Genomic DNA, 144,179 nt, shown 5'->3' on the forward strand with positions numbered 1-144,179 from the left:
GTGTAACTATTTTGTCCCTGTGCGTTGTCATTTAAATCCATCACAGATTAAGAACAGTTAGAGCCTCTTTACTGTGTAGCATTGGTGATGGCAAGGTTAAAATGTCGCTTATGACTTCCTTTTCCACATGACGACTTCTCATAGGGTATACACTAAACTAAACAGCCTATTCAAATTTCATAGCCAAACAACCCAAACATTCTTTATTTTGACCTTTATTTAACTAGGCAAGTCAGTTAAGAACTAATTCTTATTTCCAATGACAGCCTAGGAACAGTGGGTTAAGTGCCTGTTCAGGGGCCGAAAGACAGATTTGTACCTTGTCAGCTCGGGGATTTGAACTTGCAACCTTTCAGGTTACTAGTCCAATAGTGTAACCACTAGGCTACCCTGCTGCCCCAACATGACAGCCAACATGACTAATAATACTGAATAACTAGGTGAGTTCAAAGGTCGAAATCAGAGTTTATTATACAACCTTTGATCTATTGTGTGTCAGGACAGGTGTGTGTGTATCACCCAGACTATTATATCAGCTGAGAAACACACGAAGAACACTTCACAGAGACATCATGTTCAGGTAAGAACCTCTTCCTGTACTTTGAGAGGAAAACCACTGCCATATAGTACAGAACACAGTGAATCAGTTGTCAGTTAATCAGGTTAATAATCATCATCAATAGTCAGTTGATCATCATGTCTCTCTTCCTCTCAGAATTTATGTGTTGATCTGCATCTCTCTACTGGTTTATGGCAACTCAGCCAAGCCATACAAGTCCTGGGTACGTACCGTAGACTGCATAAATATAACTTTACTTCAATTTATGTACTCGCCTCCCTTCAGTGTACTAGGTACATTTTTTCTCCTATGCACCAGTCTTCTGTTCTCTCTCTTGCAGGATAAAGTGGCTGAGTCTGCAGTCCAGGAGACTCTGATGTGAGTCCTCTCTGTTCTGTTATCGTTTGGTTCATATATAATAAAATATTCAGACCTGTGCAGAAAATGTGTATCGACCTAAAGCCGGGATGCAATCTAATCGCGCCGTTTACCTTGAATGTGATTTCCACAAACGCGGTAACATTGTCCACAGCATTATACAGATTGAATCCCGGCCTGCGTTTCCCTCCCTCCACCCAGTAATAATGCTTCACTGTTCACTCCCTCTTTAGGTCTGAAAAGGAGGTGATGTTTGATCTGGGACTGAAGCAGGTGGAGGCTCCCGAAGACATGGACATCACTAACAATGACATCCACCCTGTCATGCCCATCTGGAAGAACATGAGAGGGGGAGGTGGGAAGAGAAAGAAGGTAGAAAAAGAGGTAGTCCAAGGCAGATACTCCACAACCGAGGAGGACATGGATCATCTATACCACCCATCCATGGAGCAGACCCATGATGCTGACCTGGCCAGAGCCCGATCTCAGCCAGAGGACACCTTCGTTGGGATGGCCATCCAGACAGAGCCCCTAGAGGAGGATAACACCAAGTACTACCAGGAGGCTGGGATAGATCTAGATAACATCTCTCATCTCTTCTCAGGCCAGGTGGATCCACGGCACCCTGAACAGGACTGGGACGAACTCTACCATCCAGAGATGAAGAGGGGAGAAGGGCTGTACCAAGTGGACGTGCCTCACCAGGGGGAGCTCTCTGCTGTAGGGGCAGAGGTCAAGGGTCATAGTGAGCCAGAGGAAGACAGGGATGACCTCTACCATGGTGACCGGCCTGTACCTGTTCAGGTGAATGGGAGTGGCCAGGACAGGCAGCAGTCTGCCGATCGGCCCTCTCAGAGGATGTACAGAGAACCAGAGGAGGACCTGGATTACCTCCATCATCATTAATTAAACACCTAAGACCCATGATATCTGCCCCCTAACTGACTGTCAGCTCTACAGTCAGCTACAGCTCTACTGCATCCAATCAAATACTGGTTATGATGAGAAAAATAATTATGCTAATGATGAAATCATTTATTTCACTGATGGTAATATGGTTTTGAGAATTTTTGTTGAGAATTTCAAAATTAATTGTTTGGTTAAAAGCTGTACATACAGCAATGGGTTAAATGCACATCGGAGTGACTCTATAGAAGTCTATAAACTAACACTGTATGGATCTAACCGTTTATTATATGTTTAGTAACCAGTACTGTATAAGTCGATCTTCTAAGACATTAAAGACACTTGTAACCTCTACTGTAATGTCTGTCTTACATCTACATAACAAACATTCACATGGAATACGAATAGAAAAATCACTAAATTGTTTATTTACAATTGATACATTGCATTTTAGATTTCAGATGGATCTTGACATCAACATTAAAATAATATATTTTTTTAAACTAGATGTTTCTCAGAAACATGCAAACTCAAATTCTTAGGTAATTTGTTAGGTAATGCAAAATTTGGTTGTGCCCCGTCGATAACATTAATTGTTGTGTGTCAATCTAGTAGTTCACCCGGGATGACTCCCTTCTTCAGTATCAGGCACCCATAGAGAGCTGTCTCCCTGTTTATAGAGAGAGAGGGACACAGTAAACACACACACACAAAACTAGAGAGATACCTAGTCAGTTGCACATCTGAATGAATTCAACCGAAATGTGTCTTCCACCATTTAACCCAACCCCTCCGAATCAGACAGGTGCAGGGGGCTGGCTTAATTGTCGTCATCGGCGGCCTAGGAGCAGTTGTTGTTGGGTGTTAACTGCCTTGCTCAAGGGCAGAATGGCCGATTTCTCCACCTTGCCAGCTGGGGGAGACCTTTCGGTCACTGGCCCAACGCTGTTAACCGCAAGGTTACCTGTCACCCCATTTATCTACACTGATACACACACACACGGACACGCACACACAAAGACAGAAAAACCTGAATCTCACCCAGTTGCTACAACAGCAAAGGCTTTCTTGGCTCGTTCATAGAATGCAAATCTCTCCACCTTCTCTAGAGGAGCCTGGACACAGAACACACAATAACTTTCCTCGACATATAAGTATGTGTGTGTGCGCACGCGTTCACCCCTATCCACTCACCTGTACCCCAGCATGTGCCAGCTTCTGTCTGAAGATATCCCATACAGGAGTGGCTAGTCCCCTTTTTTTGTCACTGTCCACCAACTCCATCACGGCAGCCTACACACGCAGATGCACACAAAACAATTGGTCACTGTCCAGCTTGCTTTCCAGATGTGACATATTGACATTTCCAGTCGCTGGGGACCTACCGGGCTGGGAACGTAGGTATCCAGGGGCAATAGCTTCAAAATGGCCTCCAAAAGCTCAGCAGCCCCGAGACCTGCAGGAAAATCACAGAGACTGACCATATGATACAATACAACACACACTCGTTAGCATCGTGGCAACACTGGCAAGGAAACAAAACAAAAAGCAGATTTAACTTCTTTAGGAAAACAGCCCTAATGTTGGAAACAAACAATTATTTAGTTATTATTTTCCATGCTATAGCAAACAATATTTTACATACATCGTGTTTTCATTTTTGCCAGGGGAAAAAAATATAAGTATACTACATACCGGTACTACACAGCATAAGTATCCAGTGTTTTTTCTGTTCCCCTGGTTAAGTAAAGGTTAACTATACACCTACCATCAGCTCGGATCTCAATGGGACCGCAGGTGCAGGTGGAGGAGGTAGGGAAGTTTGTATCAGCCAGAACTGTAACGAGACAATGAATTCAAATATATCAATGTATCTCTTTATTGTCCTTGTTTGAGACTTCAATCTGTAACCAGGAGTTTGAGTTGAGAAATGAGTTGACACATTTTTTTTTTTAAACAGAAGTTGCCAGATTGATTGGATGGGAGATAATTGAAAACTGTAATGACTTCTATTTACTATTGCATACATGTATACACGATCCCAATTTTAGCTTCAAGACTCCGGCAACTTGAAAAAACAATATGCTGATTTATTGTTACATTGTATTGTTACATTAAACCATATCACGTGCTGTAGTTTAAAAACTCAGTGTGGATAGTGCTAAAACAATGATGTCATATTTGAATTCTGCCATCTTTATACACATTCAACATTACCATAGGTTACATGTGGTAAATGTGGATTCCTAGACCTGTACTGACACTAGGGATGGGGAAATGAAGCTTCCTGAAGCATTTAGGCATTATTGCCAATTGTGTCGAAAATAAGTTAATTAATGCTTTAATCAACACAGTGTTTAGTTTATGAAGATTCCCATGAGCTATTGCACATTCCTGGGGTCCACAAAAAAAACGTACACATATGACAAAGTATAGAACAGAAATAGACGAGATCGACATAAAATATTACATTAAAGTGGCACCTGCTGGTCAAAGGAATTAAGTGCAGCCAAATTATTATAGTTGCCTTCCCACACGCCGTCGTTAAGTGCGAAGCGTAGCCTTTTTGATTTCTACCGAAACCAGAGATATTAGAGAAATAAGAGATAGGAATCTATTGGAAAAATAGATGGAGGAACTTATAGCGCTGGACAACGAATGGAGAAATGTATAACGCCCCACCCTGCGCCCAATTGACTCCTACACAATCTTTGAAGGAGCGCACTCCTTGTCCCAAAGAACCCAGAATGCACCGCACGGCCCGACGCATGGGCAACATACACTATCAGCGATAGTACGAATCCAATGGAAATTCCCATCTCCTCAAAATTATCTTTGCCGAGAAACAAATACCAAAAGTTTGCTCGATTAAACCAACATTCGGACGTAACTGATCATGAGCCTCTGATAACGCGATTACATGCATCGGCACCAGGGTTGCCATGTCAGTGCTTTTACCTAATATTTGGCCTATATAAAATGATGTCGGGGAGAAAAATATATTGGTTGCGGTTTGCTGGTTTTTGGGATACTTCTAAATTGCACCAGCTGCCATGGAATCTCTTAAAAAATATATATAAATATATATATATATACAGTGCCTCCAGAAAGTATTCATACCACTTGACTTTTTTCCACATTGTTTGGTTACAGCCTTATTATAAAAGGGATTAAATGTATTTCCCCCCCCCCCCCCCCCTCATCAATCTACACACAATACCCCATATTGACAAAGCAAAAACAGGTTATAATTTTTTGCAAATTTATTTAAAAAAAAAAGTGAAATATCACATTTACACAAGTATTCAAACCCTTTACTCAGTGCTTAGTTGAAGCACCTTTGGCAGCAATTACAGCCTAGAGTCTTCTTGGGTATGACGTCACAAGCTTGGCACATCTGTATTTGGGGAGTTTCTCACATTATTCTCTGCAGATCCTCTCAAGCTATTTCAGGTTGGATGGGGAACGCTGCTGCACAGCTATTTTCAAGTATCTTCAGAGATGTTCGATCGGATTCAAGTCCGGCCTCTAGCTGGGCCACTCAAGGACATTCAGAGAGTTGTCACAAAACCACTCATGCGTTGTCTGGGCTGTGTGCTTGTGGTTGTTGTCCTGCTGGAAGGTGAACCTTCGCCCCAGTCTGAGTTCCTGAGCACTCTGGAGCAGGTTTTCATCAAGGATCTCTCTGTACTTTGCTCCATTCATCTTTGCCTTGATCCTGACAAATCTCCCAGTCCCTGCAGCTGAAAAACATCCCCACAGCATGATGCTGCCACCACCATGATTCACTGTAGGAATGGTGTTAAGTTTTCTCCAGAGGTGGCGCTTTGCATTAAGGCCACAGCGTTAAATCTTGGTTTCATCAGACCAGAGAATCTTGTTTCTCATGGTCTATGAGTCTTTAAGTGCCTTTTTGCAAACTCCAAGCAGGCTGTCATGTGCCTTTTACTGAGGAGTGGCTTCCGTCTAGCCACTCGACCATAAAGGCCTGATTGGTGGAGTGCTGCAGAGATGGTTGTCATTCTGGAAGGTTCTCCCATCTCCACAGAGGAACTCTGGAGCTCTGTCAGATTGACCATCGGGCTCTTGGTCACCTCCCTGACAAAGGCCCTTCTCCCCGATTGCTTAGTTTGGCCGGGCTCCCACCTCTTGGAAGAGTCTTGGTGGTTCCAAACTACTTCTATTTAAGAATGTGTGTTTTTGGGGACCTTCAATGCTGCAGACATTTTTTTGGTACCCTTCCCCAGATCTGTGCCTTGATACAATTCTGTCTCGGAGTTCTATGGACAATTCCGTCGACCCATGACTTGGTTTTTGCTAAACAGATAGGCTAATGTGGCTATAATATGCCACATAATCTTTCTGTTTATTATTTATAAATTAGCAAACATTTATAAAAAACTGTTTTTGCTTGGTCATTATGGGGTATTGTGTGTAGTTTGCTGAGGATTTTGATTAATCCATTTTAAAATAAGGCTGTAAGGTAACAAAATGGGGGAAAAGTCAAGGGGTCTGAACACTTTCCGAAGGCACTTTATATATATACAGATAGTATGCAATTGTTTTTCTTTATTTGTACTATTTTCTACATTGTAGAATAATAGTGAAGACATTACAATTATGAAATAACACATATGGAATCATGTAGTCACCCCCCCAAAAATGTTAACCAAATCTAAATATATTTTATATTTGAGATTCTTCAAAGTAGCCACCATTTGCCTTGATGACGGGGTAGCACACTTAACCTACCTGGAGCTGGCAAACAGATTCAATAAATAGCCTATAACTTTTGTGTATGGTTGTTGTAGCCTTGTGTTATATTATGCAACAATTAATGGCCATGTTCAGTTAATTAAATTGGAAGTTATCAAAGATCTATCGCAATTGCCGCCGATCAATTGTTAGAAGGCATTAGATTGAAGGTCAGTCAGATTAGGCTACAGGTAAAACATATATATAACTAACACTGGCAATTGGGAAACATAAGCACTTCTTACCTCTAAATCGCCAAGCTATTCATATTGAATAAATGTGTGTTATTTTGAACTACGCAAGCAGCTAAATCGTTCAGTTCACAGCTTGCCTACATTTTGCCTAGGCTACCGTAGACTATCCAAAATAAGATGTAGGCCTATTAGAGGCTAAAGGCTACCTGCATATATCTAAGCAAACCATGGCAAAGTTGAATTACAATCATAAACCTAGATTTTAGTCTGTAGCCTATGCCTATTGAAATGGCAGGTCAATCTCGCAAATGGGCCATTTATAAATGTTTTGCAGTCTTAACATCTGGCACATAATAATTGCAGAATTGCCAGAAAATAGCCCAACATTCGTTTTAAAAAAAAAAGTTCATCCAAGTGTTTCTTGCTCAGAGATTTGGAGATCCTCTGTCCAATTTTCATCACTCAAACTCCTGTCGGATTTATCTATATTGCGCAAAGGAGATGCATTTACAATTACAAAACCGGGGCCGAGCCCTGAATGCTGCTTGGATAAAAGCTGTGGTATATCAGACCGTATACAATGGGTGTAACAAAACAAAAGTTACTGTTCTAATTACGTTGGTAACCAGTTTAAGCAATAAGGCACCCTGAGGTTTGTGGTATCTGGCCATTACACCGGGGCTAACGGCTGTAGAGAGTCACCCTGCATTGCGTCCCGCTTAACAGCCCTTATGGATGTCGATTTAACTCGTTTGACTGCAATGATTAAGCAATAAGGCACAAGGGGTAAGGCATATGGCCAACGAGTTAAATCGACATCCATTGACGGAAAGTCATCGGGCGAGTTTAACAATGGCCAATTGTCCTCTTGCGACATATTCAAATGTCTTTATTACGACATGTCATAGTTCACAATAATTCATATTTTGATGAAAACATAATTTTGCTTCTAACGTCCTTACAAGTTACGTCGAGATTCCTTAATAATTGTCTCGATAACGTTATGGAAAAAGGGTTTATTGTATACATGTGTCCGTTTTCAGACCCTGTGCGCGGGTTTGTGTGGTCATTGTCTTAGAACTTGTGGCTGTACCTGGCAACGTTCACAGACCTTCACTGAACCAGCAAGTTCCATGTTCGCCCTTACGAGCGTAGCTAGCTGATTTATTTACCCAGTTCGTCTCCGTGGCCCATCTTGGCCAGGGCATACAGCAGCTCTGGCGACAGAATGGACGGTATTCCTTTTAGAATAACCATAGTAGCAGGTTCGATAACACAGGCACTTCACAGAAGGAAAAATACGACCAGGAAGTAAGTCATGAGATCAGAGTGCTTGTAGGCTATTTGATTAGTCTAACACAGGAAGCCGAACTACAGTCAGTGAGGGCACACCCCTCTTCAGGGGCGGACTGGGGCAAATATTCAGCCCTTGCATTTCAGCCACAACAACCCACATAACCGCGAGCGCGCACCCCCTACTACTTACACATACAGGCAGTAATGCTACTGAAACATAACCTAGGCAACCATAGGACAGCATGTCTATGTCCAAATATCAGAGACTGTTACCATGGTTATTCCACAGAAATCAGTCTGAAAGAAGTCACTGTAAAAAAGATGGAATTGTCTCTACAGGCCAGAATGTTGAATATAATGATATTTACCGGTTGTCTGTGCTGTTGATCCTTTTGGCTGTAGGAAGTTTGCCAGCTGATTGCATGGGACAACTTTGGTCTGTTCTTCGGTTAAACTCTGTCATTGTTGACATACTGTATTGTGCAAGTCCCGTGCGAATTGCATCAGCATTGAAAACACAAACTGACATACAGACCAGCATATTGAAAATCAGGTTAAAAAACACTACTCTGTGGCTATTTTGTGACAGATTACCTCCTGCATAAGGAAAAAAATCATTTTTTTTAGGCCAATTTTTTAAATCTGTAAAATGACTACATTACCCATACTGCTATTCGACTGGGCATTCCAAATTTCCATGGCAATTATGGATCACGATAGTAATATTAATTTATGCAACACTGTATCCAAGGTATCCTGTCAACTGCACTTATACCCGATGGGCCCTGCGTAAAATCTTAAACTGCATATCTCTTGAGTGATGCCTGATGCCCTGTTTTCCCCAACTCTTAAACTAACCATACATCCTTTCAAATAATGCGGTCAAACAAGGCCAGGTACATAATGAGTCAAATAAGCACTAGGTCTAAAACATATGCTTCCCTATTGTCTTTCACCTTGACCAATCAACTTACTGCGATGGGGTCAGAATACATGGTAGAATTCGTAGGCCCATCAAATCCTTTGTTTAAGACACAATGTTGTCGTATCCTTGGCTAGACAATGTTCTCTTAAAATGTCTTAGGGAGGGACATGTTACAGGGCCTACAAGCTATGCCAGTTCCACCTCAGACTTACTGTAGCTGTTTAAATTAGATGAGAACATGGGAGATTACCCCCCTTGTATTGCAATCAAAAGGAGCCAACATAAAACAATATGTGAAGCATCAATACTGCCCAGATGAATAGTGTAATAACACCATCTAGTGTTGAATTATTGTGTAAGAATCAATAGTACATGTTAATGATTTTATATGGGCATAGGCTGTGCTGCTCAGGTTACTGCACGAGAAAGAAACAGCTCAACGAAACGAAAACAGATCATATCATCGCGTCCATCTATTAACTTTATTCACTTCATTTCCCAATAGACATTTCATCAAACTAAACAGCTGTCTATCACCAAACACAGATTAAGGTATTGTTACATTAAACCTGATCATTGTGAGCTGGTTTCCTGGACCTAGATTAAACCTACCGCTGGACTAAAAAGCATGCTAAATGGATCTCCACTGAAAATGCATCTTATACAGGAATTTTTCGCTTTATTCTTCTTAATGCCTACAATGTGACCGATTGAATAACTCAAATAGACAGATACATACCTTGCTACGGCTTTATTTTGCACAATGTACACAGGACAAATTCCTTTTCTAGAAAATGTGAGATTCTGTTGGACAGTGAAAAGGCTGTGTTAAGTGTGTGTTAGCGGTTGTGACTGATATCGCTTGGCCTCTGCCATTTACACCCAACAAGATATTTGTTTTTCCATGATGGACGATGACCTAAAACATCTTTCATACAAACACACTATACTGTACTGCACACATACAGCATACAACACAGTTTGCATACAGGGTATAAAACTGTGATAAGGCAAGTAAATCGCTCTGGATAAGAGCATCTGTTAAATTGTCTGTCCGGGTGTCATTCAGGGCTAATTCCTAATTTAAGGTCTACATGTAAAAGTCTGATCTTCACAATAATCTCCAGTTTAGATTACTTAAATCTCATCTAAGCCAACATCAGAGTCAAGATATCAAGTCAGGACACAGCCTTCAGGAACCCTTGGATCGGAGATTCACATCCTGGTCAGTTGGGTTTTGTTTTTGCTCCTCTACTGGTCCTTGAAATTGGCCTTTCTCTTTTCCACAAACGCGGTCATGCCCTCCTTACGATCCTCCTGTTGTAGGAAACACAATGTCAGTGAGTACACACAGAACACACCTGAGAAATGGTTGATCTGAATAAGAGAACATCAGTAGATTGACTGACCGTGGCAAAGGTAGAGTGAAATAATCTCTTTTCCAGACGATTCCCTTCAGCCAGCGTCAGCTCGTAGGCTACACACCAACACACGTTAGATCTTGCATTAATCAATACAACTGAAGCAATAAAAGACTAGGGAATGAGATAGAAAAATAAATACAAAAGTGAATGTGTGAATTAAATCAAGTTCACAAAACATGAAATATCTAAACATCTCACATATCATTGTAGGGTCAGAGAAGGGTTTATTAAATATGTAAAAATCAGATCAGCTCTCTAACCTGCGTTGACGGCCTCTTTTGCCATGGCAGACACGATCTTGGAGTTGGCAGCGATCTTCTCCCCACACTTAATAGCTTCTGACACCAATTGGTCTACTGGACAGATCTTACTCACCAGACCTAAGAGAGCATGGTAATTGTGTGTATAATGTGAGGTTCAAATCAAATCAAATTTTATTTGTCACATACACATGGTTAGCAGATGTTAATGCGAGTGTAGCGAAATGCTTGTGCTTCTAGTTCCGACAATGCAGTAATAACCAACGAGTAATCTAGCTAACAATTCCAAAACTACTACCTTATACACACAAGTGTAAAGGGATAAAGAATATGTACATAAAGATATATGAATGAGTGATGGTACAGAGCGGCATAGGCAAGAAGCAGTAGATGGTATCGAGTACAGTATATACATATGAGATGAGTATGTAAACAAAGAGGCATAGTTTAAAGTGGCTAGTGATACATGTATCACATAAAGATGCAGTAGATGATATAGAGTACAGTATATACGTATACATATGAGATAAATAATGTAGGGTATGTAAACATTATATTAAGTAGCATTGTTTAAAGTGGCTAGTGATATATTTTACATCAATTCCCATTATTAAAGTGGCTGGAGTTGAGTTAGAAGCTGTTTTTCAGTCTCTCGGTCCCAGCTTTGATGCACCTGTACTGACCTCGCCTTCTGGATGATAGCGGGGTGAACAGGCAGTGGCTCGGGTGGTTGTTGTCCTTGATGATCTTTATGGCCTTCCTGTGACATCGGGTGGTGTAGGTGTCTTGGAGGGCAGGTAGTTTGCCCCCGGTGATGCGTTGTGCGGACCTCACTACCCTCTGGAGAGCCTTACGGTTGTGGGCGGAGCAGTTGCCGTACTAGGCGGTGATACAGCCCGACAGGATGCTCTCGATTGTGAGAGCATGAGGCGCTGCTGCTGCGCCTTCTTCACGATGCTGTCTGTGGGGGTGGACCAATTCAGTTTGTCTGTGATGTGTACGCAGAGGAACTTAAAACTTACTACCCTCTCCACTACTGTTCCATTGTTTCCTTAAGTCCACAATCATCTCCTTAGTTTTGTTGACGTTGAGTGTGAGGTTATTTTCCTGACACCACACTCCGAGGGCCCTCACCTCCTCCCTGTAGGCCGTCTTGTCGTTGTTGGTAATCAAGCCTACCACTGTTGTGTCGTCCGCAAACTTGCTGATTGAGTTGGAGCCGTGCGTGGCCATGCAGTCGTGGGTGAACAGGGAGTACAGGAGAGGGCTCAGAACGCACCCTTGTGGGGCCCCAGTGTTGAGGATCAGCGGGGTGGAGATGTTGTTACCTACCCTCACCACCTGGGGGCGGCCCGTCAGGAAGTCCAGTACCCAGTTGCACAGGGCGGGGTCGAGACCCAGGGTCTCGAGCTTGATGACGAGTTTGCAGGGTACTATGGTGTTAAATGCTGAGCTATAGTCGATGAACAGCATTCTCACATAGGTATTCCTCTTGTCCAGATGGGTTAGGTCAGTGTGCAGTGTGGTTGAGATTGCATCGTCTGTGGACCTATTTGGGCAGTAAGCAAATTGGAGTGGGTCTAGGGTGTCAGGTAGGGTGGAGGTGTGTGTGTTATCTGACTGTTTAGCCTCCTGTGTGTGTGTGTGTGTGTGTGTCTGCGAGTCACCTGACTGTTTACCCTCCTTTGCATGTATCATGTGAGGTTTGTGTGTGTGATACCTGACTGCTTAGCCTCCTGTGCTGTGATCCTGTCTCCAGTCAGTACCATCTCCATGGCGAGAGATTTCCCCACTGCCCTTGTCAGTCTCTGAGTACCACCAGCACCTACGCATAGAGTACAGTTAATCTACAGACCAACAGACAGACTGAACTATTTTCAATCCACATAGATCAGGGATTAGTGGTACCTGGGATTGTTCCCAAAAGGATCTCAGGCTGTCCAAACTGAGCCTTCTCTCCAGCAAAGATGATGTCACACATCATAGCAAGCTCACAGCCTCCCCCCAACTAGAGAAAAATACATAGAGCGAGAAAGAGGCACACAGAGAAATAATGTTAACCCACACACAAAACCAAGCTGTCCTTGAGGTCTCGCTATACAGACTACCGCCACAATGTGCCAATGTTTCAGTATACATGTCTGCCTGCATAAAGTAAGTTTGGCAAAGAGGAAAGGGCGGAGTTGGGACGTGCGCCGAAAACGCGCCCAGAACTCTATCCATTGACGTCCTGCCGTAAATATTTCCGGTTGCTACTGTAGCTAGATGGAGCTCGCAGGGGATATTTTCAATTAGTGTATTTCGCAAAGTAAGTAGTTTGTTTGCACCATTGACGTTTGCGTTTCAAGCTTACGCTTGTGTCTACCTCCGTCATGTTTCCGAGGGGATTATTTTTAACCCCCTACTACCCAAAATCGTGATTGTTTCAGAGTTCTCTGTCTGAAGAGCAACCATCCCCCCCATAAAATATCCCCATTAGAAGTGGCCAAGAAATTCCGACAGTGGTGTTGCCCTAGGTCTGAGACTATTGTGGTACTGACAGTAAAAGCAAGGACAGGGTAGCTGAAGGCTGGGACTAAAAACAAACAAAAGATAATTAAATGTAAAATATACTGTCCGTGAAATGTATGTAGTATGTGAAACCTGGAAATGGAAGTATTGTTTGTTGTCCATTAGTTTACTCCAATTAGGGGAGGGGTTAAATATGCCGTAGTGTTAAGATTTCCCTTCACTGGATCTAAGGGGCCTAGCTTGAACTATGAAAAACAGCCCCAGACCATTATTCCTCCTCCACCAAACTTTACAGTTGGCACTATGCATTGGGACAGGGAGCATTCTCCCGGCATCCGCCAAACCCAGCTTTGTCCGTCGGACTGCCAGTTGGAGAAACGTGATTCATCACTCCAGAGAACGTGTTTCCACAGCTCCAGTCCAATGGCGGCGAGCTTAACACCACTCCAGCCGATGCTTGGCATTGGGCTGGAATTTTTATTTATTTAATAATGAATCCACCAATAAGAACATTGCTGAAAGACGTCCAATGGCTCTATCAAACAAGGAGAACCATATCTACATGCACAAAAATGTATAGTGTGATCAGTATAACATAGAGCCTTTGGGAAATGCCACAAAGCAGGACTAAATGCATATTTAGATCTCACCCCCATCAATACACTGGAAGCAGTCATAGGGTGTATCATTCAGCACATGAAGCCCAGACCTGCCTTCCTCCTGGGCAATTATGTGCGCAACATCTCACAGTCTTAGAAATGCCTTGGACATGGTGAAAACAAGCCCAGATTCCCCCAGGGTGAAATTCCCCTTTAAGTTCCAACTGTAATGTGTTTGCCACAATATAATAAATGGGCATTCAATATTTCCTTAAACAATGGCTTTACTTACTTTTGATATTAGAAGAATATGTTTCATCACCAAATAGGTGCAGTGAAATGTCTAGTTTTACAGGGTCAGCCATAGCAGTAAGAGCACAGACAGATTTTTCACCTTGTGAACTCGGGCATTCGAATTAGTGACCATTCGGTTACTAGCCCAATGATCTAACCGCTAGGTTAGTTTAGCAACTTTTATGAAGGTTTGGTGTGGTGTGGAGAAGGCAGTCCGTCTCCCTCAGACCCCCGACAGTTGAACTTGAGGTGAGGAAGAATGTTTTAGGCCTACCAGTACTTCTATAATCTAACAATAATGTTTGTTTATCTTTCTAAAGACATTTTCTGATCGAAAATGTACGAATTAGCCTCCTGTAAGCCTACAGTATAGCAATACAGCAGTAGTAGCCTATCTGGCAAAGATAAAAAATTGCATGACAGTATTGGGGAACATGCAGCCGGAATCCCTCTCTCGCTTCTCTTCCTTTATATTCATTTTTTTAAATAGGCCAATTAATATCATACAGTGGACGCATGCAATGCCCTGATTCATTCTGCTCTCAAATCTCTGACAGCTGAACCTGGAAGTGGACAATCACTGTTTACGAATGTAAAAACCAATAAAACAATAGGCTATAATGTTTTGAATATGCAACACATCGAAACAAGGAATATATGTTTTTTTTTATAGGCTGTTTTTAAGGACACATAGGACTTACTGTGGCTAATTTAGTCAATATCGCTCGTTTATTGATGGTGCCAGGTCAGAGGTTTCTTTCTCACTTTCATCTCTCGGATCAGAACTTGTCTCTTGGATCCGAACGGCCACAGGCCTGTTTGGGTCTGTTTTTCCACTGGACTTTTTGAAATGGGTATGAATGCCCTCTAGTCCATTCTGAACGGGACTCCACTTCAAATGAATGTATTTATGCATATCGGGTCCAGGTGGCAAAGCCACCGGTCCATTCCAAATTTCTGGACCCGTGAAGACCTCTAGTGTATACTGTTATAACAGACTACCGGTGTGTGTACTCACAGCGAACCCGTTGACAGCAGCGATGACTGGTTTCCTAGTGGTAGAGACTCTGTTCCAGTGAGCTAGGAAGTTCCCGGCATAACACTCCTGGAAGGTACGATTCTGCATCTCCTTAATGTCAGCCCCAGCTGAGAGACACACAGTTTTCAGGTGTAAGACACAAGATGTGTGTGCACACACTTATCTTTCTCTCTCTCGTTCACACACACATCCCTCACCTGCGAAGGCCCTGTCGCTGCCAGTAAGGACGATGGCACCCACTGTTCCGTCGGCCTCAAATGCATCCAGCGCTTTTCCCAACTCCAGCATCAGCCCGTCACACAGAGCGTTCAGAGCCTTGGGGCGGTTCAACTGGATGTAGCCCACATCCTGATTCTCTCCACGCTTCTCCACCAGGATGTACTCATACTGACCACCTAAACACACACACACACACACACACACACACACACACACACACACACACAGAGTTGCACAATAAAATAAGAGGATTATTCATTCAACGTGACCAAGGTGGTGTTCCAGGCTGACTACATTGCAGCCTTGCTGTGTGCAGCAACAAGCAATTGTTGCATGGCATGTCATTGATGGTGCAGTCGGGCACCAGGTTGAATAGGTTATGATTCCTGTCATATGATGTGATAAGCTGATATGTTAAACAACTATGCAGCCATTGGCAGGACCGGCAGGCTACTGCAATGTAGTCGACCTGTCACGCAGCATAGGTTTTCGCTCCAACTAATGCAGGTGGGATGGCTCAGCAAGCCAGGTTAGAACAAACCTAATAACAAGGATGTGGACTGATATTCTTGAGAGTGCGTGGACTGACCAACACAGGCTGCTATTAATAGACATTTTGATAAATAGCCCAAATCAATAACCAATATGTAGAAACTATTGAAAATATATTGAAAACCTAAACTTGACATTTTCCATATACATGTGCAACAGTAGTAATCATATTACTTGTATTTTCTACAAAGAAAGGAGCGGGACCATGGCCAGCTCCAGAGGCTCCAAGGTGAGTCAGCACCAGGCACCAACTGGGGCTGGCGATCCAACACTAATACCACCCAGTCCAGGTGCTGCAACCAATTGGCACCTGGAATTGGTCCCACTTGTTCCTCGTTACTAGAGGTCGACCGATTATGATTTTTCAACGCCAATACTGAATATTGGATGACCAAAAAAGCCGATACCGATTAATCGGCCGATTAAAAAAAAATGTATTTGTAATAATGACAATTACAACAATACTGAATGAACACTTATTTTAACTTAATATAATACATCAATAAAATCAATTTAACCCCAAGTAAATAATGAAACATGATCAATTTGGTTTAAATAATGCAAAAAAAAAAAAGTGTTGGAGAAGAAAGTAAAAGTGCAATATGTGCTATGTAAGAAAGCTAACGTTTCAGTTCCTTGCTCAGAACATGAGAACATATGAAAGCTGGTGGTTCCTTTTAACACGAGTCTTCAATATTCCCAGGTAAGAAGTTTTAGGTTGTAGTTATTATAGGAATTATAAGACTATTTTTCCCTCTATACCATTTGTATTTCATTAACCTTTGACTATTGGATGTTCTTATAGGCACTTTAGTATTGCCAGTGAAACAGTATAGCTCCCGTCCCTCTCCTCGCTCCTCCCTGGGCTCGAACCAGCAACACAACGACAATTAGCGCGTGCTAACTAGCTAGCCATTTCACTTCGGTTACACAAGCCTCATCTCGGGAGTTGATAGGCTTGAAGTCATAAACAGCGCAATGCTTGATGCACAACTAAGAGCTGCTGGCAAAACGCCCGAAAGTGCTGTTTGTATGAATGTTTACGCACCTGCTTCTGCCTACCACCGCTCAATCAGATACTTAGATGCTTGTATGCTCAGTCAGATTATATGCAACGAAGGACACGCTAGATAATATCTAGTAATATCATCAAACATGTGTAGTTGGCTAGTGATTATGATTGATTGTTTTTTATAAAGATAAGTTTAATGCTAGCTAGCAACTTACCTTGGCTTACTGCATTCGCGTAACAGGCAGTCTCCTTGTGGAGTACAACGAGACAGAGGCAGGTCGTTATTGCGTTGGACTAGTTAACTGTAAGGTTGCAAGAGTGGATCCCCCAAGATGACAAGGTGAAAATCTGTCGTTCTGCCCCTGAACAAGGCAGTTAACCCACCGTTCCTAGGCCGTCATTTAAAATAAGAATGTGTTCTTACCTGACTTGCCTAATTAAATAAAGATTAAATAAAGATCAAAAAAATATATATAAAAAAATAAAAATAGACAAATCCGCACCCGAAAATAACGATTTCTGATTGTTATGAAAACTTGAAATCGGCCCTAATTAATCGGCCATTCAGATTAATCGGTCGATCTCTACTCGTTACCCCAAATTAGTATAAGTAGAGGTGCAGTCACTTATGCGCTTGAGCAGACAGGCCGAAGGTATGCCTCCAGTCTGCTCCCTCAGTTTGTATGATGGCAATTTGCATATACTCCAGAATGTTATGAAGAGTGATCAGATGAATTGCAAAGTCCCTCTTTGCAATGCAAATGAACTGAAACCCCCCAAAACATTTCCACTGAATTTCAGCCCTGCTACAAAAGGACCAGCTGACATGTCAGTGATTCTCTCGTTAACACAGGTGTGAGTGTTGACGATGACAAGGCTGGAGATCACTCTGTCATGCTGATTGAGTTCGAACAGACTGGAAGCTTCAAAAGGAGGGTGGTGCTTGGAATCATTGTTCTTCCTCTGTCAACCATGGTTACCTGCAAGGAAACATGTTCCGTCATCATTTCTTTGCACAAAAAGGGCTTCTCAGGCAAGGATATTGCTGCCAGTAAGATTGCACCTAAATCAACCATTTATCGGATCATCAAGAACTTCAAGGAGAGCGGTTCAATTTTTGTGAAGAAAGCTTCAAAGTGCCCAAGAAAGTCCAGCAAGTGCCAGGACTGTCTCCTAAAGTTGATTCAGCTGCGGGATCGGGGCACCATCAGTACAAAGCTTGCTCAGGAATGGCAGCAGGAAGGTGTGAGTGCATCTGCACACACAGTGAGGCGAAGACTTTGAGGATGGCCTGGTGTCAAGAAGGGCAGCAAAGAAGCCACTTCTCTACAGGAAAAACATCAGTGACAGACTGATATTCTGCAAATGGTACAGGGATTGGACTGATGAGGACTGGGGTAAAGTCATTTTCTCTGAATCCCTTTTCCGACTGTTTGGGGAATACGGAAAAAAGCTTGTCCGGAGAAGACAGTCCTGTGTCATGCCAACAGTAAAGCATCCTGAGACCATTCATGTGTTGGGTTGCTCTCAGTGGGCTCACTCACAATTTTGCCTAAGAACACATCCATGAATAATGAATGGTACCAACACATCCTCCGAGAGCAACTTCTCCCAACCATCCAGGAACAGTTTGGTGACAATCAATGCCTTTTCCAGCATGATGGAGCACCTTGCCATAAGGCAACAGTGATAACTAAGTGGCTCGGGGAACAAAACGTCGATATTTTGGGTCCATGGCCAGGAAACTCCCCAGATCTTAATCCCATTGAAAACTTGTGGTCAATCCTCAAAAGGCGGGTGGACAAACAAAACCCCACAAATTGACAAACTCCAAGCATTGATTATGCAAGAATTGGCTGCCATCAGTCGGGATGTGGCCCAGAAGTTAATTGTCAGCACGCCAGGGCGGATTGCAGAGGTCTTGAAAAAGAAGGGTCAACACTGCAAATATTGACTCTTTGCATCAACTTCATGTAATTGTCGATAAAAGCCTTAGACACTTATGGAATGCTTGTAATTATACTTTCGTATTCCATAGTAACATCTGACAAAAATATCTAAAGACACCGAAGCAGCAAACTTTGTGGGAATTAATATTTGTGTCATTCTCAAAACTTTTGGCCACGACTGTAGACCTTAGAAAAACTGGAGTGAGTATGATAAGCACTTTGATCAGAGGCCAAAAATGATACCAGGCAATGTTTGACTCACCTCTCTCTTTCTCTTCCCTTTCTTTTGCCCACAAAGGAAGAGGATCCATTCCCGGGTAAGCACACCACCCGGTGCAAGTTGAGAACAAGTATTGAAACTAGAGGTCGACCGATTAATCGGAATGGCCGATTAATTAGGGCCAATTTCAAGTTTTCATAACAATCGGAAATCGGTAATTTTGGGCGCCGATTTTAAATTTGTATACCTTTATTTAACTAGGCAAGTCAGGTAAGAACACATTCTTATTTTCAATGACGGCCTAGGAACAGTGGGTTAACTGCCTTGTTCAGGGACAGAACGACAGATTTTCACCTTGTCATCTTGGGGGATCCACTCTTGCAACCTTACAGTTAACTAGTCCAACGCTATAACCACCTGCCTCTCGTTGCACTCCACAAGGAGACTGCCTGTTACGCGAATGCAGTAGAAGCCAAGGTAAGTTGCTAGCTAGCATTAAACTTGTCTTATAAAAAACAATCAAACATAATCACTAGTTATAACTACACATGGTTGATGATATTACTAGTTTATCTAGTGTGTCCTGCATGGCATATAATCGATGCAACGCTGGGGGATGATTTAACAAAAGCACATTTGCGGAAAAAAGCACAATCGTTGGACGACTGTACCTAACCATAAACACCAATGCCTTTTTAAAATCAATACACAGAAGTATATATTTTTTAAACCTGCATATTTAGCTAAAATAAATCCAGGTTAGCAGGCAATATTAACCAGGTGAAACTGTGTCACTTCTCTTGCGTTCATTGCACACAGAGTCAGGGTATATGCAACAGTTTGGGCCGCCTGGCTCATTGCGAACTAATTTGCCAGGATTTTATGTAATTATGACATAACATTGAAGGTTGTGCAATGTAACGAATATTTAGACTTAGGTATTTTATCTAACGGGTGGCATCCCTAACGGTTCCGTATTTCACTGAAATAATAAACGTTTTGTATTCGAAATAATAGTTTCCAGATTCGACCATATTAATGACCAAAGGCTCGTATTTCTGTGTGTTATGTTATAATTAAGTCTATGATTTGATAGAGCAGTCTAACTTTTCCACTGTAGGATACACATGAGTATCCTCAATGAAAGGTGGCTTTCGAGGAGGGGAGGACACTTCCATTTGCCTACTATCGTTTTGGCACACTCCTCGACCGCGTATCGGTTTCCGGGTCACGAAGGAGAGAGTACTTGCCCAAATGAGAAAACTCCCTCTTCTGTCCAACCTTCTCGCATGCACAGATTCATTGTAGCAACATTAACTATGGGGCAGAGTTATGGGAGAGGACTAGGTTAGATGAACCTCATGGTTTCAGGCTATTACACCACGATGAAGATGGAAAGATGTGTGCTCCGGTTACTCGATACATTTGTGTCCCCAAAGCACTTCATCATCGGTAATGCCTGGTGTACACTACACAACTTTCAAAATCCTAACATCGCTGAGCCTCTCACATTAAACGACCATCTTTCCTGTAGTATTTTTGTCTTGCCAACTTAGTGTTGTGCACACTAACAGGCTGACTACACGACTCGCAAGAGTTGCAAAATAAATGTAAAATCTATATTATTCAATTATTGCACCCACGCCGCGGCAGCGTTGCCAAGGGCTAAAATAGAAGTTAGTTCTATTTATGACGCAGATCGCGCTGCAAGTCCTGCCTCTCCCATGCCCTCATTGGTTTATAGAAGCAGGTACCCACGTGCCATCTCCTCATTGGTCGGTGGCGGCAATGCACCTAATTTATGAAAGTTGCCAATCACAATATAAAGAAAAGAGAAGAAAAAGCCTAGGAGGAGGAGAGATGACTATAAACGATTCAGTTGACTGTTTTGTGTGTGGATTAATTGTCGGAGTAGAGGACCTTGTGCATTTCAGGTAAAATCACAACTCAATGTTTAACATAAACTCACGTAAACTTGTACATCGCCTTGGTCCGTACAATTGCCCTTATTTTAGCGCTCCAAAAACGTAATACTTCCAGATCAACTGTAATATCAATACCATTGTAAAGCACAATTTCTCCCCTTTCCAAAATAATCAATTACATGACCTAAACACTGCCTGTTTCTGCATAATTCAAGCAGGCAATGAGCCCCATCGGGTCTTTTAAAAAATGGCGGGTGGGGAAGCGAAACTAATGTGTGATAGTGAGAAGGAGAGATGTGTGGGAAAATTGCTTTTTTTCACTCGATCTGTCCAACTTATCACCTTGTCGCCTCTAAAATGTAAATAAAACACTATAAAGAGTTTATATAATGTGTCATTACATACCTTTGAAGGTTTGTGTACATTTTTTTGCAGGTTTTTAGGGCGGTGCTAAAGTGATCTTAGAAATAAACAGCAGCTTTGAGAATGATGATCGCATGCAACGATGACGCAAAAAATGACTAGGTATCCCCCCCTTACCCCCGTCACTGTCCATTTCTTGTTTTTAAAGGATGAGAGAAGTGCTACACCTGGTGGAGAGATATTGTAAGACATAAATAGTTGCTTTATGCGTGCTGTACGTTACGACATGACACGTCCCGATGTAACGGAGTTTCCTTTTTTCCAACTTTTCTCCAATACTATAGAGCCATTACCATGTCGATCAAATCAAATTTTATTTGTCACATACACATGGTTAGCAGATGTTAATGCGAGTGTAGCGAAATGCTCGTGCTTCTAGTTCCGACAATGCAGTAATAACAAGTAATCTAACTAACAATTCCAAAACTACTGTCTTGTACACAGTGTAAGGGGATAAAGAACATGTACATAAGGATATATGAATGAGTGATGGTACAGAGCAGCATAGGCAAGATACAGTAGATGGTATCGAGTACAGTATATACATATGAGATGAGTATGTAAACAAAGTGGCATAGTTAAAGTGGCTAGTGATACATGTATTACATAAGAATACAGTCGATGATATAGAGTACAGTATATACGTATGCATATGAGATGAATAATGTAGGGTAAGTAACATTATATAAGGTAGCATTGTTTAAAGTGGCTAGTGATATATTTAAATAATTTCCCATCAATTTCCATTATTAAAGTGGCTGGAGTTGAGTCAGTGTCAGTGTGTTGGCAGCAGCCACTCAATGTTAGTGGTGGCAGTTTAACAGTCTGATGGCCTTGAGATAGAAGCTGTTTTTCAGTCTCTCGGTCCCAGCTTTGATGCACCTGTACTGATCTCGCCTTCTGGATGATAGCAGGGTGAACAGGCAGTGGCTCGGGTGGTTGATGTCCTTGATGATCTTTTTGGCCTTCCTGTGACATCGGGTGGTGTAGGTGTCCTGGAGGGGAGGTAGTTTGCCCCCGGTGATGCGTTGTGCAGACCTCACTACCCTCTGGAGAGCCTTACGGTTGAGGGCGGAGCAGTTGCCGTACCAGGCAATACAGCCCGACAGGATGCTCTCGATTGTGCATCTGTAGAAGTTTGTGAGTGCTTTTGGTGACAAGCCGAATTTCTTCAGCCTCCTGAGGTTGAAGAGGCGCTGCTGCGCCTTCTTCACAATGCTGTCTGTGTGAGTGGACCAATTCAGTTTGTCTGTGATGTGTATGCCGAGGAACTTAAAACTTGCTACCCTCTCCACTACTGTTCCATCGATGTGGATAGGGGGGTGTTCCCTCTGCTGTTTCCTGAAGTCCACAATCATCTCCTTAGTTTTGTTGACGTTGAGTGTGAGGTTATTTTCCTGACACCACACTCCGAGGGCCCTCACCTCCTCCCTGTAGGCCGTCTCGTCGTTGTTGGTAATCAAGCCTACCACTGTTGTGTCGTCCGCAAACTTGATGATTGAGTTGGAGGCGTGCGTGGCCACGCAGTCGTGGGTGAACAGGGAGTACAGGAGAGGGCTCAGAACGCACCCTTGTGGGGCCCCAGTGTTGAGGATCAGCGGGGAGGAGATGTTGTTGCCTACCCTCACCACCTGGGGGCGGCCCGTCAGGAAGTCCAGTACCCAGTTGCACAGGGCGGGGTCGAGACCCAGGGTCTCGAGCTTGATGACGAGCTTGGAGGGTACTATGGTGTTGAATGCCGAGCTGTAGTCGATGAACAGCTTTCTCACATAGGTATTCCTCTTGTCCAGATGGGTTAGGGCAGTGTGCAGTGTGGTTGAGATTGCATCGTCTGTGGACCTATTTGGGCGGTAAGCAAATTGGAGTGGGTCTAGGGTGTCAGGTAGGGTGGAGGTGATATGGTCCTTGACTAGTCTCTCAAAGCACTTCATGATGATGGAAGTGAGTGCTACGGGGCGGTAGTCGTTTAGCTCAGTTACCTTAGCTTTCTTGGGAACAGGAACAATGGTGGCCCTCTTGAAGCATGTGGGAACAGCAGACTGGTATAGGGATTGATTGAATATGTCCGTAAACACACCAGCCAGCTGGTGCATGCTCTGAGGGCGCGGCTGGGGATGCCGTCTGGGCCTGCAGCCTTGCGAGGGTTAACACGTTTAAATGTCTTACACACCTCGGCTGCAGTGAAGGAGAGACCGCATGTTTTCGTTGCAGGCCGTGTCAGTGGCACTGTATTGTCCTCAAAGCGGGCAAAAAAGTTATTTAGTCTGCCTGGGAGCAGGACATCCTGGTCCGTGACTGGGCTGGATTTCTTCCTGTAGTCCGTGATTGACTGTAGACCCTGCCACATGCCTCTTGTGTCTGAGCCGTTGAATTGAGATTCTACTTTGTCTCTGTACTGACGCTTAGCTTGTTTGATAGCCTTGCGGAGGGAATAGCTGCACTGTTTGTATTCGGTCATGTTACCAGACACCTTGCCCTGATTAAAAGCAGTGGTTCGCGCTTTCAGTTTCACGCGAATGCTGCCATCAATCCACGGTTTCTGGTTAGGGAATGTTTTAATCGTTGCTATGGGAACGACATCTTCAACGCACGTTCTAATGAACTCGCACACCGAATCAGCGCATTCGTCAATGTTGTTGTCTGACGCAATACAAAACATGTCCCAGTCCACGTGATGGAAGCAGTCTTGGAGTGTGGAGTCAGCTTGGTCGGACCAGCGTTGGACAGACCTCAGCGTGGGAGCCTTTTGTTTTAGTTTCTGTCTGTAGGCAGGGATCAACAAAATGGAGTCGTGGTCAGCTTTTCCGAAAGGGGGGCGGGGCAGGGCCTTATATGCGTCGCGGAAGTTAGAGTAACAATGATCCAAGGTCTTTCCACCCCTGGTTGCGCAATCGATATGCTGATAAAATTTAGGGAGTCTTGTTTTCAGATTAGCTTTGTTAAAATCCCCAGCTACAATGAATGCAGCCTCCGGATAAATGGTTTCCAGTTTGCAAAGAGTCAAATAAAGTTCATTCAGAGCCATCGATGTGTCTGCTTGGGGGGGGCTATATACGGCTGTGATTATAATCGAAGAGAATTCTCTTGGTAGATAATGCGGTCTACATTTGATTGTGAGGAATTCTAAATCAGGTGAACAGAACGATTTGAGTTCCTGTATGTTTCTTTCATCACACCATGTCACGTTAGCCATAAGGCATACGCCCCCGCCCCTCTTCTTACCAGAAAGATGTTTGTTTCTGTCTGCGCGATGCGTGGAAAAACCCGTTGGCTGCACCGCCTCGGATAGCGTCTCTCCAGTGAGCCACGTTTCCGTGAAGCAAAGAACGTTACAGTCTCTGATGTCCCTCTGGAATGCTACCCTTGCTCGGATTTCATCAACCTTGTTGTCAAGAGACTGGACATTGGCAAGAAGAATGCTAGGGAGTGGTGCACGGTGTGCCCGTCTCCGGAGTCTGACCAGAAGACCGCCTCGTTTCCCTCTTTTTCGGAGTCGTTTTTTTGGGTCGCTGCATCCCCGCTCCGTTGTCCTGTTTGTAAGGCAGAACACAGGATCTGCGTCGCGAAAAACATATTCTTGGTCGTACTGATGGTGAGTTGACGCTGATCTTATATTCAGTAGTTCTTCTCGACTGTATGTAATGAAACCTAAGATGACCTGGGGTACTAATGTAAGAAATAACATGTAAAAAAACAAAAAAACTGCATAGTTTCCTAGGAACGCGAAGCGAGGCGGCCATCTCTGTCGGCGCTTGAATAGAAACCTAGTTCACACCCCCGATTTTGAAGTCAACACAGTCCCATTAGTTCTTTGTAGCCTCGTTTGAATGTCGCGGTTACGCACATTTGTATGGAATGGGGTGAGTTTACGTTATATCCCAGGACAAATTAGCTAGAAACAGCAAGCTAGCTAAAAAGGACAAATTAGCTAGCAAGTGCAAGCTAACTAGCTAAATTGCCATAAATGTTTAATGCTTTTTGACCTGTCCCCAAATTAATGTAATTGGTTCAGAGTTTGTTTTGATAGTGTAACGACCCTGGGTTTATAAGCGTGGAAATCGACTCTGCCGCACGAGCATGCTTTTGTGGCACAGTCAATAGCGCGCCGGACATCGGGCTCGAAGGTCAAGGGTTCGAGACCTGCTCCCTGCTGTTTCATTACAATATTTTAACCTGCGTGTCGTGATCGCGTTTGGTGTGGGGGGACAAAATTATCTGGCACAGACGGGGTGTCGCACTACAAGATTATTCACTTGGTCATGAGGATTCTCAATACCACCACGCTGTCTTGCGAAAACAATGATGTGATTAGGTTAATGTGGCTAGAACGAGCTGTGGCTCAAAGCAGCTTCAAAAGTTTTCAGTCGGACATTCACGCTTGCCATACAGAGTTGAAATATCTAGCCAACATTTTGAATTGAGTAACATTGCTTGTGAACTTCAGAGCTGTAACGATGACAATTTGGCTTTGGTTAAAGGCAAGTACAAACACGTACTACTAGTAGTCATCGCTCCTGCTCGAGAGTATAGATTCTGTGTGATGCGAAACAACCTCATCTCGCTGGCTTCTTTTCTGGCGAGCTCTCAATGTCTATTGAATATCACCGTTGCCCATCTCATACTACAAGAGTATTGCAGATTTTGCACCGATAAAATGTAAACCTGGAGATTCCACCAAGTAGGTGCATATATTGCCATAGGCAGCTTTGGGCCATTTGGTAGGGTAGTCTCCCCAGCTGGCATCTGGCAAATTGAAAGGACAAATAGGCAAGCTAACAAGAATCAACGTTTCTAAATACCTAGACAGTTCAAGGGCAGGCAAAGACTGGAAGTAGTTACGACATATCCATATCCAAGACTACCAAATATATCGAGATGAACTAAAACTGAGGGTAAACAAACAGTGACGGAAATATAATGCGGCAGCGTTACAGACAGTGTTAGCTGGTCGTGTAACAAATTAGTGGCAGAATTTTTAAATTTTTTATTTCACCTTTATTTAACCAGGTAGGCTAGTTGAGAACAAGTTCTCATTTGCAACTGCGACCTGGCCAAGATAAAGCATAGCAGTGTGAACAGACAACAGAGTTACACATGGAGTAAACAATTAACAAGTCAATAACACAGTAGAAAAAAAAGAGTCTATATAGATTGTGTGCAAAAGGCATGAGGTAGGCGAATAATTACAATTTTGCAGATTAACACTGGAGTGATACATTATCAGATGGTCATGTACAGGTAGAGATATTGGTGTGCAAAAAAGCAGAAAAGTTAATAAATATAAACAGTATGGGGATGAGGTAGGTAAAATTGGGTGGGCTATTTACCGATAGACTATGTACAGCTGCAGCGATCGGTTAGCTGCTCAGATAGCAGATGTATCAGAATAAGTATCATGCAAATAATTTGTTGTTGTGACAGCGAAGTATGCTTATAGCGACACGTGAGGCTGCCGAAAACGTTTAATGACACGACAAAATGTATCAGTAGTTTGTTTAGGACGACGCCACAATTAGGCTAATTACATGGGAATAACTGGAGTACCCTACTTGGGGGTGTGGTTACATTAAGCCACTCCTCGCCGTAGGCATCTATCGGCAAGACTGTCTGTCAGTCAGATTCGGTAGGCAGTCAGATCTGAGACAGGAAAGCCAAGTGCATCCACTTATATCAGTACATTACGACATTTCTATTCGATCAAATGAACATCACCTAATTCTACACTCTCTCGTAGACACCTATATATAAAAGAGGATTTCTCACGCTGACAGATTTTAGGGCGCCTCTTCCTCTGCCAATATGCAAAGGGATGTCCCTACCCTAAACCGTAAACTCAAAAAGGTATACATCGGGATTTTGGCAAGGATGCCCTTTATCTACTTCCCCGAAGGCAGAAGAACCCGTGGATGCCATTTGTATGTCTCTGTGTGCAGTATGAAGGAAGTTAGAGGTCGTTTTGCGAGACAATGCTAACTACCATTTGCGTAGTCATTGGGCTAACGCTATTTAGCAATAGTGCTTGCACTAAATAGTAACATCCTTCAAAATTGCACGCAGAGGCATAAACCAGGTATCCACGAGTTCATATGACTCGGGGAAGTATATCCTGAAATATCCCTTTAACCTCAACCAGGGACGTCTCTAGGATCCATCAGCAAAACATCAAGCGTCGCACATGTAATGACGTAACGTTAACTAGCTCCATGACATTGTCCATGACATCCATGACAAAAAAAGCACTCCTTTTCTAAAAATGAAATTAACAGTAACCTCTTACCCGCACTGTACTGACGAGCGATAGAGAGAGTGGAGGAGAGAGCTCCTGGCTTCAATAGCAGTGTTGCGGTTCTGCAGAACAGGGCCATTTCAAACACGAAGTTGCTGGCGCTGAAAGTCACAACACGAGCTCTCACTGCAATCAACCTCACTCGTGACCCGGAAACGGATAAGTGGCCGAGGATTGTCAACACAGATTAGCCATTAATAACGGCTCTAAAAATGAAAATAAATGTCTTAACAAATGTAAGGCGGTCTGGAGGAGGCATCATCAGACGGGACCATTTTAGCCAATGCGGGCAGATACGTGTGTAAACAGGCACAACAGTTTTCACTAGTTACCGCAGCCACAAATGCTGAATTGCCTATAAAAATGCATGAAAATTATAATGAGCGTTTTGGACTCAATTTAAGGTTAGGGGTAGGCATAAAGTTAGCAGTGTGGTTAAGGTTAGATTTAAAATAACATATTAAGAAAATACATTGTAGAAATGAGCGGGGTTTATAGCTTTGTGGCTGTGGTAACTATAGACGACCAGGCACAATTCCGCTATAGTGTTTTTAATAAAGGTTGCCGGCATGTCACGTGTCCTACTAATATCAGTACACATGTAACAGCCTAATCATTACAAAACGTATATTCGATCAAATAAGCTACACGTAGCAAATAAGCCATTATATGTTTTGTTAACCAAATTCGACACTCTCATTGACCTCCATACAAAAACTTTTCGCTTGGTGAGCAGAAAAAATGGCACCTGCTGGAGAATGTAATTTTCTTTTTTTCAGATTTATTTAACAAGGTAGGCCAGTTGAGAACAAGTTCTCATTTACAACTGCGACCTGGTCAAGATAAAGCAAAGTAGTGTGACAAAAACAACAACACAGAGTTACACATAAACAAACTTAGTCAGTAACACAATAGAATCATCTATGTACAGTTTGTGCAAATGTAGAAGAGTAGGGAGGTAAGGCAAAAAATAGGCCATAGAGGCGAAATAATTCCAATTTAGCATCAACACTGGAGTGATAGATGTGCAGATGAGGTTGTGCAAGTAGAGACACCGGGGTGCAAAAGAGCCAGAGGATACATAACAATATGGGGATGAGGTAGTAGGGTGCGATATTTACAGATTGGCTGTGTACAGGTACAGTGATCAGTAAGCTGCTCTGACAGCTGATGCTTAAAGTTAGAGAGGTAGATATAAGACTCCAGCTTCAGTGATTTTTGCAATTCGTTCCAGTCATTGGCAGCATAGAACTGGAAGGAAAGATGGCCAAATGAAGTGTTGGCTTTGGGGATGACCAGTAAAATATACCTGCTGGAGCGCATGCTACAGGTGGGTGCTGCTATGGTGACCAGTGAGCTGAGATAAGGGGCTTTACCTAGCAAAGACTTATAGATGACCTGGAGCCAGTGGGTTTGGCAACGAATATGTAGTGAGTGCCAGCCAACGAGAGCATACAGGTCGCAGTGGTGGGTAGTATATGGGGCTTTGGTGACAAAACAGATAGACTACATCCAGTTTTCTGAGTAGAGTGTTGGAGGCTATTTTGTAAATGACAGCGCCGAAGTCAAGGATCGGTAGGATAGTCAGTTTTACGAGGGTATGTTTGGCAGCATAAGTGAAGGAGGCTTTGTTGCAAAATAGGAAGCCGATTCTAGATTTCATTTTGGATTGGAGATGCTTAATGTGAGTCTGGAAGGAGAGTTTACAGTCTAACCAGACACCTAGGTATTTGTAGTTGTCCACATATTCTAAGTCATAACCGTTCAGAATAGTGATGCTAGTTTAGCGGGCGAAAATTAAACCCTGTGGCACCCCCATAGAGACTGCCAGAGGTCCGGATAACAGGCCCTCCGATTTGACACACTGAACTATCTGAGAAGTAGTTGGCTTCTCAAATGTCTGCTTCGCCTGGTTCACCAAGTCCATTGAGTCTGCCGATAAGAATGCGGTGATTGACAGAGTCGAAAGCCTTGGCCAGGTCGATGAAGACAGCTGCGCAGTAGGTGCACCCATGACCAGCTCAGAAACCAGATTGCATAGTGGAGAAGGTACGGTGGGATTCAAAAATGGTCGGTGATCTGTTTGTTAACTTGGCTTTCAAAGCTTTTAGAAAGGCAGGGCAGGATGGATATAGGTCAATAACAGTTTGGGTCTAGAGTGTCTCCCCCTTTGAAGACGGGGATGACTGCGGCAGATTTCCAATCTTTGGGGATCTCAGCTGATACGAAAGAGTTTGAACAGACTAGTAGTAGGGGTTGCAACAATTTCGGCAGATCATTTTAGAAAGAGAGTGTCCAGATTGTCTAGCCCAGCTGATTTGTAGGGATCCAGATTTTGCAGCTCTTTCAGAACATCAGCTGTCTGGATTTGGGTGAAGGAGAAGTGGGTGGGGGGGTTTGGGCAAATTGCTGCAGGGGGTGCTGAGCTGTTGACCGGGATAGGGGTAGCCAGGTGGAAAGCATGGCCAGCCGTAGAAAAATGCTTATTGAAATGATCAATTATAGTAGATTTATTGATGGTGACATTGTTACCTAGCCTCAGTGCAGTGGGCAGCTGGGACGAGGTGCTCTTATTCTCCATGGACTTTACAGTGTCCCAAAACTTTTTGGAATCTGTTTGAAAAAGATAGTCAGTTAGTGTAACAGTACAAATTTAGACCGTCCCCTCGCCCATACCCGGGCACGAACTAGGGACCTTCTGCACACATCAACAGTCACCCTCGAAGCATCGTTACCCATCGCTCCACAAAAGCCGCGGCCCTTGCAGAGCAAGGGGAACTACTACTTCAAGGTCTCAGAGCAAGTGACGTCACTGATTGAAACGCTATTTAGCGCCCACGCTAACTAAACTAGCCGTTTCACATCTGTTACACTCACCCCCCTTTTGACCTTCCTCCTTTTTCCGCAGCAACCAGTAATCCGGGTCAACAGCATCAATGTAACAGTATAATTTTTTTTTAAACTGTCCCCTCGCCCATACCCGGGCGCGAACCAGGGACCTTCTGCACACATCAACAGTCACCCTCGAAGCATCGTTACCCATCGCTCCACAAAAGCCGCGGCCCTTGCAGAGCAAGGGGAACTACTACTTCAAGGTCTCAGAGCAAGTGACGTCACTGATTGAAACGCTATTTAGCGCCCACGCTAACTAAACTAGCCGTTTCACATCTGTTACACTAGGAAAGCTAAGACTGTATATATATATATATGTATATTGGTTCCTGACTTCCCTGAAAAGTTGCATATCTCAGAGGCTATTCGATGCTAATGCTGAACGCCACTGGATGTTTTTATACTGGTTAAGGGCAGACCAAGGACTATATCTGTTCTTAGTTCTACATTTTTTGAATGGGGCGTGCTTGTTTACGATGGTGAGGAAGGCACATTTAAAGAGCAACCAGGTATTCTCTACTGACGGGATGAGGTCAATATCCTTTCAGGATACCCAGGCCAGGTCGATTAGAAAGTCCTGCTCGGCTGAAGTGTTTTAAGGAGCGTTTGCCAGTGATGAGGGGCGGTCGTTTTACCACGGACCCATTATGCACACAGGCAATGAAGCAGTGATCGCTGAGATCCTGGTTGAAGACAGCAGAGGTGTATTTAGAGGGCAAGTTGATCAGGATGAAATCTATGAGGGTGCCCATGGTTATGGATTTTGGGTTGTACCTGGTAGGTTCCTTGATCATTTGTGTGAGATTGAGGGCATCTAGCTTAGATTGTAGGACGTCAGGGGTGTTAAGCATGTCCCAGGTTAGGTCACCTAACAGTACGAACTCTGAAGATAGATGGGGGCAATCAATTCACATATGGTGTCCAGGGCACAGCTGGGGGCTGAAGGGTCTATAACAAGCGGCAACGGTGAGAGACTTGTTTCTGGAAAGGTGGATTTTGGGCCCAGTTATGCATATATTTTCTGTAGTTGGAGATATGGAGGTTCAGGACAACCATATGCTTTGAAGTGGTCCATGGGTGGTAGTCAAGGCTGACTAGAGGAAGAGAAGATTGAAAAGTCGAATGATCTCCATAGGGTCACAATAGTGTCTCATGCAATAACACTATACTCTGAGGACGCATATGGACACACATACAAATCAAATGTAATTGTATTTGTCACAGGCAGTGACGACCCTTCATTCATTTTTTGAGACCCACCTGTTTAGCTAAAAAAATAATACAAACCAAATGATATAATAATAATAAAATTGGCCTGTTTTGCATGTTATTTTGGCATTATTGTGTTACAAATCAGTTTATGTAAAAAAAAAAATTAACTCAAGGATTTTTTAAATAAAGCCTCATACAAACATGGTTTCTTTCTTGAGTAAGCCAGCTCCAAAATGCAGGTGTTTTAGCCTAGCTCAGTGCTTTCTGTGGTGGAGGGGCAGCCAGCGAAAACACGGAGTGTAGGCATTGGTAATCTTCTCTAGTTGTGCCGTGATTGGCTAAGTGTTCTGTCACTCATGAGGTCATGACGTCACCACAGAATCTACAGGGAGAGCTATGCAGTTAAAGCCCCCTTGGGTTCTGCCATAGATTAATATTAGAAGTGCCCATCCAAGTAGGCTCAAGGTCAGTGGCCACAGTTAAAGTTACGTCAAATCACGTTATATCTACCGTAGCTTTGATTGGAACTTTCTAAATCTTAGCAAGCAAGCTAGCTAGCTAGACAAGCAGTCATCATCATGAATCATGTCGACAATCAACTGGAAAATCTTTTTCAAGTCTTGTCATATGAAGAGAAATGATAGATAAAACGTATTGGAATGTAATACTAAGTCTATGTTGTGTAGTAAGCTGTTAGTAGCCCATGTGTCTCACCCTCAGAACTTGGCCTACTGTTCTGACTTGGTGGTGCACATGTAGCCTATAGCCTGTTTTTGAGAAATGTCATCATTGAATATTGTAAGAGCTTTCATTGTCTGCTATATGCCCCCATTATTTATCATATGGTTGACTTGGTATACAGGGAGAATACTGTAAGAATGGCTCATGTTGTGAATTCTGTCGCTGGCCATTTAAAAAGTCCTGAACAAATAGGCATATTGACTACGTCTGTTTTAGCTCGCTAATTAACGTCTTAATCGAAATTATGGCTTTCCTCTTATGCCATAGTGTGTAGACCTCAAATGTACATAGTGTGTACAACTCATAGTGTGTACAGCTTATTATTGAAGGAGAATGCAGTTCTTATCGAGTTCTTATCAGTAGAAACCATAATTATTTAAACAAGTCAGCCATACCAGCTATGGGTTTTTTAAAAGGCTGAATGGTTTTTAATGAGGCTGAATGAACTGTTTCACTGCCAGATGAGGCTCTGTTGATAGCCAGGTGTAGCGGTGGTAAGGATTCACTACATGGTGCTGAAAAGAAAGCTCCGATGTCTGGACATCTTTACAGTATGTAGGCCCTTACAGTTCAGCTCCGCTGTCAAGACAGCTTTATGTAGGCCCTAACAGCGTGTGGGCACTGTTTGTCGCCGTTATAGTGCAAATAATGTATGGTTTAGTGTTTTGTTGTGGCTTTTCTGCCATGCATCTAAAAAAAAAATGGTTGAGTTTGCCCAGACCCAGATTTCCATGCTAAAATCGCCACTGATCACAGCCATACAACATGTTTAGAAGTTACAGTGAAATGCTTACTTTACAAGCCCTTTGCCATGTTCTCAGAACATATTAATGTTCTAGACACGTTGTATGGGAACGTTGCAGGAACATCTGTGTATCAGTTGTCAGGAAGTCTCCTGAAAAGTTCTCCATAAAAAATTCATTACACATCATGCCTTCTAACCAAGACAGGGATGTAAACAAATTTGTGCACAACCTTTTAGAGAAATATGCTTTTTGTGCGTATGGAACATTTCTGGGATCTTTTATTTCAGCTCAAGAAAACAAAACGGCAAATGCATTCAACAAGCTTGATGTAATCATTGCGTGCTAGGAATATGGGACTACTTTAAGACAAGTGAATTTATTCCAATACTTTTGGACTATGTACAAAAAGTGCAGTAATGAAAATACCCTCAAATTAAAGCTGACAGTCTGCACTTTAACCTCATAGTCATTGTATCATTTCAAATCCAAAGTGCTGGAGTACAGAGCCAAAACAAAAAATGTAATTCCTACAACTGTTCTTCTGTAAAATAACAGGACAGGTGGAAGCAAAGGCCACCGTAAATTATTTAGAGGAAAGGAGGAGAGGAAGCCACTTTAGACTATTGAGATGGAGTGGAGGAAAGGAATTTATTGGAGACTGGAGATGTTGTCATTGTCGACTACTGAGATGGAGAGGAAGTCACAGTATTGTATTGAGATGGATGAATGGGGATGAAGTCTTTGTAGACTATTGAGATGGAGGAGTGGAGGGAAGGGTCTTATCTCGTAGCCGCAGCCGTTTCTGAACCAGGACCCATTCATCAAAAGTCTGGTTCAAGACCATGCCCGGGCGCTTGTCCTTGGTGTATGTGGGAGTGCGGCGGCAGCTGGTGCGGTGATTGCATTAACGGCTGATAGATAATTTCGCTCGGCCTACTGGTGCAGTCATGGCAACTCGGATTGCAATGGGGAGGATAACAAGAGGATTGCTACATGACCAGTGTCAGTAAAATGGCGCCGGAAGAAATGGCAGCAGTTTTACGGGCGTCCAACCAATTGTGCTATTATGTGGGTTTTTTTCGCGTTATTTGTAACTTGTTTTGTACATAATGTTTCTGCAACCGTATCTTACGGCAAAAAAGAGCTTCTGGATATCAGGACAGCGATCACTCACCTCGGATTAGACAAAGATTTTTTATTCATCAAGCAAGACGCACAAGACAATCTCCAAACACCCGACAAGGCCAACAACCCCATTATTTGCAAGAGGAAGTGACGCAGGTAGAGAGGACAAAGAGCCAGATGTCTGGTCAGGTCCCGGAAAAGGTGGGTGGGAAAGCTGACGTCTGTGCATATTTGTAAACAACAGCCGGTGCACGAAATTTAAGGAAATCTCTAGATTTTGCTCGCCTGAAGTAGAGTATATTGTGATAAATTGCAGGCCACACTACTTGCCTAGAGTTTTCAGCTATACTTTTCGTGGCTGTTTATTTACCACGACAGACTGCTGGCACTAAGACCGCACTCAGTCAGCTGTATAAGGAAATAAGCAAACAGGAAACCACTCACCCAAAGGCAGCGCTCCTAGTGGCCGGAGACTTTAATGCATGGAAACTTAAATCAGTTCTACCAAATTTCCATCAACATGTTAAATGTGCAACCAAAGGAAAAAATATTCTAGATATCACCTGTACTCCACACACCGAGATGCGCAATAAGCTCTCCCTCGCCCTCCATTTGGTAAATCTGAGCACAACTCTATCCTCCTGATTCGTGCTTACAAGCAAAAATTAAAGCAGGAAGCACCCGTGACTCGGTCTACAAAAAAGTGGTCAGATGAAGCAGATGCTAAACAACAGAACTGTTTTACTATCACAGACTGGAACATGTTCCGGGATTCTTCCGATGACATTGAGGAGTACACCACATCAGTCACTGGCTTTATCAATAAGTGCATCGAGGACGTCGTCCCCACAGTGACTGTACGTACATACCCCAACCAGAAGCCATGGATTACAGGCAACATTCGCACTGAGCTAAAGGATAGAGCTGCCGCTTTCAAGGTGCGGGACTCTAACCCGGAAGCTTACAAGAAATCCTGCTATGCCCTGCGACGAACCATCAAACAGGCAAAGCGTCAATACGGGGCTAAAATTTAATCATACTACACCGGCTCCGATGCTCGTCTTATGTGGCAGGGCTTACAAACTATTACAGACTACAAAGGGAAGCATAGCCACGAGCTGCCCAGTGATACGAGCCTACCAGACGAGCTAAATCACTTCTATGCTCGCTTCGAGGCAAGCAACAACACTGAGGCATGCATGAGACCATCAGCTGTTCTGGATGACTGTGTGATCTGTAGCCGACGTATGTAAGACCTTTAAACAGGTCAACATACACAAGGCTGCGGGGCCAGACGGATTACCAGGATGTGTGCTCCGGGCATGTGCTGACCAACTGGCAGGTGTCTTCACTGACATTTTCAACATGTCCCTGATTGAGTCTGTAATACCAACAGGTTTCAAGCAGACCACCATTGCCCCTGTGCCCAAGAACAAAGGTAACCTGCCAAAATGACTACAGACACATAGCACTCACATCCGTAGCCATGAAGTGCTTTGAAAGGCTGGTAATGGCTCACATTAACACCATTATCCCAGAAACCCTAGACCCACTCCAATTTGCATACCGCCTAAACAGATCCACAGATTATGCAATCTCTATTGCACTCCACACTGCCCTTTCCCACCTGGACAAAAGGAACACTAACAGTGGGGAGAACAAGTATTTGATACACTGCCGATTTTGCAGGTTTTCCTACTTGCAAAGCATGTAGAGGTCTGTCATTTTTATCATAGGTACACTTCAACTGTGAGAGACGGAATCTAAAACAATAATCCAGAAACACATTGTATGATTTTTAAGTAATTAATTTGCATTTTATTGCATGACATAATTATTTGATCACCTACCAACCATTAAGAATTCCAGCTCTCACAGACCTGTTAGTTTTTCTTTAAGAAGCCCTCCTGTTCTCCACTCATTACCTGTATTAACTGCACCTGTTTGAACTCGTTACCTGTATAATTCAGCCCCGAAACCTGAAGGATCTGGAGAAGGTCTGTATGGAGGAGTGGGCCAAAATCCCTGCTGCAGTGTGTACAAACCTGGTCAAGAACTACAGGAAACGTATGATCTCTGTAATTGAAAACAAAGGTTTCTGTACCAAATATTAAGTTCTGCTTTTCTAATGTATCAAATACTTATGTCATGCAATAAAATGCAAATTAATTACTTAATAAATCATACAATGTGATTTTCTGGATTTTTGTTTTAGATTCCGTCTCTCACAGTTGAAGTGTACCTATGATAAAAAATTACAGACCTCTACATGCTTTGTAAGTAGGAAAACCTGCAAAATCCGCAGTGAATCAAATACTTGTTCTCCCCACTGTATGTGAGAATGCTATTCATTGACTACAGCGCAGCGTTCAACATCATAGTACCCTCAAAGCTCATCACTAAGCTAAGGATCCTGGGACTAAACACCTCTCTCTGCAACTGGATCCTGGACTTCCTGACGGGTCACCCCCAGGTGGTGAGGGTAGGTAGCAACACATCTGCCACGCTGATCCTCAACACTGGAGCTCCCCAGAGGTGCATGCTCAGTCCCCTCCTGTACTCCCTGTTCACCCACGACTGCATGGCCAGGCACGACTCCAACACCATCATTCAGTTTGCAGACGACACAACAGTGGTAGGCCTGATCACGACAACAACGAGACAGCCAATAGGGAGGTCTGGCCGGGCGGTGCCAGAATAACAACATATCCCTCAACGTAACCAAGACTAAGGAGACGATTGTGGACTACAGGAAAAGGAGGACCGAGCACGCCCCCATTCTCATCGACGGGGCTGTCATGGAGCAGGTTGAGAGCTTCATGTTCTTTGGTGTCCACATCAACAACAAACTAGAATGGTCCAAACACACCAAGACAGTCGTGAAGAGGGCACGACAAAGCCTATTCCCCCTCAGGAAACTAAAAAGACTTGGCATGGATCCTGAGATCCTCAAAAGGTTCTACAGCTGCAACATCGAGAGCATGGTTGCAACACTGCCTGGTACGGTAATTGCTCAGCCTCTGATGTGAATTGGGGGCCACGGTCGGAGGATTACTCTGTCGTTGAGACAGAACTGCCCCCAGAATGCCCAACTCTGAAGCATCCACCTCCACCACAAAGGATATTGTGGGTTCTGGGTGTTTGAGCAATGGGGCGGAGATTAAAAGTCCCTTGAGTAGACAGAAGGCCTCGTCGGCTGTTGGGCTCCACACCAACCTACGGGGACCACCCTTAAGGAAAGAGATGAGAGTACCAACGCTCCTGAAGTAGATTATCCTGGCGGATGGCCATTGCAATGAGTGCGTGCAAGGAGAGGTTGTCGTCTCGACAGGCCAGTTCCATCTGGACCTCCTCGCACAGTCCTCTTCTGAATAGCGTACGAAGCGCCGGCTCGTTCCAGCCGCTGGATGCTGCTACTGTCTGGAAGGTGAGCGTGTACCCTGCAGCAGTCTGGACCCCCTGCCGTAATTGGAGTAAACGCTCACCCACCTCTCTGCCATCTGGTGGATGATCGAAGATACATTTAAACAGAGCCATGAACCCTTCATATGAATCTAGCTCCTCCTCCTCTCTCCCAGATGGCCGTGTCCCATTTCATCAGCCGCCCAGTCAGCAGAGAAATAACCGTGGCAACCTTGGACCTCTCGGTGGTGGGAGCTCCCCTCTAGTGCGTATACAGGGAGCACTGAAGTAGGAAGCCACGGCAATTAGATGAGGTGCCATCATATTTATCCAGGAGGGACAAACGGGCATCACTGACCTGAGCGGATTGCTGAATGGGCTCTTGTGCTGGCTCGGATGGTTGTAGAGTATCCTCCGCTAGTTGACGGCAACGCCACCCGGGTATGTTTGAAACGTTGCCCACTGCGAAGAACCTCTTCCATAGCCGTCCTTAGTTGTGCCAGCTGGTCCTGGTGTTGACGTAGAAGGTATCCCTGCTCGTCGACTGTCAGAGAGATATTTTGTTCTCCTGCTGCTTCCATTGTTTGAGTCAGTATTCTGTAACGAACACGCTGTGAGTCGAGAAGCAGATGTAGGTGAAACGTTTAATAAAACAACAAAACAACAGAACAGTAGCGTCTTAGCATAAACGCCGAAACAATACTGACTGGGGAACCTAAGGGAGTGCCAGATAAAGGGGAGGTAATAAGTGAGGTAATGGAGTCCAGGTGTGCCTCATGAGGACGTGCAGATGTGCGGAATGATTGATGCCAGGTGTGGTACTGATAGACCCCAGGACCGGTGGTTAGTATACCGGCAACGTGGAACGCCAGAGGGGAGGAGCTGGAGTAGATGTGACAAGAGGGGCCTTGTGGCTCGTTCTATAGGTCTGCTATCCTGCCCTGGGGAGGCAAAGCTATTTTAGAGTCGGGGACAGAAGTCAGGATGGCCAGACATCGGTGGGAACTAAAAGGTATTGTTAAAAAGGAGCATTGACAAGTCAGCATCACATGATTTGTGAGACAAATCTCTCCCTTAGTCTCAGTAGCTGTCCAGTGTTCCAGATTTGAATGAAATTTTACCTAATAATGAATTACAATACGAGTGAAAGAGGTATTAAAGTACGTTAAAAAGCAGCTTTTCTGTGTCCCCCTGCTTGTCCTGTTCACAAACAACAGAATGGTGCGGGCGTATACTGGTTATAATAAATATTAATTACAAGTAAACATCTGATTTTCCAGCTCAGCCAATGAGCCAACGTCTTGCCAAAGTATGTGAGGTCACGTAATATCAGGAAATAGCAAGCATTTTTGAAACTGTCTGTTTCAAATACAAGTTTGAAGTGGTGTTTTTGGTGAGTCAACATCATTATTTAGAGTGTACAGAATGAGCTGTTAAAAATGGGATCTTCATTGAACAGCTACTTTCACTAACAACGAATCTCTCTCACACACCTAAGAAGCTATATTTATATATCAAAGGGATCGCTAGCATACATTGTGTACTGTATACACTTAAATATGTGGTTTTTATAGGTAAACATTTATGACAATGCCCCTGCAGGCTAATTAACACGACTAAGTTCATGGACACTGACTTTCCATGACTGTGTCAGCAATAGTTGTACTGTTCCTATGAATGAGTGACGACTGCTAGATACATAATTATTTCTAAAACGTTCATGACAAAAGCAATGAGTCAACTGAATTGAAATGTAATCGACCCCATCCATGAATCGAATGCCACACCCAATCCCAAATCAACCACCTATCCCGCTACTCCCTTCCCAAAGCACTTACCCCTCGCCAGTTACTGTACAATCCCATTTAAGACTGTTGTGCAATCAAGATACTGTACATAAAATACATTTTATTATGATTGTGTGCATTTACACTAACAGGTACATTATGTACAAACAACAGTGTCGGCATTCTTACTGATCCGCTGGGTCTATGGTGAGACACCAGACTCCTGAGTCTGTGAGTACGGTGTGTGTCTGCCAGACCAATCATCTGTGTTGCGGTAGTGATCAGTATGTGTTGTAGTCAGTCTGTGGTGCGGTAGTGGTCAGTCCAGCATGACCCGTCCCAGCTCTCCCTTCCTGAACGCTCTGATGAAATCATAGGCTGCTGCTGTGTAGTTAGGCACTGTGAGGGTGATGTTACCTAGCGAACACAGAGATTAGGTACATACACCATTAGCTTACAAAAGTCTTTAATAAGGCAAGTATAAAGATTTGTCTCGATGCTAAAACTTGACCCTGTAATAGTTGTAAGAACTGTACTATTACTCTGCAATTACTATGTAAATTGTTATATGTAAATAATTTACTAATGTAAATACACAGTTTTACTATATACTTAGTACGATATGGTTTACTCTTACCCACTCCAGTGATGGCTTTAACCCGTTGAGTCTTTCCCAGTTTGACAGCGATACGTTTCAACACCTGCTGGATGTCATCACTAGGCTCACTGAGATCATACCTCTCCACGTAACTACACACACAGACACACACACACTTCATGTAACTAGACACAGAGAAACACTCAACTCCCAAGGTTACTAAACACAGCAACAGTCAAATAACTTTTGAGTATCTCAATGGATTCATTGTCGCTGCAATATACAATATTGGAATCAATGCTTTGCCTTTACCTGTACTTCTCCAGTCTATTGAGAGAGAACAGTAGGTAGTCTGCCATGATGTCTTCTCCTACTAGATGGTCCAGAATGGTTCCTGACAGTAACAGCAGAGGAGGGAGTCATCATTACAACGGCCATACTGCATGTCCTGCTGATAATCACATGGCTTGATGTGGAGTCACTTTATCAAAGGGCTGCCATATAATTCACACATGCTTCGATTGTTATATGATTGAGAGCATTGGAAAATTCATATTTATCCATACAGTGTGAGAGGCCCATCAGAGCTTGGCTGTTGTTATATTAGATTCCACTGGCGTCCCGAGTGGCGCAGTGGTCTAGGGCACTGCATCGCAGTGCTAGCTGTGCCAGCTAGAGATTCTGGGTTTGAGTCCAGGCTCTGTCGCAGCCGGCCGCGACCCGGAGACCCATGGGGCGGCGCACAATTGGCCCAGCATCGTCCGGGTTAGGGGAGGGTTTGGCCGGTAGGGATGTCCTTGTCCCATCGCGCACTAGCAACTCCTGTGGCGGGCCGGGCGCAGTGCACACTGAAACGATCGCCAGGTGTTTCCTCCAACACATTGGTGCGGCTGGCTTCCTGGTTAAGTGGGCATTGTGTCAAGAAGCAGTGCGGCTTGGTTGGGTTGTGTTTCGGAGGACGCATGGCTCTCAACCTTCGCCTCTCCTGAGTCCGTACGGGAGTTGCAGCGATGAGACAATTGGACACCACGAAATTGGGGAGAAAATAAATAAATAAACAATATATTAGCTTCCACTAGGTGGCACTGTAGCACTATGGAATACAGAGACCAGGTGGGTCCAGAACCATATATGTATATATATATATATATATATCAATTTGTCGGGACATGGAATCTACAAGGTGTCAAAAGTGTTCCACAGGGATGCTGGCCCAAGTTGACTCCATTGCCTCCCACAGTTGTGTCAAGTTGGCTAGATGTCCTTTGGGTGGTGGACCAGCAGCATTCTTGATACACACAGGAAAATGTTGGGCATAAAAACCCAGCAGCATTGCAGTTCTTGACACACTCAAATATTGGTGCGCCTGGCAACTACTACCATACTACGTTCAAAGGCACTTAAATATTTTGTCTTGCCCATTCACCTTCTGAATGTCACACATACACAATTCATGTCTCAAATATCTCAAGCATTAAAAGTCATTATTTTACCCGCCTCTTCCCTTTCATCTACACTGATTGAAGTGTATTTAACAACTGACCTCAATAAGGGATCATGCTTTCACCTGGATTCACCCGGTCAGTCTATGTCATGGAAAGAGGCTACACATAATTTGCCTGACCTAGTCTGTACTCACCACATAGGGCTAGCTTCATGCCTGTCTCCAGACTCTGTATCTTCGGAGGAAGGACACCAGGCGTATCTAGAAGATGGATGATGGGTCTCTCACACACCTCACAAGAGGAACACATTGCATTGCATTGCATTGAGTAAGTACTGAATATACACAAAAACAGACAAGTGACAGGAGCGCAGACAGGTGAAACCATCACTCACCTGTATTCTAGTCAACACTGCTTTGGTAATGCCTGGTTCCCCTCCTACTTTTGACCCCCGACCTAAAGGTAGAAAAAGATGGATCATCATTACTTCAACAAGGGTTCAATGAAATGCACATGACAAAACTATGCAAGGATTTATTCTAATCCCTATATCTCATTGTAACGTTAAGTTGTACCTTTCTTGAGGTTGGTTCTCCTCAGAGCATTGATGAGTGATGACTTTCCAACGTTGGGCACCCCAATCACCATCAGACAGAAGTTGGTGTTCTGAACATTGAATAAACACACGTCATAACATGACCACATAATATGACGTAACCACATTCAGACTAGAGGTCGACCAATTAATCGGAATGGCCGATTAATTAGGGCCTATTTCAAGTTTTCATAACAATCGGAAATCGGTATTTTTGGACACCGATTTTGCTTCTTTTTTTTTTGTACACCTTTATTTAATTTTTATTTAACTAGGCAAGTCAGTTAAGAACACATTCTTATTTTCAATGACGGCCTAGGAACGGTGGGTTAACTGCCTCGTCCAGGGGCAGAACGACAGATTTTCACCTTGTCAGCTCGGGGGATCCACTCTTGCAACCTTACAGTTAACTAGTCCAACGCAATAAACGACCTGCCTCTTGTTGCACTCCACAAGGAGACTGACTGCCTGTTACGCGAATGCAGTAAGCCAAGGTAAATTGCTAGCTAGCATTAAACTTATCTTTATAAAAAAGAATCAATCATTATCACTAGCCAACTACACATGGTTGATGATATTACTAGATATTATCTAGCGTGTCATGCGTTGTGTATAATCTGACTGAGCATACATATATCTAAGTATCTGACTGAGCAGTGGTAGGCAGAAGCCGGCGCGTAAACATTCATTCAAACAGCACATTTGTGCGTTTTGCCAGCAGCTCTTCGTTGTGTGTCACTCATTGCGATGTTTATGACTTCAAGCATATCAACTCCCGAGATGAGGCTGGTGTAACCGAGGTGAAATGGCTAGCTAGTTAGAGCGCGCTAATATATATATATATATATATATATATATATATATATATATATATATATATATATATATATATATATATATATATATATATATATATATATATATATATATATATATATATATATATATATATATATATATATATATATATATATATATATATATATATATATATAAATATATATATATATATATATAAATAAAAAGGCTGGTGTAACCGAAGTGAAAAAAAGAAAAAAAAAGAAATGGCTGGCTAGTTAGCGCGCGCTAATAGCGTTTCAAACGTCACTCGCTCGCTCTGAGTCTTCTAGTAGTTGTTCCCTTGCTCTGCGTGGGTAACGCTGTTTCGAGGGTGGCTGTTGTCGTTGTGTTCCTGGTTCGAGCCCAGGGAGGAGCGAGGAGAGGGACGGAAGCTATACTGTTACACTGGCAATACTAAAGTGCCTATAAGAACATAACAATAGTCAGAGGTTAATGAAATACAAATGGTATAGAGAGAAAAAGTCCTATAATTCCTATAATAACTACAACCTAAAATGTCTTACCTGGGAATATTGAAGACTCATGTTAAAAGGACCCACCAGCTTTCATATGTTCTCATGTTCTGAGCAAGGAACTTTAACGTTAGCTTTCTTACATGGCAAATATTGCACTTTTACTTTCTTCTCCAACACTTTGTTTTTGCATTATTTAAACAAAATTGAACGTTTCATTATTTATTTGAGGCTAAATTGATTTTATTGATGTATTATATTAAGTTAAAATAAGTGTTCATTCAGTATTGTTGTAATTGTCATTATTACAAATAAAATTAAAAATCGGCCGATTAATCGGTATCGGCTTTTTTGGTCCTCCAATCGGTATCGGTGTTGAAAAATCATAATCGGTCGACCTCTAATTCAGACCACACAAAATACCGTTGTTTACCCCCTCTATTCACCATTACAATCCTCATGACAGCAACTAAAACACCAAAATAAAATGAATCACAACCAGATCAAAAGGACAACTAAATGATGTGGAACACAACAAACTTCCTGGTCAGACGCAGGTCAGAACTGTAACATTATGATTACATCATCCTCAGCCATGACACACAGGGTGCTCTAACAGCCTAACCTCCAATTACTGATTGAAGTGAATTTGTAAATCATGGTAATAAATTGAATTGAATGCGCTTTTTCATTGAAAAACAATCTCAAAGTGCTACAGGGAAATGCAGAAAAAGATAGAAAAACAAGACAGACAAAATAAGGACACAATTAGACAGGGCAACTGACAAAGAACACAGCTGACGCTACAAGGACAAAGACACCAAGGAGCACAGCTATAACTAAGAGAAGGCTTTTCTAAAGAGGGTGGTTTTTAGGCCAGTTTTAAAGGAGCCCAGAGTCTGTAGTGCCGTGAGTGCATTCCAGAGGCGGGAGGGCGGTCGAGCCAGTGTTAATTTCGTCAAGAAACATGGGTGACAAAAATATTCGTCAAACACCTATTTTTCAGTGGCAAATTGACGAGACTATAACTGACTAAATAGACCCAGAGAAAACTAACACTAAACAAAAAATAGTTTTCCATTTCACTTCACTAAAACGAGACTGAAATATCTATGTGACGAAACTCTGACAACTAAGTGGACTGGACAAGAGTTGGAGAGATTGAAAGCTTTTCAGTTATGAGGACAAGTAAAATTACCAGCACAGATGCAAAGCATTTTCTTATGGCCTTATAGAGTTGGTTGAGAGCGGTCTTAGTGCCAGCTTCGTTTTGTGTTGGTAAATAGACGGCTACGAATAATACAGATGATAACTCTCTTGGTAGATAGTGTGGTCTGCAGCTTATCATAAGGTGCTCTACCTCAGGCGAGAAATACCTCGAGACTTCTTTAATATTAGACATCGAGCACCAGCTGTTATTGACAAAGACACACACCCCCCACCCATCATCTTACCAGAGGTAAGTGCATGGAAAATCCCGCTAGCTCTATATTGTCTGTATCTTCGTTCAGCCACGTCTCGGTGAAACACAAGATGTTACAGTTTTTAATGTCCCGTTGGTAGGATAATCTTAATAGTAGGTCATCAATTTTATTTTCCAATGATTGACGTTAGAGAGTAGAATGTAAGGCATTGGGAGTTTACTCGCTCGCTTCCGGATTCTCAGAAGGATCCCGATCTGCGTCCCCTTTTCCGGCATCTTTTCTTCACACAAAAGGTGTGGATCTGGGCCTGTCCAGTGAATGCAGGATATCCGACAAAATAATAAACATAAAAATGACAAAATAGCACAATTGGTTGGGAGAATGTAAAACGTCAGCCATGTTCTTCGGCGCCATCTTTACATGATTCCATGTGTTATTGCATCGTTTTGATGTCTTCGCTATTATTCTACATTGTAGAAAATAGTAAAAATAAAGAAAAAGCCTTGAATGAGTAGGTGGTCTAAAACTTTTGACCGGTAGTGTAGCTTAGCTATTCAGCAGCCTGATGGTCTAGAGGTAGAAGCTATTGGCCAGTCTTCGTTTTAGCCATAACGCTCCTGTACTGCCATGTCTGAGTGATGGAAGCTGGGAGAACAGGCCGTGGTATTGTAGGTGTCCTGGACGGCAGGCAGTGTGCACCCAATGGTGCGTTCAGCTGACCCTCTGTAGTGCCTTGCGGTCAGTGACAGTGGAGTTGCCGTACCAAGCTGTGATGCAGCCCAACCGTATGCTCTCTATGGTGCTCCTTTAGAACACTGAGGGCACTTTGGGATATGCCACACTTTTTCAACCTCCTGAGGTTAAAGAGTCCCTGTTGTGCCTTCTTCACCACAGTGTCTGTGAAGAGTGCAGAGTGCATTGCAGTTGTCCAGCCTTGAGGTGACAAAGGCATGGAAGAGCCTCTCTGCATCAGACTGAGTAAGGGTGGGACGGAGTTTGGCAATGTTCTTGGTGATAAGAGTGATGCTTGATGTGATTGTCGAAGGTTAGAGAGGAGTCAAGCTTAATGCCCAGATTGTAAACATTGGATGAGAGGGGGATGTTCTTGCCTGTGAGGTGGGTTATCGGTGAGTGATTTTGCTGCTGTTGAAGGAAGTTTTGCTTCATCCAAGCCCTTATCTCCTCAAGACAGGTGTTAATATGAACAGAGCGACTTGGTGAAGTTGTCAGATACAGCTGTGTCATCAGCTGTAATGAAATCTCATTCCACTGCTATGCTGATGACACAGCTGTAAACAGAATGTGTCCCAAGAACGGATCCTCGTGGGACAACACAACTGAAAAACGAGCTCAGGGCTGGTCCCGTAAGCATTCCAGGAGGATGGAAAGGAGACTGGACACACTAACATAGCTTCAAATTGACAACCAAATGAACTGGAATTTAGGGTAGTAAACCTCTCATTTGTTATCGTCTAGGACTGAACGTAGCCCTATACTACACATTTGTTTTTTTCTAAACAAACACAAAATCTAAGCCAATCAGCCAATCAATCATTCCTCAATTAGTTGTAGGCCGTGACCTCACCTCCTCTCGGTGGAAGCGTGGCTGGCTCTCGATTAATTCTGTGACCATGGGAACCAGCTGCAACAACAGAAAGGAAGATTAACAGAGTAGGAGAGAGCTGTCACAATGTTACTAACTCGGTCTTCTGTGGAACTGTTATAACCAAACTGCAGTCACCCTTTCTTAAAGGAAAGATTCACCCATTTTGAATCTTATATTGTTTTTGTGCATCTCTGAGTGATCTATCGATTCCCGGGGTCATTTCATGTGTATCTGAGTTACTGCCGTTAAAGCAGACAGAAACTCATTTGGTATGACGTAGCATTGCACCTCAGCCACGCTCAAGGTTCTAAACGACATCATAACCACCATCGATAAAAGACATTACTGTGCAGCCGTATTCATCGACGTGGCCAAGGCTTTCGACTCTGTCAATCACCACATTCTTATTGGCAGACTCGACAGCCTTGGTTTCTCAAATGATTGCCTCGCCTGGTTTACCAACTACTTCTCTGATAGAGTTCAGTGTGCCAAATCGGAGGGCCTGTTGTCCGGACCTCTGGCAGTCTCTATGTGGGTGCCACAGGGTTCAATTCTCGGGCCGACTCTCTTTTCTGTATACATCAATGATGTTGCTCTACCTGCTGGTGATTCTCTGATCCACCTCTACGCAGACGACACCATTCTGTATACTTCTGGCCCCTCCTTGGACACTGCGTTAACTAACCTCCAGATGAGCTTCAATGCCATACAAATCTCCTTCCGTGGCCTCCAACTGCTCTTAAACGCAAGTAAAACTAAATGCATGCTTTTCAATCGATCGCTGCCCGCACCTGCTCGCCCGTCCAGCATCACTACTCTGGACGGCTCTGACATAGAATACGTGGACAACTACAAATACCTGGGTGTCTGGTTAGACTGTAAACTCTTCTTCCAGACTCACATTAAGCATCTCCAATCCAAAATGAAATCTAGAATCGGCTTCCTATATCGCAACAAAGCATCCTTCACTCATGCTGCCAAACATACCCTCGTAAAACTGACCATCCTACCGATCCTCGACTTCGGTGATGTCATCTATAAAATAGCCTCCAACACTCTACTCACCAAACTGGATGCAGTCTATCACAGTGCCATCCGTTTTGTCACCAATGCCCCATACACTACCCAGCACTGCGACCTGTACGCTCTCATTGGTTGGCCCTCGCTTCATACTCTTCGCCAAACCCACTGGCTACAGGTTATCTACAAGTCTCTGCTAGGTAAAGCCACGCCTTATCTCAGCTCACTGGTCACCATAGCAGCACCCACTCGTAGCATGCGCTCCAGCAGGTATATCTCACTGGTCACCCCCAAAGCCAATTCCTATTTTGGTCGTCTTTCCTTCCAGTTCTCTGCTGCCCATGACTGGAACGAATTGCAAAAATCTCTGAAGCTGGAGACTCACATCTCCCTCACTAGCTTTAAGCACCAGCTGTCAGAGCAGTTTACAGATCACTGCACCTGTACTTAGCCTATCTGTAAACAGCCCATCTACCTACCTCATCCTCATACTGGTTTTTATTTATTTTGCTCCTTTGTACCCCAGTATCTCTACCTGCACATTCATCTTCTGCCGATCTATCATTCCAGTGTTTAATTGCTATATTGTAATTACTTCGCCACCATGGCCTATTTATTTTCTTAACTTCATTTGCACTCACTGTATATAGACTTTTTGTTTTCTTTTGTTCTACTGTATTATTGACTGTATGTTTTGTTTATTCCATGTGTAACTCTGTGTTGTATGTGTCGAATTGCTACGCTTTATCTTGGCCAGGTCGCAGTTGCAAATGAAAACTTGTTCCCAACTAGCCTACCTGGTTAAATAAAGGTGAAATAAATTGCGGTAAAACTGCTCTCACTACACTGGAAGTTAATAGGAATACAACTTTTAGATCGCAAAAATGTCTATTATACACATCAGATTTAAATTCTGGCCGATGTCATAACGCGAGAGTTTGACTTCTCTGCAATGAGCTATTTGATCATATTTTTGCGATATTCCTACCTAGAGAAATTTGTAATTTGATAGAGGGTCCACCACATTTCTTCTATTTGTCTGCCTCCGCAGTCCAGGGTGCATTGCATGGCAGTTGCGAATGTCGTACTCCACTCTGCGAGGCACATCAAACTGAAAATGACTCCTAAATTGATAGCTGTAAAATCGCCTAAACAAACTGCACTAAGTCACTGATATTCTTTGGTATTAAATGTGTGTAGTTAAATTAGCTAGCTAGCTGCCTTGCTAGCCAGCCAGCCCATAGAGAGCATTGTGAGTTTTGTAGTCGACTTGAGCTGCAAAAGATTTCTAGAATTTTCATGTTGCTACCAATCTTGTTATAACAAAATAAAACATTTGTTCACCAAAAAATATTGTTCTCGCAAATTAGTGTTATATTTAACACTAAGTTAAACATTTTTGGTTTTGGGTGGATATTTCCTTTAAGGATCTCACAGGCTCTCCCTCTCCTTTTTTGATGTTGTTCTCCATCTCTCTCGGACTCTCTTACCTTTTTGACGTTGTCATCTCTCTGTCTGAGGCAGTCTGTGAACAGGACCTTCTTCACTCCATGTCTTTCAAGCTGTTTCAAAATCATCTGGAGAGCAAAACATTCAGATCAGAACACACAAGTCTGCATCAGGACTGCATACAGCTCTGCACTGGACGCTCGGTCTCAATTCATTATACAGAGGGCATTCCAATTCATCTACTGCACGACTGGCCATATACAGTGGGGTAAAAAGTATTTAGTCAGCCACCAATTGTGAAAGTTCTCCCACTTTAAAAGATGAGAGAGGTCTGTGATTTTCATCATAGGTACACTTCAACTATGACAGACAAAATGAGAAAAGAAATTCCAGAAAATCACATTGTAGGATTTTTAATGAATTTATTTGCAAATTATGGTGGAAAATAAGTATTTGGTCAATAACAAAAGTTTCTCAATACTTTGTTATATACCCTTTTTTGGTAATGACAGAGGTCAAACGTTTTCTGTAAGTCTTCACAAGGTTTTCACACACTGTTGCTGGTATTTTGGCCCATTCCTCCATGCAGATCTCCTCTAGAGCAGTGATGTTTTGGGCATGTTGCTGGGCAAAACGGACTTTCAACTCCCTCCAAAGATTTTCTATGGGGTTTAGATCTGGAGACTGGCTAGGCCACTCCAGGACCTTGAAATGCTTCTTACGAAGCCACTCCTTCGTTGCCCGGGCGGTGTGTTTGGGATCATTATCATGCTGAATGACCCAGCCACGTTTCATCTTCAATGCCCTTGCTGATGGAAGGAGGTTTTCGCTCAAAATCTCACGATACATGGCCCCATTCATTCTTTCCTTTACACGGATCAGTCGTCCTGGTCCCTTTGCAGAAAAACAGCCCCAAAGCATGATGTTTCCACCCCCATGCTTCACAGTAGGTATGGTGTTCTTTGGATGCAACTCAGCATTCTTTGTCCTCCAAACACGACGAGTTGAGTTTTTACCAAAAAGTTACATTTTGGCTTCATCTGACCATATGACATTCGCCCAATCTTCTTCTGGATCATCCAAATGCTCTCTAGCAAACTTCAGATGGGCCTGGACATGTACCGGCTTAAGCAGGGGGACACGTCTGGCACTGCAGGATTTGAGTCCCTGGCGGCGTAGTGTGTTATTGATGGTAGGCTTTGTTACTTTGGTCCCAGCTCTCTACAGGTCATTCACTAGGTCCCCCCGTGTGGTTCTGGGATTTTTGCTCACCGTTCTTGTGATCATTTTGACCCCACGGGGTGAGATCTTGCGTGGAGCCCCAGATCGAGGGAGATTATCAGTGGTCCTGTATGTCTTCCATTTCCTAATAATTGCTCCCACAGTTGATTTCTTCAAACCAAGCTGCTTACCTATTGCAGATTCAGTCTTCCCAGCCTGGTGCAGGTCTACAATTTTGTTTCTGGTGTCCTTTGACAGCTCTTTGGTCTTGGCCATAGTGGAGTTTGGAGTGTGACTGTTTGAGGTTGTGGACAGGTGTCTTTTATACTGATAACAAGTTCAAACAGGTGCCATTAATACAGATAACGAGTGGAGGACAGAGGAGCCTCTTAAAGAAGAAGTTACAGGTCTGTGAGAGCCAAAAATCTTGCTTGTTTGTCGGTGACCAAATACTTACTTTCCACCATAATTTGCAAATCAATTCATTAAAAATCCTACAATGTGATTTTCTGGATTTTCTTTCCTTATTTTGTCTGTCATAGTTGAAGTGTACCTATGATGAAAATTACAGGCCTCTCTCATATTTTTAAGTGGGATAACTTGCACAAGTGGTGGCTGACTAAATACTTTTTTGCCCCACTGTACACTCACACAGGTTTGTCTGGATAAAAACACAAAACAATGTCAGACATTGTCATGCATCAACAGAAACAGACAAGCTTCCAGGTTACAGAAACAAAACAATGATCTGCTACAGTAGCCTACATGCTTGGCAGACAGGTCAGCCAGGTCCATCTTGTTCAGCACCAGGAGATGAGGTCTGACGTCCAGACTATCCTGGAAAAGAGGGTTTCTACCCGAGAACGGGATGTTCTACTGTTAAAGAAACTTGTTTGTCATTCGTTTGGGAGCTAATGCAATTCTTCAGGTCTCAAGATAAGGCGACTCATCCTGCAACCGTGGTTGGTGATGCGAGTCCATCAGAGGGTGATGGGGCAAGGTAGGGCAAGTGATGTATGCCACAACTGCCCCTTAGAACAAACTTCTCTGGTTTTAAACTGCTTATGTGGCATCAATACGAGCCATAAACATTTGTTATAGTGTCAAAATTGACTACAAAGTGTAAATAGCATAATTTGGTCATAAAGTCAGCCTTCGTTCTGTCATGTCTTACTGGGAGGATGGGTATGGATTACTTACATGGCCACTTTTGCCAATTGCCCAGAGACAACACGTTAAGGTCCGTCCCCAGCTGCCACATGGACATGTGTTGTCAAGTCTGCATATGGGTGGAAAGCACGAGCATTTAGCTCAGCAAATAGGAGTGAAAATGGGCTTACATAAATTTAGTTCAAACTTCCAATGCATTTCAACACTATTGCCAGATGGCCAGGAATGGATTACAACCGACATGGTCACTTCTGCTGCCTGTCAACCGTCAACTGTCAAAACCGTCAACCGTCATTAGCTAGTAGCTAATTTTGGTTATTCAACCTAATTTGATAATGCTAGCGAGCCAGGCTATCTATGATTCCACAGATGAAAGGGGAATGATTCTGTAGCTAGCTAAATACATCAAGCTAACGTGTTATGTGATGTAGCATTTCAGAGGAAGATGTGTGGAATGTTCACATTGAATACCCCACAAGCTGCTTTCAGCTTGGCTAAAGACCAGGTCAGCTCAGACTTTAGCCTACACGTTTCTGAATTTGCTGACCATTATGAGAAGGGAGAAGTCCTCTACTTCAAAACTTTGTTCTCTTCATAGCAAAGCTAGCTTAGCTTATCTCGCTGTACTCACTACTGGCCTTGTTTGTTGTGATTGAATGGCAAAGACACACCCACATCAAACCCCACCCTCAAGAAAACTCTCTTTTGCCTTCAGTCAAGGCCGCTAAGCATTTCTTAATGAGCATTGATGAAAAACACCAAATCAGGAAGAGCAATCGCCCTTTAAAGGATATTCTGGCATCGTGGATTTCTAGGATGCAGTCAACATTCTTCACACTGGCCTTCATCTGTTTCAGACCTGAAGAGAGACCAGAGGAGAGGAGGATGGGTTACTGTAACCTTCACTTACTATGAAAAGAGAGTTACACAGGTATCAAGGTTAACGAAGGTTATGTGAGCTATTGGAGCACTACAATATGGTATCCTTTCGCTCAGCAAGATACATTCCACCCCCCCCAACCCACGAGCGAGGCATCGATGCACACTAGCTCCCTGCTGTGGACTGTTCTGTATCACTCCAACAGGAAGGAGTGAGTGCCATTTCAACATATTCCACACACATGCATTTGTCACCAATAGCTGATGATGTCTGCGTCGTCTCTTGTGTAGATGGTAAGAGAAGCCGCCTGGAGTGGCCTGAGGTGAAGGCCCAGCGGAATCAGAGAAGCCGACGTGAGTAGGCTGAGTAACTTCCAGGCACTTTAATACGGACACGGCTCGTCTAAGCCAGAAACGGTCTAGGTAGGCCTGTATCTTCTCCAATCTCACCTGAGGGAGACGTGTTGTCATAAGAATTGAGTCTATCAACATCCCCAGGAAGACCACCGTCTGTGAGGGAGTCAGGTTTCTCTTCTCCCTGTTTATGTTGAGGTCCTGTTCTTGAATGTGCTTCAAGATTATCCTTGTCTGCTGTAGCTTGCTCTCTTGATTGAGCACACACCAGCCAGTCATCCAGGTAGTTCAGCACTAGAATGCCCTGGAACATGATAGGAACTAGGTCTGCGTCCATGCACTTTGTGAATGTACGCTGCACCAATGAGAGGCAGAACGGGAGTACTTTCGTAAGCCACTCCTTCGAAGGCAAACCGGAGGTACTTCTAGTGATCTCGATGAACAGGAACATGGAAGTATGCATTCGTCAGGTCGAGCGTGGTCAACCATTGGCCGCTCAAGATTGCCTGCAACACCCACGCTGGCGAGAGCATCTTGAACTTGAGCTCTTTTAAACATTTGTTGAGGCCTCGCAGGTCCAGAATCATCCGAAAGATGCCGTCCTTCTTCGGAACTATGAAATACGTGGAGTAGAACCCACTTAGCCGTTCTAGCGGCTCTACTTTTCTGATTGTGTCCTTGCTCAGGAGCAAGGCTATCTCCAACCGGAGCACTGAGGTGACCCAGATGTCTCTGTAGGACGGTGGTCGGCATCGGAACTGGAGTTTGTATCCCTCAGGACTAGGGACGGGTATCGTTAAGATTTTAACGGATTTACTACTCTTACCGATGCTGTTTATTGATCCGGTACTTTAACGGTATTCTTATCGGTTCTTTTTGTTATTCTTTTATGGAAAAATAAAATAAAATTAAGAACAGAATTAACATTGCTTTATTTTCTGAAATGTAAAATAAACAATTAATTACTTACAGCAAAAGAAACAGCAATGTTTTTAACGAATCACTATTATAGACTAATGTTGTGATGATGGAAATGTAAAACAAATTAAATAAACAATACTTTCTTGCAAAAGAAAATACAGTGGTATAGAGCAACACATGTGGGGGCATGCAGGTAGGCTGCAAAAGGACTAACAGTTCTTAGGAGTTATTCTGGAGAAAGATCAACATATTTGCCTTCTCTGGCAGAAGTGGGGACCTCTCCTGCAGTCGAAAATACCCTCTGGCTAGTGGTGAAGGAGGCTTGAGCACAGAGGTAGTTTGTTGCAATGTTTGTGAGGAGGGGCAGAGTATCTCTTCTCCCACCACCACATCACAGGATCTTCAGCCATGGGCCTTTGTAGAGCTCGACCTCTAGGTCAACACGCTCGCTGAGGGAGAGGGACGGGGTGTCCTGTTGGATTGTCAACCTCAACTCCCTGTCCTCCTCTGAGAACAGCTCCTCCAAGGCACTCCTTGTTTTGTAATTTTTTAAAATATTTTTTATTTAACCTCTATTTAACTAGGCAAGTCAGTTAAGAACAAATTCTTATTTACAATGACGGCCTACCCCGGCCAAACCCAGACGACGCTGGGCCAAATTGTGCGCCGCCCTTTGGGACTCCCAATCACGGCCGGATGTGATGCAGCCTAGATTCAAACCAGGTCCTGCAGTGTCTTAGACACTGCGCCACTCGGGAGCCCAATGTCTCTTCTATTTCCTCTCCTTCTCCTTCAGACTCCTCCTCCTGCTGGTGCTCTGTGTGTCTGCTCCGGCTCCTCTGACAGCCCTGGTGTTGCTCCTGTCACATTGGCCTCAACAGTTGCCTTCCTCAGCCTGTTCCAGGCGGCGTCACTCACCGGCCTCCCTTTAAATATGGGGTCCATTGCTGTGGCCTCACACAGGAAGACTTGAATGTCCTCATCCTAATAGTGCTTTGAGAGGTTCTCCCATACCTTCTCTTCATGCTTCCCAGTGCTCTTCCAGTTTTTGGAGGATGGGTATGATCTGTCCACAGGTGGCATTCTTTTCACATGACAGACAGTGTGGGTGTATGGAGGATTCCCATGAGCTGGACAAAGTCCTCGTCCTTCAGACGGTTCAGGCTGTCCTTGGTCATTGCTTTTCGCAGTCGTGGGTCCAAGGCTGCTGCTTGGATCGCTGGATACTGCTCCATGAATCTCTCTATCATTAGATAGAGCGAGTTCCGTCTGGTCTTGACATCAAGGATGAGTGAGTGTTGCGGAATGCCTGAAACAACAAAAAAACAACATACATTTAATTACCGCACACTTGAATATTCAATTAAATTGTTAAATGTGGGAATTTCAAAATAATACTTTAAAACTGTAATAGATTGAACAGGCATCTTACCAAGGAGCTGCTGCTTTTCCTTCAAGACTGTTTTGGACATCTTGAACCATACGACCACTGCTCTGATTCAGGCTGCCCATTTATTAATGATTTTCTGCACTGCCAGATTTAATGTGTCCTATTTTTAGGACGTGTAGCCTCTTGATGGCAACATCCATATTTTCAGCATTATCAACAGTCACAGCTACAATCTTGCTCGGCTCTATCTCAAACTCTTCCAGAATGTCTGAGATCTCCTCTGCCACTACTTGGCCAGTTTGCGATTTGTACACTGCCCTGGTGTGGAGGACCTTCTGTTCTACACTGCCCTGGCTTGTGTAGTGAACTGTAACTGTGAGATAGTGGTCCAGACAGAGTCTGGTCCACCCGTCTGATGTGATAGCCAGCATTGGAACATCCTTCAGCTCAGTGATCACATTGGCCTTTTCTACACCATACCAGGTAGGAATGAATGTGTCACTGAGGTAACTCCTGGAGGGAGGGGTATATTTGGGGTTGTGTTGTTGTGTATTGTGGAGTAATAGTAGTATAAAAGCGTTGTATGTTAGTCCTATATCCTAAAAATGTATACAACTCAATATTTACTGACAGACTGTTACCTAAAGCCCTTGGACTCCACTGTTGCAAAGGGGTGTAAGGCTTTTCACTATGAACTTGGTCACGGCTAGGTGGCACTCATTCACCCTCTCCTCAGTCATCCTCCCACTAACTGCCAGCGTGAAGGGGCTTTGGGCTGGTCTTTGGCTTGGACTAGCGGTATTAGAGGAAGGAGTGGGTTGGTTCATTGTAGCTGCAAGTTTAACAAAAAATTAGCAACATTTTTAAAATGGGTGATTGAATTTATGAATACACCCATAGCTAAACAATCAGCTTGCTAATGGTTGCTTTTGATCATGAACCCATGTTCGCATAATTGAGTTAACTCCAGTGTGTGGGCTCTAGACTGCTAGCATACATACCTAACGTAGACCGGGCAACGAGAGATGAACTACGAGCTAGGCAGTCAAAATGCATCTCTCTGCCTGTACATGATGCACTTTCCATAGATGTTTGGACAGATTGCTTGTAAGGGCGGAAACGAACGAGCAAAAGTGTTGTTGCACTAGTGGCAACGAGCAGTCAGCATCGACTCTGCTGAAGTGTAACCACACTTTTTAACGTTTAGCTCTCTCCGCCATGGTCACTAACTAAGAGCAGGGTGCTGTGTGTGCTGTAGCGTTTGGGAATAGCAAAAACCTATCATAGACGAATGTCTTAATCTTATTGCAAATTAGAAACTGTTGGTGAGATAAAATGTGCATGATAACGTTTATGTAGCAATAATAAATAGGAAATGTATTTTCTTAATTTCTCCAGTACCGAAAGCAGAACCGACAATGTCGGAGCTTATCAATACTACGGTATTTCATAATTTAGCCCCGGGGCCCATTTAATACCGGGTTTCGGTACACATCCCTACTCAGGACTGTGCCCAGTACAGTCCTGGAGTGATACCACCTGCCTCTCCCAGTTTGCCCTTTGGGCCTGGGAGAGACAGCCGACCGCCAGCACCTCAAAAGGACTGCCTGGGCCCGCCCACCTTTAGCTGCTTGTAAGGGTGGTCACGGCGCCTGTCCTGCTGTCGGGGTGTAAAACGCCGGTTCCCATTTCCCTGCAGTCTCGGCGGTGGAGGAGGGCCAAGACGTTGCTGTGCCACCCTCGACACACACTGCCCTGTCTTCCAGCTCCTCCGTGGGGGAGCGGTAGGGGCGCGCATTCGGCAAGAACTCCTGCAAAGTCTCATTGCCTTTGTGCAGTTTTGTAGTCTTCCTGTATTGTTGACTCCTGGCCCAAAGGTGGAACCTGGCGTGAAGGGGAGCTCCAAGAATGTTTTCTGAACTGTCGGTGGCAGTTTAGAATGTGCCAGCCAAAGATGGTGGCATGAAGTCACCATTCAAGGCCATCAGACTGTTAAACAGCCATCACTAACACCTACATACAGACTTGAAATCATTGGCTACTTTAATAAATGGATCACTAGTCACTTTAATTTTGCCACCAATGTTTACATATCTTGCATTACTCATCTTATAATTACATACAGTATTTTATAGGTAGGATTGCAGCATCATAACCACGTTTGAGGCACATCGTGATGGTGAGATTCCCGAAAGTGCTTTGCAGCTGTTCCTCGCTTACTTTTTCAGGTCCTGGTTTGAGGTGAGGCACCTTGCCAACGATCTCCTTGTCAAGGAGGATCATGGCAGCCACCATGTCATCCATCTCTGGATAGTGGTCTAGCCCCAAGGACTCTGCATCCATTAGAAGAGTCCACGGCCTGGTCTGGTTGTCGCAATGGAAGCGCCCTCCCATTAAGGAAATTAGAAGGGGGGGGTCGGCAAGGCCATTTTCTTGCCTGCCGAAATACTCCCCCCTTCTAATTTCCTTCATTTTGTGGCTAGAGTCAAATACTTTATGTGGCACACACTACTGGTCAACATGAGCTACCAAAATGATTCTGAAGTGTGCCAGGCCTTGCAGTCCCAAGATAGAAGGGCGGGGAGAATTTCGGCAGGCAAGAAAATGGCCTTGCTGACATCACCTCCCCTTCTAATTTCCTTAATTGTGGCACTAAAGTCAAATACTTTCTGTGGCAGCATCAGAGTCAAATACTTTCTATAGAACAAACTTCACGTTCAGGATAGGCAACCGAAATTAACAATTAATGTATGTGTTATATTAAACATAGAGGAGGGAGTAAAATGTAGGCAAGCGATAAGCATTTCAGAACAACTTCTAGTCGAATAAGAAATGGGAGAGATTACGAATTTTGGCAAAGGGACTTATTTAGACTAATACACTTGAAACAAATAGCCAAACCGAAAACTGCAGACATTACTGGTGCCTCCCCCGCGATCAAAGGACAAGTAAAAAAAAAAAAAAAAAAGCTTTCTGCTACTACGATCAGTGAAACGTAGGCTAAACTGTCAACGGAGTGAAGAGCAGAAATTTCAACTAGCAAGCAAGTTGCAGCATTGAAGAATCGAGTGCGTGCGCGTTCACGCGAAGGGGGGTGGGGGGGCTGCCCGGGTTTATGTTAGAAACCTGGGCTAGCTAACTATGTTAGTTCGTTTACTTTTTGCTTTCTTGGATTCTGTATTCATTTTGTGACCTCTAATAAGTCATGTCACATAGTAAGTTAATTACAAACGTTTAGCTAGATATAGCCAACAACTGACATAAATATGCCTCGCTAGCTAACACGTTGACCAGACCGCTCACGCGCGTAACGTTAGCTGAGAGTGCTCACCAACCTTTTGCCATATGTCTGGGGAACCAGTGGGCAACCTCTCTGTCGCCGAAGTCAAAGACCGTCCTGAAGTTTGCTGCATTGCGGAGTATCTGATGAAGCCTCATATTTGTTGTTTTAAACGTGTCTGAAGCAATCATGTGTATATGTAAATCGTTGGTCAGAAGTCCTCTGTCATTGACAGCATTTTACTGAAGCCATGTTCACATTGGTGTTACACTGTTTACATCCCGACTTTCCCTATTGTCACGGCGATTGAGTTCCGCTATTACAATTATTCTTTAGGCACTAAATGTCAGAATTATACTGTATAATAATCATCATAAAAATACCAATAATCATAAAAATAATACTCATAGCTAATAATACAACTTATATACAGTATATTAGGGTGTCCAATCAAAAACACATATTTTGACCAATGGGTAAACACATATCTTAATTGTGTAGAATATATACTCCTCTAAGAAAACAAATGGTCCAAACCTCATGTCTCTATCATAATCCATTCAAAAGGGATTGGAGTTCCCCATAGGGATAGAGAACAGGTGGAGGTGGGGGGAATCTGAAATAATTGTTAGCAGGTAGCCTAGAATCCAAAAGGCGAACAAAATATTGTCCATGTCTTAACCCTAACTGCAAATGTAAGTTGCTCTGGATAAGAGTATTTACTAAAATGTATCCTTGTAGGATGGCCAAAATTAGCATGACTAAAGCAACAGAGGCCAGATAATTGTTTTTGTCAAAAATCAGGAAAAGGGCATTGGATCATGGCTGGATGCTCTGCGAGAACTAAGTGACAGGCTCACTGTTGAATTCAAATAAAATGTATTTATATAGCCCTTCGTACATCAGCTGATATCTCAAAGTGCTGTACAGAAACCCAGCCTAAACCCCAAACAGCAAGCAATGCAGGTGTAGAAGCACAGTGGCTAGGAAAAACTCCCTAGAAAGGCCAAAACCTAGGAAGAAAGCTAGAGAGGAACCAGGCTATGAGGGGTATCCAGTCCTCTTCTGGCTGTGCCGGGTGGAGATTATAACAGAACATGGCCAAGATGTTCAAATGTTCATAAATGACCAGCATGGTCAAATAATAATAATCACAGTAGTTGTCGAGGGTGCAGCAAGTCAGTACCTCAGGAGTAAATAGGAGTTGGCTTTTCATAGCCGATCAATGAGAGTATCTCTACCACTCCTGCTGTCTCTAGAGAGTTGAAAACAGCAGGCCTGGGACAGGTAGCACATCCGGTGAACTCTGGCGAATTAATCTTTCTTCTCAAATCCAATGGACATAAAACGATATAGAGGTATGATAGCTATCGATTTTGAGACATGACATGTAGTATTTTAATATTTTAGTATACACTTTTCATATGAATGCAAAATTCCTGTTGTTCAAAGATTTCTCACAAAAACAAGCGTATCTGTGAAATGTCAACGGAGCACTGAGCATACCGCAAGCCTTTTATTTTCAATGTCCTTTTACATTTAATTCAGCTCGTGTCATTTTAATTTTGTTTTTTGTGACCAGTGGAAACACCTTTGTAGACGACCACAACAACATTTAAAATCCTCAAAGGTTGCTGCGAGAAAGCAGCACCTGCTTATTATGGGATGTGCATTAGATTATGAAATATTTTTTGGGGGGATATAATGTTAATGACATGTTAGAGAAAGAGCCCACTGAATGATTCAGAACATGAAGAATCATATTTGTTTTGGTAAAATGTATACTGAACAATAATATAAATGCAAAATGCAACAACTTAAAAGATTTTACTGAGTTACAGTTCATATAAGGAAATCAGTCAATTTACCATTTTTTAGGTACTAATCTATGGATTTCACGTGACTGGGAATACATATATGCATCTGTTGGTGACAGAAGCCTTAAAATAAATGGGCCTCACAATGGGCCTGAGGATTTTGTCACGATATTCCTGTGCATTTAAATTGCCATTGATAAAATGCAATTGTGTTCGTTGTCTGTAGCTTTTTCCTGCCCATACCATAACCCAACCAACACTCTTTTCACAACGTTGACATCAGCAAACTGCTCGCCCACATGACGCCATTCACGTGGTCTGCGGTTAAGTCTGGTTGGACGTACTGCTAAAATTATGTTGGAGGCGGCTTATGGTAGAGAAATTAACATTAACTTCTCTGGCAACAGCTCTGGTGGACATTCCTGCAGTCAGCATGCCAATTGCACACTCCCTCAAAACTTGAGACATCTGTGGCATTGTGTTTTGTGACAAAACTGCACATTTTAAAGTGGCCTTTTATTGTCCCCAGTACAAGGTACACCTGCGTAATGATCATACTGTTTAATTAGCTTATTGATATGTCACACCAGTCAGGTGGAAGGATTATCGTGGCAAAGGAGAACTTCTCACTAACAAGGATATAAACCAATTTGTGCACAAAATTTGAGAGAAATACGCTTTTTGTGTAAAATTTCAGGATACTTTTATTTGAGCTTATAAAACATGGGACCAACACATTACACGTTGTATTTAGGACCAACTCCATATTAATGCCCATGATTTTGGAATAAATGTTCAATGAGAAAATCCCACATACTTTTGCACACACACACACACACACACACACACACACACACACACACACACACACACACACACACACACACACACACACACACAGTTAATTCATCAAGCTACACACAATACCCCATAATGACAAACAGTTTTGTTGAAATTTTAGCAAATTGATATAATAGAAAAAAAAGAAATATTACATTTCCATAAGTACTCAGACCCTTTACTCAGTACTTTGAAAGTTTCTTAAATCAAATCAAATCAAATTTATTTAGCCCTTCTTACATCAGCTGATATCTCAAAGTGCTGTACAGAAAGCCAGCCTAAAACCCCAAACAGCAAGCAATGCAGGTGTAGAAGCTCAGTGGCTAGGAAAAACTCCATAGAAAGGCCAGAACCTAGGAAGAAACCTAGAGAGGAACCAGGCTATGCGGGGTGGCCTGTCCTCTTCTGGCTGTTCCGGGTGGAGATTATAACAGAACATGGCCAAGATGTTCAAATGTTCATATATGACCTGCAGGGTCAAATAATAATAATGACAGTGGATGTCGAGGGTGCAACAGGTTAGGAGTAAATGCCAGTTGGCTTTTCATAGCCGTTCATTCAGAGTATCTCTACCGCTCCTGCTGTCTCTAGAGAGTTGAAAACAGCAGGTCTGGGACAGGTGGCACGTCCTGTGAACAGGTCAGGGTTCCATAGCTGCAGGTAGAACAGTTGAAACTGGATTAGCAGCATGGCCAGGTGGACTGGGGACAGCAAGGATTCATCAGGACAGGTAGTCCTGAGCCATGGTCCTAGGGCTCAGGTCCTCCGAGAGAGAGAGAAAGAAAGAAAGAGAGAAAGAGAATTAGAGAGAGCATACTTAAATTCACACAGGAAACCAGATAAGACAGGAGAAACACTCCAGATATAACAGACTGACCCTAGCCCCCCGACACATAAACTACTGCAGCATAAATACTGGAGGCTGAGACAGGAGGGGTCGGGAGACACTGTGGCCCCGTCCAACGACACCCCCGGACAGGGCCAAACGATAGTTCCAACCGCCGTGTAAGTGAATGGAGAGTAGGTGAACGGATGATCTCCTTATGTGTGGTTCCCACCGTGAAGCATGGAGGTGTGATGGTGCTTTGCTGGTGACACTGTCTGTGATTTATGTAGAATTCAAGGCACACTTAATCAGCATGGCTACCACAGCACTCTGCAGCGATACACCATCCCATCTGGTTTGTGCTTAGTGGGACTATCATTTGTTTTCAACACGACAATGACCCAACACACCTCCAGGCTGTGTAAGAGCTATTTCACCAAGGAGAGTGATGGAGTGCTGCATCAGAGGACCTGGCCTCCACAATCACCCGACCTTAACCCAATTGAGATGGTTTGGGATAAGTTGGCCCGCAGAGTGGAGGAAAAACAGCCAACAAGTGCTCAGCATATGTGGGAACTGTTGGAAAAGCATTCCAGGTGAAGCTGGTTGAGAGAATGCCAAGCTGTCATCAAGGCAAAGGGTGGCTACTTTGAAGAATCGCAAATATTAAATATTTTGATTTGTTTAACACTTGTTTGGTTGCTACATGTGTTATTTCATAGCTTTGGTTTTCACTATTACTCTACGATGTCGAAAATAGTAAAACCATTGAATGAGTAGGTGTGTCCAAACATTTGACTAGTACTGACTGTATATATACAGTTGAAGTCGGAAGTTTACATACACCTTAGCCAAATACATTTAAACTCAGTTTTTCACAATTCCTGACATTTAATCCTAGTAAAAATTCCCTGTTTTAGCACAGATAGGATCACCACTTTATTTTAAGAATGTGAAATGTCAGAATAATAGTAGAGAGAATAATTTATTTCAGCTTTTATTTTTTTCATCACATTCCCAGTGGGTCAGAAGTTCACATATACTCAATTAGTATTTGATAGCATTGCCTTTAAATTTAGTTACTTGGATCAAACGTTTCGGGTAGCCTTCCACAAGCTTCTCACAAAAAGTTGGGTAACTGAGCCAGGTTTGTTGGCCTCTTTGCTCGCACACACTTTTTCAGTTCTGCCCACAAATTTTCTATAGAATTGAGGTCAGGGCTTTGTGATGGCCACTCCAATACCTTGACTTCATTGTCCTTAAGCCATTTTGCCACAACTTTGGAAGTATGCTTGGGGTCATTGTCCATTTGGAAGACCCATTTGCCACCAAGCTTTAACTTCCTGACTGATGTCTTGAGATGTTGCTTCAATATATGCACATCATTTTCCTCCCTCATGATGCCATCTATTTTGTGAAGTGCACCAGTCCCACCTGCAGAAAAGCACCCCTACAACATGATACCTCCACCCCTGTGCTTCATGGTTGGAATGGTCTTCTTCAGCTTGCAAGCATCCCCCTTTTTCCTTCAAACATAACGATGGTCATTATGGCCAAACAGTTCTATTTTTGTTTCATCAAACCAGAGAACATTTCTCCAAAAAGTACAATCTTTGTCCCCATGTGCAGTTGAAAAACGTAGTCTGGCTTTTTTTATGGCGGTTTTGGAGCAGTGGCTTCTTCCTTGCTGAGCGACCTTTCAGGTTATGTCAATATAGAACTCGTTTTACTGTGGATATTGATATCTTTTGTACCTGTTTCCTCCAGCATCTTCACAAGGTCCTTTGTTGTGCATGACACAAGTCATTGATTTGCACTTTTCGCACCAGTTTTCCGCATTATTGTGTGCTCCCATGGTGTTTATACTTGCGTACTATTGTTTGTACAGATGAACGTGGTAACTTCAGGCGTTTGGAAATTGCTCCCAAGGACGAACCAGACTTGTCTACAAATTTTCTGGGCTGATTTCTTTTGATTTTCCTATGATGTCAAGCAAAGAGGCACCGAGTTTGAAGGTATGCCTTGAAATACATCCACAGGTACACCTCCAATTGACTCAAATTATGTCAATTAGCCTATCAGAATTTTCCAAGCTGTTTAAAGGAACAGTTAATTTAGTGTATGTAAACTTCTGACCCCCTGGAATTGTGATAGTGAATTATAAGAGAAATAATCGGTCTGTAAACAATTGTTTGAAAAATGACTTGTGTCATGCACAAAGTAGATGTCCTAACCGACTTCCCAAAACTATAGTTTGTTAACAAGAAATGTGTGTAGTGGTTGAAAAATGACTTCTAATGACTCCAACCTAAGTAGATGTAAACTTCTGACTTCAACTGTATATATATATATATATATATATATATATATACAGTGCCTTGCGAAAGTATTCGGCCCCCTTGAACTTTGCGACCTTTTGCCACATTTCAGGCTTCAAACATAAAGATATAAAACTGTATTTTTTTTTACAGCTGTAATCGCAGCAAAAGGTGGTGCTACAAAGTATTAACTTAAGGGGGCTGAATAATTTTGCACGCCCAATTTTTCAGTTTTTGATTTGTTAAAAAAGTTTTAAATATCCAATAAATGTCGTTCCACTTCATGATTGTGTCCCACTTGTTGTTGATTCTTCACAACAAAATAGAGTTTTATATCTTTATGTTTGAAGCCTGAAATGTGGCAAAAGGTCGCAAAGTTCAAGGGGGCCGAATACTTTCGCAAGGCACTGGATATATACACACACACACATTTGAAGTCGGAAGTTTAAATACACTTAGGTTGAAGTCATTAAAATAACACATCCTAGATCTGAATGAAATATTCTTATTAAATACTTTTTTCTTTACATAGTTGAATGTGCTGACAACAAAATCACACAAAAATGATCAATGGAAATCAAAATTATCAAACCATGGAGGTCTGGATTTGGAGTCATACTCAAAATTAAAGTGGAAAACCACACTACAGGCTGATCCAACTTTGATGTAATGTCCTTAAAACAAGTCAAAATGAGGCTCAGTAGTGTGTGTGGCCTCCACGTGCCTCTATGACCTCCCTACAACGCCTGGGCATGCTCCTGATGAGGTGGTGGATGGTCTCCTGAGGGATCTCCTCCCAGACCTGGACTAAAGCGTCCGCCAACTCCCGGACAGTCTGTGGTGCAACGTGGCTTTGGTGGATGGAGCGAGACATGATGTCCCAGATGTGCTCAATTGGATTCAGATCTGGGGAACGGGCGGGCCAGTCCATAGCATCAATGCCTTCCTCTTGAAGGAACTGATGACACACTCCAGCCACATGAGGTCTAGCATTGTCTTGCATTAGGAGGAACCCAGGGCCAACCGCACCAGCATATTGTCTCACAAGAGGTCTGAGGATCTCATCTCGGTACCTAATGGCAGTCAGGCTACCTCTGGTGAGCACATGGAGGCCTGTCCGGCCCCCCAAAGAAATGCCACCCCACACCATGACTGACACACCGCCAAACCGGTCATGCTGGAGGATGTTGCAGGCAGCAGAACGTTCTCCACGGCGTCTCCAGACTCTGTCACGTCTGTCACATGTGCTCAGTGTGAACCTGCTTTCATCTGTGAAGAGCACAAGGCGCCAGTGGCGAATTTGCCAATCTTGGTGTTCTCTGGCAAATGCCAAACGCCCCCACCTGTGGAGGTCAGGCCCTCATGGAGTCTGTTTCTGACCGTTTGAGCAGACACATGCACATTTATGGCCTGCTGGAGGTCATTTTTCAGGGCTCTGGCAGTGCTCCTCCTGCTCCTCCTTGCACAAAGGCGGAGGTAGCGGTCCTGCTGCTGGGTTGCCTGTCTCCTGGTAGTGCCTCCATGCTCTGGACACTACGCTGACAGACACAGCAAACCTTCTTGCCACAGCTCGCATTGATGTGCCATCCTGGATGAGCTGCACTACCTGAGCCACTTGTGTGGGTTGTAGACTCCGTCTCATGTTACCACTAGAGTGAAAGCACCGCCAGCATTCAAAAGTGACCAAAACATCAGCCAGGAAGCATAGGAACTGAGAAGTGGTCTGTGGTCACCACCTGCAGAACCACTCCTTTATTGTGGGTGTCTTGCTAATTGCCTATAATTTCCACCTGTTGTCTATTCCATTTGCACAACAGCATGTGACATTTATTGTCAATCAGTGTTGCTTCCTAAGTGGACAGTTTGATTTCACAGAAGTGTGATTGACTTGGAGTTACATTGCGTTATTTTAGTGTTCCCTTTATTTTTTTGAGCAGTGTATAAAAGAGAGTACAAAACATTTCCTATGAAAGTTTTTGTGCAATACATATGTTTTTTATTGATATGAACAGTATATTTAAGAGGACAGATTTAAGGCGTGATATTAAACATTACATAAAAAAATAACAAAACACTGAAAGTAATGGTGAACATTATGAAATCTAAAATCATTAGATTTAAACACCAATTGTTAACAGTAAAATCAGACACCATGAGACTGAGTGGCTTGCAATTAATTTGATTTAAGTAATAATCAAAACAATTTCAAATCGTGAATAATCTCTTAAAACAAATATTTGGTGAAGATCATAATATTCAACAAATGGTTCAGTAGCAATAGGTTCTGGGAACATTAACCCACATTGGCCAGTCAAAGATATGGAGCCCTTTTGTGTAAGATCAAGTTGTCCCTACACACTGTTTTAAGTTCTGTTTTTGCTTCTCCCCTAATGATTAATATTAGGACTTGTAAGCGGATCCTAGAACTAAACATAAGGGTAACTTATACCCAGAGATATACTGAACAAAAATATAAAACGCAACATGCAAAGTGTTGGTCCTATGTTTCTTGAGCCTAAATTAAAAAAAAACATTTTTTCAAGAAATCTTCAATACACAAAAAGCGTATTTCTCTCAAATTTTGTTCACAAATTTGGTTACATCCCTGTTAGTGAGCATTTCTCCTTTGCCAAGATAATCCATCCACCTGACAGGTGTGGCATATAAAGAAGCTGATTAAACAGGAAGATGATCACACAGGTGAACCTTGTGCTGGGGACAATAAAAGGTAACTGAGGAATATTTATGTCAGTTATAAAGCCCTTTTGTGTGTGTGTGTGGGGGGGGCTCATTCTAATTGGCTGGGCCTGGCTCCTCAGTGGGTGGCGGTGCCCCTGCCCAGTCATGTGAAATTAATAGATTAGGGGCTAATTTATCTATTTCAATTGACTGACTTCCTACTACGAACTGTAACTCAGTAAAATCTTGTTGCATGTTGCATTTATATTTTTGTTCAGTATATAACACTTTTACAACGAGTGAGTTCTTGTCCTTATAGCTTTGATCTGGTTGGCTGGAATGTGCTGGGGGCGGAGTAGTGAGATATGAGTCTACCAGCTTCCCTCCAGCCAGTAAGCAGCGCTCCATGGACAGTGGAGAAGAAGGAAGGATGGGTGGCTTCTCCAGCAAACAACACCTGGAGAGGCTGAGAGAGAGAGAGAATATATAAGAGAGAGAATATGAGAGAAAGTGGGTCAAAAGATGACAGAATACACCATATGAACTGTGTATGTGTGTATACCTGTTCCCCTTGTTGTGGTAGTGGTTCAGCCAGGTTGTGTATATCCTGCAGTGAGGTTCCAGTAGCGGTGTAGGTGTAGGAGCCACAGGTCCATGGGTCATGGAACCACTGAGACCTCAGAACACGCCGTGGGGTGATGGTTGGGTTCCCTACACACACAGACAAACACACAGAAACGTAACGTTATGACTATAACTACTGTTCCCTGAAGGAGGGAAAAGGAGGTACAATCCAACTATGTGGAGTAACACAGTCACAACGTATATTGAAGAACTAAAGTCACTCCTGACGAGGCCAATGAAATCCACACCTTGCTGGAAGCCCTGTCTTCCACAGGTGATAACTCTGAGGCTCGGATATATTCCTTCAAGTCAGTACCACACCTCACTGCGCCCAGAACCGGGTGGCGCAGGGCCAAACAGACGTTGTACCTCATTTTCTTCCAAGGAAAAGTAGTTATAGTCATAACGTTACATTCACTTTCAGTTGGTACTCTAGGTACAACACAACTATGGGGAAATGTAATCCTGTCCCAAGTCGACCCAATGGATACCAAGTGAAATAGCCCATGGAAGACCACCCAGACCGCCAACCTGCAAGATGCAGTCGTCTGGGTATTGCACACTGCCTTAGACCCTCTCCTGTCAGCACGCTATGTGCTACACTTGGAGCAGTGACATCCAAGCGACAAACCTCACAAAAGTGTGGTGATGCCCAACTTGCCACCGCCCAAGATGCTGCCAGACCCCTGGGTAGAGTGGGCACGTACACCGCTAGGTAACCCTTGCTGCTATAGTGACAAGAAAAAGTATGTGAACCCTTTGGAATTACCATGATTTCTGCATAAATTTGCCATCAAATTTGATCTGATCTTCATCTAAGTCACAACAATAGACAAACTTAGTGTGCTTAAAAACTAATAACACAAATTGTATTTTTCTTGTCTATATTGAAAACATAATTTAAACATTCACACTGTAGGTTGGAAAAAGTATGTGAACCCCTTCGCTAATGACTTCTAATTGAAGTCATGCAATTGAAGTCAGCTAACCTGGAGTCCAATCAATGAGACGAGATGCCTCGCCCTATAAAAAACACTCACAAAATTTGAGTTTGCTAGTCACAAGAAGAATTGCCTGATGTGAACCATGCCTCAAACAAAATAGATCTCAGGAGACCTAAGATTAAGAACTGTTGACTTGCATAAAACTGGAAAGGGTTACAAAAGTATCTCTAAAAGCCTTGATGTTCATCAGTCCACTAAATGGACAAAGTTCAGCACTGTTGCTACTCTCCCTGGGAGTGGACGTCCTGCAAAGATGACTGCAAGAGCACAGAGCAGAACGCTCAATGAGGTTAAGAAGAGTCCTAGTGTCAGCCAAAGACTTCCAGAAATCTCTGGAACATGAGAACATATCTGTTGACGAGTCTACGATACGTAAAACACTAAATGGTGTTCATGTGAGGACACCATGGAAGAAGACCTTACTACACGTCTGAAGTTTGCAGAAGAGCACCTGGATGTTCCACAGTGCTACTGGCAAAATATTCTGTGGACAGATGAAACTAAAGTTGAGTTGTTTGGAACACAACACTGTGTGGAGATCAAACAGGCACAGCACACCAACATCAAAACCTCATCCCATCTGTAAAGTATGGTGGAGGGAGCATCATCGGTTTGGGGCTGCTTTGCTGCCTCAGGGCCTGGACAGCTTGCTATCATCGACGGAAAAATGAATTCCCAAGTTTATCAAGACATTTTGCAGGAGAATGTTAGGCTATTTGTCCACCAATTGAAGCTCAACAGAAGTTGGGTGATGCAACAGGACAACGACCCAAAACAGACGTAAATCAATTAACAGAATGGCTTCAACAGAAGAAAATATGCCTTCTGGAGTGGCCCAGTCAGAATCCTGACATCAACCTGATTGAGATGCTGTGGCATGATCTCAAGAGAGCAGTTCACGCCAGACACCCCAAGAATATTGCTGAGATGACGCAATCTCTTTTTTTTGTTGTTTAATTTGACCCCTTTTTCTCCCCAATTTTGTGGTATCCAATTGTTGTAGTAGCTACTATCTTGTCTCATCGCTACAACTCCCGTACGGGCTCGGGAGAGACGAAGGTTAAAAGTCATGCGTCCTCCGATACACAACCCAACCAAGCCGCACTGCTTTTTAACACAGCGCGCATCCAACCCGGAAGCCAGCCACACCAATGTGTCGGAGTACCTGGCCACCTTGGTTAGCGCGCACTGCGGCCGGGCCGCCACAGGAGTCGCTGGTGCGCGATGAGACAATGACACCCCTACCGACCAAGCCCTCCCTAACCAGGACGACGCTAGGTCAATTGTGCGTCGCCCCACGGACATCCCGGTCGCGGCCGGTTACGACAGAGCCTGGGCGTGAACCCAGGGACTCTGATGGCACAGCTGGCGCTGCAGTACAGCGCCCTTAACCACTGCACCACCCGGGACGCCCGATGACGCAATCTCAATCGCACTCCACACTGCCCTTTCACACCAATGTGAGAATGCTGCTCATTGACTACAGCTCAGGGTTCAACACCACAGTGCCCACAAAGCTCATCACTAAGCTAAGGACCCTGGGACTAATCACCTCCCTCTGCAATTGGATCCTGGACTTCCTGACGGGCCGCCCCCAGGTGGTAAGGGTAGGCAACAAAACATCTGCCACGCTGATCCTAAACATTGGGGCCCCTCAGGGGTGTGTACTTAGACCCCTCCTGTACTCCCCGTTCATCCATGACTGCATGGCAAACACGACTCCAACACCATCACTAAGTTTGCTGACGACACAACAGTGGTAGGCCTGATCACAGACAATGATGTGACAGCCTATAGGGAGGAGGCCAGAGACCTGGCATTGGGGTGCCAGAACAACAACCTCTCCCTCAATGTGAGCAAGACAAAGGAGCTGATCATGGACTACAGGAAAAGGCAGGCCGAACAGACCACCATTAACATCGACAGGGCTGTAGTGGAGTGGGTCAAGAGTTTCAAGTTCCTTGTGTCCACATCAAACTATCATGGTCCAAACACACCAAGACAGTTGTGAAGAGTGTAAGTGTAAGTCTCTGTGACATTTTTTTATTTTTTTTAAACCTTTATTTAACTTAACAAATTCTTATTTTCAATGACGGCCTAGGAACAGTGGGTTAACTGCCTGTTCAGGGGCAGAACGACAGATTGTCAGCTCTGGGATTTGAACATGAAACCTTTCAGTTACAAGTCCAACGCTCTAACCACTAGGCTACCCTGCCGCATCTTGTGTCCTTCTCCTTAGTTGTCTGTGTTTACTTTCACTCGTTCTGGAAGAGTGGTCTTCTAAGGACAGCTAATGAGCAGTGTCGATGATCCGAAGAGTTGTGATGAGAGCTGTGTAGTAGATGATGATTTGAAGAGAATAACCAGATGGTCCTACTTAAATTCACTTTCTTAGACACAGAACAGCTACTCAACATAACATTGATTGTTAGAGGGTACTTTGTCTTCTTCAACTCATGTTGATTTTCAGGGTAGTGACCAATGGAGACCAAGCTGCAGCTTGTGGTCCTTCTAGTCTGAAATGTTAATTATTAACTCAGTCTTTTATACACTTGGGTAAAAAGGGTTATTTCCATCATACTGACACGCTCTCTGAGCTCCCTCGGGCGTGGCTAGTTACAGGGCAAAAGATCAAAAACAATGATCTTGTTAGAAAACTAAATTCACATTCCTATCTTTACAAAAATATTATCTTCATCCTTGTTATTTCCTACACAGCGTAAAGGATGTATACCTGATATACACAGTGTGAAAGCTCTTCAAGTTACAATATTTGTTATATCACTTTTATACCATTTTTATGACATCACAAAATAGACATTCATTTCCCATATTCCGTCTCTCATCATTCCCCACATTCAGATGTTGAAATATTGTCCCAGTGTTCACTGTTGGACGTTAAGAGTTTTTGAGCGGTAAAACCTTCTGGAACAAAGGTATTCCATTCACCAATACAAGAGACCAAATGGAGTTGTCTGCTGCCTACAATTTACGATCGACGTGAGGTGTCATAAAACCTCCACACCAATTCCTCCTCCCCTCTGCGGGTGAGAGGGCTCAGTAGACACTGATCCATTGTAACCTGATCTTTGGATCCTATCAGGAGAGTCATGACAAATTAAAGATTTTGTCCCATCCTACAGTGCTTACGAAAGTTCAGACCCCTTCACTTTTCCACATTTTGTTACGTTACAGCCTGATTCTAAAATTGATTAAATTACAAAATGTTCCTCATTCTACACACAATACCACATAATGACAAAATGAAAACAGGTTTTTAGATTAAAAAAATATATATATTAAATAGTATTCAGACCCTTTGCTATGAAACTTGAAATTGAGCTCAGGTGCATCCTGTTTCCATTGATCATCCTTGAGATGTTTCTACAGCTTGGAGTCCACCCGTGGTACATTCAATTGATTGGACATGACTTGGAAAGGCACATACCTGTCTATATAAGGTCCCAGAGTTAACAGTGCATGTCAGAGCAAGAACACAAGCCATGAGGTCGAATGATTTGTCCGTAGAGCTCCGAGAGAGGATGGTCCCCAAGAACACAGTGGCCTCCATCATCCTTAAATGGAAGAAGTTTGGAACCACCAAGAGTCTTCCTAGGGCTGGCAGCCCGGCCAAACTGAGCACTCTGACAGAGCTCCAGAGTTCCTCTGTGGAGATGGCAGAAACTTCCAGAAGGGCAACCATCTCTGCAGCACTCTGCCAATCAGGCCTTTATGGTAGAGTGGCCAGACGGAAGCCACTCCTCAGTAAAATGCACATGACAGCCTGCTTGGTTTGCCAAAAGTCACCTAAAGGACTCTCAGACCATGAGAAATAAGATTATCTGGCCTGAACACCATGTGTCACGTCTGGACGAAACCTGGCACCATCCCTACAGTGCATGGTAGTGGCAGCATCCTGCTGTGGGGATGTTTTTCAGTAGTCAGGATCGAGGGAAAGATGAACGAAGAAAACCTGCTTCAGAGCGCAGACTGGGGCGAAGCACACAGCCAAGACAACGCGGGAGTGGCTTCGTGACAAATCTCAATGTCCTTGAGTGGCCCAGCCAGAGCACAGACTTTAACCCCATCAAACATCTCTGAAGAGACCGGAAAATAACGGTGCAGCAACGCTCCCCATCCAACCTGACAGAGCTCGAGAGGATCTGCAGATTACAATGGGAGAAACTCACCAAATACAGGTATGCCATGCTTGTAGCATCATACCCAAGAAGACTCGAGGCTGTAATCGCTGCCAAAAGTGCTTCAACAAAGTACTGAGTAAAGGCTCTGAATACTTATGTAAATAAGATATGTTTTTAATTTTAAATACATTTGCAAACATTTCTAAAAACAAGTTTTTTCTTTGTCATTATGGGGTATTGTGTGTATAGGGTGATGAGAAAAAATACATGATTTAATCAATTTTAGAATAAGTAACGAAATGTGGGAAAAGTGAAAGGGTCTTTCCGAATGCACTGTACATCCTGATATTATCAGGTTCTGACGACTAGATGGTTCTGTTCATGCTTTTAGGTGATTTTTTTTATTTTAAAATGTAAGAATCACCCCTCCCCTCAATGTTAAAGGAATAGTTCACCCAAATTACATATTCGTTTCCTTACCCTGTAAGCAGTCTATGGTCAAGGTATGACAGAAACCCACGCTTTGGTTTTGTTTACCTGGCCAATGTTTAAAATGCTAACTTTTTTTTAGCGTTTCTGGCACAGATCCAGTGCAAGTCAATGGAACCTATATTAGCATTTTCACACTTCATATCCAAGGATGAAGAATCAATACTCCGAGCCGCAGCTCCATACTAATTGTCAGACATGGAGCACTGATACTATATACTCGTTGTTGGGGTGGGACTGGCGTGGCGTGTCCATGGGTGGCTTTTAAATTTTTTTTTATGTCCAAATAAGTTTGGTCCAAATCGGATATTAGGTACTTTACTAAAATATATGAATCCTATAAATTTAAAAATGCCAATTTGGGTGCAATCAATTAGCTTAATTTCCCAGAGATCAAAATTCTATTTCAACAAAGTAATGTTGCAGGAATGCGAATTTTATCCGTTTTCAACATAATAAACGATTTCTGAACAATCTGAGATGGGGTGGGTGTCATAACCCCTTTTTCTTGTGCTTTGAGGTGGAATGACCCAGGGGCGATTCATAAAAAAATAGAATTCCCAGGAATGAAAAGTGTTGAGCTCGAGAAAGACCGCTCCTTTCGGGATCCAACCCTGCTTGTTCCCTCGACTCCGTTACCAACAACCAATCGCCTACAGAGCCCATAACCTGTACCACTAGACACCTCAAAGGGACTAGTGAGCTACAGGCAGGAATCATCAATGAATCCCAGCAATGAGACACCAAGGGGGAGGGGCGCATTGGTCGCGCATTGGTCGCTCAGACCTGTGTTAAGGCCCCTCGCTCCGGTGGTTAGCCTAGCCAAGTTTAAAGGGGCTGCTTCCTCATCGGAGGTGCACGCAAGACCCAATTCTTCGAAATCCTCCAACTCCAGGAATTGGAAATAGGAATGGGGTTGCCATTAAGCTGGGGGAAAGCTTCATTCACAGGAAGTCAAGGCTGCTAGCTTGGTCTTTTCAGTCCAAGCCAGGCTAGATGGCCTTATTGACCAAAGCAAGGTCCGTTCAGAATATCCAAGCGACTTAACACTATACTAAACAATAGAGCTACCCAAGCAACTCCACCGTGGGGAAGCAGGAATACCTAGTAGTAGCAAGTTCGCCTCTACGAACAAAAAGGGAACAAAAGATTAACACACTACTGACTGACGTGTAGATTACAGACATGAAAGTACATAACCTGCGTATGAGGCATGTGATGGAGGGGTTAGATGTTAGAAGGTTTACCTGTGAACCTGCGTATAAGGTGTGTTACGGAGTGTGTGACGTCCTGTTCTGGCAGAGTCTCCATGAACTCAGACTCATGACCAGCGATCCAGCCACACAAAACATGGCCATACCTGGAGAGACAGGGGTAGAGAGGGGGAAAGAGGGTGAGAGGCAAGAGGCGTGGGGAGTTCAAGACATTGAGTTTGAGATTTTTAGTTTGTGTGTACGTCTTAGTTACCGCTCAGTGGGTTTGAGGACAGTGAAACCAAACAGTTTCTTGATCCAGAGTCTCTCCACATCTGATACCTGGTCCACCAAGTCTGACTAGAAGGCAACAGTAAAAAAAACTACTGTTACTGTCTGTGTGTTTGCAATGATAGATATATATTGTGTTCCTCAAGGATCCGTTTTGGGCCCAATACTCTTTTCACCGCATGCTTTGTGTTTCATACCTCGTCTTCCCAGACCAGGTATATGACCTCACAGTCGTCGTCCCACCAGGGTTGGTCAAACTCCACAAAGATCTTGTTGTTGGTTCCAAAGCCCATCCTCTGAACAGAGTGCAGCTTGTGGAGGGGTAGAGGAGGGGAGAGGAGGGTACCATGATGCTTCTTCAGATAACCTGATAGAATAATAGTAGATATTATTAGGTACACTGAACAAAAATGTAAACACTTCATGTAAAAAGTATTGGTCCCATGTTTCATGAGCTGAAATAAAAGATCCCAGAAATGTTCCATATGCACATTATGCAAATTTCTCTCAGATTTTGTGCACAAATTTGTTTACATCCCTGTTAGTATCCATCTGACAGGTGTGGCATATCAGGAAGCTGATTAAACAGAACGATCATTACACAGGTGCACCCTGTGCTGCGGACAATAAAAGGCCACTAAAATGTGAAGTTGTCAAACACAATACCACAGATGTCTCAAGTTCTGAGGGAGCGTGTAGTTGGCATGCTGACTGCAGGAATGTCCACCAGAGCTGTTGACAGATAATTTAAATGTTCATTTTTCTACCATAAGCAGCCTCCAATGTCATTTTAGAGAACTTGCTAGTATGTCCAACCGGCCTCACAACCACAGACCACGTGTAACCATGCTAGCCCAGGACCTCCACATCCAGCTTCTTCACCTACGGGATCGTCCGAGACCAGTCACCCCCGACAGCTGATGAAACGGGGGGCTTGCGGAACCAAAAAATGTCCATACAAACTGTCAGAAACCATCTCAGGAAAGCTCATCTGCGTGTTCGTCGTCCTCACCAGGGTCTTGACCTGACTGCAGTTCAGAGTCGTATCCGACTTCAGTGGGCAACTGCTCACCTTCGATGGACACTGGCATGCTGGAGAGGTGTGCTCTTCACCGATGAACTGTACCGGCTTGCTGATGTCAACATTGTGAACAGTGTGCCCAATGGTGGCGGTGAGATTATGGTATGGGCAGGCATAAGCTATGGACAACGAACACAATTGCATTTTAGCGATGGCAATTTGAATGCGCAGAGATACCATGACGAGATCCCGAGGCCCATTGTCGTGCCATTCTTCCGCCTCCATTACCTCATGCTCATGTACGGCCCCATGTCGCTAGGATCTGTACACAATTCCTGGAAACTGAAAATGTCCCAGTTCTTCCATAGCCTGCATATTCACCAGACATGTCACCCATTGAGCATGTTCGGGATGTTCTGGATCGGTGTGTACGACAGCGTGTTCCCGCCAATATCCAGCAACTTGGCACAATCATTGAAGAGCAATCGGACGACATCCCACAATCAACAGCCTGGTTTTCTGACCCACGCCCCTACTTTAAAAAAAAATGTTATTTGTGACCAACAGATGCAAATCTGGACTGATTTCCTTATATGAACTGTAACTCAGTAAAATCTTTGAAATTGCTGCATTTATATTTTTGTCCATTGTAGCTTTGGAGGTTGTTCTAAAAAAAAAATAGTAAATGAGAGGAGAAGAGAGACATGGCATGGTGCCTATTTTAGGTAGCCTGTCAGCACAGAAAACTCAGACTTCCAGTTCTTTGAGAAGGTACGGTCACAATGTTTGTTACTGGTTATAAAAGGTTAATGTTTAGAAACTTAGAAGAGAGGTCATAAAATGTAATATAAGAGAACATTTTAACAGTAGTCATTTGACATCTGTGTGTGTGTGTGTGTGAGACCTACCGAGAGGGACAGTGAGGATGACGTGGTCCGCTGGGATTCTCTCTCCATCTTCACACTCCAACACAACAGGGTACTCTCTCCCTCCTTTCCTCACCACCCTCTGCCAGTGGACACAACTGACTGGTCGATGGTAGGAGACTATCCCAGCAGGAAGCTCTTTCATCAAGTTGTCGATTAACCCTTCATAACCTCTGAAAGAGACAGAACAGCAGTCTAGTCAAGTCACTCACACAGCGGTAAACTGAGAAAGGTGCAATCAATGTCTACACACACACACACACACACACACACACACACACACACACACACACACACACACACACACACAGCAGAAGGATTTTTTGACAGCCTAATTTAGATATTTTATGCTTAGAATTTACGACATTTGGTAGGCTATTTGTTACTCAACTTGTTTAGAATTAGATACACACAGCTTCTCTTCGGGCATTACTTGTTGCCCTAGAATACTTAATAAAGCCTTGCTCACCAGAATAAAGTCATAACATCAATAGAATAAATGTATCAATAATGTAGCTGACATCTGTAAAGTTCTTCTTTAACGTTTAGAGACCGGGGAGAAACTGCAATAACCCGGAAAGATTTTCTGTAAAACTTCCAAATGACAACAGTTTGACCGGTTTTATGAAAAGCTGTGAAAACAATCCATCAAGATTCAGATAATAATATTTCAGTTGGTCTTGGATGCATATTTTATGTGGTTAAAATAGCCTACTGTCAGCTTTATTTCTCCGAAAAAGATGGCACGTTTGCAAAGTACTTAACGGTCCATTCGCAGTCTCTTAAGATGCTGAAATAAATACATAATTTCTCTCCACTCCTGTTCCAGAGACAAAATTGTTGCTTGCCGTAAAACGATACACCAAATGTTAATATTGTAGCCTACTAATATTATATTAGGCTACATTGTGAGAGGTTATAGGAGTACAGTCATTGTGCAGATTTCAGTTACTATTCCATTTAACCCAGCCGCACCCCTGCATTCCCCATCCCCTGCGACCCCACACAAACTGACCGGGGGAAGGTGCAGTCCAATCCAGGCAAGGTCTTGTACAGTCCAAAGGCTCCCAGGCCCAGCGTGTCCAGAGTGTGTGTTCCATTCACACAACACTCCACCTTCAACAGAGTACTGATCAAAGACAGACGGACAGACTGACAGGACAGACTGTCACCTTGCCACCGCTCTGCTGCACGCTGACGCACCTACACACACACACACGCACATTTAACAGGCAGACAAGAGATATAGGTATACGGTGTGTGTATGTGTGTGGGCGCATGTGTGACGTACCTCTGTCCTTATGAACTCTCCGACACTGCTATACGGTTCTCCTCCCTGTTCGCTGAACTCGCCTCCCTCCTCCAACACCTCAGCAAATAGCTCTACAGCAGGACCCATCAGCTCTGGAGTCAGCTTATGACCTGGTAGAAACATAACACAATGCTAACGAACTACTGACTAGCTAAGACTTTGTATGAGCCAATGTTTTTTCTATGGGGTTCATACATTGACCGACAAAAAAAAAAAAAAAAAAAAAAAAGGGAACGGAGAGCGCATCCACAGTTTGGTCTGTCGCTTGTACATACGCAACTCATGTTAGTTCAACTCATTTTAACTTCTGACGGACAAAAAAAAAGAAAAAAAAAAACTGACTGGGTGACATAATATTACATTTTCATCCATTAAAATCAGTCTCTGTCTGGCCCAACTTTTTACCAGAGCTGGAGAACCAGTTTGGTACCCATGGTGGGTGACCTCCTATAGCCAGGTCCTGGTTCTCCGGAGTCAGGCTCTCTGGGTCCAGCAGGCTGTACTGTCTGGACAGACAGAACACTGGGTTAGCCTCCGACGGACCATGGATCCAGTTAGCACCAATCTCTATGATGTTATTACCTAGAGGAGAGAGTGGGAAGGGAGAGTGTAATACATTCAAACAAGTTTAGCAACACACAGCATATGAGTAGGTTACACAATTACACAGCAATAAAAATAAGTGCTATGGTTTTATGATAGACTGCAGTTAAAGACGCATCATGGTTTGATATATTACCGTATATTGATAAAGCTACAGCCTACTGTATCACATGCTTTTTTGACAATGTTTATTGACACCGGTCATATTCAATGGGTGTTGCCCATTTCTAAATTCATCAGTTATTCTACACTCTGGCACAATCAGATGAGAGTGCCCTGAAATCAGAGTAGATGGCCAGACTGCAGGAATGTCCACCAGAGCTGTTGCCAGAGAATTGAATGTTAATTTCTCTACCATAAGCCGCCTCCAACGTTGTTTTAGAAAATTTGGCAGTACGTCCAACTGGTCTCACAATGTCAGACCACTTGAAGCCCTGGAATGCAATGATATCAAACTCATTAAACTTACGGAAACCACGTTTGACTCTGTTCTATTAATTCAATTCCAGCCATTACAATTAGGCCGCCTCCTATAGCCCCTCCCACCAACTGCCACTGCGTTCGACATCCCTATGGGGCCTAGGCACACAAATTCTCCTAGAGAGAAGGGGGAACACTGAAGTATGCATTTATGACAGTTCTACAGTCAACAGAGGCCCAGGCTTTTGGCATAGATGGTAAAGTTCTCCTTTCTGGACTGCAACATGTTAAGATTGTGCCCTCCACAGCACTTGATATACATTGATTGGTAGTTTAACCTATAATTAGATTTGCTATTTGTCTCCGTACTCAATAAATGGTGAAACACTGTCATGGTGTTCTTTGTTTTCGAATGTATATGCATGAAACATACATCATGAAAACCATGTCTCACACTCAGTCATAGTTTGTAGAATAACAAATGGATTGGTAAGATTTAGGCACAGTCACCTTTTATAAGGTTAGTGGGAAAGTTAATAATTTAAACAACCTAAATATACTCATATTCACTTAACATTTAGTATTTATCATTCTCCATACCTTATGTTCCAATGCATCAAACTCTATGCATGCCCACCATGGAATTGGTCAGCTGCTATTTGAGAACTAATCTGGTTTAGAAATCAAAGTGGTTATCTTATTACACAGATTGTATCGCAAGGTATGCCACAGTGCCTTCAGAAAGAATTCGTACCCTTGATTTATTCCACATTTTGTTGTGTTACAGCCTGAACTCAATGGATTAAATATATTTTTTTTCAACCATCTTCACATAATACCCAAAAAGTGAAAACATATTTTTAGACAAATTAAATACAGAAATCTTATCTATATAAGAATGCACACCCGAGTCAATACACGTTAGAATAACCTTTAGCAGCGATTAAGACTAAGCTTAATCGATGGTTAAGACTAAGAAAAAGTGCTTTGCACACATGGATCGTATAATTTTTTAAATAAAATTCTTCAAGCTCTGTCAAGTTGTTTGTTGATCATTTCTAGACAGCCATTTTAAGTTTTGCCATAGATATCCAAGCAGATTTAAGTAAAACTGTAACTAAGTCACTCAGGAACATTCTTGGTAAGCAACTGCAGTGCATATTCGGCCTTGGGTTTTAGGTTATTTGTCCTGCTGAAAGGTGAATGTCTCCCAGTGTCTGTTGGAAAGCAGACTGAACCAGATTTTCCCCTCTAAGATTTAGCTATATTCCGTGTTTTATTATCGTAAAAAACGCACTAGTCCTTGCCGATGACAAGCATACCCATAACATGATGCAGCCATCACCATGGTTGAAAATATGAAGAGTAGTACTCAGTGATGTGTTGTATTTGCCACAAACATAAGGCTTTGTATTCAAGACAAAGTTAATTTCTTCGCCACATTTTTTGCAGTTTTACTTTAGTGCCTTGTTGCAAACAGATGGCATATTTTGGAATATTTTTAGTCTGTACAAGCTTCCTTCTTTTCACTCTGTCAATTAGGTTAGCCATGATATATCAGACCTATACCACAGGTATGACAAAATATGTATTTTTTCTGCTCGAATTACGATGGTAACAAGATTATTATAGCAATAAGGCTCCTCAGGGTATTTTGGCAACGCATTGCGTCGTGCCTAAGAACAGCCTCTAGCAGTGGTATATTGGCCATATACCACACCCCCTTGGGCCTTATTGCTTAAGTATGTTTTGGCAAATATGCATATTGCAGTGGTGTCCAACACGGAACCCAAACCGGCTGTGCAGCGTGCACCATCGTGCATTATTTTGTCCTCCCACACCAAACGAGATCACGACACGCAGGTTAAAATATCAAAACAAACTCTGAAACAATTACATTAATTTGGGAACAGGTCAAAAAGCATTAAACATTTACGGCAATTTAGCTAGCTAGCTTTCACTTGCTAGCTAATTTGTCCTATTTAGCTAGCTTGCTGTTGCTAACTAATTTGTCCTGGGATATAAACATTGAGTTGTTATTTTACCTGAAATGCACAAGGTCCTCTACCTCGACAATTAATCCACACAAAATGGCCAACCGAATCGTTTCTAGTCATCTCTCCTCCATCCAGGCTTTTTCATCTTTGAACTTATGTTGATTGGCATCTACACTTTCATAGTATTACCACGACAACCGGCACAACAGTTTGTCTTTCAATCACCGACGTGGGTATAACCAATGAGGAGATGGCACATGGGGATCTGCTTCTATAAACCAATGAGGAGATGGGAGATGCAGGACTTGCAGCACGAACTGCGTCAGAAATAGAAAGGAGTATCGCAGATGCTCGTTGGCGAGATTTCGAAATGTATTTTGCGACGCGAGCGGTGTAGTCAGCCTGTTAACCTCCATTCTAGCATACATGATTACACACACCTTTCCACCTTTTTGCTTTTATTTGGGATTCTATGCAAAGTATATTATTGAATGTTTCGTTAAGCTTGCAGCTAGTTCCTTGAAATAAGACAATCATGCCAAAACATTTTACTTCACTGGCAGAGTGAGGATAATTAAACACAAATTGACTTTTATAGTAGCTGGCTAGGCTAGTCAAACTGTAATATTGCCTAGCTTTCAATAAATTGGCTAAATGGTCAACGATGTTACCTCTTCACAGGATCAAAACAAATCGTATTGCATGCTGCATATTTCAAGTGCACTCGAAAACAGATATTTATCTATAGCTATTCCTCTTCATCAGACAGCAACTTGCGTTTTCACAACAGGCTGTGTTTACGACTAGAAACAGTAGATAGAAGATTGGCTGTCTTCATCACGAGGTGTACGAGAGTTCAAATTCAGCCGTCTGCCACATTTGCCCGAGTAGACCGTGTTGAAGTATTCTTTTTATGAGAAAATTCAAGGTGCCAACACATGTTATGGTCATCATAAGAATGTTTCTGTCATAAGCAACAACATCAAAAAAACAGCTCCTTCCTAGACTGGGATCGAGCAACTTCACGTTTTTCACCTATCCCCTTGATAGCTGCAAGATGCAGTTGGTGAAGTGAAGACATAACTTCATGACCTTTGATCACATGATTTTTGTAAAGTTCCTGCAGTCGAGATGTAAGCGTAAATCGGACGATTTTATCACCATAAATGCAACCCTTTGAAAAGCGGTGAGAATCGACTTGGCAAAATTAAGTGATCCGATCGAACGCACCCCTTTCTCTCTTCATGTTCCCTCTACACTCACCCATTTTGCCTGTCTTTATCCTTCCTCCACTCCGCCCCGTCGCTTCCAGGATCCTCACATTGCGGAAACCATGTTTGGTTAACTTCAAAGCTGCTCCAATACCAGATATTCCACAGCCAACTATTACAATCTGCGAGTCCAACCCGTGCCGCAAAGCCATAGCGGTGCCCTGATGTCTATCAACTGGTCTCCGTCGCTCCCTCTCCACTCGATCTTCTTCTTCTTCTTCGATGGGTTTCACTTGCGGTTGGCATCCAATGTTAATGGTTCATTACCGCCACCAGCTGTACGGGGTATTGAATAAGAACAACAAAAAACATTCCGGGAAAGGTGGAAAACGTCATCACACTAAATAAAACACGTAAAATATAAAAATAAAAACACCATACTTCTTCAATCACAGTCCACTCCAAAATGCATCCCTACACAGGCTCAGGGGCCTGTGTACATTCACAAACAGGATTTATTGCACTGCATTGGCTGTGAAATCAAGAAGACCCCAAAAAACTTCAGCAGCATGCACAATGACTCCAATTTTCTTAGACTTCTTCTCCACTTGTGCTGTACAGTTTATAACTATTGCAATAAATAATACAAAGTCCACCTTTTTAACATGTAACATTTCACTATCCCTCGGTTGATGAGAAACCTTCGCTGGTTGTGCTTCTTCCCCACCACACGCTCCTTTACATTTTCTCACCGCCTCCAGATAAGAGACACTTTGGACGCTCCTTACCCATGCCACCTCATTCTCCTTCACCCTTCATAGGGCACTCCAAGAATTCAAGTGCATGTTCACCACCACAATTGCAGCATTTCTTCCATCCTGCACACTTGACACATTACCAAATATTTTACATTTATGACACTGAAGGGGCTTGTGCACAAAAGCTCTTACTGCGCATCTCATGAATCCTAAGTTTATATGAGAAGGGAGCAGTGGAGCCCCAAATCTTTTGGGGGGGGGGGGGGGGCTTGCCTGTTTTGCATGTTATTTTAGCATTAATACGTGTCACATAACAGTTTGCAATAATGTAAAAAATATATACAGAATTTAGTTATTAAAGCTGCATACAAACTTTGTCTCTTTTTTGTTTTCTTGAGTAAGGCAGCTCAAATGCAGGTGTTTCAGGCAAGCTCAGTGCTTTCTGTGGTGGTGGTGGGGCAAGCCAGCAGAAAATACGGAGCGTTGCGCCGTGATTGGCTCAGTGTTCTCTCACTCATGGGGACACTACTTCACCGCCAAGTCTAAGGGTAGACCTCAAAAATGTTTGCCCTTTGGATGCTGCCATAGAGTTACAATAGAAGTGCCCAGCCAAGAAGGCTCAAGGTCATTGGCCACAGATAAAATTATGTCAAATCACATTATATGTACAGTAGCTTTGATTGGACTGATCGTGTAAACGTCATACTTTCACAATCTTAGCTAGCAGTCATCATCATGAATAAAGTCAACAATCTACTGGTAAATCCTTTTTAATCCATGTCATATGAAGAGAATAAATGAATGCTCATCGGCCATTGGACATAAACATTACACAACAAGCTGGAAATTGCAAATTCAACAATGAGAGGTTTGGAAGGAATCAGTGACAGTGGCTGTGTGGTCCCAAATCTGGAATTAAGGGTCTCTTTTACAAGTTTAAAATGCCATGCTGTCAATGAAGCTCAAAACTGTTAACTCGGAACTGTGAAAACTTGACTTCAGTGAGTTCAAGTGAACTGGGAAGTCAGAAATAAACGAGCTTCGACTGGGAAAATACGCTTTGAACGGTCATCCAACTCAGAATTTGTAAATCCGTCCTCTTTCTAGAGCTACGATCTGAAGACCAATGACGTCATCATGATTCAACCTTGCTTTTTTCCAGAGTTCCCAGTTGTTTGAAAGTATCATAAATCCAGAGAATGCCAGACTTGATGACAAAATTTTCCCACGAAGGACCACAGCACAACAAGGTGAGTCCAAAAATGTATTGTATGCTGCTGCATAAATTATGTAATATGTCGGGAAATGTATATTCTGTAGCTAAGAATGTGATACTACGTGTATGTTGTGTAGTAAAATGTTAGTAGCCCATGTGCCTCACCCTAAAGCTTTGGTATATTTACCCCTATTATTTTGCCTACTGTTCTGACTTGGTGGTGCACATGTAGCCTATAACCAGTTTTAGAGAAATGTAATCATCGAATATTGTAAGAGATTTCAGTGTCTGCTTATATGCCACTTTTATTTATCCTACGGTTCTGACTTGGTGTACAGGGAGAACACTGTAAGAACGGCCATGTTCTGAATTCTGTCGCTGTGCATTTCAAAAGTGATAAACAAATAGTTATATTGACTACGTCCGCCCTAGCTCGCTCATTAACGTTTTAATCAAAATGACGGATTGCCTCATATTTGCTTGTCGTCCCCTTTATGCCATAAGTTTGTACATCTCAATTGACATTAGAAACCACATTTGTTTAAGAACGTCAGCCATATCAACTATGTTTTTTAAAAGGCAGTAAATGAGGCTCAATGAACTGTTTTGCTGCCAGACAAGGCTCGACTGATAGCCAGATGTAGCAGTGGTAAGATGTTGGCACTGCTGTTGGGACAGCTTTATGTAGGCCCTAAAAGTTTGTGGGCACCGTTTGTCACCATTACAGTGCAATTAATGTACTGTTTAGTGTTGTGTTGTGTATGACATGCATCCCACATAATTGTTTTTTGTTGCCCCACCAGAATTACATGCTAAAATCGCCAATGGAAGGGAGAGACTCTTCATCAAAGAACAGTAGGATGGATGAAGTGAACTTCTTTTCTCCATCCACCATACAGGTCAATTGTCATATATATATATATATATATATATATATATATATATGTAAACATTCATACACATAGCTCATATATTATACAGCGCCAAGCCAAACCGCCTGACTCAAGTCATCTTACGTACCCTTGCTAAAACAGGAACTAGCTCACACAGCCAGCAATAAAACTACCCCCTAACACTATCCCCTCAGCTTTGTTGTCTCCCGACCCCAGGAAACAAAGACATTCCATCGCATGAACACATACACCCAGCCATAAAAACTGCCCCTCTACCTCACGAACCCCTGACACAAACATCTCCTAGTATAAACACATCTCACCCCCCTACTGGTCGGGGGCCAAGAGCAAAGGACTTTGCTGTGCACCAATGGGGCCCGCTCTGGCTAGAGCAAGGCCCGCCTCCAACCCTTTGTGACCAGTCAGAAGACCAAAACGACAAGACTCCACCTACTTTATTCTATGTATAAAAATGAATGTAACCTTTGTATAAAGGCCTCTTTTTCACCTGACTCCTTGCTGAGTTATATGAACTAGATCCGTGCACGTAAAACTGCGGGACAAGATATCTTTGACTCATTAAAACTGTCTTTTGTTACAACTGAAATCCACTCTGTCCAGCGTCCGTGATTTGGTCTCAACTCTCCAGTATTTAAACACTAACAGAACTTGGTAGCGTGAGGATGGTTATTCTTGAATTCGATCTATGATAAGTTAGTGTGAGAGGACGAGACTGATCACGGCTCAAAAATCAGACGGAAGAGTGACTTGTCCAGCCATTCATCTTGCCTCAGGAAATCTGATCGGAGCGCTCTATATAAGGTGAGCAGAGCCTGTTAAATCGAAATCTGCATTGTGTATTATAGCCTAAACCAAATTTTGATCAGAAATTACTGGGCGTGAGTATGAATCGTTGCCAATTTTATTTTATTTTTTTACATAAGAACCTAAGCCATTGATTAAAGATATCTTGTCTTGTATAAAGAAAAAAAAAATATATATATATTTTTATTTTTTATTAATTGGCCTAAACTCAGTTATTTTAATAGGAATGTGTGAATTGTGATTGACCAATGTGTTAAATTCCTCCAGGGACCCTATTTGTTCTGAAATCTGCATAGAAAACTGTCCTAATTATACAGTGCCTTGCGAAAGTATTCGGCCCCCTTGAACTTTGCGACCTTTTGCCACATTTCAGGCTTCAAACATAAAGATATAAAGCTGTATTTTTTTGTGAAGAATCAACAACAAGTGGGACACAATCATGAAGTGGAACGACATTTATTGGATATTTCAAACTTTTTTAACAAATCAAAAACTGAAAAATTGGGCGTGCAAAATTATTCAGCCCCTTTACTTTCAGTGCAGCAAACTCTCTCCGGAAGTTCAGTGAGGATCTCTGAATGATCCAATGTTGACCTAAATTACTTCTGAAGCTAAGCAGGGTTGGTCCTGGTCAGTCCTTGGATGGGAGACCAGATGCTGCTGGAAGTGGTGTTGGAGGGCCAGTAGGAGGCACTCTTTCCACTGGTCTAAAAAAAAATATCCCAATGCCCCAGGGCAGTGATTGGGGACACTGCCCTGTGTAGGGTGCCGTCTCTCGGATGGGACGTTAAACGGGTGTCCTGACTCTCTGAGGTCATTAAAGATCCCATGGCACTTATCGTAAGAGTAGGGGTGTTAACCCCGGTGTCCTGGCTAAATTCCCAATCTGACCCTCAAACCATCACGGTCACCTAATAATCCCCAGTTTACAATTGGCTCATTCATCCCCCTCCTCTCCCCTGTAACTATTCCCCAGGTCGTTGCTGCAAATGAGAACGTGTTCTCAGTCAACTTACCTGGTAAAATAACGGATAAATAAAAAATAAAATAAACAATTTTGAGACCGGGGAAATTAAATTGAGAAAAACGTTTGAGATACGTAACGGGGCTATTATGCACACGTGCTAATAGACAAAGCTATCTTGGTAGTCGTATCGCCGTGCAACTTTGATTGACAGCCGCCGGCCTCAAACACTGATTTTCGCTTTTTTCAATCCTGTTGGTATTGCCTAAAGTTTAAAATTGTTCTGACAATTGCTATAGAATCACTGGAATTTACTGATATAAGTTCATAAAGGAAGTTACTGAATTATTTACAGAAAGTTTTTAAATAATTTGCAGAACAATTTTTTTTAGGTTCCTCTATTTTTCGATATTTCCTAAAGAGATAGAATTATTCTGACAAATGTTATAGAACCGCTTGAATTTGCTAACATATTGTCCCAAGAGGGGATTGCTCAATCATTTCTAGAAAATACCTAAATAAATCGCTGAACATTTTCAAATTACTACCGGAGAAACACACACGTAGCTGTCACCACACACACTGATAAATCTTTTGTGTGCGAGGGTGGGGGCGCATGCGAGGAGTCTGAGCTAACACCACAGTACGGGCTGGGTATACAAAGATAGAAATAAACACCACACAAAGGACTGACTAAAACTTAGATAAACGCATTATACACATTATCAGACGACTTAGATAAAATGTCTGCAGCCACCACGCCCAAACAAATGATTGCAGTAGAAACTCAAGACCAAGGGGAGCAGCCAGATAACACTCATCGTAGCACAGACTGTCTCTCAGATGATCCAACAGCAGGCAGCCCCACCACCCCAATTCCCTCCCCCACAGCGGTATATCCTGCAACAGCAACGGGCTCAACGAGCAACAGCAATGGAGAGAAAGAGGACGTGGAGGGGCACCAGGAAGAGGAAGAGGAGGACCCTCTCCTAATCACATGCAGCAGCAACAGCAGATTACAACCAACCACAGTTCCAAGGCATGGCAGGGAACACCGTGCCCTGGCCATAAAAATGCCCACCACCCACGGCAGGAGAAGAGAGACAACACTTTCAACAGCACACTGAACCAACAATGATGTGCGAAGTTGAGGGTGTCCCCCATCAGTTCCTGGTAGACACAGGATGCACCTATTCTGCTATCAAGTTCCCCCAAATGCTGTCATCTGATTCCATATACGTTGACAATCTACTACTAGGCGCTCCTACATCTGACCTCTGCCTACAAATAACAAAAACACTGCCAGACTTCCTGGCCACCAAGGGCTACAAGGTCAAACTGAGACCAGACCTGAAGAATGAACCACTGACCAATCCCGACCAATGGCTGTACACTGATGGCTGCTGCTACAAAGGAGAAGAAGGAAACAGCAATTCCCAGACGGTTCACATGTCACCCTTGAATCAGCCATCATCCCTCAACCAGCACCTGCCCAATTAGCTGAAATCATCGGATTGACGCAGGACCTCATCAGAGCAAAAGGAAAGACTGTGAATATCTATACAGACTCAGCCTATGCCCATGGAGCAGTCCACAATGATGAACCCAGAACTTTTACGAGAAGCACATGGCCCCACACACGAAGGAAAACTAAAGACCCTTCAAAAGGTCTCGCACATTTAGTGGCACCCTCACATGAAAATATGACAGATTTTTTTTTTAATAATAAAAAAAATAAAAATAATTATGACGATGACTTATTTTATGACGAATGCAATGTTTGTGACAGACACAACCCAAAGAAACCATATCGAACACCAATGGGCTCATACTTAGTACCTAATGCATGTTTTCAGGATATTAGTATAGACTACACCGACATGGGCCCCGATAATGTATCTAAAAACAAACGCTATCTCCTAGTTATGGTAAATAGGTTCTCCAAATGGGTAGAAGCAATACCAACAGCGAAGTGGGATGCTGGGTCAGTCTTTAAGTGGCTACAAACCAAACTAATACCCAGGTATGGCATCCCATGACAAATCAAATTTGACAAATGGCTCACATTTCAGTAACTAACACCTGAGACAGGTGGAAGAAAGATTTGGCATAACCCACAGATTTGGATCTGTGTACAGGCCCCAATCCCAAAATCTGGTGGAACGTTAAACCAAAAGCAAAAGCTAAGATAGCTAAAGTATGTGCCTCATGGGATAATGCCTGGTAGAGTCATGCATGGTCCACCAAGGGAGGGAGGTCATATGCCCGCCCTTGATGTACAACAAATTGTAATGTCTGATTATGTGACGGTTACGGTTCTCTCTGCAGCACTCTCTACCCAGGTTCACAAGGTCCAGGAAGGGGAGCTGCCGGGGGACACGCCACCACTGAAGGTAAAGGTTGGTGACTGGGTGAGGGTTAAAGTCCACAAGAGAAAGTGGCTGGAACCCAGGTGGACTGGACCGTACAAAGTGAAGGAGGTTACTTCACACTCAGTCCAGGTCAAAGGTAAATCAGGCGCACCTTGGCACCACCTTACACATTGCACCCTAGCCCCAACTCCTTCCAGAACACTGACTGAAGTCAGAGCTGATTTGAGCGGCCTAAATTCGATTCCAAATGAAGACACTCCTTCCTCAGGTGATGCGGCATCAAACTCCGCCTCCCCTGAAAAAGGAACCTCGCCCAGTTAGAGGGACATTTCTCCCTCCCTGGGTGAGGCTGGGGATATCTGGCCCTTTATTTGTGATATTCTTACTGATATTTCGGGTGTCCCTGGGCACTTTCACATGGTTAATTGAACAACTATTTCACCCTGCCACATCACGTACACTTACCCCTACACATGTCCCTAACTCCGTTCCTGATATCACTCCCTCTAATCACTCCCGTCCCAAACGTAGCACTACACCTACAGTCCCACCATGCACACCAGACAAGGTTAGAAGCACCACCTTATGTATACCCACGAATGCAACCACCACCATTGCACTATAGTTTTCACGTCTAATAGATGTGAAGAGGGGGATTTGTCATATATATATATATATATATATATATGTAAACATTCATACACATAGCTCATATATTATACAGCGCCAAGCCAAACCGCCTGACTCAAGTCATCTTACGTACCCTTGCTAAAACAGGAACTAGCTCACACAGCCAGCAATAAAACTACCCCCTAACACTATCCCCTCAGCTTTGTTGTCTCCCGACCCCAGGAAACAAAGACATTCCATCGCATGAACACATACACCCAGCCATAAAAACTGCCCCTCTACCTCACGAACCCCTGACACAAACATCTCCTAGTATAAACACATCTCACCCCCCCTACTGGTCGGGGGCCAAGAGCAAAGGACTTTGCTGTGCACCAATGGGGCCCACTCTGGCTAGAGCAAGGCCCGCCTCCAACCCTTTGTATAAGGCCTCTTTTTCACCTGACTCATTGCCGAGTTATATGAACTAGATCCGTGCATGTAAAACTGCGGGACAAGATATCTTTGACTCATTAAAACTGTCTTTTGTTACAACTGAAATCCACTCTGTCCAGCGTCCGTGATTTGTTCTCAACTCTCCAGTATTTAAACACTAACACAATCGATGTGCACCAACCACTCCATCGATGTCTTCAGTTACATCCTCTACCTTTATTTATTGCGCCACCCCAGAAATAACCCCCTTGATAGGCACCCTGCTACGAAAATCCATGCAGGAAACATTCCACTCCGATATCTTTTTCAGTCTTAACACACAATTCTTCTTCTCTGCAGACACACAAACAAATCTAAATAAGACCACTTCGTGACTCTCACCGACTCCACACTTTCTTCCAACACATTCCAGATTTTCATGGAGACGTTAAACGGATTTCCCAAGTAGCATTTATCCAAAACCCTAACCTTCCTATTTTCCAACATAGCTTTACTTCTCGTTTCCCTTTTTCTTCGCCACAGTAACCCACTCATTCTCACCTTCTGTACGATTAGCTTCACTCGACTCACTAGCAGTTTCAAACAAAACCTCAGTTTACGCCATCTTCCGCATCCATTACAGCTACTCTCTACTCGATCTAGCAGTACAGCTATCTGGCAGAAGAGCTTCCTAAGAGGGTTGTTGCTTCTTCTTCGGTGGGGCTGTTGGCATCCAACGTTATGATGCATTACCGCCATCTACTGTACGGGGGTGTGGGCCAGAGACAAGGAGAAACTAAATCCTACCTTCCAGCCCCTTTTCTCTAAAAAAGACAACAACATTTTTGAGGCTGTATCTAATTACGTTCTACTCAGTATACTCTTTAAAGTCATTGCCTGTATCCCCTTCTCCCTCATACTGGATCTCAGCCTCTCTTCTTCCCTCTCATACTACCCACACTGTTTCAGTACATGCTCCACTGTCCCGGTTTCCTGACAATAATCCCACTTTCCTGTTGGATGCTTTTCCTTTCACATTTAAAGTCTTATTCAACTGGCTGTGTCCCACCCTTAATCTTGTAAAAAACAAATAGCCTCCTCTCTTCTGTCTCTTCCTTCTGTCCTCCCTGTCCCGACTTTCCTCTTTACTTAGAATAAATGTCAGTCCTTTTTGTCTCTGTCAAATCAAATTTTATTTGTCACATGCGCCGAATACAACAGGTGCAGACCTTACCGTGAAATGCTTACTTACAAGCCCTTAAGCAATAATGCAGTTCAATAAATTGAGTTAAGAAAATATTTACTCAATAAACTAAAGTAAAAAATTAAATAAAAAGTAACAATAAAATAACAATAATGAGGCGATATACAGGGGGTACCGGTACTGAGTCAATGTGTGGGGGTACAGGTTAGTAGAGGTAATTTGTACATGTAGATAGGGGTAAAGTGACTATGCATAGATAATAAACAGGTAGCCATTTGATTAATTGTTCAGCAGTCTTATAGCTTGGGGGTAGAAGCTGTTAAGGAGGCTTTTGGACATAGACTTGGCGCTCCGGTACTGCTTGCCGTGCGGTAGCAGAGAGAACAGTCTTTGACTTGGGTGACTGGTTTTTTGGGCCATCCTCTGACACCGCCTAGTATATAGGTTCTGGATGGCAGGAAGCTTGGCCCCAGTGATGTACTGGGCCATACGCACTACCCTCTGTAAGCACATTACGGTCAGATGCCGAGAAGTTGCCATACCAGGCAACGATGCAACCGGTCAGGATGTTCGATGGTGCAGCTGTTGAACTTCTTGAGGACCCATGCCAAATCTTTTCAGTCTCTTGAGGGGGAAAAGGTGTTGTCGTGCCCTCTTCACAACTGTCTTGGTGTGTTTGGACCATGATAGTTTGTTGGTAATGTGGACCCCAAGGAACTTGAAACTCTTGACCCGCTCCACTACAGCCCCGTCGATGTTAAAACCTGTTGCGACTCTAGGGGCAGTATTTTCATTTTTGGAAAAAAAACATTCCCGGTATAACAGAACTGATGTTGCAGAGGAAAGCCTGAGAAAAATCCAATCCGGAAGTGCCCCAGGTTTTGAAAGTGCTGCGTTCCAATGAGTCCCTATTGAGCTGTGAATGTGCTATCAACCAGCTTACGCTTTCTACGTATTCCCCAAGGTGTCGACAACATTGTGACGTAGTTTTACACATTTATGTTGAAGAATAGCTGTAGGCGGCTACATTGCGTAAGTGGTCACCTGATGGCTCCCAGGGTGACTCTCGTGTAAAATACAGAGGTAGCCATTACTCCAATCGGTCCTACTGAAAAACAAATTGTCCCGACGGATATATTATCGAATAGATATATTTTTCGCCGTTTTCATGACTGCAATTTCCGGGCGATTTCTCAGCCAAACGTGAAGAACAAACAGAGCTATTTCGCCTACAAAAATAATATTTTGCGAAAAAATTAACTTTGGCTATCTACCTGGGAGTGTCGTGAGTGAAAACATCCGAAGTTCATCAAAGGTAAACGATTTAATTTGATTGCTTTTCTGATTTTCGTGACAAGGTTGCCTGCTGCTAGCAAGGCATAATGCTATGCTAGGCTATCGATAAACTCACACAAATGCTTGTCTAGCTTTGGCTGTAAAGCATATTTTGAAAATCTGAGATGACAGGGTGATTAACAAAAGGCTAAGCTGTGTTCCAATATATATATATATTCCCTTGTGATTTTCATGAATAGGAAGATTTTCTAGGAAGATTTATGTCTGTTGCGTTATGCTAATTAGTGTCAGTCGATGATTACGCTCCCGGATCCGGGATGGGGAGTCACACTGGGGGCCTGTTCGGCCCGCCTTTTCCTGTAGTCCACGATCAGCTCCTTTGTCTTAATCACGTTGGGGGAGAGGTTGTTGTCCTGGCACCACACGGCCAGGTCTCTGACCTCCTCCCTATAGGCTGTCTCATTGTTGTCAGTGATCAGGCCTACTGTACCACTGTTGTGTCTTCAGCTAACTTAATGATGGTGTTGGGTCGTGCTTGGCCATGCAGTCATGGGTGAGCAGGGAGTACAGGAAGGGACTAAGCACCCACCCCTGAGGGGCACCCGTGTTGAGGATCAGCGTGGCAGATGCATTGTTGCCTACCATTAACACTTGGGGGCGGCCCGTCAGGAAGTCAAGGCACTATAGTGTTGAACGCTGGGCTGTAGTCAATGAATAGCATTCTCACATAGTTATTTCCCTTTGTCCAGATGGGAAAGGGCAGTGTGGAGTGCGAGTGATCTGTGGATCTGTTGGGGCGGTATGCGAATTGGAGTGGGTCTAGGGTTTCCGGGATGATGTTGTTGATGTAAGCCATGACCAGCATTCCAAAGCACTTCATGGCTACCAACATGAGTGCTATTCTAGTCTGTGCTAGCTGTGCTAGCAAAACAGTGCTGTAGCGTAGCATCTGCGTCGTCTGACCACTTCCGCATTGAGCGAGTCACTGGTATTTCCTGCTTTAGTTTTTGCTTGTAAGCAGGAATCAAGAGGGTAGAATTATGGTCAGATTTGCCAAATGGATGACGAGGGAGAGCTTTGTATGCGTCTCTGTGTGGAGTAAAGGTGGTCTAGATTTTTTTCTTCCTCTGGTTGCACATGTGGCATGCTGGTAGAAATTAGGTCAAAGTTTTTAAGTTTGCCTGCATTTAAATTTACCTGCATTAAAGTCCACTAGGACTCTTCTGGATGAGCATTTTCTTGTTTGCTTATGGCATTATAAAGCTCGTTGAGTGTGGTCTTAGTGCCAGCATCGGTTTGTGGTTGTAAAAACTTCAAATATAGATGAAAACTCTTGGTAGATAGTGTGGTCTACAGCTTATCATGACATACTCTACCTCAGGCGAGCAATACCTCGAAACTTCCTTAATATTAGACATTGCGCACCAGCTGTTATTGAGAAATATACACCCTCATCCCTCGTCTTACCAGACATAGCTGTTCTGTCTTGCCCATGCACAGAAAACCCAGCCAACTGTTTATTATCTTGTCATCTTTCAACCACGACATGGTGAAACGACACAATCCTCTATCCCATGCCCTCCAACACCCTTCCCACATCTTGGAATCTCCCTCCTACACACTGCTGTGATATGACCATAAACGTTGCACGTAGTGACATTATGCGTTCTTCTTCTTCTTTAAGTTTTATTGGCAAATCACAACCAGCTGACAGGTGCATACACCGCCACCTACTGTACCGGAGTGCGAGGCCGGCACGATCTATCTACATACACTATACTCTCTTAACTAACCCTGAATTTCTAATAAAATCTCACTACTCCCATAACCCCCTCCCAAAATACCACCCACTCCCGTCTAACCTCTCTGACCCTATTAAACAACCTCTCCCTTTCTACATCATACATTTCACAAAACAACCGTTTCCTCTACCATACAGCCATTACACATTCCAGTACCATGTTTCCCTATCATTTTCAAAGATGAATTCAGTCCCGTATGCCCTAATCTCATCCTACACAACATAACCTCCTCCCTTCTGTTCCCATTATATGAGCATGCCCTATCCGTTGGCACTTAAAGCAAACTCTTTCTTCTTCTTCGGTGGGGTTTAACACCGGTTAACATCCAATAATGTTTCATTAACTCCTCAAACTGAACTATAGTATAAATCCATTACAGTTTGTGATACAAAATTGGAAAATGGGCAACGGGAAAAATAAATTCAAAGTATATTTTGAATTGCCTTACCAACTAACTCTAAACTCATTAAAACCCACCTTTTGTCAAATGTACATAAAAAGTATGTTTTTGGATTTTAGCAAACAGGGAAATGGTTACAATCCTTTTTCCACCATACATTTGTCCCATAGGGTATTTTATTAACACTTAAAATAAGGTCTGTGTTTTGTGTAGGCTTACCCTGGCATGACGTTTTGATAACTGTGTAAATCTCTCTAGGACAAGGCGACTTTTAGTAATCCTAATAGATCCTATAGGATTCTCTCAATCCTATAAAATTGTGTTACCTCTATCAGAATCCTATTTGACAACTTTTTTTACTAATGGAATTCAAAAGGCATCCTATTGGATCCTATTCTTGTAGGATTTTGTCACCCCAATCAGAATCCTATTTTTCAGAAATGTATTCAGTTATAGTTTGTTCTCATTTGTTTTAGTACAAACATGAATTACCACATTTTTGTTGATCGGAAATATTCATCTATGTTTTAATCACTACCACAATATGGGAGTGAATCAAGTCTGAATTCAAGGTTTTCCCCTTTACATTGCTTATATGCAAATACAAATTAGAAGGAACAGACATTTTTAGGTACAGCTTTACAAAGATATTAGTATTTCTTTCATTTCATATACACTGCTCAAAAAAATTAAGGGAACACTAAAATAACACATCCTAGATCTGAATGAATGAAATATTCTTATTAAATACTTTTTTCTTTACATAGTTTAATGTGCTGACAACAAAATCACACAAAAATTAATCAATGGAAATCAAATTTATCAACCCATGGAGGTCAGGATTTGGAGTCACACTCAAAATTAAAGTGGAAAACCACACTACAGGCTGATCCAATTTTGATGTAATGTCCTTAAAACAAGTCAAAATTAGGCTCAGTAGTGTGTGTGGCCTCCACGTGCCTGTATGACCTCCCTACAACGCCTGGGCATGCTCCTGATGAGGTAGTGGATGGTCTCCTGAGGGATCTCCTCCCAGACCTGGACTAAAACATCCGCCAACTCCTGGACAGTCTGTGGTGCAACGTGGCGTTGGTGGATGGAGTGAGACATGATGTCCCAGATGTGCTCAATTGGATTCAGGTCTGGGGAATGGGCAGGCCAGTCCATAGCATCAATGCCTTCCTCTTGCAGGAACTGCTGACACACTCCAGCCACATGAGGTCTAGCATTATCTGGCAATAGGAGGAACCCAGGGTCAACCGCACCAGCATATGGTCTCACACGGGGTCTGAGGATCTCATCTCGGTACCTAATGGCAGTCAGGCTACCTCTGGCAAGCACATGGAGGGCTGTGCGTCCCCCCAAAGAAATGCCACCCCCCACCATGACAGACCCACTGCCAAACCGGTCATGCTGGAGGATGTTGCAGGCAGCAGAACGTTCTCCACGGCATCTCCAGACTGTCACGTCTGTCACATGTGCTCAGTGTGAACCTGCTTTCATCTGCGAAGAGCACAGGGCGCCAGTGGCGAATTTGCCAATCTTGGTGTTCTCTGGCAAATGCCAAACGTCCTGCACGGTGTTGGGCTGTAAGCACAACCCCCACCTGTGGACGTCGGGCCCTCATACCACCCTCATGGAGTCTGTTTCTGACCGTTTGAGCAGACACATGCACATTTGTGGCCTGCTGGAGGTAATTTTGCAGGGCTCTGGCAGTGCTCCTCCTGCTAATCCTTGCACAAAGGCGGAGGTAGCGGTCCTGCTGCTGGGTTGTTGCCCTCCTACGGCCTCCTCCACGTCTCCTGATGTACTGGCCTGTCTCCATGTAGCCCCTCCATGCTCTGGACACTACGCTGACAGACACAGCAAACCTTCTTGCCACAGCTCGCATTGATGTGCCATCCTGGATGAGCTGCACTACCTGAGCCACTTGTGTGGGTTGTAGACTCCGTCTCATGCTACCACTAGAGTGAAAGCACCGCCAGCATTCAAAAGTGACCAAAACATCAGCCAGGAAGCATAGGAACTGAGAAGTGGTCTGTGGTTATCACCTGCAGAACCACTCCTTTATTGGGGGTGTCTTGCTAATTGCTTATTATTTCCACCTGTTGTCTATTCCATTTGCACAACAGCAATTTATTGTCAATCAGTGTTGCTTCCTAAGTGGACAGTTTGATTTCACAGAAGTGTGATTGACTTGGAGTTACATTGTGTTGTTTAAGTGTTCCCTTTATTTTGAGCAGTGTATAATAGTGAGCTATGCCTACAAAAAAATGGAATGTTCCCTTTACCCTCTTTATGTTGGGACAAGGTGAGGAAAATGTAACCCTGTACCACCCGTGTGTGCCGTTAACCACTTTCTGTACCCCTCTCTATATCGGTCTCCTGATCTGTACTTACATCTGCCCAGTCAAAACAACTCCAATCTCCATACTTTTTTAAATTTTTTTACCCTAGTCCAAAAATCCTATGGGATTCCAATTAAAACATCTTATTAGTATCCAAGAGAAAATCCTATCAGATTTCGGAACCAGTCCTATTCTAGATCAATTGTATAGGGTAGGTTCTATCCTATAGGATAGGATCAAATCCTATAGGAAAGGTTCCAAAATCTGATAGGATTTTTAAAATTATAATCCTATAGGATTTTTTTACTATGTCATTGAGAGGACTCATCTTTGTAGCTGTGCCATTATAGAACCTGTGACAGAATGGGAAGCGCCATTGAGACTATCTCCATTTTAAAGAAAGACTTCTTCTTCTTCTTCATTTGCTGATTGCTCCCAACTCTTAGGAATCCCACCCAGTTGACAACTTTAAAATGGCGGAAGCCCTCAATTGCAATGTCCATGTTGAAACTGGTTAAATCCACGATGAGTCATCTATCTCTATGATAACAGGCACAATTCCTGCATGTGGGAATTTCTGCATCTGCAGGAACACCTCTTTATACTTCTGTTGGTCCATTTTTAAGCTAGGAGTTGGGGGCCACTCCATTACAGTAGGTTGCAGTAATGCACCATAACGTTGGATGTTAACCTCCGATAAATCCGACAGAAGAAGAAGAGGCGGTGGCAACGACAGTAGCACAGATAGAACAAGGAGCAGTTAAGGTTAGTTATAAATATCTTTGGTGGTAGCTAGGACAGGGGCAAAGGTCCGATTTAGGGCCGAGTAAAACCTTGTGGACAGATTTATTCCTCTCTCAGACTGTCAATGGGGTCAGGAGAAGTGGGACGATAATTCCAATATGTCAGACCTATCGCGCAGTCATCAATCATTAAATGTGTCTGGTTGATTTCTGACTACTCTACTTTCCCCAAAACACTGAATATGGTGACTGTATGTGGATACTTCTATTCACTATATTCTATTATATTCTTCAAATACAACGTTAATTTGGCACCAGACCACACTACTGTTTAATACTAAATGCAGAAAAATAGCATAATAACAATATGGAGCGTAATAATACATTACCGTCATTTTCAGTGAAGTGCTTTTTCACCAGATCCGCTATAACAGGGGGGCCGTGTGAAATCTGCAACAGAATGTGATCTCTCAAGATAAGGATGGTTGAACAAAGGTCATCTACACCGGAGTTAACCCTGCAGCTTCCTCGAGCTGCCGCTGCTAAATATGACAACACTTTTTTATTTTCTGTCTTTCACACGTTATAGCGGATCTGTGATGAACCATTGAAAAGGGAATCCAAACGGTCATATTTTTTCAACTGTATATAATTGCAAACTAAAACTCTCCTGTCTTTTTTACATACAGTGAAATGCTTTGTGTTTGTGTGTGTGAAAATATATATTATCCCCACCCCCCTGCTGTATAACCCTGATGGGCTAGCCAATACTTTCTCTCTAACACACACACACACACACACACACAGGTGGAGAGGGTCACTCACTCTCAGAACAATACTAACTCTGCTTCAGTCACCCTGGAAACAACTCTACCCCTTTCTGTGGGAGAACAATGAGGTGTGTGTGTGTTTTATCTGTGTGGTAAAATACAGTATGGGCCTTACAGGTCTGCTAACCCTGCAGCATACTTATGTGAACACAAGTTTAGGCCAGGGTTTCCAACTCTGGTGCTGGAGATGTGTGTTAGACGTGCAGAGCTGGGGGAAAAAAGCCTGCACGCCCTGTAGCTCTCTTATAATCTGTTACAGTGGCTAAATTAGAAATTGGCCTTGACAGAAATGTTGCCTTTCGAGGAAAGCTCAGTTTTAGAAGACCTTGACCTCTAAGACATACAGGAATCAGTATTTTACCAACAATAGTAAACAACAAGATCAATGGAATGTATTCAATCATAGACAATACAGTAGCAAAAAAGTTACAAATTCTATGAATACAGTTAATTTGCGAAGTGACAAACATTGATGCAAGATGTGGCAGTATTGCATTCTTATTGCTGTTTACATTACATTCACTACGGTAGAAAGCTTTCATCATGTCTGTAGTTTTCATTACTAGAAAAAGCTACACATGCTATGGTTCAACTGTAGTTGTACATGAAGAAAGGTCTCAGTGCTCAAACATTCTGCTTGACTTCCTCTCACTGTAACAGTGTAATGGTCCTGTGAACACGCACGCACACACACACACACACACACACACACCCTCAGACTCGGTCAGTAGTGTCAGTGATGCCCTCCAGCTGCTGTAGAATCATGGACTTCAGTGCGCTGTACCTATGGACACACACACACACACACGGTATGGTGGTGAATGGTAGTGGCCTTATTACACTTTGACAAAAACTGATTTCATGTTTATATTCTCCTAAAGGCATCTACAAATAAAAGCTTATTGGTTGCGTCCAGAGTTTAGCAGATGTCATAGCGGGTGCAGCGAAATGCATGTGTTACTAGTTCCTGTGTTACAGTTTAGTAAAAATGTTTAAAAAGTACACAAATAATAATCAAAAACTAGAATCAAGAAATAACAAATGTCAGGCAAATCCAGTTGAAAACCCAAATAACACTGTACCAGTTATCCAAAATGCAATCTATGCGAATATACACCAAAACTACCTACTAAGATTGATATGTACAGCAGTATAAATATTACAGTGAGCTATGTCAAGAATCCAGTATATAAATACACGGTGTGTATAAACAGTGTAACAAAAATGCAATTATGTACAGTGGTAGAATATTAGAATGAACTATGTGAAGAATACAGTATATTAATAAGAATCCGGTATATAATCCAGTATATAAATAAGAATCCAGTATATAAATATGGGACCCTGAGTGGCACAGCGGTTAAAGGCACTGCATCTCAGTTCTCGTGGCGTCACTACAGACACCCTGGTTCAATTCCAGGCTGTATCACAACAGGCCGTGATCGGGAGTCCCATAGGGCGACAGACACAATTGGCCCAGTGTCACCCGGATTTGGCCGGTGTAGGCCGCCATTGTAAATAAGAATTTGTTCTTAACTGACTTGCTTAGTTAATAAATAAAGGTTCAATAAATATGCAGTGTGTATAAACAAACAAAAATACAATTATGTACAGTAGTGAAATATATTAGAATAATGTCTCATACATGGGACAGCAGCATTGGCTGTGTGTGTTTGTGTATTGGCGTATGCGTGTGTGTCTTCGGAGACTGCATGTGTATAAGGTGTCTGTGTGTGTTTTGTGTAAGTGAGTCTATCTTTGTCTCATACTACTTACTACTCTCACTAACTACAGGATGGCTGTTCAGCAGTCTGATGGCCGGATACTCTCCCTCTTTGTCTCTCTTTACCACACCTGCTGTCTGAACCTCTGAATGCTCGGCTATGAAAAGCCAGCTGACATTTACTCCTGAGGTGCTGACCTGTTGCACCCTCAACAACCACTCTGATTATTAGTTGACCATGTTCGTCATCTATGAATGTTTGAACATCTTTTAATTTTTTTAAATTGTATTTCTTTATTTCACCTTTATTTAACCAGGTAGGCCAGTTGAGAACAAGTTCTCATTTACAACTGCGACCTGGCCAAGATAAAGCAAAGGAGTGCGACAAAAACAACAACACAGAGTTACACATGGAATAAACAAACCTACAGTCAATAACACAATAGAAAAATCTGTATACAGTGTGTGCAAATGAAGTAAGGAGATAAGGCAATAAACAGTAATTACAATTTAGAAATTTACACTGGAGTGATATATGACCAGATGAGGATGTGAAAGTAGAAATACAGGTGTGCAAAAGATCAGAAAAACAAAAACAAATATGGGGATAAGGTAGGTAGTTGGTTGGACGGGCTATTTACGGATGGGCTATTTACAGATGGGCTATGTACAGCTGCAGCGATCGGTAAGCTTCTCTGACAGCTGACGCTTAAAGTTAGTGAGGGAGATATACAGTGCCTTGGGAAAGTATTCGGCCCCCTTGAACTTTGCGACCTTTTGCCACATTTCAGGCTTCAAACATAAAGATATAAAACTGTATTTTTTTGTGAAGGATCAACAACAAGTGGGACACAATCATGAAGTGGAACGACATTTATTGGATATTTCAAACTTTTTTAACAAATCAAAAACTGAAAAATTGGGCGTGCAAAATTATTCAGCCCCCTTAAGTTAATACTTTGTAGCGCCACCTTTTGCTGCGATTACAGCTGTAAGTCGCTTGGGGTATGTCTCTATCAGTTTTGCACATCGAGAGACTGAAATTTTTTCCCATTCCTCCTTGCAAAACAGCTCGAGCTCAGTGAGGTTGGATGGAGAGCATTTGTGAACAGCAGTTTTCAGTTCTTTCCACAGATTCTCGATTGGATTCAGGTCTTGACTTTGACTTGGCCATTCTAACACCTGCATATGTTTATTTTTGAACTATTCCATTGTAGATTTTGCTTTATGTTTTGGATCATTGTCTTGTTGGAAGACAAATCTCCGTCCCAGTCTCAGGTCTTTTGCAGACTCCATCAGGTTTTCTTCCAGAATGGTCCTGTATTTGGCTCCATCCATCTTCCCATCAATTTTAACCATCTTCCCTGTCCCTGCTGAAGAAAAGCAGGCCCAAACCATGATGCTGCCACCACCATGTTTGACAGTGGAGATGGTGTGTTCAGGGTGATGAGCTGTGTTGCTTTTACGCCAAACATAACGTCTTGCATTGTTGCCAAAAAGTTCCATTTTGGTTTCATCTGACCAGAGCACCTTCTTCCACATGTTTGGTGTGTCTCCCAGGTGGCTTGTGGCAAACTTTAAACAACACTTTTTATGGATATCTTTAAGAAATGGCTTTCTTCTTGCCACTCTTCCATAAAGGACAGATTTGTGTAATATACGACTGATTGTTGTCCTATGGACAGAGTCTCCCACCTCAGCTGTAGATCTCTGCAGTTCATCCAGAGTGATCATGGGCCTCTTGGCTGCATCTCTGATCAGTCTTCTCCTTGTTTGAGCTGAAAGTTTAGAGGGACGGCCAGGTCTTGGTAGATTTGAGGTGGTCTGATACTCCTTCCATTTCAATATTATCGCTTGCACAGTGCTCCTTGGGATGTTTAAAGCTTGGGAAATCTTTTTGTATCCAAATCCGGCTTTAAACTTCTTCACAACAGTATCTCGGACCTGCCTGGTGTGTTCCTTGTTCTTCATGATGCTCTCTGCGCTTTTAACGGACCTCTGAGACTATCACAGTGCAGGTGCATTTATACGGAGACTTGATTACACACAGGTGGATTGTATTTATCATCATTAGTCATTTAGGTCAACATTGGATCATTCAGAGATCCTCACTGAACTTCTGGAGAGAGTTTGCTGCACTGAAAGTAAAGGGGCTGAATAATTTTGCACGCCCAATTTTTCTGTTTTTGATTTGTTAAAAAAGTTTGAAATATCCAATAAATGTCGTTCCACTTCATGATTGTGTCCCACTTGTTGTTGATTCTTCACAAAAAAATACAGCTTTATATCTTTATGTTTGAAGCCTGAAATGTGGCAAAAGGTCGCAAAGTTCAAGGGGGCCGAATACTTTCGCAAGGCACTGCATGTCTCCAACTTCAGTGATTTTTGCAATTTGTTCCGGTCATTGGCAGCAGAGAACTGGAAGGAAAGGCAGACAGAGGTGTTGGCTTTGGGGATGACCAGCTGGGGATGACCTGCTGTAGTGCGTGCTATGGGTGGGTGCTATGGTGACCAGTGAGCTGAGATATGGCGGAGCTATATCTAGCAAAGACTTAAAGATGACCTGGAGCCAATGGGTTTGGCGACGAATATAGAGCGAGGACCAGCCAACGAGAGCATACAGGTCACAGTTGTTTGGAGGTTTGTTAACACAGTGTGCAAAGAAGGGCCAGATGTATACAGAATGGTGTCGTCTGCGTAGAGGTGGATCATAGAATCATTAGCAGCAAGAGCGACATCATTGATATATACAGAGGAAAGAGTCGTCCCGAGAATTGAACCCTGTGGCCCCATAGAGACTGCCAGAGGTCCAGACAACAGACCCTCCGATTTGACACACTGAACTCTATCAGAGAAGTAGTTAGTGAACCAGGCGAGGCAGTCATTAGAGAAACCAAGGCTGTTGAGTCTGCCGATAAGATGGTGATTGATAGAGTCGAAAGCCTTGGCCAGGTCGATGAAGACGGCTCCACAGTACTGTCTTTTATCGATGGCGGTTATGATATTGTTTAGGACCTTGAGCGGGGCAGAGGTGCACCCATGACCAGCACGAAAACCAGGTTGCATAGCGGAGAAGGTACGGTGGGATTCTAACTGGTCAGTGATCTGTTTTTTCACTTTGCTTTCGAAGACTTTAGAAAGGCAGGGCAGGATGGATATAGGTCTGTAACAGTTTGGGTCTAGAGTGTATCCCCATTTGAAGAGGGGGATGACCGCGGCCGCTTTCCAATCTTTAGGAATCTCAGACGATACGAAAGAGAGGTTAAACAGACTATTAATAGGGGTTGCAACAATGGCAGCAGTTAATTTTAGGAAGAGAGGGTCCAGATTGTCTTGCCCAGCTGATTTGTAGGGATCCAGATTTTGCAGCTCTTTTAGAACATCAGCTGTCTGGATTTGGGTGAAGGAGATGCCGGTGGGGCTTGGGCTAGTTGCTGTGGGGTGTACAGAACTGTTGGCCGGGGTTGGAGTAGCCAGGTGGCAAGCATGGCCAGCCATAGAGAAATGCTTATTGAAATATCGTGGATTTATCAGTGGTGACAGTGTTTCCTAGTCTCAGTGCAGTGAGCAGCTGGACTTTACATTGTCCCTAAACATTGTGTAATTAGTGCTGAAGGGGATGCACATTTCTGTTTAAAAAAGCTAGCCTTTGCTTTCCTGACTGTGTGTATTCGTTCCTGACTTTCTGCTAGTGCAGTTCGCCACAGGGTGTTTTTGTGCTGGTCAAGGGCAGTCAAGTCTGGAATGAACCAAGGGCTATATATATTCTTAGTTCTACATTTTTTGAAAGGGGCATGCTTATTTAAATTGATGAGGAAAGCACTTTTAAAGAACAACCAGGCATCCTTCCAGGATACCCGGGCCAGGTCGATTAGAAAGTTCTGCCCGCAGAAGTGCCTTGAAGAACGATCTAGCCTTAATGGCTATGTACTCTTATAATCTCCACCGGCACAGTCAGAAGAGGACTGGCCACCCCTCAGAGCCTGGTTCCTCTCTATGTTTCTTCCTATGTTCCAACCTTTCAAGGGAGTTTTTCCTAGCTTGCTCTTTGGGGTTTTAAGCTGGGTTTCTGTATAAGCACTTTGTGACATCTGCTGATTTAAAAAGGGCTTTATAAATAAATTGTATTGATTGGCTTTATAAATACATTTGATTGACTGAAGCTACAGACAGGATTACATAAGCATTTAAGTAATTTAGCAGATGCTCTTATCCAAAGCCACCTACATTAGTGAGTGGAGACATTTTTCATACTGGTCTCCCTCGGGAAACGAACCCACAACCCTGCATTGCAAGTGCCATGCCCTAACAACTGAACCACAGAGATGGTGTGTGTGTGTGTGTGTGTGTTGTAGTTTATATCCTCCTTAAGGTGTCCTGTCAACACAGAGTAATGTTGTTCTGTAGGACATTACATTTTGTTGGTGGATGAAAGTCATTCTATTCAGCACAATGTTTACAGAAATAACACACTAACAACACACTAAAAGACAAACCATAGAAACAATATACAATAATGACAAGATGAACATTCAACTTTTACAAGAAATCTTCCTCTAACCAAACTAACTGTATCAATGGCACAGCACATTATCCAAGGCAAGTTCTGTATACTGCAGCTAGCCATTGTGTCACGTTCTGCAATGTTTACTTCCTTTAAATGAAAGTTAAAACATAAATTGTGTTGTACAGTACTTTTTGCACAGTTCAGAAATTGTTTTGCGAGAGGAAATGTTGCTCAAGAACACTAAAAACACGTAAAACACGTAAAAACCAAACAAACCCCTTAAGTAAACTTGTTTGTTGTGAAGAGTGACATACTTACTTTCTGGTCAGTTTAGAAATCTCTCTCTCCTCTTCCTCTTTCAGTTTCTCTACAAAGCTATCCAGGACTGGCATCTCAAAATTAATGTACTGAGCCACCTGGGGAGAAACAGAAGTATTGTCATATAACACCTGCAGTATTTTCTCATAACATTAAGTAGGCCTATCATTTATTTTTTACACATGAGTAGAAGAAGCCAAAATGAGAGTAGAATGGTTGGACTCTTGCACACTATGTACTTGCAAATAAACATTTATCAAATATGTTTATATGACGACAGATCTGTCAGATATAGAGTTCAAATGTATTACATTTTGAGTTCGCATCCCAAAATTACACTTCATATAAACTAAGCAGGACCCTGTCTTTCAAAGATAATTCATAAAAATCCAAATAACCTCACAGATTTTCATTGTAAAGGGTTGAAACACTGTTTCCCATGCTTGTTCAATGACCCATAAACAATTAATGAACATGCACCTGTGGAACGGTCGTTAAGACACTAACAGCTTACAGACTGTAGGCAATTAAGGTCACAGTTATGAAAACTTAGGACACTAAAGAGGCCTTTCTACTGACTCTGAAAAACACCAAAATAAATTGCAATGTCCGTACTGTGAGACGCATAAGACAGCGCTACTGGGAGACGGGACGGACAGCTGATCGTCCTCGCAGTGGCAGACCACATGTAACAACAGCTGCACAGGATCGGTACATCCGAACATCACACCTGCGGGACAGGTACAGGATGGTAACAACAACTGCCCGAGTTACACCGGGAATGCACAATCACTCCATCAGTGCTCAGACTGTCCGTAATAGGCTGAGAGAGGCTGGACTGAGGGCTTGTAGGCCTGCTGTAAAAAAGTGCTCAAAAAGTGCTCTTATCTGACGAGTCGCGGTTTTGTCTCACCAGGGGTGATGGTCGGATTCGCGTTTATCGTCGAAAGAATGAGCGTTACACCGAGGCCTGTACTCTGGAGCGGGATTGATTTGAAGTTGGAGGGTCCGTCATGGTCTGGGGCAATGTGTCACAGCATCATCGGACTGAGCATGTTGTCATTGCAGGCAATCTCAAAGCTGTGCGTTACAGGGAAGACATCCTCCTCTCTCATGTGGTACCCTTCCTGCAGGCTCATCCTGACATGACCCTCCAGCATGACAATGCCACCAGCCATACTGCTCGTTCTGTGCGTGATTTCCTGACAGGAATGTCAGTGTTCCGCCATGGCCAGCAAAGAGCCCGGATCTCAATCTCATTGAGCACATCTGGGACCTGTTGGATCGGAGGGTGAGGGCTAAGGCCATTCCCCCCATAGAAATGTCAGGGTTGCAGGTGCCTTGGTGGAAGAGTGGGGTAACATCTCACAGCAAGAACTGTGAGATGTTAAAAATCTTGTGCAGTCTATGAGGAGGAGATGCACTGTAGTACTTAATGCAGCTGGTGGCCACACCAGATACTGACTACTACTTTTGATTTTGACCCCCAGGGACACATTATTATTTTGACACATCAGGGACACATTATTCCATTTCTGTTAGTCACATGTCTGTGGAACTTGTTCAGCTTTTGTCTCCGTTTTTGAATCTTGATATGTACATACAAATATTTACACATGTTACGTTTGCTGAAAATAAATGCAGTTGACAGTGAGAGGACATTTCTTTTTTTGCTGAGTTTACATCACAGAAGACTGAAATAGAACAAAACCGCTTGACATAGAAACACCGGCGTTTCTGAAATAATGACAACAGACTTTTTGGTTTTTGAAATAATGTTGATTAATTATCAAATTATGAAAAATTTGAATAACATTCCACCTATGAGGCCACTAGGGCATTTGATTGCAGGAAAGAGCTACTACATGTTTATTTGCAAGTCCACACAGTGCACCAGAGTCCCATTAAGCTGAAGATAAATACAATGCACCCACATAACTATGATGACACAGCTGTATTGGAAAAACAACAATAACAGTATTTCAATTTGAGCCTAACATTACGCTGAACAGAGGGATATATTCACTGTCAACAATACTGTAGCAGCTGCAATAACAGTCTGCAATTAAACAGCCACTGCCCCAAATGTTAATACAGTCCTAACAGGGAAGTCTATCATCAGCATTCCATTAGATCAAATACCACTGATTATGTCACTGGGATATCGCTTTGTGTCTGTATTTGGAGGGCCACCACAACATGGAGATCCAACCTCTTAGAATACACATACAGTATGAAAGAGAGAGAGAGAAAGAGTGCAGGCTCACGTCATGTGTGACCTCCTCCCCAAGATCCGTCTCCATAATAAAGATTTTGGAGATCTTCTCACAGGGTCCATGAAGCACACGGTACACCAGAGGATACGCACTGTCCTTCAATGGGGTTCTTTCTGCAACACACACACACACACACACACACACACACACACACACACATAAATATACTATTCCATACATACCCAAGCATAAACACACACACACGGCACAAAAGAACGAGATGTGGTCACTTACCACCAGACTCATGGACCATGTAGAGAACAAACTCATCTGATTTATTCTCCACCTGGAGACACAGAGAGTCAGAAACATGACAATCACATCTGAGAAACTAGTGTGTGTGTATTGTGTGAGTGTGTGCTAAAATGTGTGTGTATAACTCACTCTGAACTTTTGTAGCAGCAGGTTGAGGACCTGTAGTGTTGTCATGGAGCTGTTGACTCGGACGTTAGTGACCGACCCAAACGCTGGAGTAAATACTGATGTCTGGCGAGAACACATGCACGAGTGCACACACACACACACAAATACACACACATACATAGCAAATATATACAGTGAAAAGGGCAGTGGGCCCAAAACGGATCTTTGAGGAACAATATAATTTACATTTACATTTCAGTAATTTAGCAGACTCTGTTAATCAGAGAGAAGTATGTGCAGTTACTGCATTCATCTAAAGGCAACTAGGTGAGACCTCCACGTATCACAGTCATAGTAAGTAAAAACAAATATGCATAAATAAAGCAGATATCAGCAAAGTCAGTGCTATAGTAAGAAAAGACAAGTGCGAGTGTTAGTGGGATTAATCAAGATACTTTTTGAAGAGGTAGGTTTTCAGATATCTCCTGAAAATGGGCAGCTACAGTGCCTTGCGAAAGTATTCGGCCACCTTGAACTTTGCGACCTTTTGCCACATTTCAGGCTTCAAACATAAAGATATAAAACTGTATTTTTTTGTGAAGAATCAACAACAAGTGGGACACAATCATGAAGTGGAACGACATGTATTGGATATTTAAAACTTTTTTAACAAATCAAAAACTGAAAAATTGGGCGTGCAAAATTATTCAGCCCCTTTTCTTTCAGTGCAGCAAACTCTCTCCAGAAGTTCAGTGAGGATCTCTTAATGATCGAATGTTGACCTAAATGACTAATGATGATAAATACAATCCACCTGTGTGTAATCAAGTCTCCGTATAAATGCACCTGCACTGTGATAGTCTCAGAGGTCCGTTAAAAGCGCAGAGAGCATCATGAAGAACAAGGAACACACCAGGCAGGTCCGAGATACTGTTGTGAAGAAGTTTAAAGCCGGATTTGGATACAAAAAGATTTCCCAAGCTTTAAACATCCCAAGGAGCACTGTGCAAGAGATAATATTGAAATGGAAGGAGTATCAGACCACTGCAAATCTACCAAGACCTGGCCGTCCCTCTAAACTTTCAGCTCATACAAGGAGAAGACTGATCAGAGATGCAGCCAAGAGGCCCATGATCACTCTGGATGAACTGCAGAGATCTACAGCTGAGGTGGGAGACTCTGTCCATAGGACAACAATCAGTCGTATATTGCACAAATCTGGCCTTTATGGAAGAGTGGCAAGAAGAAAGCCATTTCTTAAAGATATCCATAAAAAGTGTTGTTTAAAGTTTGCCACAAGCCACCTGGGAGACACACCAAACATGTGGAAGAAGGTGCTCTGGTCAGATAAAACCAAAATTGAACTTTTTGGCAACAATGCAAAACGTTATGTTTGGCGTAAAAGCAACACAGCTCATCTCCCTGAACACACCATGCCCACTGTCAAACATGGTGGTGGCAGCATCATGGTTTGGGCCTGCTTTTCTTCAGCAGGGACATGGAAGATGGTTAAAATTGATGGGAAGATGGATGGAGCCAAATACAGGACCATTCTGGAAGAAAACCTGATGGAGTCTGCAAAAGACCTGAGACTGGGACGGAGATTTGTCTTCCAACAAGACAATGATCCAAAACATAAAGCAAAATCTAAAATGGAATGGTTCAAAAATAAACATATCCAGGTGTTAGAATGGCCAAGTCAAAGTCCAGACCTGAATCCAATCGAGAATCTGTGGAAAGAACTGAAAACTGCTGTTCACAAATGCTCTCCATCCAACCTCACTGAGCTCGAGTTGTTTTGCAAGGAGGAATGGGAAAAAATATCAGTCTCTCGATGTGCAAAACTGATAGACATACCCCAAGCGACTTACAGCTGTAATCGCAGCAAAAGGTGGCGCTACAAAGTATTAACTTAAGGGGGCCGAATACTTTCGCAAGGCACTGTATGTGTGTGTGTGTGCGTACATATGCATGTGTTACCTTGTGGTTATAGAAGTGTCCATTGATGGAGAATCTGTGTGAGCGTAAGTGCTGCAGGTCGGAGTGTGCGTGTGTCTTTGACCTTCTGGTGACCCCCATGAAGGAGGCATCACTCCTGGTTCGCAGCAGCTGGGGGACCTCCTCATCGTCCTCCTCCAGACTACCTGAGGGAGAGAACAAAGAATTAGAACTTCCTCTTCCTGCTGCTCCTCCTCCTTACCCTCATCACCCCCCCCCCCCCCCCCCCCCCCCCATACTCCAACTCAAAAGTAATGTTTATACAGTGTCTGTACAGGCCATAATACTGTTAGTGTATTTATAGATATGTACAGGACCTTCGGAAAGTATTCCGACCCCTTGACTATTTCCACATTTTGTTACGTTACAACCTTATTCTAAAATTGATTAAATAAATGTTTTTCCACAACAATCTACACACAATATCATATAATGACAAAGCAAAACAGGTTTTTAGAAATGTTTGCAATTTTTTTTTTTTTTTAAATAACAGAAATACCGTATTTACATAAGTATTCAGACCCTTTGCTATGAGACTCCATGAGCTCAGGTGCTGCCTATTTACCTATACAGTATAAGGTCCCACAGTTGACAGCCCATGTCAGAGCAAAACCCAAGCCATGAGGTTGAAGGAATTGTCCGTAGAGCTCTGGGACAGATCTGGGCAAGGGTAACAAAACATTTCTGCAGGTCCCCAAGAACACAGTGGACACCATCATTCTTAAATGGAAGAACTTTGGAACCACCACGACTCTTCCTAGACCTGGCCGCCCGTCCAAACTGAGCAATTGGGGGAGATGGGCCTTGGTTATGGAGGTGACCAAGAACCCAATGGTCACTCTGACAGAGCTCTAGAGTTCCTCTGGGGAGATGGGAGAAACTTCCAGAAGGACAACCATCTCTGCAGCACTCCACCAATCAGGCCTTTATGGTAGAGTGGCCAGACGGAAGCCACTCCTCAGTAAAAGGCACATGCCAGCACGCTTGGAGTTTGCCAAAAGCCACCTATGGACTCTCAGACCATGAGAAACAAGATTCTCTGGTCTGATGAAACCAAGATTAAACTATTTTGCCTGAATGCCAAGCGTCACGTCTGAAAGAAACCTGGCACCATCCCTACGGTGAAGCATGGTGGTGGCGGCATCATGCTTTGGGGATGTTTTTCAGCGGTAGGGACTGGGAGACAAGTCAGAATCGAGGGAAAGATGAACGGAGAAAAGTACAGAGAGATCCTTGATGAAAAGCTGCTCCAGATCTCTTAGGATCTCAGACTGGGGTGAAGGTTCACCTTCCAACAGGACAACGACACTAAGCACACAACCAAAACAATGCAGGAGTGGCTTCAGGACAAGTCTTTGCATGTCCTTGAGTGGCCCAGCCAGAGCCCGGACTTGAACACGATGAAACATCTCTGGAGAGACCGGAAAATAGCTGTGCAGCAACGCTCCCCATCCAACCTGACAAAGCTTGAGAGGATCTGCAGAGAAGAATGGGAGAAACTCCACAAATCAGGTGTGCCAAGCTTGCAGCCTCATACCCAAGAAGACTCAAGGCTGGAATCGTTGCTACAGGTGCTTCAAGAAAGTAGTGACTAAAGGATCTAAATAGTTATGTAAATGTGATATATTCCATTCTAAAAAACATTTTTTGATTTGTCATTATAGGGCATTGTGTGTAGATTGATGTGGGAAAAAAACGATTTTAGAAAAAGGCTGGACAAAACCCTGGCATGACCCTGGACAAAACCCTGTCGTTCTCTGTAAACATCAAAGCAGTGACTCCCTCCTGCAGGTTAATGCCCAGAGTACGACCCTACCTCACATAGTAAGCGGCGTAGGTCCTAATCCAGGCACTTGTCATCTCCCGCCTGGACTTCTGCAGCTCACTGTTGGCTGGGCTCCTGCCTTGTGCCATCAAACCCATGCAACTTATCCAGAACGCTGCAGCACGCCTGGTGTTCAACCTTCCAAAGTTTTCCCATGTCACCCTGCTCTTCCGCACACTCCACTGGCTTCCAGTCAAAGCTCGCATCCCCTACAAGACCATGATACTTGCCTATGGTGCGGCAAGAGGAGCTGTCCCACCCTACCATCAGGCTATGCTCAAAACCTACACCCCAAACCGATTGATCACTCTGTTCTGCCACCTCTGGTCTCTTGGCCCTCCCACCCCAGCGGGGGGTCAGCTCCCTCTCCGCTCTGCCCAGTCCAAGCTCTTTTCTGTCCGGGTACCCCAATGGTGGAACCAGCTTCCCCCTGAAGCTAGGACAGCAGAGTCCCTGCACATCTTCTGAAAACAACTGAAACCCTACCTCTTCAAAGAGTATCTTAAATAATCCCACAGCAACCCCCCCACACCCCCTTCTCACACTGACCTCCCCACCCACCCCACAAAAAAAAGACTCACTGTTGACTTATTGTATTTGTTGTTGCTCTGACTGCTGATAACTACTTATGGAGGACAAACGTACTTATGACTGTGATATGTGTTTGTCTGACTTAGCTACATTACGTGAACAAAAGTATGTGGACACCTGCTAGTCGAACATCTCATTCCAAAATCATGGGCATTAATATGGAGTTGGTCCTTCTTTGCTGCTATAACAGCCTCCACTCTTCTGGGAAGGCTTTCCACTAGATGTTGGAACATTGCTGCGGGGACTTGCTTCCATTCAGCCACAAGAGCATCAGCAAGGTCGGGAACTGATGTTGGGCAATTAGGCCTGGCTCGCAGACAGTGTTCCAATTCATCCCAAAGGTGTTCCATGGGGTTGAGGTCAGGGCTCTGTGCAGGCCAGTCAAGTTCTTCAACACTGATCTCAACAAACCATTTCTGTATGGACCTCACTTTGTGCATGGGGGCATTGTCATGCTGAAACAGGAAAGGGCCTTCTCCAAAAAGTTGGAAGCACAGAAGCGTCTAGAATGTAATTGTATGCTGTAGCATTAAGATTTCCCTTCACTGGAATTAAGGGGCCTAGCCCGAACCATGAAAAACAGCCCCAGACCATTATTCGTCCTCCACCAAACTTTCCAGTTGGCACTATGCATTTGGGCAGGTAGCATTCTCCTGGCATCCGCCAAACCCAGATTTGTTCGTTGGACTGCCAGATGGTGATGAGTGATTCATCACTCCAGAGAATGTGTTTCTACTGCTCCAGAGTCCAATGGCGGCGAGCTTTACACCACTCCAGCCGACTCTTGGCATTGCGCTTGGTGATCTTATGCTTGTGTGCAGCTGCTCAGCCATGGAAACCCCTTTCATGAAGCTCCCGACGAACAGTTCTTGTGCTGACATAGCTTCCGGAGGCAGTTTGGAACTCGGTAGTAAGTGTTGAAAGCAAGGACAGATGATTTTTACGCAGTACGTGCTTCAGCACTCGGCAGTCCTGTTCTGCGAGCTTGCATGGCTATCACTTAGTGGCTGAGCCGTTGTTTCTCCTTCACAATAACAGCACTTACAGTTGAACGGGGCAGCTCTAGCAGTGAAGAAATGTGACGAACTGACTTGGTGGCATCTTATGACGGTGCCACGTTGAAAGTCACCGAGCTCTTCAGTAAGGCCATTCTACTGCCAATGTTTGTCTATGGAGATTGCATAGCTTGGTTTTCGATTTTATACACCTGTCAGCAACGGGTGTGGCTGAAATAGCGGAATCCACTAATTTGAAGCGGTGTCCACATACTTTTGTATAAAATGTATCTTAAGATGAATGCAATAACTGTAAGTGGCTCTGAATAAGAGCGTCTGCTAAATTACTAAAATGTAAATGTCTGTGTGTGTGTACTTACTGGTCAAGGCAGGGTCAGTAGTTCTGTCGAGTATGTTGTTGTTAGATTCTGTCTGCTTTGGAAGAACCTGGGATCTCTCATTCCTACAAACACAAATTATTGACATAACTGATTGGCACTCACATAGGCTTAGTGCATTTGTGTGTGTGTGTGTACCTGTTGACTCCTCCATAGTGGAGTCTCTCGTTGTCGTCGTGCATCTGCAGTCTGATTGGTCGCCGCAGACCCCAGTAGATATTCAACAACCCCTCGATGACCAGTGCTTGCTCCTCCTACACACACACACACACACACACACACACACACACACACACACACACACACACGGTGTGTCTGTATAAAACTTGCTGGCTCATGTTCTACTCATTCTCTCACTCAATCACACACGGTCGTGTGGCCGGTCACACACTTGCTCTTCGGACCAGCTACAGGTCTGTCAGTCTCAGAGAATTTCACCATAGAAAATTCCATAGATCCTACTATCCATGTGGGTTTTCCAACATACGTAGATGTTGGAATATAGAATGGTAATGGTAATGGTAATAGTAAGGAAAAAGACACACGTGAGTCCTCGCGACTCATTGATACTATCATTCCTCTAATTTAGTAATTGTCTTACAAACACAACACACAGATCTCTAACCCTCCTGTCTCTCCTCTCTCTCCTCTGTAATATGAAGCATAGATGGCTGCTTCTGCCCCTAACTCACCTCCCCACCATCACTGAGACCTTGGAGGTCCTGGCCCACCAAGCACAGTAATTCTCTCAGTCTCCATCCCAGTGCATCATTACTTTAAGACATGAAGGTCAGTCAACATGGACATTTTCAAGAACTTTGAAAGTTTGTTCAATTGCAGTTTCAAAAACCATCAAGCGTTATGATGAAACTGGCTCTCATGAGGACCGTGTCATGACTTTCCCTCTTGAGTGAGGATCATAGCTGCCAGATCAGCACCCCTCCTCTCTCCCACCAGAGTTTTATACCTTGCAGGAACTCTCTCCCACTCTGCAGAAATGGAAGTTGAAAATCCCTTTGTTACAACAGAGAGATTTTGTTGTACAGTAACATCCAAGATTGGATAATGAAACAATATTTCTGTAATCTAAACATTTGGAATGGTTTGTGGCTATTTAAAGAATAATCATGTCCAACATTTATTGTTTTGTGATATCATGAGAGACATTGTAATGTAAACATTGTAACTTTAAGAGCTTTCACAATATATATGTCATATATATATATATATGTCTAAATATCTAAATGTCATATATCTAAATGTCTAAATATCTAAATGTTGTAAAACTTATATGATTAAATATGAAACTATTTGTGAGAAGATAAAATGTGATTTTAGGGCCTAGAAAAAAAACCTTGTGACGAAATTCACATCAGACCAAGTAGGATGACGATAAGCCTGACGTCACGAATGGTTAGACAATTTTAATTTAACCTTTATTTAACTAGGCAAGTCAGTTAAGAACAAATTATTGTTTTCAATGACGGCCTAGGAACAGTGGGTTAACTGCCTGTTGAGGGGCAGAACGACAGATTTGTACCTCTTCAGCTCGGTGGCTTGAACTTGCAACCTTCCGGTTACTAGTCCAACGCTCTTAACCACTAGGCTACCCTGCCGCCCCAATAGAGACCATAAAAACGTTTTTTAACGAATTTAAAGCGGTGGCTACGCGGCTGAGAAATGGTTTACAGGTTTACAGGTTTAAGTAGATAATAGACATGAACTTCACATTTCATGTTTGCATATTTAATGCATCAAGATCTACATATAATATATTTTAGGAATACTTGTCACGGCCATCGAAAGAGGTGGACCAAAGCGCAGCGTGGTGAGCGTACATTTTCCTTTTTATTTAAAATGTCGCCAACAAACAAAGAAACAACCATGACGCTTACAGTGCTATAGTGCCACTAACAAAGATAACTACCCACACTGAAAGGAGGGAAAAAAGGGCTAAGTATGATTCCCAATCAGAGGCAACGATAGACAGCTGTCCCTGATTGAGAACCATACCCGGCCAAAACATAGAAATAAAGAAACATAGAAAACAAAACATTAGAATGCCCACCCAAATCACACCCTGACCAAACCAAAATAGAGACATAAAAAGGCTCTCTCAGGTCAGGGCACGACAATACTAAAGATTCCAAACTGAGAGCAAGATAAATCCAAATGTGATACAAGTGCCTGATTTCGGCCGGAACACACCGGTACTGAGTACTGGCACCTTAAATTATCTACTGCGTGATTATCGGCAGATAAAAAATATTGGCACAGTACCGGCACCCAAAACGAGTGCTGGCACCCATTTCAGTCCACTTCAACCACTGTCTGAAACAAATTTTACTTCTGAGATTCTGTTCTCTGTGTCGCTGATAAATAGTGCTGAGCGATTAGTGCTTTTTGAGGCCTGTTCGCTGTCAGTTTGATTGAACGAAATTTCGACCGTTATCAACTTCAGTAAAAAAAAAAAAAAAACATTAAATACACTTTGCATTATGTGGGTTGAATGCTGTAACAACACAGAATAACACAATAAAGTCCCATGATTGTAGTAACTGCCCATTATACTCCTTATCACTTATTAACCATAATTTATTCACATTTCTTTACTTCAATAAAATATGTGAGTTGTTGTATATTTCATTTGATGACTATTATTTCATTCCAAGTCATCATCTCATCTCTATAGAACTGCTGCCTGTGCTGTCTGACAAAATCACTATTTTGTAGTTCTTCAAAGTAAATAATGCATACTTTTATGAACGCTAAATACCAACTATCAATCACTTAGATTGTGTATTTTCAGGTAGAGTTACCTCGGGAAGCAACCGCTGCTTTCTATATCACCTCACGATAGCGCATTCTTCTCTGTTCCATAGCAGTAATAAAATAAACACATACAGGTAAAGTATATGCGCAATGGATTATGCTCATTGTAGTTAATTACCACGTTTTATGAGCTAAACTATGTTGAATATTATCCTGTTACAAACTACAACTCCCTATAACATCGCACAGTTCAGGCTTGATCCGATTTATCTCTAGAGAAACTGTGCGAATTGAACTCACAGAAGAAAAAATAACAAAATGGAAATCAAATAATTGAACTGAAGTTGGTAAAATAGTTGTTTAAAAACAGAAAAATTACAGAAATTTCAGTTAAATGTCTAAGCACTATTGATAAGTCATCCTGACAGAGTAGCCAGTGAATCTGAGTAGCTCTCTCTCCCCTTATGGTGGTGGTCTATGGAAACTGCAATAATGTAGGGGACGACAATCGGATAAGAGGCAATCTGTAATTTTGATTAAGACATTAATGAGCGAGCTAGTCAATATAACTATTTGTTTAGCACTTTTGAAATGTCCAGCGACAGAATTCAGAACATGGGCCATTCTTAGTGTTCTCCCTGTACACCAAGTCAGGACCGTAGAATAAATAAAAGGGGGCATTTAAGCAGACAATGAAAGCTCTTACAATATTTGATGATTACATTTCTCTAAAACAGGTTATAGGCTGCATGTGCACCACCAAGTCAGAACAGTAAGCGAAATTGAGGGGTAAACAGACCAAATTATTAGGGTGAGGCACATGGGCTACTAATATCTTACTACACAACATACATTTAGTATTACTTTCTTAGCTACAGTATACATAACTCCCTGGGATATTACATCATTTATGCAGCAGCATAGAATACATTTTTGGACTCATCTTGTTGTGCTGTGCTCACTTGAACAGGAAGGTGGCACAGCCGTCCTTCGTGGGGCAAATGTTGTCATCAAAGTCTGGAATTCTCTGGATTTATGGTGCTTTCAAAACAACTGAGAACTCTGAAAAAAACAATGTTGAATCATGATGACGTCATTGGTCTTCAGGTTGTAGCTCTAAAAAGAGGCCGGATTTACAATTCCGAGTTGGATGACCGTTCAAAACGTATTTTCCCATTCGGAGCTTGTTTATTTATGACTTCCCAGTTATCTTGAATTCACTGAAGTCAAGTTTTTGCGAGTGTGGCACAAATCGTGCTTCATTGACAGCATGGCCAATGTTAAAATGTTTATCATTTTAAACTTGTAAAAGAGCCCAGATCTGGGACCGCCCAGATCTGGGACCACACAGCGATTCCACTGAATAGCAGGCTAGTGATTGTTTTGCAATGCTTGCAGTTAGCCACTGTCACTGATTCCTTCCAAACCACTCATTGTTGAATTTGCGATTTCCTGTGTAATGTTTAAGTCCAATTGCCGATGAGCACCTGTACATTTTATCTATAATTTCTCTTCATTATTTCTCTTCATATGACAAGGATTAAAAAGGATTTGCCAGTAGATTGTTGACTTGATTCATGATGATGACTGCTAGCTAAGATTGTGAAAGTATGATGTTTACATGATCAGTCCAATCAACGCTACTCTACATATAACGTGATTTTGACATAATTTTATCTGTGGCCAATGACCTTGAGCCTTCTTGGATGGGCACCTCTAGTGTAACTCTATGGCAGCACCCAAGGGGCAAGAATTTTCTAGCTCTACCCTTAGATTTGGCAGAGACATAGTGTCCCCATGAGTGATAGAACACTGAGCCAATCACGACACAGAGCTCCATATTTTCTGCTGGCAAGCCCCACCCACCACCACAGAAAACACTGAGCTAGGCTGAAACACAGGCATTTTGGAGCTGCCTTACTCAAGAAAACAAAAAAGAGACCATGTTTGTATGTGGCTTTATTAACTCAATGATATACACTGCTCAAAAAAATAAAGGGAACACTTAAACAACATAATGTAACTCCAAGTCAATCACACTTCTGTGAAATCAAACTGTCCACTTAGGAAGCAACACTGATTGACAATACATTTCACATGCTGTTGTGCAAATGGAATAGACAACAGGTGGAAATTATAGGCAATTAGCAAGACACCCCCAATAAAGGAGTGGTTCTGCAGGTGGTGACCACAGACCACTTCTCAGTTCCTATGCTTCCTGGCTGATGTTTTGGTCAGTTTTGAATGCTGGCGGTGCTTTCACTCTAGTGGTAGCATGAGACGGAGTCTACAACCCACACAAGTGGCTCAGGTAGTGCAGCTCATCCAGGATGGCACATCAATGCGAGCTGTGGCAAGAAGGTTTGCTGTGTCTGTCAGCGTAGTGTCCAGAGCATGGAGGCGCTACCAGGAGACAGGCCAGTACATCAGGAGACGTGGAGGAAGCCGTAGGAGGGCAACTACCCAGCAGTAGGACCGCTACCTCCGCCTTTGTGCAAGAAGGAGCAGGAGGAGCACTGCCAGAGCCCTGCAAAATGACCTCCAGCAGGCCACAAATGTGCATGTGTCTGCTCAAACGACTCCACGAGGGTGATATGAGGGCCCGACGTCCACAGGTGGGGGTTGTGCTTACAGCCCAACACCGTGCAGGACATTTTTCATTTGCCAGAGAACACCAAGATTAGCAAATTCGCCAATGGCGCCTTGTGCTCTTCACAGATGAAAGCAGGTTCACACTGAGCACATGTGACAGACGTGACAGTCTGGAGATGCCGTGGAGAACGTTCTGCTGCCTGCAACATCCTCCAGCATGACCGGTTTGGCGGTGGGTCAGTCATGGTGTGGTGTGGCATTTCTTTGGGGGGCCGCACAGACCTCCATGTGCTCGCCAGAGGTAGCCTGACTACCATTAGGCACAGAGATGAGATCCTCAGACCCCTTGTGAGATCATATGCTGGTGCGGTTGGCCCTGGGTTCCTCCTAATGCAAGACAATGCTAGACCTCATGTGGCTGGAGTGTATCATCAGTTCCTGCAAGAGGAAGGCATTGATGCTATGGACTGGCCCGCCCGTTCCCCAGACCTGAATCCAATTGAGCACATCTGGGACATCACCAACGCTACGTTGCACCACAGACTGTCCAGGAGTTGGCGGATGCTTTAGTCCAGGTCTGGGAGGAGATCCCTCAGGAGACCGTCCGCCACCTCATCAGGAGCATGCCCAGGCGTTGTAGGGAGGTCATACAGGCACGTGGAGGCCACACACACTACTGAGCCTCATTTTGACTTGTTTTAAGGACATTACATCAAAGTTGGATCAGCCTGTAGTGTGGTTTTCCACTTTAATTTTGAGTGTGACTCCAAATCCAGACCTCCATGGGTTGATAAATTTGATTTCCATTGATCATTTTTGTGTGATTTTGTTGTCAGCACATTCAATTATGTAAAGAAAAAAGTATTTAATAAGAATATTTCATTCATTCAGATCTAGGATGTGTTATTTTAGTGTTCCCTTTATTTTTTTGAGAAGTGTATATACATACATATGGCCCTTAGCCGTGGTATATTGGCCACATATCACAAACCCCCGAGGTGCCTTATTGCTATTATAAACTGGTTACCAATGTAATTAGAGCAGTAAAAATAAATGTTTTGTCATACCCGTGGTATACGGTCTGATATTCCACGGTTGTCAGCCAATCAGCATTCACAACTATTTGTGAGAAGATAAAATGTGATTTTAGGGCCTAGAAAAAAAACCTTGTGACGAAATTCACATCAGACCAAGTAGGATGACGATAAGCCTGACGTCACGAATGGTTAGACAATTTTAATTTAACCTTTATTTAACTAGGCAAGTCAGTTAAGAACAAATTATTGTTTTCAATGACGGCCTAGGAACAGTGGGTTAACTGCCTGTTGAGGGGCAGAACGACAGATTTGTACCTCTTCAGCTCGGTGGCTTGAACTTGCAACCTTCCGGTTACTAGTCCAACGCTCTTAACCACTAGGCTACCCTGCCGCCCCAATAGAGACCATAAAAACGTTTTTTAACGAATTTAAAGCGGTGGCTACGCGGCTGAGAAATGGTTTACAGGTTTACAGGTTTAAGTAGATAATAGACATGAACTTCACATTTCATGTTTGCATATTTAATGCATCAAGATCTACATATAATATATTTTAGGAATACTTGTCACGGCCATCGAAAGAGGTGGACCAAAGCGCAGCGTGGTGAGCGTACATTTTCCTTTTTATTTAAAATGTCGCCAACAAACAAAGAAACAACCATGACGCTTACAGTGCTATAGTGCCACTAACAAAGATAACTACCCACACTGAAAGGAGGGAAAAAAGGGCTAAGTATGATTCCCAATCAGAGGCAACGATAGACAGCTGTCCCTGATTGAGAACCATACCCGGCCAAAACATAGAAATAAAGAAACATAGAAAACAAAACATTAGAATGCCCACCCAAATCACACCCTGACCAAACCAAAATAGAGACATAAAAAGGCTCTCTCAGGTCAGGGCACGACAATACTAAAGATTCCAAACTGAGAGCAAGATAAATCCAAATGTGATACAAGTGCCTGATTTCGGCCGGAACACACCGGTACTGAGTACTGGCACCTTAAATTATCTACTGCGTGATTATCGGCAGATAAAAAATATTGGCACAGTACCGGCACCCAAAACGAGTGCTGGCACCCATTTCAGTCCACTTCAACCACTGTCTGAAACAAATTTTACTTCTGAGATTCTGTTCTCTGTGTCGCTGATAAATAGTGCTGAGCGATTAGTGCTTTTTGAGGCCTGTTCGCTGTCAGTTTGATTGAACGAAATTTCGACCGTTATCAACTTCAGTAAAAAAAAAAAAAAAACATTAAATACACTTTGCATTATGTGGGTTGAATGCTGTAACAACACAGAATAACACAATAAAGTCCCATGATTGTAGTAACTGCCCATTATACTCCTTATCACTTATTAACCATAATTTATTCACATTTCTTTACTTCAATAAAATATGTGAGTTGTTGTATATTTCATTTGATGACTATTATTTCATTCCAAGTCATCATCTCATCTCTATAGAACTGCTGCCTGTGCTGTCTGACAAAATCACTATTTTGTAGTTCTTCAAAGTAAATAATGCATACTTTTATGAACGCTAAATACCAACTATCAATCACTTAGATTGTGTATTTTCAGGTAGAGTTACCTCGGGAAGCAACCGCTGCTTTCTATATCACCTCACGATAGCGCATTCTTCTCTGTTCCATAGCAGTAATAAAATAAACACATACAGGTAAAGTATATGCGCAATGGATTATGCTCATTGTAGTTAATTACCACGTTTTATGAGCTAAACTATGTTGAATATTATCCTGTTACAAACTACAACTCCCTATAACATCGCACAGTTCAGGCTTGATCCGATTTATCTCTAGAGAAACTGTGCGAATTGAACTCACAGAAGAAAAAATAACAAAATGGAAATCAAATAATTGAACTGAAGTTGGTAAAATAGTTGTTTAAAAACAGAAAAATTACAGAAATTTCAGTTAAATGTCTAAGCACTATTGATAAGTCATCCTGACAGAGTAGCCAGTGAATCTGAGTAGCTCTCTCTCCCCTTATGGTGGTGGTCTATGGAAACTGCAATAATGTAGGGGACGACAATCGGATAAGAGGCAATCTGTAATTTTGATTAAGACATTAATGAGCGAGCTAGTCAATATAACTATTTGTTTAGCACTTTTGAAATGTCCAGCGACAGAATTCAGAACATGGGCCATTCTTAGTGTTCTCCCTGTACACCAAGTCAGGACCGTAGAATAAATAAAAGGGGGCATTTAAGCAGACAATGAAAGCTCTTACAATATTTGATGATTACATTTCTCTAAAACAGGTTATAGGCTGCATGTGCACCACCAAGTCAGAACAGTAAGCGAAATTGAGGGGTAAACAGACCAAATTATTAGGGTGAGGCACATGGGCTACTAATATCTTACTACACAACATACATTTAGTATTACTTTCTTAGCTACAGTATACATAACTCCCTGGGATATTACATCATTTATGCAGCAGCATAGAATACATTTTTGGACTCATCTTGTTGTGCTGTGCTCACTTGAACAGGAAGGTGGCACAGCCGTCCTTCGTGGGGCAAATGTTGTCATCAAAGTCTGGAATTCTCTGGATTTATGGTGCTTTCAAAACAACTGAGAACTCTGAAAAAAACAATGTTGAATCATGATGACGTCATTGGTCTTCAGGTTGTAGCTCTAAAAAGAGGCCGGATTTACAATTCCGAGTTGGATGACCGTTCAAAACGTATTTTCCCATTCGGAGCTTGTTTATTTATGACTTCCCAGTTATCTTGAATTCACTGAAGTCAAGTTTTTGCGAGTGTGGCACAAATCGTGCTTCATTGACAGCATGGCCAATGTTAAAATGTTTATCATTTTAAACTTGTAAAAGAGCCCAGATCTGGGACCGCCCAGATCTGGGACCACACAGCGATTCCACTGAATAGCAGGCTAGTGATTGTTTTGCAATGCTTGCAGTTAGCCACTGTCACTGATTCCTTCCAAACCACTCATTGTTGAATTTGCGATTTCCTGTGTAATGTTTAAGTCCAATTGCCGATGAGCACCTGTACATTTTATCTATAATTTCTCTTCATTATTTCTCTTCATATGACAAGGATTAAAAAGGATTTGCCAGTAGATTGTTGACTTGATTCATGATGATGACTGCTAGCTAAGATTGTGAAAGTATGATGTTTACATGATCAGTCCAATCAACGCTACTCTACATATAACGTGATTTTGACATAATTTTATCTGTGGCCAATGACCTTGAGCCTTCTTGGATGGGCACCTCTAGTGTAACTCTATGGCAGCACCCAAGGGGCAAGAATTTTCTAGCTCTACCCTTAGATTTGGCAGAGACATAGTGTCCCCATGAGTGATAGAACACTGAGCCAATCACGACACAGAGCTCCATATTTTCTGCTGGCAAGCCCCACCCACCACCACAGAAAACACTGAGCTAGGCTGAAACACAGGCATTTTGGAGCTGCCTTACTCAAGAAAACAAAAAAGAGACCATGTTTGTATGTGGCTTTATTAACTCAATGATATACACTGCTCAAAAAAATAAAGGGAACACTTAAACAACATAATGTAACTCCAAGTCAATCACACTTCTGTGAAATCAAACTGTCCACTTAGGAAGCAACACTGATTGACAATACATTTCACATGCTGTTGTGCAAATGGAATAGACAACAGGTGGAAATTATAGGCAATTAGCAAGACACCCCCAATAAAGGAGTGGTTCTGCAGGTGGTGACCACAGACCACTTCTCAGTTCCTATGCTTCCTGGCTGATGTTTTGGTCAGTTTTGAATGCTGGCGGTGCTTTCACTCTAGTGGTAGCATGAGACGGAGTCTACAACCCACACAAGTGGCTCAGGTAGTGCAGCTCATCCAGGATGGCACATCAATGCGAGCTGTGGCAAGAAGGTTTGCTGTGTCTGTCAGCGTAGTGTCCAGAGCATGGAGGCGCTACCAGGAGACAGGCCAGTACATCAGGAGACGTGGAGGAAGCCGTAGGAGGGCAACTACCCAGCAGTAGGACCGCTACCTCCGCCTTTGTGCAAGAAGGAGCAGGAGGAGCACTGCCAGAGCCCTGCAAAATGACCTCCAGCAGGCCACAAATGTGCATGTGTCTGCTCAAACGACTCCACGAGGGTGATATGAGGGCCCGACGTCCACAGGTGGGGGTTGTGCTTACAGCCCAACACCGTGCAGGACATTTTTCATTTGCCAGAGAACACCAAGATTAGCAAATTCGCCAATGGCGCCTTGTGCTCTTCACAGATGAAAGCAGGTTCACACTGAGCACATGTGACAGACGTGACAGTCTGGAGATGCCGTGGAGAACGTTCTGCTGCCTGCAACATCCTCCAGCATGACCGGTTTGGCGGTGGGTCAGTCATGGTGTGGTGTGGCATTTCTTTGGGGGGCCGCACAGACCTCCATGTGCTCGCCAGAGGTAGCCTGACTACCATTAGGCACAGAGATGAGATCCTCAGACCCCTTGTGAGATCATATGCTGGTGCGGTTGGCCCTGGGTTCCTCCTAATGCAAGACAATGCTAGACCTCATGTGGCTGGAGTGTATCATCAGTTCCTGCAAGAGGAAGGCATTGATGCTATGGACTGGCCCGCCCGTTCCCCAGACCTGAATCCAATTGAGCACATCTGGGACATCACCAACGCTACGTTGCACCACAGACTGTCCAGGAGTTGGCGGATGCTTTAGTCCAGGTCTGGGAGGAGATCCCTCAGGAGACCGTCCGCCACCTCATCAGGAGCATGCCCAGGCGTTGTAGGGAGGTCATACAGGCACGTGGAGGCCACACACACTACTGAGCCTCATTTTGACTTGTTTTAAGGACATTACATCAAAGTTGGATCAGCCTGTAGTGTGGTTTTCCACTTTAATTTTGAGTGTGACTCCAAATCCAGACCTCCATGGGTTGATAAATTTGATTTCCATTGATCATTTTTGTGTGATTTTGTTGTCAGCACATTCAATTATGTAAAGAAAAAAGTATTTAATAAGAATATTTCATTCATTCAGATCTAGGATGTGTTATTTTAGTGTTCCCTTTATTTTTTTGAGAAGTGTATATACATACATATGGCCCTTAGCCGTGGTATATTGGCCACATATCACAAACCCCCGAGGTGCCTTATTGCTATTATAAACTGGTTACCAATGTAATTAGAGCAGTAAAAATAAATGTTTTGTCATACCCGTGGTATACGGTCTGATATTCCACGGTTGTCAGCCAATCAGCATTCAAGCTGGAATCACCCAGTTGATAATTCCCATTATAACCTGGGTCGTTTGAGCCCTCAATTCTGATAGCCGGGGTATATCAGACCGTATACCACGGGTATGACAAATTATTTATTTTCCAGTTATATGACGCGTTGCATTGTGCCTAAGAACAGCCCTTAGCCACGGTATATTGGGGACATACCACACCCCCTCGGGCCTTATTGCTTAAGTGGCAACCAGCAGGGGTAGCTAAAGTCATAAACTTCAGCTTGATGGATCTCTTCCATGGCATGAACCTTCAGTGTGACAGTGGCTCCGACCAGAAACAACCCTTAATCCATAACCCTAGTCATGTAGCCCTAGAAATGACCTCTACCCCTACTCCATTGCCAGCAAGCAAACCTTGGCATGGGATGTCATAATTACTGTAAAAGCTACACAGGACGATCAAATGAATTAATTATATTTAATTACCTTCATAGCTTTAAAATAAGCTCAACCAGCATAAAGCTACCAGAACATGTAGTTAGAATAATAGAGAAGCTATGTATGCTACTTTCGCAACACTGCTCACACACTAAGTGGGTCTGATAATGCACAAAGGGCATACAGACAGACAGACAGACAGACAGACAGACAGACAGACAGACAGACAGACAGACAGACAGACAGACAGACAGACAGACAGACAGACAGACAGACAGACAGACAGACAGACAGACAGACAGACAGACAGACAGACAGACAGACAGACAGACAGACAGACAGACAGACAGACAGACAGACAGACAGACAGACAGACAGACAGACAGACAGACAGACAGACAGACAGACAGACAGACAGACAGACAGACAGACAGACAGACAGACAGACAGACAGACAGACAGACAGACAGACAGACAGACAGACAGACAGACAGACAGACAGACAGACAGACAGACAGGAAGTTAATTACTACTGTCAATATAAATGAGTCTACTGGCACTTTTACTACCATCAACAATGTATGTAGGGCATTATAAGTACATCACCTGACAACTGTTCAGGTCATATGAGCTTAAAGTAAAAATGCACCCATACTCAATAACACACATGCACATGACGCATGCACCCACGGACCCACCCATGTATGCACGCTAACGCGCACACACACACACACACACACACACACAAAACCGGTTTACCTGGCAAGGAATCCAACTACAGGTCCTTACAAAAATGATTTCAGTGTTTGAGACTGTGGCGAACCATGACTATTGGATGTACAGTGCCTTGAGAAAGTATTCTTATACCCTTATTCCACTTTTTTGTTGTGTTACAGCCTGAATTCAAAGTTCTGGCTTCAGACCAAGAAGTCCTTGAGTGCCCCAGCCAAAGCCTAGACTCGAGTCCCATGGAAAATCTGTGGAAAGACTTTCTGTTCACTGCCACTCCCTGGGGTGGCAGGTAGCCCAGTGGTTAGAGCATTGGGCCAGCAACCACAAGGTTGCTGGATTGAATCCCTGAGCTGACAAGGTAAAAATCTGTCGTTCTGCCCCTGAACAAGGCAGTTCACCCACTATTCCCTGGTAGGCTGTCAATGTAAATAAGAATTTGTTCTTAACTGACTTGCCTAGTTAAATAAAGGTTAAATAAAAATATCCAACTCAACAGAGCTTGAAGAAATTTGCACGTGTGTAGATGGGTGAGAAAAAAAATCTGTTTAATCAATTTTGAATTCAGGGTGTAACACAACAACATTTGGAATAAGTCAAGAGGTACTTTCTGGTATATCCAATTTGTTATAGCAAAATTCAAAAATCAAGAAAATAACAAACAGAGCATCACTTAATGTGCACAACATTATATTGTGTAGTTGGACCGTTCTAGTGCAGACTCTATTGCTCGTGAAGCAATGCTTTTTGATGACAACATCAAACAGGCTTGAGCCATGCTTCAGGCTGCAACTCACACAGAGACAGCACAGCTGCCCCCCGCCCCAGATATAATTTGTGCCCCCTCCCAGTTTTGCTTCTCCATAAACATAAGAAATAGTAGACAAATGACCCTGCCTCTTTTTGCCAGTCCTGCCAGAAGGTGCAGAATGGGACAGCTGCCTATCCCAGTCAGCTGTCCCCCACATGCTTCAAGATGGCCACTATATTGTTCCTGTACCCATGAAAGCAAAGGTAACTGAAATAAATTACTATGGCATGTAGCACTCCCTTCTGTCATCATGAAGGGCTCTGAGAGACTAGTCAAGGATCATATCACCTCTACCATACCTGTCACCCTAGGCCCACTTCAATTTGCTTACCGCCCCAATAGATCCACAGATAATGCAAACACCATCACTCTGCACACTACCCTATCCAATCTGGACAAGAGGAATACCGAGGTAAGAATGCTGTTCATTGACTATAGCTCAGCATTCAGCATTTTTGTCACCATAGTACCCTCCAAGCTCATCATTAAGCTTGAGGCCCTGGGTCTGAACCCTGCCCTTTGCAACTGGGTCCTGAACTTCCTGACAGGCCGCCCCCAGGTGGTGAAGGTAGGAAACAACACCTCCACTTCGCTGATCCTCAACACTTGGGCCCCACAAGGGTGCGTGCTCAGCCCACTCCTGTACTCCCTGTTTTCCCATGACTGCGTGGCCATGCACGCCTCCAACTCAACCATCAAGTTTGCAGACAACACAACAGTAGTAGGCTTGATTACCAACAATGACGAGACAGACTACAGGGAGGAGATAAGGGCTCTGGGAGTGTGGTGCCAGGAAAATAACCTCAGGAGGCTGAAGAAATGTGGCTTGGCACCAGAAACCCTCAAAGTTTTACAGATGCACAATTGAAAGCAACCTGTCGGGCTGTATCACCGCCTGGTACAGCAACTGCACCGCCTGCAACAGCAGGGCTCTCCAGAGGGTAGTGCGCTCTGCCCAACACATCACCGGGGGAAAACTACCTGCCCTGCAGGACACCTACAGCACCTGATGTCACAGGAAGGCCATAAAGATCATCAAGGACAACAACCACCCGAGCCACTGCCTGTTCACCCCGCTATCATCCAGAAGTCGAGGTCAGTACAGGTGCATCAAAGCTGGGACCGAGAGACTGAAAAACAGCTTCTATCTCAAGGCCATCAGACTGTTAAACAGCCACCACTAACATTGAGTGGCTGCTGCCAACACACTGACTCAACTCTTTAATAATAATGGGAATTGATGGGAATTGATTTAAAATATACCACTAGCCACTTTAAACAATGCTACTTAATATAATGTTTACATATCCTACATTCATCTCATATGTATATGTATATACTGTACTCTATATCATCTACTGCATCTTTATGTAATACATGTATCACTAGCCACTTTAAACTATGCCACTTTGTTTACATACTCATCTCATGTGTATATACTGTACTCGATACCATCTACTGCATCTTGCCTATGCTGCTCTGTACCATCACTCATTCATATATCTTTATGTACATATTCTTTATCCCTTTACACTTGTGTAAAGCCACATTTCTTCAGCCTCCTGAGGTTATTTTCCTGGCACCACACTCCCAGAGCCCTTATCGTAGTCTGTCTCGTCATTGTTGGTAATCAAGCCTACTACTGTTGTGTTGTCTGCAAACTTGATGGTTGAGTTGGAGGCGTGCATGGACACGCAGTCATGGGTAGTAGTTTTGGAATTGTTAGTTAGATTACTCGTTGGTTATTACTGCATTGTCGGAACTAGAAGCACAAGCATTTCGCTACACTCGCATTAACATCTGCTAACCATGTGTATGTGACAACATTTTTGATTTGATTTGATTTGAATGTGTGAACGTTTCATCCCAAAATAAACTGGTCACATTATTTATCCTTCATTTAACTAAGTCAGTTAAGAACAAATTATTATTTTCAATGATGACCTAGGAACAGTGGATTAACTGCCTTGTTCAGGGGCAGAACAACAGATTTGTACCTTGACAGCTCAGGGATTTGAACTTGCAACCTTCTGTTGACTAGTCCAACGCTCTAACCACTAGGCTACCCTGCCACCCCAACATAACTTTCTAAGGACTGTTTGAGCAAAATGTTTCTGTGAAAAAACAGTGTGGCTAGCTCAAATGCTGACTGTTGCGTCAATCAAAACTGGACATACTAAATAACTGTTCTAATCACACGGGTTTGAGCGTACTCTGCATGGATCACTGTAGAATGATCACACCCGTTTGTTGGTATGTGTGAAAAGGTTAATGGAAGCTTCTCTAATGTCAAACATGTAAAGTTTGGTGTACAGCAGGGGAGGTCTCTAGGCCCTCTACCCTTTTATTTTTTTCCCAATGACCTGCCACTGGTATTAAACAAAGCATGTGTGTCCATGTATGCTGATGATTCAACAATATACGCATCAGCCACCACAGCTAATGAAGTCACTGAAACCCTTAACAAAGAGTTGCAGTTTGTTTTGGATTAAGCGGGCAGTAATAAACTGGTCCTGAATAGGGCTGTTGGGGTGACCATATTACCGTCACACCGGCGGTCATGAGTCATGAAGGCAGTCAAATTCCATATGACCATGTTGTCACGGGAATTAGGCTTCTCCAAGCTCTGATGCTGCTGGTCATTAGTAGCATACCAAACTTGCTAACTGCCTGGTACCCAGCACTCTATTGTCCATCTAATCACTCTGACATCAATGCATATATATGCAATATATCAATGCATATATGCAATATTTAAAAATATAATGAAACACTTCATGAGAGCCCATGACCTCATGTTGTGCATTATTTCTATAGGCTATGCAATTGCAGGAGAAAACAGAGTGATGGTCGCTAATAAAAAGAGGAGGATCCCATCAGCTTTCTATAGGCTAGGCCTACTATATTTCTTTCTCAACTCTCCTAGTATTAAGCACATTGGTTATATTTACAACAGAAGTATAGCCTATTTGGCTGGCATGAAGAAAAAAAACACAGGGAAAATGTCCTCCATTCGCTATTTAAATGCAAAGATGACATGTCTTTTTTCCCGCTGTCCCTGTTTCGATACAGGTGCATGATAATGGTCCATTCTAAATCAAAACAAATGTCACACATATATTGTTCAGTATATGTAAAGACAAGATTAAATCAAGAATAGTCTGATGGGTGACAATATTAGCTTATCACTTGTGAATTATATGTTATCATGATTATCATGAATGATGCCCAGCATAAGAATCAATGCGACTTGTTCGAATCATAGTCCCACACATCATGTAGCCTAGCCCATAGGCTTATATGTTTTAATAAGATTCGTATCACTAAAGTGGCCAAATAACTTCTAAAAATTAATCACATTAATCCGCTTTACAAGGGGTGTAGAGCCTAACTGGCATATATAAGCAGCGCGTGAGTTTCAAGTTTGGGGAAGATCATTTTCACCATAAAAATGCATCTTTATGATAAAAGCATTACATGCATAATTGCATTTGCGGTCACTTTTGATCATGATGTTTTCCGCTAATGGAACATTTGCGCTTATAGCCTACTACCATGTGCACATTGCTGCGCTTATAATGTTAAGAAATAGCCTAATAATTTATCAACATTTTAAGCTAAACGTTCTTATCTGATGCGTCAGCCACTGTGCATAAAAGTATGCTATTGGTTGTATTCATTTGATCTATTGCATCCCACAACTGTCCCAGACTATGTTTGTAATATTTATTTATTGCACAGAATAGGTTGACTTTTGTACTATGAGGGATAGTAAATTGACATAGGCTAGTGCTTTTGCTGTTTGTTAGGCCTACTCATATTATAATGCTAGGTTAATAACAATAATAGTTGGATAACAGATCAGCTCTCGGAACTCAAATGAAACTGGTATATATTTTTATTTATCACAATTTTCTTTAACCAATTTTGTTCCTTACTTTCACCCCTTCCACTTGATAAAGGTTCCAATTGAGGAAGATTATTTGATCAATTACTATATTTGAGTTTAACCACAGTATTTGAGGTATTATTTGTTTAAACTTTTCTGGTGGATTAAACTGAAATTGCAACCAACTTTCTATGGCTTGTTTAAAATTTGGAGATTATTTTATTTTCAAATAACCGAAAGTGAGCGGTTGTAATCTGAATGAAGGGAAAAAGGCCATTCTTGAACATGCGGTGAGACATTCTTACTAATTTGTAAATAAAGCCAGTTTGTTATCTATAATTATTTATTTTCTGTGTTTAGAGGCGGAGAAACCAAAAGCCCACCGTGGCTATTTTTAGAAAATTGTCAGTCCATATGTCATGTGTAAATCCTCCATTGTATTTACCCAAGTTCTCTCTTAACTCCAGGACCACTGACATTTTTTTGTTTGTTGTTGCCTGATGCAGGACTCTAGTGCCAGAGAACAGAGACTCTCAGACTGAAAACACCTCCATTAATTTACGAAAAGATAGTCAATTTGTGCCACAGTTTAGACTACCTATAGATCAGCTTTCTAACTCCCCCTTGTGATTGTGTGGTGCAATGACAGAATGCCACCATCTACCACTAGCGGTCACGGCATAAGCTCGTAACTTTTAAAGGAAGAACCCCTGTACCTAGTCAGTTGCAAAACTGAATGCATTCAACCAAAATGTGTCTTTCGCATTTAACCCAGCCCCTCTGAATCAGAGACACTCATGGCTCATCCATCCATTGATCTATTAATTCACAGGAACTTCCTCCCGTCACTTCTCACATTACATACATGATAAATAAACATCACTTTAGCACATAGCTTCACTGCATCAGTTGGCTACACCACAAAAACACAAACATTTACAGCATAACTGCTTTGCTAAGCATCTCATCAAGACGTAATTTGTAAAAAAAAAATTATGCCTTTGTTCATGTGTACTGCAAAGTTGTGGTGAATAGGTTTCTAACTATTGCATTGTAAATGAGTAGAGCTGTCAGTGAGTGTTTGTGAGTGTGGAGAAGCAATAGATAAACTGGTTCCAGTTCAGTTGGATGTCTTCATACATTAATTTTACCCCTTTAAGACGTTGTTATACCTGAAACGCCAAACTGACACACACGCACACACACACGCACACACGCACACACAAAAAAACACTGACAGCTCTACTGATTTACAATGTAATAGTTAGAAACCTATTCAGCACAACAGATGAACAAAGTATTTTATTTTTTTGCCTTTAGTCAGTCCTTATCAGCATGGGAGTGTAGATGAGACATGCTGATTACCTACCTCAAGGTGTGTAAACTACTCCAGATAAAAGTGAAAGAGTTCCCACGACTACAGGTGACTGATGGACAGAGTAATTTAATGTACCAGGCCAGTTTACGAAGGGCTCCTACCTCTCTGTGTCTGAGTTGGAAGCTCTTCCCCTCGTGGTAACAGTTGTAGGTCCTGAGCAGAGACAAGATGTCTGACCTGAATATCAACACAACACCAGAGAGACAGACAGGGTTAATATAGGTATTGATGCATTCCACTCGTGTTACATTAACATTGGATAAGTAACAAGCTCTGTATACGTTACTTCATAAAAAAAAATATTACACATGACTACAGACATGTGGTCCTACGTAATCTGAGGTCATATGCAGGACAGACACACAGCTGGACTCACTTTGGGATAAACTTCTCCTCATCCAGCTTCACATAGTCAGCCATTCTGAGATACAATCATACAGCTAGGAGAGAGAGAGAGAGATTTATGTTAACAAAACAACCCAATAGTTTGTGTTGGGACGTAACCAGATCTTTCTGTTCTATAGAGATGCTGTAGGGGGAAAAGTATACACGCTGTACAATATACACACTGTAATAACATGAATGTAGTTACTAACATTTTCAGAAACATAGACTCAATTCCAGAGCACATTCAGTAGTAACGTGTTGAATATGAATTACACTAATACTTTCATCTGTACAATCTACAGACTAAAAGTGTATTACAGGAGACCGGAGGCAACACTCCTTCCACTTTTCGTGCTACATTTCAAGATGGTCATGGTATGGAACTTAGAAACTTATTTTTCTATTTTCCCAGGGAAGTACCTAGCTCTCAAAAATAGGGAATAGTTGCATGTAAATACCTGTCTGGACTAAAGCATGTATTGTGGTGGGGGTGTGTGCTTATGTGCGTGTGCGTGAGCGAGCGCGAGAGCGAGAGCATGAGAAAGAGAGCCGAGCTAGCACATTTGGTTCCTTGGCAGTTGTTAAACGTTCTCAGAATGTACATTTTTAGGTTGCAGGGAGTTTCTGAGAACATTTTACTATGGTTCCCTGAATGTTTTCCTGGGAGGTTTTATTAACATTCCGAGAATGGGAATTATAGGTTATTTGAAGGTAATTCATTAACATTCTGAGAACATTCTCTAAATCTTGTGAATGTTTTGAATTAAATGTTTAGGTTATTTGGATGTTTTTTAACAACTTCCTTAAAACGTTCACTGGATGTTTCAATAAGACTTTTATTAACTCTGCTAGTTTAGCTGTTTTAATTTCCAAGCACAGATAAAACATATGGAAATGAATTTGCTTAGGCATTAGTCATGCAAACACATTTCCTTTTAATTGTGTGTCATGTCGTGTGTGTAGGTGGCAGGGAAGTCATGTGCAGGAAAATCAAACTTGGTATAATGGAGTAGTTTAATCGCGTAAAAACAAAACTCCAAAACCGAAGTACATAATAAAAATAGACATGGGTACAAGAACCCGTTGCACACCAATCATTAAAACACGAGCTTAACAATATACATTCTCTGACAAGGACCGCCGAGCACGGCCCGAACAAGGAGAGGCTTCGACTTCGGCAGAAGTCATGACAGTACCCCCCGACGTCTCGAATTCAGGATGGATCGAACGGAGTACGCCGGGACCCCCTCAATGTCCAGAGGGGGCGGAGGAACCTCCCGTACCTCAGCCACCACCGGCCTGAGAAGAGACACATGGAACGAAGGCTTAATATGGGAAACGGGGGGAAGCTGTAACCTATAACATACCTCGTTCACTCTCCTCAGGACTTTAAATGGCCCCACAAACCGTGGACCCAGCTTCCGGAAGGGCAGGCGTAGGGGCAGGTTTCGGGTTGAGAGCCAGACCCTATCCCCCGGTGCGAACACCGGGGCCTCACTACGGTGACGGTCTGCACCAACTTTCTGGCGCAGTACGACTCGCTGAAGGTGGACGTGGGCGGCGTCCCATGTTTCCTCTGCACGCCGGAACCAGTCGGCCACCGCAGGAGCCTCTGTCTGACTCTGATGCCAAGGAGCCAGAACCGGCTGATACCCCGATACACACTGAAATGGAGAAAGGTTAGTGGAGGAGTGGCGTAGTCAGTTCTGGGCCATCTCTGCCCAGGGCCCACTCCCGCGGCTGGTCCTGGCAATAAGACCTCAGAAACCTTGTCTGGTGGCACCGGTGGTATGGGAGGTTGACATGGACATTGAGCGGGCGTTATGTGCGGAGCACACTCCCACCCAGTGCCCAGTTGGACGTAGGTACGTTCCGTCTGATGTTTGTGATCAATTGATTTGTTGGGCTCATACGTCACCTTCCTCTGGTCATCCTGGCATCGGGCAGACAGTGCGCTGTCTTAGTGGGAAGTACTGGTGGCCCACTTTAGCTAAGGACGTGAGGGTGTATGTTTCCTCCTGCTCGGTGTGCACCCAGTGCAAGGCACCTACACACCTACCCCGGAGGAAATTACAACCCCTACCCGTTCCACAACGGCCGTGGTCCCACCTATCGGTGGATTTTGTGATGGATCTTTCTCCATCACAAGGGAACACCACGATTCTGGTTGTTGTGGATCGGTTTCACGATTCTGGTTGTTGTGGATCAGTCCTGATGTCTCATTCCTTTGCCCGGTCTCCCTACGGCCCTACAGACTGCGAGGCCCTTTTTACACACGTCTTCCGGCACTACGGGGTGCCTGAGGATATAGTGTCTGATCGGGGTTCCCAGTTCACATCAAGGGTCTGGAGGGCGTTCATGGAACGTCTGGGGGTCTCGGTCAGCCTGACCTCAGGGTTTCACCCCGAAAGTAATGGGAAGGTGGAGAGAGTTAACCCGGATGTGGGTAGGTTTCTGCGGTCTTATTGCCAGGACCGGCCGGGGGAGTGGTCGACTTTCATCCCCTGGGCAGAGATGGCCCAAAACTCTCTCCACCACTCCTCCACCAACCTGTCTCCATTTCAGTGTGTACTAGGTTATCAGTCGGTACTGGCACCGTGGCATCAGAGCCAGATCGAGGCACCTGCGGTGGATGACTGTTTTCGGAGCTCGGAGGGGACCTGGGACGCTGCCCATGTATGTCTGCAACGGGCCATCAGGAGACAGAAGGCGAGCGCCGACCGCCACCGCAGTGAGGATCTGGTGTATCCACCGGGAGACCGGGTCTGGCTCTCGACCCGAAACCTGCCCCTTCGCCTGCCCTGCCGGAAGTTGGGTCCGCGGGTGGTCCGGCCATTTAAAGTCCTGAGGAGACTGAATGAGGTATGTAATAGGTTACAGCTCCCCCTGATTATCGTATTAACCCCTCGCTCCATGTGTCTCTCCTCAGGCCGGTGGTGGCTGGTCCACTCCAGCAGTCTGAGGTGTGGGAGGTTCCTCCGCCTCCTCTGGACATCGAGGGGGCCCCGGCGTATACTGTGTGAGCCATCCTGGACTCAAGGCGTCGGGTGAGAGGCCTTCAGTACCTCGTGGAGTGGGAGGGGTACGGTCCGGAGGAGAGATGCTGGGTGCCGGTAGAGGACATACTGGGCCCTTCCTTACTACAGGAATTTCATTGTCTCCACCCAGATCGCCCTGCGCCTCGTCCTCCGGGTCATCACCGTGGCCTCAGCTATGCACATAAACAACTAATGCTAGCCAGAGCAAGATGAGCTAAAAAAAAATTGAACAAAGGCACATTAGATAAACCCTCTCAAACTTTTTCGGCTAGTTGGCCATCAAAATTGCACTCATACACGATGTACATACACGATGTGGAATTGTAGCCTCCTCGTCCTTCTGCAGCTTGCCTGCCAGTGCATGCTTGTCCAAACCAAGCACCCAAGCTAACTGGCTAGCTTGCTAGCTAACTTCTTCCAAACACAAATAAGAGAACACCTCACTCTGACCGTATCAGAGCTGGTTAGACTGTTTACATGTTATCTAGAGCATTCTTGACTAGCTATTACTTTTTGTGTCTGTTTACTGTTTATTTATTTACTTCATATATTCATCAGTTGCTCTGCACACCGGCACACTCAGCCGAGAGTGCTCTGAAATCGGAGTAGATAGCCAGAGTTAATTTGCGAACGCAAGAGAAATGCTAACTGAATAATAGTCATTCAAGTTCTTGCTAGATAACCAAATGACACCTGCATCTCTAGCTGTGTTTAGCCACTGAAAGTGTTCAACGAAATAACAACACAATGTCAAATACAGGTTGTTTAGTCAAATAACTAACATCTAATCACATTAACCATTACTCTCTTGCGGGAATTCCACCAACGGTCCATATGTAGCCAAACCAACGATGTTGAGTCAAAAATAATCTATTTTTAAAACCTGTTATGAAGTTGGTTTTGTAGCAAAATAAACTGGGAATTTTATAGTTTTGACTGATATTACAATTGTCTGTCTCATTATGTCCGAGTTCATGGACTGCTTATCCTTTAACATCATGCTGTGTGTGGCTGCTGTCTTTCCATCAGCCCTATGCAGTTGTGTAGTGGTGCCTGGAGAAGTGGGTATACTCAAATTTAGCCAAAAAAGTTCCCAAACGGCCCGTCCAGCAAAGGAATGGCACCATGTGTGAAAAAAATATAGGTTTTTTAAATGAGTTTTCCTATAAATTTTTCACATTTTCACTCTCAAAATCACACCTTTAATGGTAAAGTCCACAACAATGCTTAAACCACATAAATCTGATTGGGAGGGCCTGTCAGGGCCAGGCTCCCCAGTGGGTGGGACCCTTTCCACCCAGGCCCATCCCTGTCTATGCCCCTGATGCAAACAGTGCATAAGGACAATTACACATCAGAAATAGCCTAACCAACAGTTCGGACAAAAAAATGTCAATACCTGGTTTGCATACCCATTGTTACCTTTGTTACTGGTAAATATCATACATTTAAACATCTTTCCTACCCTACAGGCTACTGGTGTCATTCTTCTGTGAGCTGCTCCATGCCAAAACCAGTTGAGAGCTGCACACTCTTGCTGCCTACAGATGATATCCCTTCAAGCGGGATGGCACCGACAGAGAGGGCAGCTAGTGCTTCTAGCTCCTAAGCAACTTTGCAATATTTATTTTATTTATTTATTATTTATTATTATTATTATTTATTTTTGTGTGTTTTTTCTTACATTATTAGCCCAGGAATGTTGTTGTGTTATTACATACAGCCAGAAATAACTTTTAGATATCAGAGCGGTGGTAGCCCACCAGCATTACGACCAGGAATATGACTTTCCCGAACTGATTCCAGAGGCTGATCCAAAACAGCGCCCGCGGAGAAGAGGTATTTGGAGTGGACCTTTAGTCCGCCTCAGGAGGCTCGCACACCATCCACCGCTTTAGAGTATATTACTCTCTAATGTTCAGTCTCTGGATAATAAAGTAGATGAGCTCAGGGCGATAATCTCCTTCCAGAGAGACATCAGGGACTGTAACATACTTTGTTTCACGGAAACATGGCTCTCTCGGGATATACTGTCTTCGTCCATACAGCCATTTGGGTTCTCAGTACATTGCGCAGACAGGAATTAAGAAGAAAGGCGGGGGTGTATGTTTCATGATTAACTACTCATGGTGTGATTGTGATAACATACAGAAACTCCAGTCCTTTTGTTCACCTGACCTAGAATACCTCACAATCAAATGTATTACCTCCAAATATAATTTTCTTCTGTTATAGTCACAGCTGTGTATATTCCACCTCACAACAAAATCATTATTTATAAGTTAATGGCTAGCCAATTACAGAAAATATCTTATGGTTGTGAGTGTGGTGAAATAAAAGCAGGGCATTCTACTGGAGAATTTTAGAACTTGGACACTGTCTTGTTGGCCTAACGTTATATCCTAATTTGACTTTGGTGCAGGTTCTTCACATTACCGTCTCTGATAAAAACACATACACTGGACCAAAGTTTATTTGTCACATGCACAGGATACAGAAGGTGTAGTGAAATGTTTACTTGCACAGTGGAGTCTTTGACATATAGCTAGCTTAACTTGAAGTGAAAATGACTTTCTGACAAAATTAGAAATGTGTAATATCTGAAAATGTAGCTAGCTAGACTATCTTACATGGATGGACGCTTCTACTTCTGTCACAGATTCTATGGTTGCCCTTAGTTTGAAGATGTAATCCAGAGCCTTCTGTGTGTTCTCTTTTTGACTCCCTCTGCACATTTCCAATCAAATGGCAGATTTTTTCTCCATCTCCTTAATTATGATACTTTAATTCCATTTCGCATTCCACTGAATTCCAAACTCGGTCCTCAAGAAAGTGGAGAGCAACAGTTTTGCAGTTGAACTATGTGATATCTTTCAAAAAAGCTGCATTAGAAAGGATGACCTACACGTACTGACCAGCTCATGTTATAGACAGAAGAGTGCTACATGGCAGACCAATCCAAACTAATCTCTAGGCTTGTCCAGCCCATCCATTATCTCAGAAAATCATGGCTAGCGGGAAGGTTGCTCACTTTTTCCGTGGCTATACAACTAGGCTCTTAAATTAACAATTGTATTTGTACTTACAGATGGCATACACGTTTGTTATGAAGGCACATTAATATTCACATGTTTCAGAAGACATTTCTGCAAATTGAGAAATCGAGAAATCATTTTACTAAACTGAATAAAAATACGAAACTACACTATGAAACAAAGATAAATGACAAAGAATGACAGGCAAGCACAGCTCCACCATTCATTGAATCAGATGGCTCATTTATCACAAAACTCATTGATATTGCCAACTACTTTAATGATTTTTTTCATTTGCTAGATTGGCAAATTTAGGTATGACATGCCAGCAACAAACACTGAAACTACACATCCAAGTATATCTGACCAAATTATGAAAGACAAGCATTGCAATTTTGAATTCTGTAAAGTGAGTGTGGAAGAGGTGAAAAAATAGTTGATAATGACAAGTCACCAGGGTCTGACAACTTGGATGGAAAATTAATTTGGATAATAGCGGATGATTTTGCCACTCTTATTTGCCATATCTTCAAATTAAGCCTGCTAGAAAGTGTGTGCCCCCAGGCCTGGAGGGTTACAAAAGTCATACCGGTAGTAAAGCCCTCTTTACTGGCTCAAATAGTTGACCAATCAGCCAATCCTTAGTAAACGTTTGGAAAAAATTGTGTTTGACCAGATACAATACAGTAAACAAATTGACAACAGACTTTCAGCATGCTTATTGTGAAGGACATTCAGTAAAGCCAGGATGTCTATGTATGCGGATGACTCAACACTATACACGTCAGCTACTACTGCAACTAAAATGATTGCAACACTTAACAAAGAGCTGCAGTCCGTTTCAGAATGGATGGAAAGGAATAAGTTAGTCCTAAATATTTCAAAAACTAAAAGCATTGTATTTGGGACAAATCATTCACTAATGATTTGTCCCAAATAAATATTGTCCCAAAATTAAATATTGCAATGAATAATGTGGAGATTGAACAAGTTGAGGTGACTAAACTGCTTGGAGTAACCCTGGATTGTAAACTGTCATGGTCAAAACATATGAATACAACATTAGCTAAGATGGGGAGAAGTCTGCTCTGCCTTCTTAAAAGTATCAACAAGGCAGGTCCTACAGGCCATAGTTTTGTCGCACCCGGACTACTGTTCAGTCGTGTGGTCAGGTGCCACAAAGAGGGACTTAGGGAAATTGCAATTGGCTCAGAACAGGGCAACACGGCTGGCCCTTGGATGTACACAGAGAGCTAACATTAATAATATGTCAATCTCTCCTGGCTCAAAGTTGAGAAGAGATTGACTTCAACACTACTTGTATTTGTGAGAGGTATTGACATGTTGAATGCACCGAGCTGTCTCTTTGAACTACTGGCACACAGCTCGGATACCCATGCATACCCCACAAGACATGCCACCAGAGGTCTCTTCACAGTCCCCAAGTCCATGACTACATGAAACTCTATTCCACATCAAGTAACTCATGCAAGCAGTGAAATTTGATAAAAGAAACAGATAAAAAATACACTTCATGGAACAGTGGGGACTGTGAAGAGACACAAACACAGGCACAGACACCTGCATCGTTGAGAAGCTAAGTTACTGAAATGACATGGAGCTGTAGGCCTAACAGCCCCGCTTGCTGTAGCTTTTTTAACATAAGTTACTTATTAGCATAAAGGCTTACTTCAATATATCAATCAATCATTCATTTGTGCATGTCATCACACAGCATACAAGTCATCCATGTCTTTAAATACAGTCAAGCATTTTAGTTATACAACTAAATAACAAAGGGAGCCTTGAATAATTAAACAATGAATAAACCTAAATATGTCGGCTAAAGTGATTGAATTCACAAATGCATTTGACTGTTTTTAATATTGGCTGTACTTGAGACTTTAAAACCTTTTTAATTTATTTTTTATAACAGACTATATGGGATTGATTATAATTTGTTTGTAAATAATTATTGTATTTATTGTGCTGTTTACACTGTTAGAAATGTAGCTTAATTCAAATGATTAATATTATGGTGTTTCTATTCCAAGGAAAACAAAAATGCATTTTACAGTAGCCTATGTAGGCCCAAGGGTTTCCGTTAGGAAAATATCTGCACTGTACAACGTGACCGGTCGGGAGTAGGCCTAATCGACTGAGAGTGAAGAGCAAAATAATCCTAACATTTCCATATCCTAATTGTAGGCTAACCAATACCCAAACAGAGATTCAGTGAATATAAAATCAGATTGATTTATGAAGACCAGTCAACATTGCTGGTCTCAAAGCAGAGAGAAACGGTGCTGAAATCGTTAACCACATGTGGGTAGTCTATTGCTTCAAATCCTGTTACAACAATTGGATGACATTGGGTGTTTTCAGTAAGCAACAATTGCCTTCAATTGCATTAGCCTACTTTATTTCAAATATTTCTGTCATTCAGTGATATTTATTTCCATAGTAATTTGTTATGGATCCATCAAGATGTGGTTATACAACAGTGCATGTGGTGGGCTATGCAAAGAGATGGGAGAAGTAGCATGCCTTGCAAACATCTGCTTTTCTTCATCTTCATCATTCAGTTAATTTAAATTAAATTGTAATACATTTTGTCACTCCAGTTCAACAACTACAAATCACTTTTGCATGTGCTCCAAAGGGATAACTTGAAATAACATGATATAGGTTAATTAAATAATCGAAAGGAACATTTTCATTATTTATTAGTCTAGTGGATAATTATTTTTAGCATATAATGTGAATTAGGCCCCATGTAAAATCATTGACAAAACCGCGAGATATACTGTTTCATGACCAGCAGGTGCTGTTAGATTACAATATAATTGATCTGCTAGTTTGGAACAGTGTAAACAATACTACAAAAGTAGAAGTAATACCAGAAAGTCTGTTCTAATGAATAAAAAATATAAGGCCTTTAGTACAGCATAGGAAAGTTTAAAAACAGCTGGATTTGCGAAATTGCTTTGTCCAACAATTTGCGGTTGCATGAGGCTTGGTGATCATAGAATCAGTAGGATATTATTAAACAAACAGTCAAATAGGCCACAGAAGCAGGAATAGTATAGGGCTAAGTGACTCACTCATTCCTGGCTTTCGTTCAAAGTTATAATGCAGGGTTCAAGACATATTCTGATTGTCTTTATGTAACAGTATAACTTTAGACCGTCCCCTCGCCCATACCCGGGCGCGAACCAGGGACCCTCTGCACACATCAACAACAGTCACCCCTTGAAGCATCGTTACCCATCGCTCCACAAAAGCCGCGGCCCTTGCAGAGCAAGGGGAACTACTACTTCAAGGTCTCAGAGCAAGTGACGTCACCAATTGAAACGCTATTTAGCGCGCACCACCGCTAACTAAGCTAGCCGTTTCACATCCGTTACATTTAGCATGCAGTCTCTCCTCTCGCTACAGCCAATTTTGTTTTAATTATTATGTGGATTATAATAGATTTATATAATTGTAGGGGTTGATGCATTTTTCGTCACAGCAAATCTGGTCTGTGATATTGAGTTACAAATGTAAAACTTTAGAGTAGTTAAGCATTGACATTGCAAGTTCGGCCTTTTTTGGCCATTAGGCTACACTTCACAATATGACAGAACTCTGATTGAATGCAGCATCTATCCGTAGTCTAAACTGTGGCACAAATTGGGGGATTTTTCACACCTAGCCGAGCTATTAGACTATCATCTTGTAAATTAATGGAGATTTGAATGTTTCAGTCAGTCTCTCTCCTATCGCACTAGAGTCCTGCATCAGGCAAAATAAATCAGCTGGCGGGTCGTCCCGGAATTGAGAAAGAACTTGGGTAAATACAAACACCCATCCTCAACCCAAATTAGATGGTTTGGGATGAGTTGGACCACAGAGTGAAGGAAAAGCAGCCAACAAGTGCTCAACATTTGTGGGAATTCCTTCAAGTCTGTTGGAAAAGCATTCCAGGTGAAGCTGGTTGAGAGAATGCCAAGAGTGTGCAACGCTGTCATCAAGGCAAAGGGTGGCTACTTTGAAGAATCTAAAATCTAAAATATATTTGGATTTGTTTAACTCTTTTTTGCTTCCTACATGATTCCATAAAATGTACAAAAATATTTATATATATTTTCCTTCACTATTTTCCCCTCACCCTACCACCCCTCACCTCATTGGAGTTAGCCATTGGACACTTAGGATTCATCTTTCAGCTTATACATACTCATATATACTTTCGCTGAAAGGGAGAAAGGGAAATTCCAGTAAGCGTGTGAATGCTTGGAAACCCCAGATACGGGCTTTAGGGGGCGGAGTGTGTGGATACATAACAGAGGCTCAGGCAGCTCTACTGTTCACTTCAGCTCTCAGTTGAAATATGAACTCTGTCCTGTCTGTCTACCTGCTGGCGAGTCTGTCACTTTACTGCCTACTGCTTACAGGTAATAATAACCTTACACACACGGACAGGCGCACACAGGTTGGGTTAAAGTTTGTATAAGCAACATTGTGATTGTGAGTCAGTCTGTCTGTACTCTGTGGGCTGAATAGTAACTAGAGATCTGTGCCCTCAAACTCTAATCTGTTTTTCTTGAATATTATTTTCCCACGTGGTGTAATGAGAGTTAAACTGTGTGTGACATGATGACGTGAGGAATTTCACCTGAATCACCATTTGCTGTTTCTGTGCCCGTCTCTACAGTGGGTAAAGGTGAGGGGCAGTTTGTTCCAGGGAGGTGTGAGTGTTATGACACAAAGATAACTGTCAGAGGACCACTGTCTGACCTCAAAGTCACACTCAAAGGCCTCACCTGCAACACTGACCAAATCATGTAAGTATCAGACCACACATGCACACACAACGGCCCACACCCAGACATACAGACATGTGCACGCACACAGACAAGCTATAGTATAGTAAAAGGTTTTTAACCTCAAAGCTATTTAAAGTAACTACCCACTAGGCACACACTGGTTGAATCAACATTGTTTCCACGGCATTTCAATAAAATTACCTTGAACCAACGTGGAATAGATGTTGAATTAATGTCTGTGCCCAGTGGGTATGAGTGTATGTGTGTGATAAAGCATGTGTTTCCTCCTTGTGTTGTGTCATGACAGTGTGTGTGTAATGATTATCTGTGTCCCTGTGTTTG

General features: G+C 43.0%; 7 protein-coding genes across 10 annotated transcripts in view; 2 read left to right on the plus strand and 5 right to left on the minus strand.

Moving 5' to 3' along the window:
- Positions 1-459: 459 nt before the first annotated feature.
- On the plus strand, positions 460-2,197 carry si:ch211-217g15.3 (uncharacterized protein LOC368914 homolog). Its single transcript, XM_021606217.2, has 4 exons — positions 460-580; positions 716-782; positions 900-937; positions 1,171-2,197. Exons 1-4 carry the CDS (start codon positions 573-575, stop codon positions 1,841-1,843), a joined length of 786 nt encoding a protein of 261 aa, XP_021461892.2. The 5' UTR covers positions 460-572; the 3' UTR covers positions 1,844-2,197.
- A 45-nt stretch (positions 2,198-2,242) lies between these two features.
- Positions 2,243-8,158, minus strand: fuom (fucose mutarotase). 2 transcript variants are annotated; one of them, XM_021606236.2, is made up of 6 exons: positions 7,965-8,158; positions 3,612-3,680; positions 3,229-3,299; positions 3,038-3,136; positions 2,885-2,980; positions 2,243-2,513 (listed from the first exon to the last, which is right to left on the minus strand). In XM_021606236.2, exons 1-5 carry the CDS (start codon positions 8,047-8,049, stop codon positions 2,921-2,923), a joined length of 384 nt encoding a protein of 127 aa, XP_021461911.1. In that variant the 5' UTR covers positions 8,050-8,158; the 3' UTR covers positions 2,243-2,513; positions 2,885-2,920. The 2 variants fall into 2 exon arrangements, with proteins under 2 accessions (XP_021461911.1, XP_021461903.1); XM_021606228.2 differs by having other exon boundaries at positions 2,251-2,513; positions 2,885-2,958; positions 7,965-8,157.
- A 1,318-nt stretch (positions 8,159-9,476) lies between these two features.
- echs1 (enoyl CoA hydratase, short chain, 1, mitochondrial) lies at positions 9,477-28,042 on the minus strand. The gene is made up of 8 exons (XM_021606248.2): positions 27,718-28,042; positions 15,338-15,535; positions 15,120-15,247; positions 12,606-12,705; positions 12,418-12,522; positions 10,698-10,817; positions 10,423-10,490; positions 9,477-10,330 (listed from the first exon to the last, which is right to left on the minus strand). Exons 1-8 carry the CDS (start codon positions 27,803-27,805, stop codon positions 10,265-10,267), a joined length of 873 nt encoding a protein of 290 aa, XP_021461923.2. The 5' UTR covers positions 27,806-28,042; the 3' UTR covers positions 9,477-10,264.
- An 11,690-nt stretch (positions 28,043-39,732) lies between these two features.
- mtg1 (mitochondrial ribosome-associated GTPase 1) lies at positions 39,733-58,601 on the minus strand. 2 transcript variants are annotated; one of them, XM_021606260.2, is made up of 11 exons: positions 58,352-58,601; positions 52,267-52,331; positions 51,068-51,172; positions 49,123-49,209; positions 46,592-46,648; positions 42,250-42,340; positions 42,069-42,130; positions 41,869-41,965; positions 40,542-40,623; positions 40,269-40,381; positions 39,733-40,048 (listed from the first exon to the last, which is right to left on the minus strand). In XM_021606260.2, exons 1-11 carry the CDS (start codon positions 58,485-58,487, stop codon positions 39,951-39,953), a joined length of 993 nt encoding a protein of 330 aa, XP_021461935.2. In that variant the 5' UTR covers positions 58,488-58,601; the 3' UTR covers positions 39,733-39,950. The 2 variants fall into 2 exon arrangements, with proteins under 2 accessions (XP_021461935.2, XP_036836957.1); XM_036981062.1 differs by lacking the exon at positions 58,352-58,601 and adding an exon at positions 54,641-56,382.
- Positions 58,602-66,064: 7,463 nt separating this feature from the next.
- Positions 66,065-82,338, minus strand: si:dkey-275b16.2 (peroxisomal N(1)-acetyl-spermine/spermidine oxidase). 2 transcript variants are annotated; one of them, XM_021606278.2, is made up of 10 exons: positions 82,062-82,329; positions 78,184-78,360; positions 77,758-77,888; positions 77,482-77,669; positions 76,449-76,639; positions 74,717-74,886; positions 74,503-74,588; positions 74,283-74,395; positions 67,339-67,487; positions 66,065-67,242 (listed from the first exon to the last, which is right to left on the minus strand). In XM_021606278.2, exons 1-10 carry the CDS (start codon positions 82,219-82,221, stop codon positions 67,090-67,092), a joined length of 1,518 nt encoding a protein of 505 aa, XP_021461953.1. In that variant the 5' UTR covers positions 82,222-82,329; the 3' UTR covers positions 66,065-67,089. The 2 variants fall into 2 exon arrangements, with proteins under 2 accessions (XP_021461953.1, XP_036836973.1); XM_036981078.1 differs by lacking the exon at positions 78,184-78,360 and having other exon boundaries at positions 82,062-82,338.
- A 16,167-nt stretch (positions 82,339-98,505) lies between these two features.
- rassf4a (Ras association domain family member 4a) overlaps positions 98,506-144,179 on the minus strand; it is a 68,484-nt gene continuing 22,810 nt past the window's right edge. The window contains exons 2-11 of the mRNA XM_021606291.2: positions 132,943-133,006; positions 132,668-132,743; positions 113,837-113,952; positions 113,681-113,763; positions 109,872-110,035; positions 107,913-108,014; positions 107,763-107,814; positions 107,520-107,641; positions 105,253-105,350; positions 98,506-99,488 (exon numbers count right to left, since the gene is read on the minus strand). Coding sequence (XP_021461966.1) covers positions 99,419-99,488; positions 105,253-105,350; positions 107,520-107,641; positions 107,763-107,814; positions 107,913-108,014; positions 109,872-110,035; positions 113,681-113,763; positions 113,837-113,952; positions 132,668-132,743; positions 132,943-132,986 — 927 coding nt within the window. The 5' untranslated portion in view covers positions 132,987-133,006 and the 3' untranslated portion in view covers positions 98,506-99,418. The remainder of the gene's footprint in view (positions 99,489-105,252; positions 105,351-107,519; positions 107,642-107,762; positions 107,815-107,912; positions 108,015-109,871; positions 110,036-113,680; positions 113,764-113,836; positions 113,953-132,667; positions 132,744-132,942; positions 133,007-144,179) is intronic.
- Positions 143,402-144,179, plus strand: part of cxcf1a (chemokine CXCF1a) — a 2,402-nt gene continuing 1,624 nt past the window's right edge. The window contains 2 exon segments of the mRNA NM_001281351.1: positions 143,402-143,465; positions 143,726-143,855. Of these exon segments, the coding sequence (NP_001268280.1) occupies positions 143,402-143,465; positions 143,726-143,855 (194 nt within the window).

The sequence above is a fragment of the Oncorhynchus mykiss genome, chromosome 1 (assembly GCF_013265735.2).
Source record: "Oncorhynchus mykiss isolate Arlee chromosome 1, USDA_OmykA_1.1, whole genome shotgun sequence".
NCBI classification, from domain to species: Eukaryota; Metazoa; Chordata; class Actinopteri; order Salmoniformes; family Salmonidae; genus Oncorhynchus; species Oncorhynchus mykiss.

Excerpts from the sequence above, each read along its gene's own strand:
- mtg1 (XM_021606260.2), bottom strand. The coding sequence starts at position 58,487 with ATGATTGCTTCAGACACGTTTAAAACAACAAATATGAGGCTTCATCAG. Across the intron at positions 42,131-42,249 it reads GAGAACCAACCTCAAGAAAG|GTCGGGGGTCAAAAGTAGGA; the intron begins GTACAACTTAAC and ends TTCTACCTTTAG. Across the intron at positions 40,382-40,541 it reads AATAGACTGGAGAAGTACAG|TTACGTGGAGAGGTATGATC; the intron begins GTAAAGGCAAAG and ends CTGTGTGTGTAG.
- si:ch211-217g15.3 (XM_021606217.2), top strand. Across the intron at positions 783-899 it reads CCAAGCCATACAAGTCCTGG|GATAAAGTGGCTGAGTCTGC; the intron begins GTACGTACCGTA and ends TCTCTCTTGCAG. Across the intron at positions 938-1,170 it reads GCAGTCCAGGAGACTCTGAT|GTCTGAAAAGGAGGTGATGT; the intron begins GTGAGTCCTCTC and ends CTCCCTCTTTAG.
- echs1 (XM_021606248.2), bottom strand. The coding sequence starts at position 27,805 with ATGGCCCTGTTCTGCAGAACCGCAACACTGCTATTGAAGCCAGGAGCT. Across the intron at positions 12,523-12,605 it reads CCTTTTGGGAACAATCCCAG|GTGCTGGTGGTACTCAGAGA; the intron begins GTACCACTAATC and ends CTCTATGCGTAG. Across the intron at positions 10,331-10,422 it reads TTCACTCTACCTTTGCCACG|GAGGATCGTAAGGAGGGCAT; the intron begins GTCAGTCAATCT and ends TTCCTACAACAG.
- fuom (XM_021606228.2), bottom strand. The coding sequence starts at position 8,049 with ATGGTTATTCTAAAAGGAATACCGTCCATTCTGTCGCCAGAGCTGCTG. Across the intron at positions 3,300-3,611 it reads CATTGAGATCCGAGCTGATG|GTCTCGGGGCTGCTGAGCTT; the intron begins GTAGGTGTATAG and ends ATTTTCCTGCAG. Across the intron at positions 3,137-3,228 it reads ATACCTACGTTCCCAGCCCG|GCTGCCGTGATGGAGTTGGT; the intron begins GTAGGTCCCCAG and ends CTGCGTGTGTAG.
- si:dkey-275b16.2 (XM_021606278.2), bottom strand. The coding sequence starts at position 82,221 with ATGGCTTTGCGGCACGGGTTGGACTCGCAGATTGTAATAGTTGGCTGT. Across the intron at positions 76,640-77,481 it reads TTGGACTGCACCTTCCCCCG|AGGTTATGAAGGGTTAATCG; the intron begins GTCAGTTTGTGT and ends TGTCTCTTTCAG. Across the intron at positions 74,887-76,448 it reads CATCCTCACTGTCCCTCTCG|GTTATCTGAAGAAGCATCAT; the intron begins GTAGGTCTCACA and ends TTATTCTATCAG.